This window comes from Aulonocara sp. 'chitande type north' Nkhata Bay, linkage group LG7 (genome assembly GCF_057382095.1).
Source record: "Aulonocara sp. 'chitande type north' Nkhata Bay isolate Kocher_YH1m ecotype deep benthic linkage group LG7, A_spYH_male_GT1.1, whole genome shotgun sequence".
In the NCBI taxonomy this organism is placed as follows: domain Eukaryota; kingdom Metazoa; phylum Chordata; class Actinopteri; order Cichliformes; family Cichlidae; genus Aulonocara; species Aulonocara sp. 'chitande type north' Nkhata Bay.
In genome coordinates this window covers 5,657,156-5,800,085 of record NC_141350.1, presented here as the reverse complement: position 1 = coordinate 5,800,085, position 142,930 = coordinate 5,657,156, and the positions used below count along the sequence as shown (strand labels likewise).

The following is a 142,930-nucleotide window of genomic DNA, read 5'->3' as shown; positions in this document are numbered from 1 at the left end:
CAACGTCCCAGTTGTTTCAAAGAAAAATGATTTGGTCGGAATTACGATTTAAAACATTCATCGTAAGCCTAATACTTGAAGCGGAAGTGAGAAAATTACTAAATACTTCAGTCATGTCATTACGAGGTTGGAAACCTTGTGAGCCATCTTTACAAATTCTCTAGACAGCCTTTGTGTGTGAGCTGTGTGGCGACACCCTGTAGACCAGTCATGACGCACGCTTGACTGCCCCCCAGTGGTCAACGATAAAAAGAAACTATAATGAACGCAACACTAATTTAAGAAATAAAAATAAAAGAAACGATTGCATATGTGTGAAAAAGTTTCATGACTTGTTGTTGCTGTGAGGGGCTGCTAATTATTTATATCTTATGAGTCCATAGTGCATACTTTTGTGTGTCGTATTTAATAGTTTAGCTACAGATTTTCTTAATAAAAGTGCTCAGAGGTTCTTTTATTACAGCAGGCCCCGCCCAATGAATTCAAATTTCAAGTTTTAATCATCGTGGTAGAATTTGTCAGCATAACCTGCTCCAGGGAGGCTTTGGTGTACATTTATTAGGCTGTCTGGAGTTGACTGCCCTTAAAAACTGTTGTGTTTGCATTGTAATGCATATTGTGATTTCCCTAAATCTTCCCTCTGACAAATACCCTCCATATGGTAACATTTAAAAAGACTCAAACTAAACCTGAAACTAATAAAAACTTAACTAAATCTAAACAGTTACACACAAAGCCACTCTGGAGAAACCTAAAGTGAACTAAAAACAAAATCCTGAAATGAAATAAAAGGGTAAGTAAAGAAAAATACAAAGTTTTTTAAATGTTTTCACAATAAACTAATTGGAAACAGGAATATTTTTGCAGTTAAGCTAAAAAATAGTTCAAAACAAAAACCATTACGTGTACTTAAAAAGTCAGTATGAAAGGAAAATGTGCACAAAAAAGAAGAAGAATTCTATAGCAGTCAAAGCTAATTTTACACCGTGGGGCACATACAGCCCACACTGTTCTTAAGTGGGCAAATGAGTACATTTCCCCTTTATGTCAGCATAAAGATGTTTAACTACACATTACGTCCCTTAAGTGTTTTAAAATAAGAAACAGAAGTGCAACTTCAACAGCATGTTTCCGTTTTTCTGGATGATAAGTGTGTAAAATTACAGAAAAGTTCTGGTAGCTCGACGCCCAGACTCTCTGTATTTATAAAATACAGTGGGGCAAAAAAGTATTTAGTCAGCCACCGATTGTGCAAGTTCCCCCACCTAAAATGATGACAGAGGTCAGTAATTTGCACCAGAGGTACACTTCAACTGTGAGAGACAGAATGTGAAAAAAAAAAAAAATCCATGAATCCACATGGTAGGATTTGTAAAGAATTTATTCGTAAATCAGGGTGGAAAATAAGTATTTGGTCAATAACAAAAATACAACTCAATACTTTGTAACATAACCTTTGTTGGCAATAACAGAGGTCAAACGTTTACTATAGGTCTTTACCAGGTTTGCACACACAGTAGCTGGTATTTTGGCCCATTCCTCCATGCAGATCTTCTCGAGAGCAGTGATGTTTTGGGGCTGTCGCCGAGCAACACGGACTTTCAACTCCCGCCACAGATTTTCTATGGGGTTGAGGTCTGGAGACTGGCTAGGCCACTCCAGGACTTTCAAATGCTTCTTACGGAGCCACTCCTTTGTTGCCCGGGCGGTGTGTTTTGGATCATTGTCATGTTGGAAGACCCAGCCTCGTTTCATCTTCAAAGTTCTCACTGATGGAAGGAGGTTTTGGCTCAAAATCTCACGATACATGGCCCCATTCATTCTGTCCTTAACACGGATCAGTCGTCCTGTCCCCTTGGCAGAAAAACAGCCCCATAGCATGATGTTTCCACCCCCATGCTTCACAGTAGGTATGGTGTTCTTGGGATGCAACTCAGTATTCTTCTTCCTCCAAACACCACGAGTTGAGTTTATACCAAAAAGTTCTACTTTGGTTTCATCTGACCACATGACATTCTCCCAATCCTCTGCTGTATCATCCATGTGCTCTCTGGCAAACTTCAGACGGGCCTGGACATGCACTGGCTTCAGCAGCGGAACACGTCTGGCACTGCGGGATTTGATTCCCTGCCGTTGTAGTGTGTTACAGATGGTGACCTTTGTTACTTTGGTCCCAGCTCTCTGCAGGTCGTTCACCAGGTCCCCCCGTGTGGTTCTGGGATCTTTGCTCACCGTTCTCATGATCATTTTGACCCCACGGGATGAGATCTTGCGTGGAGCCCCAGATCGAGGGAGATTATCAGTGGTCTTGTATGTCTTCCATTTTCTGATGATTGCTCCCACAGTTGATTTTTTCACACCAAGCTGCTTGCCTATTGTAGATTCACTCTTCCCAGTCTGGTGCAGGTCTACAATACTTTTCCTGGTGTCCTTCGAAAGCTCTTTGGTCTTGGCCATGGCGGAGTTTGGAGTCTGACTGTTTGAGGCTGTGGACAGGTGTCTTTTATACAGATGATGAGTTCAAACAGGTGCCATTCATACAGGTAACGAGTGGGGGACAGAAAAGCGTCTTACAGAAGACGTTACAGGTCTGTGAGAGCCAGAGATTTTCCTTGTTTGAGGTGACCAAATACTTATTTTCCACCCTAATTTACGAATAAATTCTTTACAAATCCTACCATGTGGATTCATGGATTTTTTTTTCACATTCTGTCTCTCACAGTTGAAGTGTACCTCTGGTGCAAATTACTGACCTCTGTCATCATTTTAAGTGGGGGAACTTGCACAATCGGTGGCTGACTAAATACTTTTTTGCCCCACTGTATAAGTTTATGTTAATTCACACAAAATGGTTTTTTTTTAAACCAAAATTTCTGTAGGTGGTGAAAAACAGGAACATGTTTGCCATTTAATTGTTTATCTGTTACTTAATTCCTTCGGTTTAGCCTGAATGGCCACGGGATCTTTATCAGCAGGAAATGAAACGTTAAACGTCCAAATATTTATGTCCTCCTTCACATTTTTCAGCTTTCCAGTGGATCAGATTGGAGTCTTTGCTGGGCCGATTCTAGACCCTTACCTTTGACACCCCCGTTCTATAGTTTTGGGCTTTGTCAGTTTGGTCAACACAACTGGCAGAGGAGGAGGCTTTGGTGTGTATACGTACTGGTGGCTGGGACTCAGCTGCCTTCAGAAAGATGTTTTTGTCTTTTAATACCTCAGAAATTTTTAAATACTGCTCTTGTGGGGTTTTTTTAAACAAATAAAAATGAAAACATCCATTAAATCAAAACTATAACTCATAAAAGAAAAGAAAATCTAAACTGCAATAACAAAACTCTTTCTGGAAACTAAACCAAACTGAAAACGAAGCATCTTGCTGTCTTTTTGGATCCACTGCTAGACTTAAACACAATGCTGTGTTCATTATTTAGTGGCTCTATAGTGTAGTGAGTTACACATATACCTATCAACCAGTTCATCTGTGGAAGTAGACACAAATCCCTTGGGGGTTGTATCAGAAAGGATGTAAAAAAAAATAAATAAATCTGGCAAATCAAATATGTGGAGCTACCTGCTGTGGCAAACCCTTGTGCATAAGGCAGCAGCTAAAAGTAGCTTCTTCTGCAATAGTGATTATTTCCTACGGTACATACCATGTTGAGTTAGCTTGGCACTGGGATGGTGGGAATGATAAAAAGGTATAAAACCATCTCAGTCTGGCAGGTGGTATCAAAGAAAAGGTTGGGGGAGCTGTCGGTCTGCTCACACCCACACAGCCTGCAGAAGATGTCTAAGTGACAATATCTGTGGGTGTGAAAGAACAAGGCGTGTACACATGTGATATATGAAATAAAAGGAGCCTCGCATAAACCTCTAGAGAACAAGTCGCCCTTTTGAATGACAAAATACATTAAACATGTTGTTTATTCCCAGCAAGATGTAGTTCCAGTCAAACAGCTGCAGCTATAGTAAGACGCTGATGCCATTATGAATCTAGATAGAGATCAAAGGACACAAAATCTGTCCTATCATATTATGACCTCAATTTAGTTTGTCCTGACTGTCCCTTCTGAATCAGTTGGATCACAAACCATAATCCCCTGTCTCTGTGGATTAATAATGTAATCTTCAGAGCAAACACTGAGCGTAAATGAAATGTTTAGGTATTCACCTGGGCTGTATTGAAATGAGTGAATGACCCCAGTCAGACATCATTCACGCCGAAACAAAAACTTCACAGCGTTCACCTTGCTTGGACTGTTGCAGTGAACATTGAAGGTATTTCATCACGCGCACACACGGGGTTTGAAAGTCACCCGAAGTATGTAATCAAGTAGTTTCCTGTGCTTCCTTTTTTTCCTTTTCCCATTTGGATGCAGGAGATTATCATAGGCCTTCTGAGGGACATTCTTCATTACATTTGATCATCTGACTCATTTTTGTGAGGCTTGAAGTAAAAACCGGTCTCTTTTGTGCTATAATCCCCTGTTTGTCTGTTCTTCCGTTCTTTCTTTTTCATCCAAGATCAGGCAAGCATCCAATGAGCAGCAAGGGACCTTCACTTTTTTAACACATATTACAAGTGAACAAATTGTCACACAGCACATGTAGCTTCATTTAGTGACGACTAACACAAAGAAGAAGGTGTAGACTGGCTTAGTAAACGGTTTAAAATGATCTGAAACATGCAGTCGGTCAGGTTTCACGTTTGTGATTTCTGTTTTGAATTTAACTTGCAGTGATTTTACTTCTGCAGGAACATTTGGCACCCAGTCCCACCCTGCAGGGATCTCCATGAATCCTGGAGGCAGATGAGCTGGTGTGCAGTGCAATGATATGGACAGAGAGGGTATGTTCAAGGTGGGGACAGATAGAGGTAGGTATGCTGCTGTTTTGTACGGTATTGCAGAAACCATGCCCATGGGGAAGAGTCAAGGCCCAGTAGGCTGTGAGGCACTAATTTAGCACTGAAGTTAGAGAAAACTGAACCACAGGGTACAACATCACCAGGAGCTTGGTATGCAGAGGGCATTATCTCAGAATATGATGATGTTTGCAATTTGAACAAAGAAAACGTGACACAGACGAGCAAATGAGGAGAAACCAGCCTCTTTGTCAAGGGTGCCATAGTTTTAATCAGCAATTCTACTAAACCAGGAACTGCAGCTTTTTAGGAATTTCTTTCTTCGCACTCACCCAACATCTGCTTGTCTATCTTTGACTGTCTCTGCACATCTGTCGGCCTGCCTGCCTGTCTGTCCACCCGTCCTTCAACCTTCATCTCCTTCAGTCTCTCACAAACACCCCGCCTTGTTGTCGTCCAACCTTCGTTTTTTCCTGGGCAGCACAGCAGCCCACAGGCTTTGATGAGAGGTCTAAGCTAAAATGTCACAGGGATTAACAGGTTTTGCCTCCTGCATCCCTCCGGATCAGTTCTGGCTGCCCTCTGTGCCTCAGCTTCTTCCCCCCCAAAACAGGTGCGGATTGGCATTTCTTTCTGCTCCTCTGTGTCCTATTGAATTTATTTCCAGAGAGGGAGGTGGAGGGAATAACATTCTTCCATGTTTATAGATGAGTAAAAGAGGAAACAGGGTATGAGGAGAGGTCAAGTGAAAGGATGAGGAGGAAACAGGAGATCAAAATCCTTTGAGCAAAATATTTGAGTGAAAATTTGTTTTCTATATTTCAGTTCAGCTTTGATTATTCACTTATTTATATCATTTTGATAAATATTGAATCTTCCTTTACAACAGATGCACAGAAACAGATGTGTGCCCTCAGAATATAAATGCAAAATAATGGAAAAGTTGTCATTTAAAACTCGACTTTAATTTTTACATCGAGTCGCTGCACAGAAGATGGACGCAAGCACTCTGCAGCTGTCTTCTGCAGCCATCCAAATACCGTTGTCTCCAAATGAGTTGTCTCCAGAGATGTGCGGCTCAGAGGGGCCTTCACATAGATAGAGCTGTTGCCATATTAAGCGGCAACAGCAGTGTTCTCTCTGATTGCTTCTGCAAAAAGTTAAATAGACCTAAACGCCCACACAAGTCCACCCTCTATCTTTCCACAAAGATTTTTGTCAGTTGTGGAGCACTGCTGCAGTGAATTAAAGAGCAAGCTACAATCCCATGTGAACAAGTGAAGAATCTAAATACAGAAACTGTAAAAATAGCTCTGCTGTCAGTGTTACGTTAGCGGTGAATGTATCAAAGTGTGAATTCTTCAGTGCTCTTAGTCGTGAACGGTTTATCTGAGGAGAGGGCACGCAATATCAAAGGACATCATCAATGTGATCTTTGATGTGCTGAATATCGTAGCTTCTTTTTAAAAGTACCAACTTCTTTCATTATGTAGTCACTGAAGAAGCTCCGACAGCTGAAACCGGAGTGACTTTCTTAGTCTTAGAGTCCATCTTTTATCAAGAGTGAATGTGTATCTTGGTGCTTTCCAGGAATTCAGTGCTGACAGAAAAATCACACAAAATAAAATTCAACCAACTGAATCATCCTGTTTTTGTGTTTTTGAGTATGAATGTGCTTAGAAAGAAATCTAGGTCATTTCGCCATCATTAATATGCCAGCCAGGTGTAGCACAAAGAGGATTAGAGGGAAATAATGCCAATAGGGCTCTCTATGTCTGCCTCTCCTTCATTCTATCTCTTTCTCTCAAAACCAAACAATCACACTTAAGTGCTCCCCGCTGTACCTCAAAGAGCATTTCCATGACAAGCAGTCAAAATTTGCAATAAAATATTTCTGTATTATACCAAGCTTCAAGGATGAGCTTGTTTAAAACCCATTAAACAAGAAACAGTTCCAAAATTTAACTTCTGACATTGCATAAAATCATTAAAGTAAATTTCAGCACAGACACTGTATAGTTTCCCTGCTCCTAAAACTCACAGGTAGGAGTTTTAAGCAGCAAACTTCGCCTGAAAGACAATCATGAGCCAAACTGTGCCATTCACAAATGTGAATCACTGTATATCTCTGCAAGTTTTCAATATAATTTTGGCCGATCTAGTTGTTGCTCTGCACCCCATTCTAATGCCAAACACACCAGTGCAACTCCACTGCACCCGAAGGTTAACTAGCTAACACAGATGGGCGCAAATACGAAGCTTGATGCAGAAGGCAGAAATCGCATCCGTCTTCGCTGAGTGTAAAAATAGGCTTGCGTCATTTGCCAAGACACAACTTCTGTTTTGAAAGAACATACTCTCTGGCATTATTATGATCTTTGAATAAACACACCAGTAGAGATATGGAGCCATAGACAGGGAACACACGTTTGCAAAGCCACAAACAAACATGAATCTACAGCAAAATTTGTGTTCAAGCCTGGTTCAAAAGGATAGCTCTGTAAAGTGGGAATGGTTTGTGTCACGTTTTCTAGTGAGTCTACATGCTCAACATAGCTATAGTTTTATTCATTTGTATATATCTTTTTAAATGCAACTCTAATTCCAGCATCTGTCACATTATGAAGTGTCTGTGTGGTAGTCTTCTTGTAAAACTAATCCATTTATAGTTTGTGCTTTATTTTTGACTCCTGTCATTTTCTTGCATGAGTCAGTAAACAAAACAAACACAGCTCTTCAAAGGTGCATCCAAATGTCTCCGTCCAACATGTCATGGTCCCTTGGTCTCTGACCCGGTTGTTTTAGTTTTTTGTGAGCTCAAAGGTCGTTTGACCATCTGTGTTTGTGTTCTTCATGAGTTCTTTATTCTTTGTTAGCACCCAAAGTTGATCTATATTAAGTTGATCTCTATATTGCTTTGTATGTTGAGTCTTCAGTTCTTGTTAGTTTTTGGTTACTGAAGATTTTGTGGAGTTTGTTTTCAGTTAGTTTCCTTTCAGTTAGTGATTCCCTTGTTTAATTGTGTCTTACTTCCTGTTTTATTTTGATATCTGCTGGTCTTTTGTGTCTTGTGTCCATTTTTACTTCCTTCCTGTCATTTTCCAAGTAAACTTCAGCTGTGTCTTTTTACTCCAGGTGTTTCCAGGGGATTATGGTTTGTGATCCCAAATTACATCTTGTGTACATGTAGTTTCAGTCTCCTCTTCAGCCACAGTGTGGTTTATGCTTCTATTTGCAGACTTTGTGTTATGTAATTTGGTTTCCTGCCAAATAAAGGTTGGTTTTAGTTTGTTCTTGCCTGTCTGTGAGTCCTGTGTTTGGGTGCTATTTCTGCAAACCTCGACACACTGATCATCTGCCAGATAGAGAGGAAGAACTGTCATAAGTTTGAAAGTGGCTTGAGTTTATACCTTCCTCAGAAATGTAAAAAAAAAAAGAATATATTTTGGACATAAATGATTATCTGTAGCTTATGTAGTTTAGTCATAACATAAGAAATCTAAAGTGTTGGTCTTGCAACAATATTAAATTTTACAATTAAATAAGAATGGTCTCATATTCTCAGTGTGTTCTTCCTGAGGTCATGTTTTGTTTTTAGCAGTTTTACAAGAAGCACTTTTTACTGTTTTTTTCCTATCTAGCAGGAAGACAAAATCTCTAAAGATTCATTCTCAGAAAATTGAAGTCAGTAACTATCATCAGTGAAGCAGATGTCTGAGGTCTTAGCGGGCCCCGTCTCTAGAGATGAGAGGAAGATCTACTCTGCCGACCACTCAGACCAGTCCACCTCCCTGGATTTATTTCATAAGAGGCAAAGGAAGTGAAAACAAAAGGGAGATGCCTTCAAAAAGCAAAAACATAGGACGAAAAAAAGAAATTAGCCAGGCAGGATAAAAAGCACAGAGCATCCTTAGAGGGAATCCAATGAAAAATCAGGTGGACTTTAAGGATCTTGTGCTTCTGATAAATTAAGCAGAAAAGAAGATGGGGGGTGGGGGGCATCACTAGGAATGCAAAACTGGGTGGATGAATTGATGCATTGATGCATGACCACTACATGGTGCCATGGTTGTTACTGTTGTCTCACAGCAGAGATGATCTGAGTTCAAATCCCCTCGTTAGCTGGCGTCTTTCTGTGTGGAGTTTACTGAGTTTACATGCTCTCCCTGCACCTATGTGGTTTCCTCCAACTACCTTTCATAGTTTAATTACAGAATCTAAACTGGCCATAGGTACGGATGTAGTGTAGAATCAATATAGATGTGAAATCAAGGTCTTGTTGTGTAGAGCAATCAATGCAAATCCATTCAATAATAAAAGATCACTGAAACAGATGAGCAGGAGGAGGCCGCCAGTTTTACAGAAGTAAGATCATCTCGACAACAAACTTTCTCACCTTATTTCTCATACCACCATTCTTGTTTTTTTTTAAACTCACTCTTCAACTTTCAGCCAATATGAGCAGGACTGCAACTAAAGAACATTTTCTCAGTTAACTTAGTCATCATCTTTCAGTCATCAGAATCATCTCATCATCTCATCTTCATCAAGACTGGATCATTTAGCTGAAATCGGCTCTGTTTTTTCACCAATGCCTTCCCACCAGTGCTCCTTTAAAGCGCTTCTGTTTTCACAACAGACGAGTTCTTTTTTACCCTGAACTCACACTGCACCAACGCTATCTGTGCCCACCTGCTGCCTTTTGGACTGGTTTGGATATTTAAATATTCTCGTCTCTGTTAGACTCTCCAGACTCCCACTGCTTTCTGGACTTCTAATTTTCTTCCAACTTTCTTTAACTTTTGTAGCAATATTTTCACATTTGCTTTTTTTTTTCTCTTTTGAGTTACTCTCATCTCATTGTGCAATCCCCTCACTTTTTCATGTGCTACTTTCTAAACTACTTTTTAATTAAGTAATCATCAGCAGTGATTTTTTTTTCAGATCCTTTATAGCAATAGCAAAATTAGCATGAAAATGTAAAAAATGTCCCAAAAACACAGTGTATCCACAATAGCTAATTATATGGTAGCAACTAAATGCATTTAGCGATGTAGACATGATCAAGATGACCTGCTGAACTTTAACTCCTCCAAAAAGAGAAACTTTCAAGTGACTGACTGGTCTCTGTCTCTGAACGCACCATTCCACAAAAATCAAATCAAACTCAAACTGCTTCTCTGAGCATGACAGTAAGTTCGCTTTACTCAGATGGCCTCCACAGCAACCACATCTCAGTTCAATAGAGCATGTTTGGGATTTGGTTGAAAGGGACAGTTTGCATCATTGATGTGAAACAGAAAAATCTGCATCAACTGTGAGGTGTTAGCATCTCATTATAGACTAAAATTTTAGCAACTTTTTGAATCTATGCTGCAAAGAATGATTTCGTTCTGAAGACAAAAGTGGTACCTGGTAAAATCAATGAGCTGTAAATGGGCCTTTGCTCAGTATCTGTTTTTTAGGAACTAGACAGAGAAGAACAGGACATACAATGAAGAGGAAAAAGTAAAAATAAAGGGAAAAAAGAAAAAACATGCATATGACATTTTAAAGTTTTTATTAATGTAATGATGTGTTCAGATATTATTATTTCTATCAGTAGTTTTCCTTATCTGCCATACTGGAATCGACAAATAAATTTTTTTACCCATACGTTATCTTCTTGAAAACTGTAAAGTGTGATTTTCTTTCTTTTTGCAAATTTGCAGAAAAACATCAAGGGTGTGACCTCAGTGGAATTCATACAGACTTCTTCTTTTTCCTCTGTTAAATGCCACAGGCATTGCCCCAGTTGGAAAAAAGAAGGGGGGATGGGGGTGCTGTACCGTTTCTCTTCATTATATTATTTTATATTGTATTATATTATTACAGTCTATAGTTTAGCCGTTTATCCTGTGTTGGAGTGATAGACACACTGCAGCTCTCGGCACATGGTATAACCAAGCTTTTTAACATCCTGAAGAGCACACAAGGACACGCAAGGTCTGAGAGCAGAGGATGATAATGTATTGGTTAATGGATGTATCATTGCTAGATGTACATACATTTTCCACTTGTAATGATATACTGAGACCTCTGACACCCAAGCAGAAAGGAAAATGTTCATCAGAAATGGAGGCTGCTAGAAACTCTCTGTCAGCACAAGCTCTTTGGAGAACATTAATGCCTGCAATAGCCCACAGAGTACCATCAAACAAAGTGACCTGTGGGAAATATTAGCATTATGGCCCTGCTGAGTGTAGCCTCAGCAATCATAACCCAGAACAGATCACAGCCTTATTTGTCCAGAGACAGGACACAGCAGGGGTTCAAGCTGAGTGCCCTATCATGGCTCATTCACCAAAAAAGACTCGAGAAAAATGTGGAGACCAAACTGGCAGGATCCCACAGAGCGTGGAGCATTGTGTGGATTAAGAACATCATAAGAGGAGACATTTGGGCTGGAAGCAGTATAACCAGAAACCTTGGGCACAGACTAAATCTATGAAAAACTAAAAGCTTTTTAACAAGTAAGTTTGGTTGGCTGTGTGTCTTGTTTTTTTCTGAAATAATCGAGCCAAGGGGGGAATAAAAATCCTTTTGCAATTTGCTATGCTGGCTGCTGAGAGAGAGAGAGAGAGAGATCAAGGACACTGAACAAAGAGGCAGAGAAGTAAGCAGGGAGAAAAGACGTTCTTGTGTTCCACTTGCAGTGAGACAGCAACCTGTTCAGCACTTTGTAGCTTGCAGTCACTTGCTACTCGGTTAGACTGTAGAGTTATACCATCAAAGAGTTTGCTGGGGCTGCTTAAAAACGACTCTCTATGGCAGGTATCAAAGCTTACAGCGCTAATTAGCTCTCAATGTGTAGTTATTTGCTGCAGGAGGCAAAACTTACATAAACTTCTTGGATTTACATTTTTTATCACTCATATTGAGGTTAATTGCTCATTTCATTGGCTTTTAAAGTCAAATTTACATGCAAAACCCCAGGGTGAGGAAAAAAGGTTGGATTTGTACACTAGCTCACATGTAAACATGCTCACGTGTAGTGAAATGCATGTTCGGTTCTTTTCTTTTGTTAAAAAAAAAATCCTATCTAGTAGGTAACAGTATACGGAGCTTGACATTTGCTCATACTTTCACGGAGGTTTTATATATCCAGTATTGTTCCTTCAGCTTCTCATAGTGTGTATTCATTATGTCCACACAAAGAAGTAGATACACAGCTACACATGTGAAAAGAAATTAGGGCTGGGCATGAGGGAGAAATCCAAATTCAAAGTAAGAAAGAAGGAGCACAGTTCATCAGTGATACAAACACAATGCTTTATCTCACACAGCAGGTGTGTGGATTACCTTTTAATTGGATCTTGGTGTGAGACTGGAAAAGGCAAAGGCCTATTGTAGTCGCTGCTGAAAGGGGGATGACAAAGCAAGAAAAGGACAGGGAATGAGCAGAGGAAGGGAAGTGAGTTACAATCTTGCATGCTTTTGGGAACACACACCCAATCACCACAGGAAGAGTGTGTTAAATGCAACCGGCACACTTTTATATAGACCTAAACACATTCAGGTATATAAGCATGAGCACAGGGCTAGCGGTTCTTCCGCTTGTCCTATTAAGTCACAATATAGGATATTAGCTGTATCACTGTATCAGTTGGAAAGGATGTGCCTTTGTCCCCTCTTATCCACTAGAGTTAAATGATGTTGCACCTAACCCCACGGAAGTGGGAGCCCAATATCTGCCATTTGCAAAACTATACTTTCACATCTCTATTGGTGTCTACTTAAAGCCAGGTGCAGTTCACCTCACCTTTACATCACTATCATCATACTATCAGAGCTCCTCCAGACCTCCGGGGTCAAAGCAGAGCACACAGAACAGCACATGTGAGAGAGGCAGATGACCTCTTCCTGCAGCTCGTCCACCTTCACCTCCTCCATGAGCTCCACCAAGTATCCTAAGGTGGCTCAGGGCTTGGCAAGGAGCGCAGAGGGTAGGGATCTTGCATGCAAGGAGATCCTCCTTCATTCTGGCATTCTTAGCGCTAAATCTTTGGTATTATGAGACAGGCAAGGAAGGACTATCTAAAAGAGCTGTCTTTGCTATAAGCAAAAGCAGCATAATTAACTAACATCAATGATTAGCTTCAACAACCATGTCAAATCCCCTAATGTAGAGCGCAAAAATAAAGTTTATTACCTACTGCAGACTTCTCAGCACTTAGTCAGGCCTCCGTTCTTTTTTCTCTTCTCCTTTCAAAAAAAGGAAAAAGAAACAATTGTGCACTTAGGTTGCCTGTTTGTACAATATTCTGATAGTCTTACTGTGGATGTACTTGACTCACCTTTAGAGCACTCTGGGGTTCAATGTAAGACCTCCGCTGTGGTGGAGTCCTTCAACCAGGTACAAAAATCCCCCCAAATCCCAGAGGGAGAGTCTGTCCCAGATTTTGAAGTGAAGCTACGGCCCATCACTGCCCAAGAGGGTGAGTTGAACCATTCTTTTCATTCCACAGCAGCTTGAAATTTTACAAAATGCCCTTTGCATCTTGCAGAATCTCTCCTCACATTATATTGCAAGCAAGTGCCCTTGAGACTATAAGAAAAGCGTGCACCAGCCAAATTTAGACACTTGCCCATGATTTGCCTGGAAACACTGGATGACACAAACAAAACTCTACTGGGAAACAAAAGTTTCATGTGATGTGAAAACTTTAGGTAAACATTTTTTCTTACTGAGCGAAGGTACTGTGGGCTGCATCTGATAAAAGTCCTAACAAAGACCTCACCAAGGACAGAAATACTGTGATAAAGACTTTATAGTTCTCATCACCTCTATTGAAAAAGCATTTGCTGCTTATGCTGAATACCAGTGCCTTTTTAGCATAAAATCTACGCGTTTTAATCTGATTCACTCTACCTCTACCTGTAAATTATAGATTAAGAGAGCTGCAGAAGCTCGCCCATCACAATATGCAGAATACTGCAGAGTAGCCAGGCTATTATCATTCATGGAATGACCCTACAGCTACTTGTCTCAAAAGGAAAGCAGAAAATGATGATCCTAAATCATTTAATGTTATGGCAACTGTTATAGCAAAATATAAATCTTAACCTGATCTGTCTTTTTGTCATTCATAGGTGACAATGCTGCATTCAAGGCAAATGTAACTGGGAATCCACAGCCCAGTGTGAGCTGGGAGCGAGCTAGTGGGTTCCCACTGTCTGTGGCAACAAAATCTTCCCATGACAACATCGACAAACAGCATATACTGAAGGTTTGACACTGTAAACCTACATGACTTATCCTTGGCCTAATTGAAATTTGATCTACAAAATACTAGTTAGACCTGCCATGATGTATGAAAAAAGGACCGGAGGCAGATCTGGAGGTCGCAGAGGTAAAGATGTTAAGATTTTCATTAAGAGTGACTAGGATGGACAAGATAAGAAATGAATACATCAGAGGTTCAGCTCAGGCTGAATGGTTTGGAGACAAAGTTAGAGAAGTGTGTCTGAGATGGTTTGGACATGAGCGGAGGAGGGATTGTGATATATTTGACCAGGATGTTACCAGGCAGGAGGAAAAGAGGAAGATCGCAGAGAAGATTCGTGGATGTAGTGAAGAGGGACATGCAGACTGTTGGTGTGACAGAGGAGAATGCCCTAGAGATAGGATAAGATGGAGGCAGATGATGGGCTGTGACAACTCCTAAAGTGAGCAGCTGAAAGTAGAAGAAGAAGAAGATTAAATTTCCCCCTTTTTATGTGATATTTTAAAACATTAAGGGATTTTGTTCACTGTCATTGTGTTGCTGCTGACTAATGTTAAGCTTGTGTTATATCTGATGAGCATCCCTGTTTAATTTTAGTCATCTAACACTATACATGTAAGTAGTATTTACTGTAGCTTTGCATGTACTTGTGTACTCTGTTTTCTCAAGTTTTTCACTGAATGTTACTCTATTGACAAATAAATCATGCCATTATCTTTTTTAAGTTAAGACTGTAATTTCAGCATCATTATCTGGAAGTGTGAATTCAGGGTTTAGGGTATCTAGTAAAAATGTGTTGCTTTAAAAGGTGAAATACTCTTTCTGGGCATGGTATCTCTGTACAGCCTATCATTTAGCTGAACAGCTCCCCGTTTTGGTGCTGTCAAGTGAGATGACACACCATGCATCATGAGGAAAAGTAGACAGGACGGGGGAAAAAACTCTCACTGAACCTTTTATCTATAACCACTCCACAGTGGATTTAGTGCTTTCTCTGTACCAGCCGGGGAGCTTAACTGAAGCTTAAATAGCTATTATAAAGCAATTAACTTGTGGGTGCTGACATATGCATCTCCCCTTGCCATCTGTTTCTCTGGTAAGGGATGACTGTTAAGTTCCAATACTGTGTGTTGAGGAGTTATTCCTATCATGCCACTGCCTTCTACTGCTTAAAATGAGTACTGCAGTGGGATAAAAATGACCTGAATGACAGTGTGACAGTTTGAAACGTCTCACTGTAACTAGACACGTTGCTTTTTCCTTCATTAGTCATTTACCTAATGTCTAATACCTTCTCTCCAAATTAGATCAAAAATCTGACCTTGGAGGATGCCGATGTCTACAAGTGCACTGCCTCCAACAAGCACAGAGATGCTGCCTTCTCCATATCACTCAGTGTTACAGAAAGTAAGCCAGCCATATCGTACAGCATGGGTTGTTTGGAAGCCATCAGCACAGTTTGCCTCCAGTTTTCTCCTAGTGCCACAGGTGAAAGTTGCTTTCTCTTTGTTTCCAGAACCACCAATGGACTTCAAAAAGATGCTGGAGAAGCAGCAGGAGCACACGCATGTTGTCTAATACTAGCTGTGACACTCCTAGAACCTGTCAAGGTGTGATGGAGCACTCTCTGATCAATTGCCAGATATATGTTTTTGCATGTATCCAGAAATACCCACAGGACAAGATCTAAAGAGTTTCTGGTGGGACTGAGGAAGATTCTTTTCAGCTACTATCGCACATATTCCTATTCTATGTCATACATGCAAACAAGCATAGTATATACCTGTATAACTGCTTCCTGTGTAACATATTTCTTCTTTTGCAGAGGTATGGAGAAGAGAAGAAGAAGCCACCTACAGAGGAGGAGATGTTAAAGATCCTGGCTGGAGCTGACAAGAAGGACTGGGGGGGATCTGTGCCAAGTATGGCTTCAGCAACATCAGAGGCATTCTCAAGAAGTTCAAGGAGATGAAGAAGAAAGTGGAGGTGGAGGTAGACCTGTGATGCAGAGAGCTTGCACACATGACACAGGATCAAATAAAGATGAACAGGTTTGGGATATGATATTTAAAAAAAAAACAGCTTAAAATAGAGCAAGGGAGAACTGAGAAAAGTTTACACAACTTGGCGACAAAGTTAAGTTAGTAAAGCAAAAGTCAGCTGATGTGAAGATGGGAAATAATTCAAAATGTCATTATTTAAGTATTTCTACATTTGATATGTTTTACAAGATGGTGCGTGTCTTGAAGCCCCTGGAAGACATCACTGCCAAAGTTGACATCGTGTTCAACACTGTCTTGGAACTGAAGGATCCAAACATCAGGATCAGTGGTTTTTGGTAAAGCACATCAGTTTTCTGGTTCAGTGTCAAAGTCTTCTTATTTATGAATGTTACCATGACATAAACCACTTGCGATTTCTCCCCTCATCTCAGCGTTGTGCTTGCAATTCAGGGCGCAGAGCTGCAGTGGGTCCAGTACTCTCATGGGAAATATGAAGTGAAACTGATGGGAACTAAGCACATGCTATGCATTTCTATTGCGTGCACCTGAGTGACATGGGCACCTACACTCTGCAGGTTGGAGACAAGAGACTTTCGGCATGTGCAGAGTGGAACTCGGGACTCCTTCTCACTGCTCATAATACAGATTTTATTGTATTTACTGTCCCCATTTACATACTCCTTTTTACATGCTTTCTTTACATTTGTCATTACTTAACACCATGTCATATTTTATCCCCTCCATTCAGTGTCAGTATTTATTTGACCCAGAGATCAGACTTTCTCACTTAGTTCATATTACTCAAAAACCCTCATGTCAACCCCCTCCCCCCCAGATCCATAGCTAGTTGGCTTGGAATCCTTGGATATGTTTACTTGACTGATCAATAAAAACCCTTCTTGTCTTCTGCTTTATCTCATTCAAATGAACTGCTTAAAGTCGTGTCTGACTTAAAGCCAAAAAAGAGTAAATGAACGACAGACTGCTGTGTTTGAGGTCCATCTTTCCAAGAAAACAGATCGACCCCTAATCTGGAAGGTTAGTGTAGTTAATGTGTAGTTCAGGAAGAGAATCATAGAATTTAATTACACTTTTACACTATCATATGATATCGCATATAGGATGAGACTGAAAATGCTTTTTAAAGATAGTTTCCTGAATTTCTTAACATCTCAGTTACTCTGTCTGTGAAGGTTCTCAGTCATCCAGGTCATCGTAGTCAAAGGAGCTTGCAAAGAAAAGCGTCTGGACTTCTTTAAGTTGCTTGAAGACGTTTCACCTCTCATCCGAGAAGCTTCTTCAGTTCTAAGGTCAAATGGTGGAGAGTCCCAGATTTAAACCTAGTGGGAGTGACCCCCCCACAGAGGGACAAAAGGACCCCCTGATGATCCTCTAATCGCCTGAGCCAAGGTGGGAAACTGGGCGTGGGTCCCAATCAGCCAGAGTTTCGGGTGTGTTCATTGTGAAACCTGGCCCCACCTTATCATGCGAATTCCTGAGGTCAGATGGCCCAGGATGTGAGTGGGCGTTAAGGCGTCTGGGGAGGGATCTCAAAACTGGATTATAGATGGCAGAGAGTTGGTGTCGTAAACCCCCGCCTCTGTTCAAAGATGGTCGCTCACAGTGGACATAGATGCTTCTTTCACTCCTCTTTCAAACCATCTGTCCTCTCTGTCCAAAATGTGAATATTGGCATCCTCGAAAGAGTGTCCTTTATCCTTAAGATGCAGATGGACTGCTGAGTCTTGTCCTGTGGAGGTGGCTCTTCTGTGTTGTGCCATGCGCTTGTGAAGTGGCTGTTTGGTCTCTCCAATGTAGAGGTCTGGGCATTCCTCGCTGCACTGTACAGCATACACCACATTGTTAAGTTTGTGTTTTGGCGTTTTGTCTTTCGGGTGAACCAGTTTCTGTCTGAGTGTGTTGCTGGGTCTGAAATGCACCGGGATGCCATGCTTGGAGAAAACTCTCCTGAGTGTCTCTGATACACCGGCTACATAGGGGATGACAATGTTGTTGCGTCTGTCCTTCTTATCCTCTCTCGCTGGTGTCTGGTCTTCTTTTCTGTGCCTCTTTGCTGACTTTAAGAACGCCCATTTAGGATAGCCGCACGTTTTGAGTGCTTCCTTTACATGTGTGTGTTCCTTCTTTTTCCCTTCAGGCTTAGAGGGAACATGTTCTGCCCGGTGGTGTAGGGTCCTGATTACTCCAAGTTTGTGTTCCAGAGGGTGATGGGAGTCAAAGAGGAGGTACTGGTCCGTGTGTGTGGGCTTCCGGTAAACTTCGATGTTGAGTTTGCCGTTCTCTTCAATGTGCACAGCGCAGTCCAGGAAAGGCAGACAGTTGTCCTTTGTGTCTTCCCTGGTGAACTTGATGTTCTTATCCACAGCGTTGATGTGCGCAGTGAAGGATTCCACTTCTTGTGTCTTGATTTTGACCCAGGTGTCGTCCACATATCTGTACCAGTGGCTGGGTACTCTTCCTTTGAAAGAGCCAAGAGCCTTCCTTTCCACTTCCTCCATGTAAAGGTTGGCTACAATAGGTGACACGGGGGAGCCCATGGCACAGCCATGTTTTTGTCTGTAAAAGCCTTCGTTGTACTTGAAATATGTAGTGGTGAGGCAGAGGTCTAACAGTGTGCAGATCTGATCGGGTGTGAAGTTGGTCCTGTCCTCCAAGGAGCTGTCTTCTTGTAGTCGTTTTCTTCTCGGATGAGAGGTGAAACGTCTTCAAGCAACTTAAAGAAGTCCAGACGCTTTTCTTTGCAAGCTCCTTTGACTACGATGACCTGGATGACTGAGAACCTTCACAGACATATTGCCGTACATTTTGGGAGGAACACCCTTCAACTGGTGCGGGAGTATGAAAGGGAATCAAGGAAACTAGCGGATTATAGGAACCATCTCCGTTTCAACCTAAGATGTAGACAAAGCAGAGTTGTTCCTAAGAGCCTGCGCCTTGGATCCACTGTCAGGGGATACAGAGCAGACTTGATTCTACAGAGAGCACAAAATCACCTTTTAAGTGAAAGGATAAGACAGGTCCATTTCACCATAGATGCCTGTCCAATCTTAGAAGAGGTTTACAAGTTTGTGGACAAGGCTCAGCGGGCCCAACACTCTAAAGGAAAAGAAAGACAACGCAGGAAATTTCACACCTTGCTTTCAAAAACACACACTCCTCATCCTGAACCTACACAACCCAGAGAAGAAAACACACCTGATGCCAGTCAGGAGAAATGGGTTAAGAACTTTTCAGACAGGATCCTCACTGAACCTGAAAAGAGAGTATTAGCCAAAGGACTCAATTTTGCCATTTCTCCACAACAGTTGCCCATAGTGGACCTCATCACAGCCACAGAATCTGCCATACGGATTAATAAATTATCACAGACAGAAGCAGAGCAAATCAGGATGAAAGTCTCAGCCATGCTCTCCAGTGCCAAAGTCCCTCCATCCAACCTCACAATACAGGAAAAGAAGGCCGTCGCTTCCCTGAGCAAAGACCACAACATCACTGTTTTACCAGCTGATAAGGGAAGATGCACCGTGGTCCTAAACACTACAGATTACCATACAAAGATCACTACTCTCCTCAGTGACAACAATACCTACGAAGCCCTAAAGCGAGACCCCACAAGCAGCTACAAAAAGAAAGTTATAGCTTGCCTTCAAGACTTTGAAAAGGACAAAATTATTGACTGCCTTACATATCACCGCCTTTACCCAGGGGATGCCATACCCTGCATCTATGGACTTCCTAAGATCCACAAGGAAGCTGTCCCACTCAGACCCATAGTCAGTAGCATAAACTCAGCCACTTATAACATTGCAAAACACCTTGCTACCATCCTTGCTCCTCTCGTGGGGAACAACCCACACCACATCAAGAACTCCACCGACTTCACCGACAAGGTCCAGAAACTTACCCTGGATCCAGATGAAACCATGGTGTCCTTTGATGTAGTCTCTCTCTTCACTTGCATACCCACCACGGAGGCCGTGGAGACTGTCAGAAAACGACTACAAGAAGACAGCTCCTTGGAGGACAGGACCAACTTCACACCCGATCAGATCTGCACACTGTTAGACCTCTGCCTCACCACTACATATTTCAAGTACAACGAAGGCTTTTACAGACAAAAACATGGCTGTGCCATGGGCTCCCCCGTGTCACCTATTGTAGCCAACCTTTACATGGAGGAAGTGGAAAGGAAGGCTCTTGGCTCTTTCAAAGGAAGAGTACCCAGCCACTGGTACAGATATGTGGACGACACCTGGGTCAAAATCAAGACACAAGAAGTGGAATCCTTCACTGCGCACATCAACGCTGTGGATAAGAACATCAAGTTCACCAGGGAAGACACAAAGGACAACTGTCTGCCTTTCCTGGACTGCGCTGTGCACATTGAAGAGAACGGCAAACTCAACATCGAAGTTTACCGGAAGCCCACACACACGGACCAGTACCTCCTCTTTGACTCCCATCACCCTCTGGAACACAAACTTGGAGTAATTAGGACCCTACACCACCGGGCAGAACATGTTCCCTCTAAGCCTGAAGGGAAAAAGAAGGAACACACACATGTAAAGGAAGCACTCAAAACGTGCGGCTATCCTAAATGGGCGTTCTTAAAGTCAGCAAAGAGGCACAGAAAAGAAGACCAGACACCAGCGAGAGAGGATAAGAAGGACAGACGCAACAACATTGTCATCCCCTATGTAGCCGGTGTATCAGAGACACTCAGGAGAGTTTTCTCCAAGCATGACATCCCAGTGTATTTCAGACCCAGCAACACGCTCAGACAGAAACTGGTTCACCCGAAAGACAAAACGCCAAAACACAAACTTAACAATGTGGTGTATGCTGTACAGTGCAGCGAGGAATGCTCAGACCTCTACATTGGAGAGACCAAACAGCCACTTCACAAGCGCATGGCACAACACAGAAGAGCCACCTCCACAGGACAAGACTCAGCAGTCCATCTGCATCTTAAGGATAAAGGACACTCTTTCGAGGATGCCAATGTTCACATTTTGGACAGAGAGGACAGATGGTTTGAAAGAGGAGTGAAAGAAGCCATCTATGTCCACTGTGAGCGACCATCTTTGACGACACCAACTCTCTGCCATCTATAATCTATAATCCAGTTTTGAGATCCCTTCCCAGACGCCTTAACGCCCACTCACATCCTGGGCCATCTGACCTCAGGAATTCGCATGATAAGGTGGGGCCAGGTTTCACAATGAACACACCCGAAACTCTGGCTGATTGGGACCCACGCCCAGTTTCCCACCTTGGCTCAGGGAATTAGAGGATCATCAGGGGGTCCTTTTGTCCCTCTGTGGGGGGGTCACTCCCACTAGGTTTATATCTGGGACTCTCCACCATTTGACCTTAGAACTGAAGAAGCTTCTCGGATGAGAGGTGAAACGTCTTCAAGCAACTTAAAGAAGTCCAGACGCTTTTCTTTGCAAGCTCCTTTGACTATCTCAGTTACTCCAAAAAAAAGGAACCCACAGATACAGTATACTGCCATTGTTTGAGGAAATATAAAACACTGGAACATAATGTGGAAATAGTTTTCCCAGAAGTGTTTTTTGTTTTTGCAGGTAAAGGAAAAGGAGAGGGAAAGAGATGAAAAGTCTGATGTCTCTCTGTATGAGGATGACCTCACCTACACCTTAAAGATTAAGGATATGAAAGCCACTGACACTGGAAACTAAACAATCAGCACTGGAGACCTCACTGCCACCTTGCTGCTTTTTATTTGCCAACACGAAGAAAAAAAAACTAGTTTGTCTTGTTTTTGTTGTTTTGTTTTTCCCAACAGATCTGTCTTGTTGGAGCTAATATTTCTAGGGAAACAAACCTTCACAGTTGAGATATGAGCTGCCACTGCCTTGTTTTCCTCCCCTGAGATTAGAAGCTTCGCTCCTTCGTAGCTATGCAAAACAACATCATCTTCCCTGTTTTTCAAATGAAGATGTATGGGGAGTGCAATAAATCCTCCCTCCTAGTGCTCAGTTGAAAGTAATCCAACCAAATCCCTGCTCACAACAAGCTCATTTATTACAGCTCTGCCTAATAAGACATTTACTTGCCCAAGGTGCAAGTTGGGGCATGTAAATATCTTTACAAGGACACGTGGCTGTCCTCTGGGTTTGGACCAAGAGAAGCATAGCAATTGAGGTTGTGTTAATTATAGTTATTCATGAATATGAGTACGCTCTATCTTTTTTTTTCTGGGACTGAATATAAAGAACAAGCCTAATAAGTGCAAGAGCATTTAAATTCTGTTCATACTTTCACCTTGTAATCATCAGTGTCTGTGCTTCTACTTCTAAAATTACTAAAACTTTGTAAGTGTAGTATGCTAATAAAGTCCACATTAGCGCTAAAGTGCCTCTCTTATTTTCATTCTTCCTCTGTTTTAATTCTATATAGGCATTCCCATCAAGTTTACCAGAATGTCTGTGTGCATGAGAGAAGCACAGCCCGCCTGGAGTGTGAGATGAGCTCCAAGGACGTGCACATTCACTGGCTGAAGGATGGGTGTGATATCACAGCAAGCGGGCGCTACATCTTCATGCGTGAGGGGAAAAGGGCTGAGGTTACTATAGAAGAGTGTCAGCTGGCTGATGAGGGAGAGTACTCTGTTGTCTGCACTCAGGACAACGATGCACACGAATATGTCAAGTCTGCTAAAGTCACTGTGGCTGGTAAGAATTCTGCTCTATAGAGAAAAAGAACCCTTAAATTTTCTTGGACTATAAGGTGAAAGTGCATGTGTTCCTCCACTGATCAAACAATGCAGTAAACTGCAGTTACAGCAACAGAGAAATAGAAAAATAGCACAGTGCTGTTCAGAACAAAACAGAGTGTCAGTGCCAAAAAAGATGCTTTGTGGAAACAAAACACAGGCCTATTGTGTGTATTATTATAGTACTGCACAGCCACAGAGTAGTGGTGAGAGTAAGTGCTCCAACTGTTGAACTGTTAGCCACAGATTCCTATCAGGCAAGCACCCGGTGCTCTCCCTTGCAACACTGCAGTAGAAAGACTTGCGAGTATGGCGATCTATCTTCTTCACTCTTGTGTAACTTCCCATATTCTTTTGTCTCTCCCTTGTTGCACTCCCACACATCCTTCCTCCTCTTTCAGGCTGTTACCCCTGCAGAATTTTTATCTGAGCAGACTCCACCATGTTCACAAATTGCTTACTGCTCTCAAGTTCTGTAAGTATGTTTTACAATAGTCATGCTCGTGACTTCCACCTTTCAGCTTTTGACAATAAGATGGATCATTTTGGATGTAAAATACTACTAGCATATTTTAGAGAGTAAAATGGATGTTTCTTTTGCAGATTTCAGCTAACGTTTTTGAATCAGCCAAAGCCAAGGCAATGGAAAAAACTGTAAAAATCTAACAACACAGCATAACTGATTAATAATTAATTCTATGAATGTTAATTCTCTCTAAGTTCTTTTTCTCTGTGTGTTGCCAGAGTGTTTTGCCTCACTGAAGAGTGGTATGTCAGATGTTCAGTGTTCGACAGGGTCCCCTGCAGAGCCGAGTGTTGTTCTTGCTGATGAGAAGGTGGATGGAGTATGGCTGAAGGATGGGGTGGAGGTAAGAGATAACGCAGAACTGGATAAAAGACTTGTTAGCTGTTAATCCTGAAATGTAAATTTGGCAATTTTTTTTTGCCTTTTTCATCCATCCTTTTGTGTTAAATTCAACAGTTTTCGAAGCTGAATGGAGTTCAGGTGGTAAAACAGGGAGCTGTGCACAAACTAATTTTCTCTGGTGTGAATGAGTCCCATGAGAGCAAGTACACATTCAGAGCTAAAGGGGCTGAAAGTGAGGCTGTACCCAGTATTGCAGGTTAGTGCAGTGGTTCCCAAACTGTTTTGCTAGGTCCCCCTTTGTTTTACAAGAAAAATCCTCGCTCCCCCCCGAAACCCCCACGCACAAACACATCCTCCAAACACACACGCCCATGTTTTTTTTTCAAACTCCATTGTGGTTTATTTCTATGGGGAACAGCTGGGACAAATCAGACCTAATGAGACAAGGGGAAGCAAAACTAGGCACACTGCACAGGGACTTTCACAATAAAACAGGAAACAAGATTCTTTATTTGTCACATGCATAGTTATACAAGTACAATACTCAGTGAAATGTATCTAAACTTACAGCATCTGGTATTACAAAGGCAAATCAGATCCTAAGCTTACCTGGTATAAGGATGGTGTGAAGGTTATGGAGGATGAGAGGACCAAGGTGGAGCAGACAGATAATAGCACCTCATTGGTGCTTAGCAGGTGGATTAAAATAAAGGGTGTCATGCTGTATCATATGCAGATACAGTTGTTTTTTTATTTACTTTGGATGTTTACTTGATGCGTGAGAGAAGATTAGTGGCGCATTTATGCGTTGTCTCAAGAGCGACTGTGGTGCTGCTGTTACTGACGTGCAACTCATTGTGATTGGTGGATGAAATCACACAATCATATTAATTTAAAGCACTTTTTGAAATGGAGGTTTGTATTTAACTAACACATCGCTTTCTTTAGACCGCCCAAAGCCTCCTCAAGGGAAAGTTGAGTTTCTTGAGCCGTAAGAGAAGTGTATCAAGATGAAATGGAAGGCTCGAAGTGACAACGGGGGTAAGCAGGTCACCAGTTTTGTGATCAATCGCTGTATGGTAGGCAAGAGGTCCTGGAACAGGGTTGGAGAAGTGGATAGTAGCATTAATGCCTTCACTGATGATAAAGTGGAGGAGGGCCATGCATACTAGCATTGCATCAGAGCCATCAATGAAGAGGGAATGAGTGACCCTCTGGAGACAGAGGAGGCCATGGTGGAGAGCCCATAGGTGAGCACTAATCATGATCAAAATCAGCCCAAATAGGTCCAACTAGAGGTGAAAGGTAAAGAGAAATGCTTTATGGTTTACAGTTCACTGCAGTTCCACTTCATTGCCATGCTAAAAGTTTCATATCCTGGATTTGAGATGTCTATTGACATCTGTTTAAAATCCACTTATCCAGAGCAAATTTTTTATTGAAATCAGTGGTACTGTTACAAGCCGAAGTGCCCATTTTAGCATTTTATCTAATAACTCCTGACTCCTAACCTAGCTTCCTTACTGATGCTACATTCACATCTATCACATTCAAGCCTTTATTACTGTTTCTAGAAACCAACTTCATGGTGTGCGGATTGGTGGAAGATATGGGGTATGAGTGACTAGTGTAAACAGGGCTGTTGCAGGCACTCCCAGCAACGTTTCTAATCCCATGCCGGCTAAAAATCCAGCACGTACGTCTTCCCCTCACAGTGTGTTGTTTATTTTCTTTCCTGAATCAGCAGGATGGAGCCCATCGGTATGTAGGCTCCCATATTGAAGCTTTGAGTTTTGAATTTGTGTCTTAACCACTTAGTCATTTGCTTTATCACCTATTTTACTCTAAATGGATACCGTGCTGTATTAAAAAAAACTTGAAATTAGCAACTTATCCAGTAATTTGGAAAATGTTTACTCAGATCAAAAATTAAGTGTAAAGTTTTGCCATTTCTAATGTATGGTTTTGCTTTTTTTATGCCCCTGTTGGCCATTAAAAAAACCTGAGCAATTCACTTTATATATGTGGAGTTTATGTTCCTTTTATTTCTGTACCTAAATATTTGATTTATTCAACAGTATACAAATTTAATTTTCCCCTGAAGCAGCTCCCGGCCTAGTGAGGAACCTGAATGTATCTGATTCCACAAACTCCTCCATTTCTCTAAAGTGGACTCCTCCATGCCAAGGAGATGAGCCTATCAAGGAGATGCTAAGACGTGGAGGAAAGCCACTAAGATCCCTGTTTCCTGTACTGCCTTCACAGTGGTGGGACTTCAGGAGCAGATGAGGTACCACGTCCGTGTCTGAGCTGTCAATGAAAAAGGGGTGGGGGAGCCCACTGAGCTAGCAAAAGGTGTATTGGCCATAATCGTGTGGTTTTCCAGGCTGGAAAGGCAATTTGCCTTGACTTCAGCTTCACTGTAAGACTTCATCAGTGAAATAAAGTGGCTAATATTTAACAGTTGTCTTTCTCTTCAGGAGGATGTAATAACTGTACCTCGAAACACAAACCACAAACATCCAGTCAGACACATTTATATCCAAGATGGCATTCTCACCACAGGAAGACAGGTCATCACAAACACCAAGAATCACTCCCAGTCATTCACTTCTTCCACTCAGCAACTTGACTCTGGCATCTGTTCTCCTGAAGAATAACTATGGAGAGGCTCACTATAAAGTCCATGTCAAGGTTATAGGTAAGTGACGAATGCTTCACTATTTACTCCCCACTTTGTCCTTCTTTAATGATTGTATTCTGTAACAAGAAGTCACTTCAGATCCATTTTTGCTGTTTTGATAGCTTTATACAAACTTCCAGATCTGTCAAGAGAAATTTACAGTAATTTCTTCCTCTTGTTCTCCTGCTGCTGTACTCAGATGTTCCCCAACCGCCAAACAACCTCCAGTTGGTGGAGGAGATCCTGGACACAGTGGCTCTGCAATGGGATCACACCCGTGACCTGGCTGATGAGGATCAGGCAACACATTATGTACAGCTTCCTGGTTTACTGTGACCGAGTGTGTTTTCATTAGCAAGTACACTGTTACTGGACTGCTTCCAGGAAGGAAGTACTATTTTTAGGGTCACTGCACAGAATTCAGTCGGTGACAGGGATCCCTTAGATTCAAAGCAACCTTTCATCATCGCCAAGGAGAAAGGTAACAGTAGTGTATTTCTCAGTCTCAGTCACGCTCTTTACTCAGATTTATTTATGTCTGCTGTGTGTTTCCAAGAGAGCATCAACAGCCTTCAGGGGAAGGAATATGCATTACCTCAAAGTCATGTTAATCTTTGTACACACAGATGTTTACTTCTGTTGCCCACAAGTAAAAAAATTCTCCCCTTTGTAGGCTTGCTGGTATCAAGGGGAATCCATGATCTCTGATTCCACTCACTTTTGGCACCGCACAGTTAATGGAGTGTGCACTCTAGTCATCCCCACTTGTGGAGCTCAAGACAATGTAGAATACACTCTGGTGCTGGAAAACCCTCTGGGGATGGTCAAGTGTACCTGTAACCTAGTAGTGTATGGTAGGTTCTACAATGAGAGAGGGTGGAGAGTGAAATAATTAATAATTTATAATGATATTACCTTACTAAATATATATCTATATGTTAGGACTTTCAGATAAAGATGACAAGGGTCTGCTGGAGAGCTTCCTGACTAATCAGAAAAACAAAGAGATGCTTATTTTGGAAGGAGTCTTCTATAATTGGCCACTTCACTTGTTCTTACATTGCTGTTGGCATTTTCACTCATTTTGGTTTGACTAAGTTCTGTATATCACTGATTATAACTGTTAGGCATGTTGTAGTTTTCTGTTTTCATTTTTTTCAATTCTGGTAATACTTTTAGCAAACACTAGAGGTCAGACTCTCACTCTTCCTTCAGGAGTGGCTAAATGTTTGGTATGTTTGGGGGTTGCTCGTCATTAGTCAGCTCATTCAGCCAGAGAGATTGTCTTTTATCTTTAGCTCACAAATGCTTTTCTGTCTTAAAAATAAGAAAGAAAGAAAGAAAGAAAGAAAAGAATAGAAAAAAAATGTTTTTTTCTTCCTCCTTATAGGTGTCCAGTTCTTCCAGAATAGCTTGTTTCACGGGACTCTGCATCAGGCCACCTATTTAAAAAAACCCTCCAGTTTGTTGCTCTAGTTTTTGTGTGACCTTAAGATTCAAACGAAACTAAGTTAACTCACGGTACATGTTGCACCACATCCACAACAGACAATAGTGTGAGAATAGTTTTCTGCCAATTATGCAAAAGGCCACAATTTAAAGCTCACTTATCCCCATAGCTTACTTTGCGGATCTGTATCATGTAATTACAATGACCTGTGCTTGAAGGCAGGCTGGAGCCGTTGTCAGATATCTTTCTTTTCTTGCACACCCAGCATTGCTTGGCGTATTGGACTGTGCTTTAAAAAAAAAAACAAAAATCAAAGTTGCCTCAAGATGCATTTCAAACAAAAACAAGAACTTGTGTACCTCAAAGTGCTACAGGGCCTCAGGTACAACTACATTTTTAGGACAGTCTGCACGGATCCGTTTTCACTTCTTCGTTTTTGGTTGTCTTTTGTTTTGAGGTTTGTTTGGCTTTGGGGTTTTTTTGCTTAGTTTTTTGTGTCTTTTGGCCAGTGACACCAATCTGCAGCCGATTTGAGGTCAGGTGATCAACTTTGCATGCCAGCTGCTTGGCCACTGCTTGCATGCTAACTTACTGTATTGCCTTACAATGCAATGCCTGTATAAAGGATGTGTATGAATCCAACAGATTCTACTTTCAACCATAACGTCCACTTAGCCACAGTGTTATCCATTCCTTTTAAATCCAGTGCTTTAAAAAATACCAGATTACTTTTAATCTGCATATCCGACAGTCTCTTTAAAAGACATTACCTCAGAGCGGACTGCTGCTGCTTGAGACTGAGTGTGGTCTGGTAAGGAGCTGCCAGCCTGACAGAGAGGGGTTACAACCCCTCTCTGTCCTTGCGTCACTATTGCTGGCGCCCACAACTCCATTTGTATAGACCCACCAGAGGACTGGCAGTCAGACTGCCAGGTTCAAATCAATTAAGCACCAAAAGGCACTAAACTGACGTCACAGGTACCTTCCGTTTCTCCCCTATTCAGCTAAGCCACAATAAAGTTGAAATACCGTGGAGTGAAACTTTGAATGGTTAGTCTCGGCATTTCAAAGAAACTAAAGGCTGCTGCGCTCAAACGGAACTTGATTCTTGTGCATTTCTAATAGATTTCTTTGATGTTTTATTGCATCACATTTTCATTAATGTGATTAAGTTTTTTTTTTTTTTTTTTTTTTTTAAAAAAGGACTTTCTTCACTCTTCAGGAGTGACATTATTTCATCAGTTTCATGTATATTTCTTGTCTCACGAGGTCTGTTTTTATAAGGGCCATAAAAGAGATACTTTATTTCTTAGAAGACTGGACTTCTTTGATGGCAAGACTTTGGCTGCAAATGAATGGGACACATTTGAAAAGAACTGGCACGGATTCAGCAAGACAAAATTCTTAAGATGTCTGTGTGCATGTTGAGGAAGAAAATACAGACAAGGTAAGGTAACAGGAAGCTGAAATGGAAGAGAAACAGAGAGCCTTGTCGGTAGAACTCTGAGTTTTCACAGGGTTAACTGCTGTTGAAAGCACATATCCCTTGGCCAGACAATACTGCACAGCAGCTACTAGAACAGAGCTCTCTGTTGTCCTCCAGTTCATTCTGTCTGTAATGGCACTTTACTGCTGAGGACCATCAGCTTCAGTAGAAACACAAAAAAACCAAAGAGTTATAAACATCTGCTGACATTTTCAATGCAGTGATCCTAGGAAACAAAAAAAACAAAAAAAACAAAAAAACAAAACACAACAACAACAACAACAACAAAGAAAAAAAAAAAAAGACATTTTGCTGAACTTGCATTGTAATTGCATTTATTTCTCCAATAGTTATTCACATTCATAGCAGTTTCACTACAGGAAAGAAACTATTTCATCTCTACAGTCATGAAAGAAAGAAATCACAATAAAGTGAAAAAAAATCAAGGACAACAAGGTAAAGCACGTCATTGAATTAAAAGAAAAGTGAAACATTCTTTCAATAAACGGAATTCAAATTCTGCGTTGCAAGGGACCTTAAAACAAGAATTAAATAATCTGTGGGAAACAAATTTGGCTTTTCCCACATTGACAGGCAAAACATTTTGGGTTTTCATTTTCTGCAAATGAAAGGATAACACTTTAAAAAAAGATTTATACATCAAGGTAAGTAACACTTAATTAAAATGAATGTCTTTTAAAGAAAACACATGATTCTCACATGCTGATTTGTCACTTTCAAAACACTAACTTTTCGAGAAAAAATGAAAGGAAAAATGAGCATATACTTTAGAGGATACAGTACACAATAATCCTTTGTTAATAACACTTTCACTGCTAGGTTTAAGGAGAGATCAACTGGCCTTACTTTGGGTACAGAAAAGTGCAGAATATGGGGAGGGGGGTAATTTTACAAAGATGTTTATTTCCACATATTTCTCTTAAGCTCATACTGATGTTGCAGGGCTGTCAGCTGTAGTAAAAAAACAAAACAAAAAAACATTGGTGTTGATGTGGAGGAGTCACATCAGCCCACTAGTCATGCATGATAAATATACAAACTTTACAGCTATCCGTTTTGAATGAAACCCACTTCGTAATCATGAGCACAGTGCATTAGCAGCAAAGTCTTCAAATCAACAATCACAAGAAACAACAGCAAAAAGAATTCAGCAAGAAAACTTCTAATCAAAGAAAAGTGCTAACCTATTCAGAGGACCAAGTGAAACCACAGGACTCACTGTGGAGACCTCTGACAGCTCTCTCTGGTCCCTTTTATATGCGCACACAAAGCTTTGAACAACGGGCCGTTGACAGACTAAGGTAAACTGATGCGCCTGCTGGCCTGCCATCTGTGGGGGAACAGGGTGGTAGCTAACAGCTTCCCCTCTGTGTCATATTTCACCTTGTAATCTAATTCAAGCTACAATATCACCCAATAATAACCTTCGTCCTCAATGAAAAAGCTAAAAGCAATCCTGCACCAGTGGTGGTGGTGGTGGTGGGGGGGGGGGGGGGGAGATTTCTGTCACCTGTGAAACAACAACAGCTGGTTTGACACATGAGAAACCTCTAATGTTGACAAGTTCCACTCAGTCAAATGAGTTCAGTTTTGAATTATAATTTAAGCTTGGTTTCTGGAGCCCAAATCAAATAAAAGCAGATACTTTAGAGAAGAAACAGTTTGGCCAAGAAGAAATATTTCAAAAATAAATGCTCTGTACTGTAGGAACAACAGTCAGGAGGCTTTGTGTAGCAAAGGACAAAGAAGGAGGTGCCCACAGAAATTGCCCACATAGTAAGGATGAGTAAGACTGCTTGACTAAGTCCCTGCATGGTTTACTTGAGGCCACGTACTAGAGTCTGTGTTGGCTAGCATCTCTACTTGCACTCCACTTTCTTTTAAGACTGCTATCAAGCTTCGGTGGACGGCTTTTAGCACAAAGGCGGCCGATATTAATGGTTGACAGAACGTGCTCCATCGGTGATGAAAACAGGGAGAGAACTGCAGAGTCAGAGTCTGCAGTGCTGGGAGGACAAATTAAAACACGCAACAAAAGAAAAGTGGTCACACGACCAGACTGATGGAACATTTCTGACTGAAAGCAGAAACATTGTGCTGACAAGCATAGTGACAGGCTGAAAGAATATTGAGGAACTTTCTGGCAAAGCAGTAGTCAAGAATAGCCACTTGTGCCAAGTGTCTTTCTTGGTCAAAGCAAAACTGCGATACTGATATTGATAAAAACCTTGATGACAGTCAACACCATTGTCTGCCTGCAGATCTGTCATGGTGGCTAAGGTGATGCCTAAACACCTTTTGAAGTGTTTGAATGTGTGTGGGGTTTTTTGTTTTTGTGCGCATGTAGCTGCTGACAGCTGTTGGGGTCAATGACCCAGCAGAAGAAACCCATAACATGGGCTTGTATTTTTCCACGGTTGCTTCATAAACAATATATACACAGCATCACATCTGAGAGTTTCATTATTAAACTAGCCTAAAGTTCTTAACTGACAGTAGATCTGCAGTCTGTTACAAAGCTGCAGTTCTGAAGAGGCGATGGGCATGAAGATGGTTTTAAGAGCATTGTGATAATACAATAAAAATACCCAGTAGTGTGTGTACTTCATAGAAACTCTGTTGGTTCACAGCATTTCGGGCCTCGAGTTGGTTCTGATTTGCCACAAGAACACACAGATGTTTAAGCAACAGCTAAGAAAAAAAAAAAAAAAGAAGCAGTGTACGCACTCTCACACATATGCAGACGCTCAAAAACACGTGCAAGTGTAGACATCTGAAGAAAAAGTTGCAGTGTAATTCTTAAATATTCAGTAAGACACTTAGTTTTAAAATAAAATAAAAATTGCAGGGGACAAAACAAACGAGAGGTGAGAAGCAGAAATATGTAAGAGATGAAAGACAAAATAGGAGCCAGCCTGTTAGGGATTAGCTGTGGCGGATTTTGCAGGATTAAAGCTGATGAAGTGTCCTGTGAGAGGGAATTATTGGGAATAATGGGATAACTGTTTCCTCACATGACATGCCAGTTCCCTTGTCTTCCCTAGTTTTTTCCCCATTTTGGTTTTTCAGTTTGTTTTGGCTGCCTTAAGGACAAAGCGCACACTTTTGTGCATGTATGCGTGCATTTCATTATAAGCGAGTGAGCCCTTTCCCAGGGCCCTGACAGACACACACAGAGTTGATAAACAAAAAGATTCCATCCTGTAACATAGCCCTTCTTTTCAGTCTTCATAACATTGCTATTAGGCCAAATAAGCGCATGTCAGCTGATCCATTCTAGCAATAAGATCCCCATGAACTTTTTCCAATAACTAACACAGCAGGAGCTGTGGGTGTCAGGTGTGTGTACGTGGTAACATCTGCACCTGCGTTTCTTAAAAAGCTGCTGGTGGGGAAAACAAATTCCTGGTGGACTTAACACCAAAAGGAGAAGCAGGTGCACACTACACAGCAAGTAATAATGTGTGCAGTAGTCTGCTGTGACTATGGTATTTAGTGTGTTCTCTTTGTGACAGCGGGACACTGACAGCAGTGTGAATCTCAGGAGAAAGCTAAACTTCTTCCCCATCCAACATAAATGTTCAGTCATGAAACTTACAGTACACACTGGTTTGTTGACACCCAAATTTCCCTCCCTGAATTTCAGCCTTATTTTATCATTTTTTAAGCTGTGCATCTAGTTATTCGAGGACATCATGGAAGAAAAAATACTTTAAAAAAATACGTTGATGATGACTTATGAAAGTGTAGAGGGGCAGGATTGTTATAAATAATATCAAGGGGATGGCAGATAACGAAAACAGGTTTGGACAAGCTTTTAGAATAGCACCCTTAATTAAGGGGAACACAGAGCAACAGAGAATGGAAAAAATATGTATATGTCGGTATTAAAAAAAACCCTCCCTTTTTAACAACAACAAATAACAAACTAAATGTTAAATAGTAATGCTGGACAACATAAAGCATACGTCTGTGCTGGGAGTGTGAGGTGTGTGAAAGGACTGTGTGCCAAGCGAGGTAAAAATCAAATACATCAACGCACACAGACCCCATTGCTCTCCCATACACACTCCTTGAAGGTGCCCAGTGACATGCTTCCATTAGCCAGTTAAAAGTATGTAATACTCTCTACATAGCAGGTTAATATTACTGCACTTATCACCTTTGTAACTAGGTTGAAAGCCATTCTATCTTTAGAGGAGGCAGGTAGGACTGTTGTTGGGTGAGGCAGAAGATAATACTACTGTATCTTCTTGGTTAGAGGACACATGTGAGATTACAACGCTAATGGGGCAGAAGGGTGATGTAAAGGCTGTAGTGGCCCAGCGGTGTTTGAGCACCACACTGAGATGAAGGCTGGGGGCTGGGAACCTGGCAGTGAGATGTGTCCATAATCACATGGTTTGGAGACTGCTGCAACTCATGTTCTCTTCCTGGCCACCTCCACGTCCTGGCACTCAACAGCTGACAGTGCTATGAGCATCTGGGCAGCGTAGTAGGTGGCCATGATGATGGCTCGCGAATGGGGCACAGGGAAGCAGAACTTGTTGACTGCAATGGTGAGGTCGGAGACCATGAAGAGCACGGCACCCAGGCAGGCAGACAACTTGGTCCAGGTCCACAGGTCATTCGCCAGCTGCAAACCTGCGATGGCCCTCCAGCCCATGAAACCAATTAGGGCGATGTAGACGGCCACCAAATAGGTGAAGGGGCCAGAGAGGTAGGGGTACAGCAGGATATAGCACAGAAAGGATACAGCAGTGATCACCAGCCCAGCACGCACGTTAATGGGCTTCATCCCAAAAGCAGAAGAGTAGAGTATATGGGTAATGGCAAACATCAGAAGGCCTGTAGAATATTCAATAATACATGAAATCATAATAATTAGGTTTTAATACAAGTTGCTTCCATTGAGTTTTATTTAGTCTTTCTAATGGTTCTGATTAATGTTTTCAACGGGCTCAAAAGGCCAAGAAGCCAGGGGGAGTCAGGTGATAAAACAATTCCTGAACCAGGGGTTATGTCTGTTAATATTTGATGGCTGTTTACAGAGATGTTTTTAAATGGACACACCTAGACATTTATTGTTATATGGTTGAATTACATCTGATGAGATAATTGTTAAAATGCAGAGCTTTTCCTCACCATGGACAAAGTAGCCCTGCTCCTGCCAGATGAGAAAGGCATCACCCAGAGCAGAAAAGATTAGACCAGCCAAGATCTTGCGGGCACTGGAGTGAGCACAGAGAAAGGTGAAGCCATGAGCCAGCAAAAACACCCACAGGCAGAAGATGGGCAGGCATTTGATCAAGGCGCTGAACCAAGATGGGCTTGAGGTGGGCAGCCACAGGACAAAGTATACACAGGTTGCTTTGAAGAATGGCACCAATTTAGGGCCTTCACTCTTGACCTGAAAGTAAAATGAATAGTTACATTAATAACTGAAATATAGTTGCAAATACATGTGATGCTCTTATAATCATCGACTTAACCTCTTAAGCCCCAAGCGTACCTGATGTCCTGCCTTTTGCCCCCGTATCTGGGGGCGTTGGGGCTTACGAGGTTAAAATAGATGCATTTTCTGTTTGAGCTGCATAGTGTTATATTTGTGAATAAAGGAGGGAAAAAAAACAAGTAGTGAGATTTAAAACTGCTGACTTTGTGTGGCCATTAGTTTCTTGCCGTCAGCCATACGTACACGTGTCACTGAAACCAAACTTTGTGGGAAAAGGCTGTCGAAGGAAATGAGAACGCTCCCAAACTGTGACTCCTAGTAACCTTTAAATTTCTCCTTTTTGCAACTAATTTTATTATTTTGTTTTTCTTTCTCGTCTGGTTTACCTTCTTCCTCGTATATGAAGTTACTGAGAACTGTGAAGTGTAATCATCACTCAAGTTCCTCTTTCCAACTGTGTTACCAGTCATATTTATTTTTGTCCAAATAGATGAGGCACACAACACGCATACAAATCCAGAGTATGAAAAAGTTTCACAAAACCCCTGGAATGATGAGCCACCGGTGATTCTGAGAATCACTTTTGAGGCAGGCCTGTGGGATCAAAAGGCAAAAGAAAAAAGAAAGTGGGTGAGGTGGAAGGGAAAGGCACTGAGTGTGGGTTCACTAGAGGTGAGATCGCTGGACGAGAGAAGAGTATATGAATAAGGCGGGAAGAAGAGGAGGAACAATGGGTCATAGTGCAGCAAGGAAAAGTTTCAAAAGACTGGGCAAGAACTGCTGGTTTGATGTCCCAAAGGGCTATTTTACAGCGTGTTTTTTGCATCCTACCCTGATATATTCAGTGGTAAGCAAAATGATGTAAAAAAAACCAAAAAAAAAAAAAACCCCAAAAAAAGCCCTGGCATGGTTGCAAAGTTCAAAAGAGAAAAAAAAGGAAAGAAAGGGCAACTAGGACAAAGAGAAAGGAAAATAAGAAGAAGCACAAATAAAGAAGCCTTAGGGGGAAAAAAAAACAAAAAAACAAAAAAAAAAAAAACAGTGAATGAGCTGGTGTACCACCATTCAGATGACAGCTGGATGTAGTAGCAGAGGAGGAGTAGGATAGAGACTGAAGGATCTTACAATTTATTTCTGTGAAGGAAGGTAGAAAGGAACAGACCAGAAATGCACAATTCTTCAAAAAAGTAACAGATCAAATGACAGTACAGGATCAACTGAAGTGTTCAGTTTATTTTAATTCAATTTTAGTTGTATACTGCCAATTTGCAACAACAGTAGAATGAATGAGACTTATATAGCAAGGTAAACCCCTACAATATTAACTGGAAAACCCTAATGATCAGACGATTCTCTGTGCTGAAGCACGCGGAAACATGGAGAAGGAAGAAGGGGGTGAGGTTTAAGTGACCGAGTTTAGGTGACACCAAACCTACTCTAGAGTACCTGATAGACTACCAGCAGGAAAACAACAGGGATCTGATGCACAAGTTCATACAGTCATGACCATATTGAGCTAAAAGTAGGACAGCAAAATAACTATTGCCTGGGTTCTCCAGTATTAAAAGCAGGATGCTGAGAAGATCATTTGCATGTTCCCTGAAAGCATGCCAGACTAGGAAGGCACTTTGACCATTTTTCTAAATGTAATCAACAGTCTGCTTCAGGGAGGATGCAACAAACACATTACTTCCAAGGGCTTGTGTGGTGCAAGGACATCCATTGAGAACGAGACAATAGAGGAAAAAGGCAGTAATGTATCTGTCTAAATTTCCTGAATTATATGGTCTCCAGGAAAGCCCTTGCTTGGAAACAGGTTTCCATCAGGTAGATATGCCAGGAGTGTGTTTTAGCACTCAGTTAGCTATATGTTTATCCACTGCTTACATGTGTTATATGATCCTCCCAGGAGCTCTGCAGACCTACTAAAGCTTCATACACAACATTATTTGATATTGTTCCATAGTCACAATATAAGTTTTAGCTAATTATATATATATATATATATCCTTAAGATGTGATTGCAGAGTGTATGAAGATACCTAGCACACGCACACAGAGCTTCTGGATACCTAGTGGTCTGCGTGCCAAGATTGGACATTTACTTTTAAACTCACCTCTTAAGCCGCTTCAGCATATGGATTACAATACTAAAATTACCCCTGATTATTACTTCAAATTCTTGCGTTATAAAGTACTTTTAGTTAGATGTATCCTGTAAAAATAAAAGTTGTTTCAGTCATTTTTCTTTGAATATTTAGGTTTCCTACCAAAATGGCAAAAAGAGAAGTAACAATACTTGCTCTGCCACTTTTTCACTCTGACAAGATTAAGATAAATTTCAGCAGTTTTGTTTTCTGCTTTCACAATACATTTAAGATTAATATCAGTCTCCTCTAGGTACAAGTGTAATGCTGTTTTCCACTGCCATCAAACCAGGGCTAGGTATATAATGGGAACTAATGCACTCCTTTCCATTATCCACTTTGCTGTACTTGTACAGTGAACCTATCTATCACATTAAGGCCACATAGGTGGCGAGGCAAGGAGACGGCCCTGGCAACACTCCCAGACTAACCGATATGAAAATTCTACTTAAAAAGCCAGGGTTGTCTTACTTTAGGACAGAGCACAAGAAAACACCACATGCCATATCTGTTACACTCCTGGGACTCAAGGATGACTTTAGGTATTCTCATTACACATATAGCAGTTAGTTCTTATTAAATAAGGTCCAGTGAAAACAGTTTACTATGCTCAATAAGGCAGTGTCAGTTTGATTTCTATCTACAGACAAGACTAATGATTGGTTTGGCACTTAAGAAAGGAAAGGAAGTTGGGAGGAAGTCAGTGACTCCTATAACCTTTAGTCTGTTCTATGCTGGGTTTGAGATACTTTTCAGTTTCGTTTTTTATTCTTTGCCATCCAATCATGGCATGTACACGCTAAACAAAATCCTTTAAGAAGGAGAAAGGCATAACTAAAATAGGATTTGAAACATTTATAACATAATCCTTTAAGTCTTCTAATACAATTAGGCTTCAATTTTGTTACAGTGTTCTATAAAAGAAGTTTCATTTTGCAGACTTAGATATGAATCCAGATTATGATAGTATCAGGAGTTCAAGTATTAATTTCTGTCATATCCTAAACAATTGCTGCTGTAATATTTCCCCACCCCCATTAAAATGTGATTGCACAAATTTTTCCATCAGGAAAGCATAATTGCTTGTGGGAATCCATAAACTGCTTTATACCAGTTTTAATGGGTTTCTTGCTCAGATGATCAGCATTGTTCTCCTGTTCAGTTTCTTGTACTTGACTGAAATTGGTGGAGTTATGTAGCACACTATCATCTCAACTGTAAACCAGTCCACTCTTATTCGTGGAGGCGTCAGTTTGTCTGTGGGAGCACTGAAGACAGGGACATTAGCGATGGCTGTTAGTCCTGTAATAGCCGGCTGTCGCCAGAAAAAAAAAAAAAAGGAGAACATAATACCTCACTTAAGAAGCAAAGAAAATGAATCATTTCGTCATCATTTATCTGTCTAAATGATCACATTATAAATAAAGGATGTTTGCAAAAGTGCAGGACCATATAAAGCTGAACAGCTACACACACCTGCTCCTGTCCTCTGTTAAACAATAATACTGTTAATGATTGACTATATTTGCATGATTAGTCAATACACATCGACTGACCTTTAAAAGGCACCTCGTATCCTAAACCAAAGAAAAGACAATTTGTTCTTTCTTTTTTGTGTCCTTTTGAAGTACAGAAATATGACGCCTCTAAAGTCTGCACAGCTGGCATGTGAGTCTTATGACAATGTTATTTCTACGAAGCATCACACAACTCTGTTTTTTCCATCTTTGAGCTGCTTTAGCTCAACAAAGATGACTTGAAGACATTTGGGGATGCAGACTAGAAAGGAATACAACCTTACTGCTGCACTGTATGACGTCTTGAGTTCCTGACGTAAGAGTAAAAACTTCAGTTTCTGATAAAAAAAAAAACAACAAAACAAAATCCCCCCCCACTGTGGGCACTGGATGTGCTGATGCCTCTACAGATGATCAATATAGCCAAAAATAAGCAAATCAAGTTAAGGCAAGCAACGTGAGTCAAAGTCTTTGGGCAGTACAGATTGGTTTCAGACTGCATGTGCTCTGCCTGTTTGAATGGTTCCTTGACATATCTAGATTTAAAAATGTTCATAGAGTCCCTTATAAGGACAACATTCTGCTCACTGTTGTAAAACTGAGTGTAGTACTGTGTTAAAAAAAAAAAAAAAAAACATACCAAAGAATCAAGCAGGAACTGTTGAACTGCATCTAAGTAAAACTGAATAATAGCAGCCTCCAGTGGGACAATAATCACGTTTACTTCTGAACAGGTACTGGCAATTATCAGACACTAACACACCAATATATTATAATTTTTCAGCATCAGAAAAACAACCCTGAATAAAAGCATACATCTTTTTCTCAGCAATGTTGGGACCCTAATAGAAATAAAGGAAAACCAGGACCTGCACAGTATCTTCATCACTAAGGAAACTAGTCTGTATGGCAGGCATTCCTCCACACAGGCTTACACACCCGGGTTTTCTACAGGCCAACTTACAATGAACCGTCCTTCATGGCCCCAGCAAAGGGGGTAAAATTTCATAGCAGCTCTGCTAGAGCAAGATGATGCTCCACCTGCTTAAATTATTCATGTAGTTATCAGCTTTTTGTCAAAATGGACGATTTCCAGGTGAGGTCCATTATTGAGCCAATAGATACGCCAAACAATAAACTCTATATAAAGCACAGCTACAACAAGGGAGATGAAAAGAAAGCCAGAATCGACCACAGCTCGGCGCATGCGTTACTGGAGGGTAAGGAACGGGAAAAAAAACACAAAAAAGGTCGTGGCATGACAGCTTTTTCTTTTTTGTCAGGGATAGCCTTTCGAAATTTGTGTATGTTCAATACCGAGAAGGAACAAGCGAGCAGCGTCGCTGCTGTGCCAAAAAAGGGAAACGGCTAGACGGAAACAAGAAAGTTTCTGCCTTGTGTCTGCACAAACACATACAGAGGGACACTATTTAATGACGAGAAAATGAGATAGCTGCGTGAGTTACCGCGAGCACCTGACCGAACGGTTTTTCATTTAGCAGACGCGCTTATTTACTGGCAATTAAATAATGAACCAGAGAGCATGCGCTGGCCTTCCGAGATAAAGTATGACAAGATATGAATAACAACGAAAATGCCCCAGTAAATGCTTGAATAGCAGCTCGAGGCAGTCGACAATGCACACATTAAGGATGTTATCTTCGGAAGTCTCGTTATTGTATCACTAGCTTAACTAGCCGCTGTTTATTCCTGAATGTTTTAAATGGCCATTTGAAACTGGTACTTACCACTGTTACTGGAGAAACCATTTCTCCCTCGGTGCTGCCCGTGCCGCTTAAAAAGGATACACTGATTCGTTTGAGTCTTCTTGTTTATGTTTTACTGAGGAAGGCGAGATGCCGATTGTTTTTGTCCTCGATCCTGTGGGCGGTCCGACATCAGAGAGGCAGTGACAGGCCTTTCAGTGTTGACCAATAGGTGCAGAGACTGGTCTTAGAGGGCGGGATTAGGCGTCAGGCGACGCCCTGATAGGAGGAGTCGGGGTTCCTTTTACATACCGGAGCAGATGGCCTTTATTTACATTCTACGGAAATGGAGCTTGATTTGTCGAGCTTGGTTTTTGATTGCACATTGACAGTTCCGCGTTAATTGATCATACTGAGCGTTAGAGATGAGAAAACATTACTGCTGTATGGATGATGAATTGAAAGCTATTAAGCTATTAATAACCACTTTTCTGCCGGAGCATTTTCAACTCTGACACCTTACGCTCCTCTTTTTTTTTTTGTTTTAATTCAATTAAATTCAGTTTTATTTAGTGCCAAATCACAGAAACCGCTGCTTCGATTTGCTTTAAGGTCATTGTCTCCAAACCATACGCCATGACAGGCCTCACTACTTTCTTGTCAACCTTCACTGTTGCTGCTGTCCTACTGTCACAAACCACTCCTGTCACTCCTCCCCACCTGCTCCAACCTGTGTGCGCTCCCTTCTTCAACTTTCTTGTGCACTGTCAATTGCTTTTTAATGGCTGACCCCAGGTATTTAAACTAGTCCACCTTCACTACTTCTACCCTCTTGCATTTACTGTAACACCTCTCTTTCTCTAATTCACACATGTATTCTGTTCCAACTTTCATTCTCTTTTCCCTGGAACATACCTCCACCTCTCCAGGATCTTGTCCACCTGCTCTCACTACAGATCACAATCTCACCCACACTTTGAAGTCATCTATCACCCCTACCACCTCACTACAGTCTGGCTTCATACATGTTCTCCACCACCTTCACAGGCATCTCTGCGACTACTTATGTGATACCAGTTTCTCATTTTCTCTAGCTCCACAAAGCTACAGTGCAGCTTCTGATCTTCTCTACACTTCTCTATCAACACCCTCAAAGCAAACATATTTTATTTATCTATCATTTTTTTCTCCGCTTGAAGACATACTGCTACTCACCGATTGTCAACTCCCTTCTTAACCAAGCTTCCACAACTGTTTCCTAGCTAGCTAGCTGTCGTGGCTCATCAGCTTTATGCCTCTGTAGCAGGGGCGATTTTAGCCCATTTTGGGGGGTGCTTCAGCACCCCCAAAATGAATCAAAGCACCCCCAAAGATTTCTTACTTTTTTAAAAGATATTTGCTGTTTGTGGGACACACTACTAAAAATATAAAAAGCATACAGTACTTAATTGAGATGGAACATTTTAACAACAAAAGTATAGATAACCCCTCCCCCCTCCCAAAATGGTTTGTTCCAGCTCGGCTCTCCCCTGCTCTGGCTCTAGCGCCGTTGCTGTGCCAGAGCGATAGTGGCTGCAGCGGAGGGGAGGTGGAAGGCCATGTTTCTTTTTAGCTGAAAAACATTACACCCAGGTAACCTGCAGTGTTGAAAACTTGTTTTCCAATGATGTTTGCTACCCTACAAACCGTCCTCCTCTGTAGTAACATCAGCGATATTTGACTGTCCTGTTGATCTCATTGAAATGTATATAGCCTATTTAAAATCTAAAACTTAACATTGTCTGTAGCCTGCCGTTGTTACCACTGTTGCTACAACTGTTTGAAATGTAATGAGAGAAACTGTTTTTTTTGTCATATGTGTATGTACCGATATTGAACCCTAACTGAAAACCTAACTAGCTAACTGACTAGTTAGTACCTTGGGTAATGTTGGATCAGTGTTTCAATATTTATATCCTTTATTAGATGTACATGTGGTTTGGTTATTTGCCTTTTGGTTGAAAGTACACTGAGAGAGGACTTTTTTATTAGTGATCTTAATAGTATTTTTTTTTATCTAATTGAATACAATCTATTTGTGTATGATTGTCAGTCCAAAGAGGGAGAGAGGAAAGAGGGGAGCATGAGGAGAAAGTACAAGGTCAGGAAGAACCAGGTAAGAAAACAGACAGGGAGTACTAACAGGCAAAACAAAAACTGTTAAACTGGCAAAGAAAAAAAACCCCAATTAATTTTACTCATACAATCTGGAAGTTGTGTTCTCTCTAGATTAAAGCTGCTATACAGAATCTGCAAAACAAACTGGGTTGTCAGCCCTGGCACTGCATTACCATATTGAGCTTCAGTCAGAGGAAGTCACGGTTGCCAAAGACTTTTTGAAGCTCAAGAGTGAGGCTGGTGCCATTCCAGATATGTTAACATTGTACAATCTTCTGGATAATCAGATCTTCCCCACACTGAAAACTGTTATTCAGGTTGCCCTAACAAACCCAGTTAGGAGCTGTGGTTGTGAGAGGTCTTTTAGTGTCTTGAGTCAGCTCCATACCTGGCTGAGAAGGACCATGGGTCAAAGCTGACTCCAGCACCTGGCTGTGATGTCAGTTGAGAAAGAGATGCTTGAGAGACTTGACCACCAAAATGTGATAGACAGATTTGCCAACCTCAAGGTGAGGCGACATAGGTTAAAAGAAAAGAAAAAATCTGCAGAGCCATAGTAGTATCTGCAGTAAAGATCTTTTCATACATTATACCATAGGCCAAGGTGTCTCAATTTTCCTAATTTTTTAATAATATTTTGTACATTTCAAGGACTCTTTTATTTTTGGAGTGTATTTTTTATGTATCTGTATTATATTATACATACACTTTAAAAGTGAATCTCTGTCCAAAAAATGCACTCAGTTTACTTTTTACTCACTATGAGCATCATTTTCATCATCAGTTTTTTTTAAAATTCCAATCCATTCTTCTTTAGCAGCATTTAAATAACCTTTATCAGATTTGATGGTTTTGTTACAGACTTGTCAAAAAAGTGTTTTGCTTTTCTTTCACAAATGTGGGGATTAAATTGTGTTAAAATGTACAAAACAGTGATGTCATGTTTTGTGACGAGGACCCAGGCACAGAGAGACTTGATGAATTTAAGAATCTTATGATTTAATAACGAAATTTGCAGACTTGCACAGAGAGGGTAAAATTATGATGACTGATAATGGAGATGAAGACAACAGACGATGAGGACAGGGAGGAACAGGGGTTTAAATGCACCAAGGAGACAGTCAGAGGGAATTTGGGACAACTGGAGACATTTAGGGATGCAGGGACTAAAAGAGACAAGGAAGAAGTCTCATCGTGATGAGTAAAGTTTACCTTGCCTGGATGGGCAGCTCTCTGGGTGCTCAGCACCCCCAAAGCTCTGATCCTTGAATCGCCCCTGCTCTGTAGTAACGACACCTCTGTACGTACGTCACACTCTTGTTTTTGAAAAACAGTACCAATACACTTCTTCTCCATAGGCATCCACCCACTCTCCAAGATTGTTGTATTATCTTTTGTAAGCCTGTCCTCTTTTATTACATGATTTTTATTGTAAATATTTCCAACACTGGAAACAAGTTGTAGCATTCTCTGTGTTCTTTTTTGACCCAGACATAAACGTTATTTATTTATTTGACGAGGAAAGAAAAGACACGTGGAAACAGCTCTGTTGATACCTCGCATCAAATTTCTAGTGTTCTAGATTTCCACAGTAGTGGCGACACCATGTGGTCTGCAGCTGTCAAAACGTGTTCTGGACGGACATTGCGTAAGGAAACTATGGGGCCGAAAACGGAAGTGCTCCTCATACATGTATCCGGCAAGTGTATGGAGGAACTTCTGGAAGTCCCGTTATACGAACAGACAGTCGGTTCCTTTATCCACGATCAAGATGGATCACCGCTTCTCAAACAACGAGTTTCTATAAGACTGCATCTTATAGTGTATATAAGATGCAGTCTATGGGTTAGGAGGACCATGTGACATTTTCAGAGTCATCGTCCTGTCTTCAGCGGACACGCGTCAACAAAAATAAATATTTGTATTTGGAAGTTAATTTGTTGGGTTATTATTTTGTTCGTGAAAATGAATCAAAAACTCGCTCACATATAAAATATTACACGAATACACTTCGGACTAAAACGTTTTCTGACTCGTACTCCCACAAAGCCGGATATACGCACAAGTGAGTCATCTTACTTCCGTTAGTAGCTCTTCGGACCTTTAATTTTCGTTCTACCCAGCTGCTAGTCTCTACTAACACCCGGCGTCGGTTGTGCTCGATTTATTTATTTTTTTGTTATTTGGAGGTTTTTGTCCATCTGTAGGTGCTGAATACGCAAATTTTGATGGGGTTTCCCTTAGTTTGGTGCGTTATCAGCGCAGAGCGGAAGTTCGCCTTTCGAGCTTTTTGGTTAGCTGACGTTAACGTTGCCAAACGTTAGATTAGCTAACTTTGCTAACGCGTGCTATTGTGAAGAAAGTAGGATTAACTACTCTGTTTGCAAATGTCCTACAGTAGACTGTTACTGATACAGTCGTTTGTTACAGCTGTCTGGCTAAGTAAAGTTTGGAAACGCCTGAAAGCTAAACAGTCATTCAGCACTCCTACTTGAGTCTTCAAACAGCCAGCCTACATCGCCGACCGAAATGATGGATTTTGATAACATATTGAACATCGCCTCACAAAACCAGGGCCTCAGCAGTGTACAGGTGAGTAGAAGGCTCTCACTGGCAGACGTTTTACTCATGCCACTGAGAAAACTTAACATCTGTGGGTATGTGTGTGAAAAAACAGATCAGGGAGGGTCTGTTAATGTAGCCAACTTTCATTGTCGTCATACTGTATAGACGTGTACAAACATGCTACATTTTATTGTGACATTAGATTACCATTTTTGCTATATCATTATGGGGAGGACTGTAAATGTTAAACAAGAGTGTACACTTTCCCCATAAACTACAACTTGTATTGTATGTGTTCTTCTCTTTGAGCAGAAGAGATACAGTTTACAAGCTGGACCCCCGAAAAAGGACCCAAAGTCAAAGGGTGTAAATCCTGCTGCTGTGCAGGCACTTCTGAAGAAGCAAGTCACTGAAAACAAAAAGAAAGGTATTAATGATTTAATAACTGTTAAGTTTCTAATGCAGAACATTGGGATTTATTAGTTATGGACTGTTGTATACAGATTGTTCTTCATTCATTTTGTGTGTGTGTGTGTGTGTGTGTGTTTTTTCCTAGAATGGGAAATGAAGAAACAGAAAGAGGAGCTATTAGCCAAGAGGGTTGAGTTAAAGTCAGACCGTAAAGCGCGTGCCATGGCCTCCCGAACTAAGGATAACTTCAGAGGCTACAATGGTGTCCCAGTGGTAGAGGTTCCCAAAAAGAGGAGATCAAAACATGATATGCAGGAAGATGACTTGAATGGGGGAAGTTTTAGGAATAATACAGTTGACCCAGAGGATGATGAGGACAACTACGAGTATGAACAGACAGATTCAGAGCCAGAGTCCGAGCCCGAGCCACTGAGGCCTGGGAGAATAGCGGGAAATAGTAGCAGTAGTAGTGGCAAAACCTCTTCTAAAAAAAACAATGGGCCGCCCAAGCCCCCTGCACCTTCCATGAACTTTGCTGACTTGCTCAAATTGGCAGAAAAGAAACAGTTTGAACCAGTTGATCTAAAACCCAAAGTAGTGAAAAAGGAGGAAAGGCTGCGCACAGCAGATGAGATAAAGGAACTGGAGATTGAGCGCAAGGCTAAGAAACAAGACAAAGACAAAAACTCAAAGGCAGACAGAGGAAGAGATGGGAAGTCTCAGTCTGGTTATAGTTCAAGTCAAAAAAACACTTTTGAGAGGGAACAGAAGAACAGCAGACCACAAAAGATCTGCTTAGAAAAACAAAGTGTGCCCAGTGGGTCAATAAAGAAGTCACAACCAACAGTATTTAATGATACAGGCCTCTCTTTTTCCAAACTCTCTGGTAGTGATAGAGAAAGAACCAAGCTGTCTTGCAGTGATAAAGAAAAATCCAAGACAAGCTTGTCTAATTCATCAGGTGTCATAAACAGTAAAGTACCTTCAAAAGCCATGTCATCTCAGGTTTTAGCCAAACAAGGGGCCCCAAAGCCCTCGTCTAGCCACAAATCCAGCACCTTAAGTGACCTTAGCTTCAGAAGAGAAAGCTCGTCATTACTTCAAGGAAAAGTTTCAGGTATTCCTGGGAACAGGCCCTCTGGTACAGCTGGCACAGGCCAGAAGTCCAAACAGGTGAGTTCTCAACAGATTAAGCCTAGTCAGGGTAGCTCCTCAAAGCAGGGACCCACAAATGGAGACCCCAAGTTCGGAAGGGGAGAACCACCACGGTCTGGAATGAATTCTGCAGCAAAATCAGGTGGAAATTCAGTGATGAGACCTTCTTTGAGTGGCCCCCCTAAGGCTGGGAGCCAGCCTCAGTCAAAAACTGGAGGAACATCTGGTAGTGTGCCAAAGGCCAGGCCTGGTGGTAGTGGCCTTCAAGGTCATCCTGGAAGTATTGTATCCCGACCTCAAGGAAGTGGACCAGGTCGGCCTGGCAGTGGAGGACTTGTACCAGGAAGACCAACTAGCAGTAGTGGATTAGGACCTGGAAGACCAAAGTGCACTGTAGTGTCAGAGACCATCTCATCCAAGAATGTTGGTGGACCCAGGCCAGGCATGCCACCTCGGCCGGGGATGCAAGGCATGCCACCTCGGCCGGGGATGCAAGGCATGCCACCTCGGCCGGGGATGCAAGGCATGCCACCTCGGCCGGGGATGCAAGGCATGCCACCTCGGCCGGGGATGCCACCTCGGCCGGGGATGCCACAGAGACCTATGATGAACAGGCCACCAGGTAACAATCAGAGTGAAAATAATGATATGAAATTAAGTTAAGTTAATCATGGGTTCAGTTACGGACACTGTTTAGTGTTTTAGTCACGAGGATATTTAGTAGTGTTACAAATAGCCTGACGAACATAATCCAGAAACACTAAGCACCATACAAAGAACTTCTCTCTACATTTTAAATAACATTCAACATTTGAACTCTTATTGCAATGGTTACCTGTAACAAAACAAGCAAAAAGTATTTGTAGGTCAAATGTATAGGTCATATAAATGGTGAGTATTTCATATTATAGTGTAATATATGTATGTATGTATGTATGTATGTGTGTATATATATATTAAAAAAAAAAAAACCACCCAGCACGCCCCTGCGGGCGGTTTATCCTTCAAGCTCGGGTCCTCTACCAGAGGCCTGGGAGCTTGAGGGTCCTGCGCAGTATCTTAGCTGTTCCCAGGACTGCGCTCTTCTGGACAGAGATCTCCGATGTTATTCCCGGGATCTGCTGGAGCCACTCGCCTAGCTTGGGAGTCACCGCACCTAGTGCTCCGATTACCACGGGGACCACCATTACCTTCACCCTCCACATCCTCTCGAGCTCTTCTCTGAGCCCTTGGTATTTCTCCAGCTTCTCGTGTTCCTTCTTCCTGATATTGCTGTCATTCGGAACCGCTACATCGATCACTACGGCCGTCTTCTTCTGTTTGTCTACCACCACTATGTCCGGTTGGTTAGCCACCACCATTTTGTCCGTCTGTATCTGGAAGTCCCACAGGATCTTAGCTCGGTCATTCTCCACCACCCTTGGGGGCATCTCCCACTTTGACCTCGGGACTTCCAGGTTATACTCGGCACAGATGTTCCTGTACACTATGCCGGCCACTTGGTTATGGCGTTCCATGTATGCCTTGCCTGCTAGCATCTTGCACCCTGCTGTTATGTGCTGGATTGTCTCTGGGGCATCTTTACACAGCCTGCACCTGGGGTCTTGCCTGGTGTGATAGACCCCAGCCTCTATGGATCTTGTACTCAGAGCTTGTTCTTGTGCTGCCATGATTAGTGCCTCTGTGCTGTCTTTCAGTCCAGCTTTGTCCAGCCACTGGTAGGATTTCTGGATATCAGCCACCTCCTCTATCTGCCGGTGGTACATACCGTGCAGGGGCCTGTCCTTCCATGATGGTTCCTCGTCTTCCTCCTCTTTCTTGGGTTTCTGCTGCCTGAGGTATTCACTGAGCACTCGGTCAGTTGGGGCCATCTTCCCAATGTATTCTTGGATGTTCGTTGTCTCATCCTGGACTGTGGTGCTGACACTCACCAGTCCCCGGCCCCCTTCCTTCCGCTTAGCGTACAGCCTCAGGGTGCTGGACTTGGGGTGAAACCCTCCATGCATGGTAAGGAGCTTTCTTGTCTTTATGTCAGTGGCTTCTATCTCCTCCTTTGGCCAGCCTATTACCCCAGCAGGGTACCTGATCACGGGCAGGGCGTACGTGTTGATGGCCCGGATCTTGTTCTTACCATTCAGCTGACTCCTCAGGACTTGCCTGACCCTCTGCAGGTACTTGGTGGTTGCAGCCTTTCTAGCGGCCTCTTCATGGTTCCCATTTGCCTGCGGGATCCCCAGGTACTTGTAACTGTCCTCTATGTCTGCAATGTTGCCTTCTGGTAGTTCAATCCCCTCAGTTCTGACTACCTTCCCTCTCTTTGTTACCATCCGACTACACTTCTCCAGTCCGAACGACATTCCAATGTCATTGCTGTATAGCCTGGTAGTGTGGATCAGTGAATCGATGTCTCGTTCACTCTTGGCATACAGCTTGATGTCATCCATGTACAGGAGGTGGCTGACAACTGCTCCGTTCCGTAGTCGGTATCCGTAGCCAGTCTTGTTAATGATCTCACTGAGGGGGTTCAGGCCTATGCAGAACAGCAGTGGGGACAGAGCATCTCCTTGGTAGATCCCGCACTTGATGGTGACTTGTGTTATGGGCTTGGAGTTGGCCTCTAGTGTTGTACGCCACATCCCCATTGAGTTCCTGATGAAGGCTCTTAGGGTCCCATTGATCTTGTACAATTCTAGGCATTCCAGTATCCAGCTGTGGGGCATTGAGTCATAGGCCTTCTTGTAATCAATCCAGGCAGTGCACAGGTTGGTCAGTCTGGTCTTGCAGTCTCGGCTGATTGTTCTGTCTACCAGTAGCTGGTGTTTTGCACCTCTGGTATTCTTGCCAATTCCTTTCTGTGTCCCACTCATGTATTGACCCATGTGCCTGTTCATCTTAGCCGATATGATGCCTGACAGGAGCTTCCATGTAGTACTGAGGCAGGTTATTGGTCGGTAGTTGGAGGGGACCGGTCCCTTCTTGGGGTCCTTGGGGATCAGGACCGTCCGACCTTCGGTTAGCCATTCCGGGTGTCTCTCGTTAACTAGCAGCTGGTTCATTTGTGCTGCCAGACGCTCGTGGAGTGCAGTCAGCTTCTTTAGCCAGTAGGCGTGAACCATGTCGGGCCCTGGTGCTGTCCAACTCTTCATACTGGAGACCCTTTCTTGGATATCTGCCACTGTGATGGTTACTGGACCCTGTTCAGGGAGGTCGCTGTGGTCTGCCCTCAGATCCACTAGCCACTGAGCATTGCCATTATGGGTTGCGTCCTTCTCCCATATGCTCTTCCAGTATTGCTCCGTCTCCAGCCTTGGTGGTGCTGTTCTCTTATTATTGTTCCCTTGCCACTGAGAGTACACCTTTGCTGGTTCTGTGGAGAACAGCTGGTTTATTTTCCTGCCTTCTATCTCTCTGGTGTACCTCCTCAAGCGGCTGGCCAAGGCTGTGAGTCTTTGCTTGGCAGTTTCCAAGGCCTCAGGTATGGACAGCTTGCTGTATTTCTTATGCACCTTCTTTGTCGCACCTTTCTGCAACTCTGTTAGTTGGCTAACCTCCCTCCGTGCTACTTTGATCTTGCCCTCTAGCCTTCTTCTCCATGGAGGGTACTGCCCCTTGTGGCTGTTCAACTTGTAGCCAAGCATCTCACTGATCACTGCTGCCGTATTGTAGATCAGCCTGTTAGTGTCGGTAATAGTGGTTGTAGGTATTGTCCGTAATGCTGCATTAACATCATCTAGCAGACCTTCTGAGGGTACTTCACGTAATCTTGGTAACCGGCTACGGGAGATCCAGGTTTCAAGCTTGGCCATTATCCTATTTGTCAGGTCAGTGTGTGTGTGTATATATATATATATATATATATATATATATATATATATATATATATATATGAGAGAGAGAGAGAGAAAAAACAACTTCCCGTAACCCACAAGCAACACAATACAAAGGAAATTGTATTATACATTGTGCACACAGTAATAAACCCATCAGCGTAATATTGTGTTGACTGCTGCAAAACAGCTCTTACCCACTGGAGCATGAACATGGGACATCTGGGGGGTGTTACATTGTGTCTGTGTCAGGACACTGACTGTGGATTGTTTGGACCGTGTGGATTGCAGGGTGGGGTCTGTGTGGAAAAGCATCAATTCCAGCAATCCTAAGCGGCATAGGCTAGAATTATTATATCATATTATATTATATTTAAAATTGCTAACATTTGCTAACAGCCTGAAAAAAAACACAACAGTCTGCTACAGGGCAAAGGGTTTGTTTGCCCAACTGAATGAAGTGTCAGCAACACTCACAGCCTTTGTCCTCATTATTGTGTCGCAGAGCTGCGACCTACCTCAGACAAAACATAATTTCAGTGTCTTCTCCCTACTATGTTTATATTGACAAGGGAAAAATTTGATATGCCGCATTTTGAAAGTAATTTCTATATTCATTATCCAGGACCGATGCTGCCACCTATCACATCTGCATACAAGAGGAAATATGAGGATGAGGAAGATGAGTATGACTCAGAAATGGATGATTTTATTGATGATGGAGGTGAGGTGCAGGAGGAAATTTCTAAGCACATAAAGGAAATCTTTGGCTATGATCGAAGCAGGTAAGGCGTGTCACTACATGGTCTGATGTAAGGAAAAATCCATTTAATTGAACTGAAAATCAAATTCTATATTTGTTTTCAACCTCTGCAGATACAGAGATGAGAGTGACTATGCACTAAAATTCATGGAGAGCAGCTGGAAAGATTTGCAGAAAGAAGAAGCTAGGAGGTAATAAGATTTTTTTTTGGGGGGGGGACCTCAGTTTCTTTTTCTGTCTGTGTGCCATTTGTCCATAGTGGTCTACTCCTTTAAAAAAAAATACAAAATAATGTTTTGTTCTGTATTTCTGTGATTTGCCACTTTAGCCTGAGAATGGCTGTGCAGGAGGATCTGGAGGAGGAAAGAAGGGAGGAAGAAGAGCTGAAAAGAAAAAACGTCAAGAGGAAAAAAATGAACTGAGGCCTCATTGTCGTTGAGAGGAATAAAATAAGATCATTTTCTTCATTTTGCTGAGAGATGCGACAAAGGGATATACAAAACCCAGTGACTGTCCACTTTGGGTGCTTTGTCATTGCTTCTCTCCCTGAGATTAGATAAAACCTAGCAGCATCTCAAGAAAACTGGAGAGGAAGAATTTTAGTAAAAGAAGGCTTAAAAAAGACAATATGCACAAATTATTCAGGCACTAGGATTAAAGTTCTCACATTGTCCTTTCTTATTTATTTTACCTGCTGAGTGCAGGGATACCTACAGTCCCATCTGTTTAAAAAAACAAAAAAGATTGGCATCAACAACTACAGTAATGGAAAAGTGTGATTGATTTCTTTCTTTCTTCTTTCTTTTTCCTCTTTTTAAAAAAAACAAACAAACAAAACAAAACGCTAACATGAAATGTTATATAAATGATGACATGCTATTTTTGAGGCGAAGTTGTTGCATATTTTTCCAGACTTTTATTGTAAACTCAGTAAAATGTAGACGACATTACCATTTGATACTTTGTTTTATCTTTGCAAGGATCTGACTGACAATAATGCATTAAGGCTTTTGTTTAGTTTTATGTCTGCATTTTCAGAGTATGACAATCTAAAGCTTTTTTTGGACTGCAAATGCAATGCAGCAGGTAGTCAATGTTTTGCTTTGTATTTCTGTGGAAGAGAGAGCAAAAACGATTTCCTTCCCTAAATTGTGTCGAGTATTTTTGTTTATTTTATTTAAAGAAACTGGCATGGTCAGTATGTAAGGTTGTGCTCATACAGTGTGGTAATGGCGTTACATATGTTTTTGTACCTGCCACTTTGCCGTAGTTGATGTCACAAGTGGGCGGGATCCGTCGCCCTGTGTCGCCTGACTACTCCTTAAAGTTTGCGGAAGTTTGTTTTTTAGAGTTCAAGTGGAAGCAAAGTCTCAGTCTGGTGGAAATCAAAAGAAACGAGGATTATTTTTTATTTTCTTTCGGGGAGTCGTGCTTTAATAGATGGACCTCACGTCAGAGAAAATCCAGCGGATTCTTTCGAAGGTTAGTGATTTATTACGAGCTGCTTCGAAAGATCCTCTTAAGTTAAAACTCAAAACATAATTGCAGGCTAGGTTAGCTGCTGTCTCCCTTCACTAACTAGCCGAACCAGCTCTGTTACTGAAGTCTGAGAGAAACCTGGATGGCAATGAGACGGGAAAAAAGAACAGAATGGTAACTTATTTAAAATAGTAATGAGACAGGAAGGGCAATTAAAAAGTGCTAAACTGAGCTGCTTTCTACTCGTGTCTAACTTTGCGTGGACTGCAGTATTATTGTGCTTCACTTATTGTTGTTTGTGCCAATGAGCATTTCCATTGTAGGTGTGGAATACAGCAATACGCAATGACCTGTTGGACCCTTCAAGAAAATGTCAATATAAAAGTAATTGTTGGGTGTTTTGTTGTCAGAATAAATGTACGATGACAAATGTTCTTACAGCCACAAATAAATTAATTAATGTAAATAAAAGATTACTGTAATGACCCAAATCTGTAGAGAACTGATGTGGTACAATATACCTCATGTGTGTAATATATAACCCAAATACGAAACAGTTAAGTCTTCCTTCTCTGCCCCCTGATATTAGTACAAATTTCGTGATGTTGCTGTTGAGGAGTTGGAGAAAATCAATCGAATCTATCCTGGGATGACGCTATCCACAGGCACATACAGTAAGTTCTTACATTAAACCCATTTACTGCTGACCTTCGCACACAAGAACATTAAACTTATACTATCTTTACTGATATTTCAGCATTTAGTGACAGCACCCAAAAAGACCTTCTGAAATTAACTGGCACCATCCCGGTCCAATATGAAGGTGTGGCTGACCCAAACTCTTCTCACTTGCCTCCCAATTTTGATAGAAAGAGTTGTATAATTTAATAGCATCACTAATTTGAGCATGAGGTCATAATTTTGTACTGACTGAGGTGTCTCTGTCCAAAGGTCGCTCCTACAACTTCCCCATTCAGCTGTGGCTGTTGGACTCCTTCCCATTCACTCCTCCCATATGCCACTTGAAACCCACTTCTAACATGGTCATCAGAGAGGGCAAGCACGTTGATGCCCATGGACGTATCCACCTACCTGGCCTTCACAACTGGGATCATGTAAGATCTTGTACTGTCTGGTTGAAATTTAAAATTAAAAGCGGACAAGGTGCTGAAATGTTGCTGTTTCGTTTCCTCTGTAACAGCCAAAGTCATCTGTGGTGGGTCTTCTGAATGAGATGGTTACCAAATTTCAGGAAGACCCTCCATTGTCCTCAAAGACCACAACAGACAAGAAAGATCCCCATGAGCTCCTGGCGTTTGTCTCCAATTTCCGTATCAGTGATGGTGCAACTCCTAATATATAGTTTTATTATAACTGATGATCACTAATGAGACAAGTAGTTCATAGTGATGGCTTTACTAAATTTCAGGTGGAATCAGCCATCACGATCAACCAATCAACAAAGTCTCAGTTATTGGGGGAGGAGATTTAGGAATGGCATCAGTGATGAGCATTTTATCCAAGGTAATCACCTGATTTTATTGTATTTTTTTAAATAAACTGTTATGTCATACAATTATTATTTCACCAGCTTCAGATGTTAGCAATTCCTATTTTACTATTCAGAAGTGGTTTATCTTGTTATTTGCTTTTCATCCAGTGTAAAGTGGATAAACTGGTTTTCATTGATGTCGCTGAGAGTTCCACCAAGGGTGGCAGTACAGATCTGGAGATTTTCAGTCTGCCAAAGGTTGAAGTATCCAGAGGTACGTCACGCTGAGTCACCAGTGATGTCAGTTTGATTAGAAGGGAGAGGACTGGCACTGTGCTTGTGTAGAGAGCATATTTGATGACTCATCAGGAAAGAGGAAAAAGAAAACATTTGAACAAGAATGGGAATGCCACAGTCAATGTTTGCTGAATTAACAATGCCTAAGCTTTGTGTTTTTCTTTTACAAGTTTTGCTGTGACAGGTCTGCAGGAATTAATTACCATTGTCTCTGCTGTGCTAGATATCTCAGCCTCTGCAGGCTCCAGGGTGGTCGTGGTGACTGCAAACGCATGGAGCAGTGAACAGTCGTATGTCACCGTGGTACAGACCAACGTTGACTTGTACAGAGGAATAATTCCCAGTCTGGCACGTCTCAGCCCTAGCGCAGTGATGCTAATTGCATCACAACCAGGTCGGTAACAGCAGCAGACACGCCTTCTACTGACTGCTCGGCTCATTATATAAATAACGTACGGTCACTCACTCTCTCTCTCCAGTGGACATAATGACCCACGTTGCCTGGAGGCAGAGTGGCTTGCCTCCAACACATGTGATTGGAGCAGGGTGTAACCTGGACTCGGAGCGACTCAGTCATGTCATGGATATCAATCTGAACACACACAAACCAGCCTGGGTCATAGGAGAACTTTCAGATAACAAAAGTGAGCCAGAAAGAAAGGACTGACTATTTAAATATTTGTTGGTTTTTTTTTTTTCCTTCAGTGAGTTCCTGACCTGTACACTGACGGTTTTTCCATTTACAGATATGTCTTAACCCATTTATTCACCTCACGTGTTTTTCCCCCAACCATTTCAACCATAAGCAGTAATGCTGCACTACCGGTTCAACTTGTACTTTCTTTCTATTCTAAGGACTTGGAAAAAAACACCAGTCACCCAAACAATTACGTTTCTGTTTTTGTCTCACAGTTGCTGTGATGAGTAACTCTGGGTTGAACTCCAGTGCATCACCTGAGATTGCCCAAGGATCCAGCTCTACCAAACCACTGTTAGACAGGTACTGGAATGAATTATTATAACTTTGAACAAAATGTTATAATAACTGTAAAATATTATAAGTGCATTTTTGATCAATTAAGTAAATATTTTTCTTTTTAAAAAATTGTTTATTTTAATTTGTGCCTGCAGAGCCTTTGAGATCATGAAAAATCGAGGCCAGCGGTCATGGTCGGTGGGCCTTTCTATCGCCGACATTACAAATAGTGTCCTGACAGATAAGAGGAAGGTGCACTCTGTCTCCACACTTGCTCAGGTAGCAACACTAAGTGGCTTGTTATTGAAGCAACTAATTCAAATAATGTGAGTGTGTGTGTGTGAGAGAGTGTGAGTGTGTGATGCTTTCAGGGCATTGTAGGAAAGGTCATTGATTATCTTGTTCTAAAAAAAAAGCCTTTTCTGTTTACTTTAGGGTTGGGGTGGCATAGCTGTAGAGGTGTTCCTCAGTCTGCCGTGCATTATGGGAGTAAACGGTTCCACACGCCTAGCTGGAGTGTCACTGGGACAGGAAGAAGACTCCAAACTAAGGAACAGCGTTACCTCCCTTTCCAACCTCATGGCTCAACTTAGGATATGAACGATACGAGCGGTGTGGGCGTAGCTGTGCTACTTACTACCCCGTCCTCAGCGGGTGGACTGTGTCTGTGCTGAGGTTGCATGTGGTTTCTCCTTGCACTAAAGTTTTTAGGTTACAGGCGTTACTTCTATTTTGAATTTATATAAACCTAATCACAGCATTTGTTCATCCATTCTCCTCAGTGTATAGCAAATCAGTCAATACTGTCAATGTACAGACAGCATTTTGTGTTCCCAGTAACCACATCTATGACAAGCCGTTCATTTTGTCTGGGTAAAAATGACAATTTGTCACAACTTGATACATGAATGTACAGAAACTTTCTGCAAAAACATAAAAACTTGTGACGCTTGTAGCCTTTAACTGTTTTGTCAAGAACAACCAAAGTTGAAGACAAGAGTGCACTTATACCTAAAATGTATGTTTAACCCATTCCAACAGGAGAAAAATCAGGGTGGCTGCAGATAAAATATGAAGTACGAATATTATACGTACTGTAGGATGCTGGCGTTGAATCAGTGGATTATGTTGGAATGTTCTTTCATATTTAATATTAAGGAACTTCTAAAGGTCTAAATTTAAATCTCGTGCCCTAATGTACTTTGTGTAAAGGAATAAATAAAAAAACTAATTTAAGCACCTTGATATTGAGGTATATACACTATATGATACTGTGGGGTGTGCAATAAATATCTGAAAGCAGTTGTGAATTGTCTTTGCAGAAAAGAGGAGAGAAAAAAAAAAGAACAGATAACCTGGGTTTGTCTCTTTATAAAACTCATAGTTGCATAACTGCACAAAAGCTTTGGTCTGAGCCCAAATCTCACTGATGCCAAACAGATCCATAAAAGGAGTACTGATCCACAATTGGTGGGCAGGTCACATGACAGAATACTCCAGCAAGCCAAAATATACTTGTGTGGGAGCTAAGGTCCAAGTTGTTAGACAAGAATGTACAGTGAGTCTGCAAACCTAGACCAAAGACTTTAGCACTAATTTGTAATTCCATAAAAAAAAAAAAAAACCATTAAGAACAGAAAAGTCTGTAATAACAAATGTCAGTGCAAAAAAACAAAACAAAACCCAAAACTGATGTTTACATACAATGTCATAATTGTAAGAACATAAACATGTTTGACTATACAGTAGTTCCTTGTATTTTATATTATGGCTCAACTTCCATTTCTCAAAAAAAAAAAAAAAGTCCTTATAGCAATTAAATAAAACACTAAAGTCACCAATAGCTCTAAAGTATGTGAAGAAACTCAGATGAATTTTTCTTCCTGGTTTATATCAGTTTTAAACAGTGAGATATGGGATTTGCTCATGTATAAGTCTCTGAATATGTGCACATTCATAACCAAGAATAAAAGGAAGAACTATTAACAAGCAGAAGTAGTTTCCCAAAAAGCATCTCGGTCTTTGAATCTATTCTACCACTGAACACTAGATGGCGCTACTCTCAAATAAAGTGTCAATGGATTTTACTGAGAAACTGCTGATGTGATGGAATAAAACCTCATTTTAGTCTTTCCTTAATTAAATTTGATACATGCATGTTTATATACACAGTACATTATTGCTGTGAGATCAAGTATTAGACAAACAGATAACACTGGAACTATTACTTTGAAAAACAAAAGCATCCAAACAAAGAAATTAAAAAGACAAACAAAGTACCCACTGCTACCTGCCTGGGAAATAGCTGACCTGACCAGGCTTCATGTGATATAAACTTCAGTATTTAAAGCAGAGAAGTATCACATCGTTTCATATTGCTGCTGGTGGATACAGCTTTAAACTCTCTGAAAGGTTTGCCTGTGCACTGCATTAGTGGTCCTTTTTTAAATCAAGTACTGACCTAAAAATTCTGTAAAGAATAATAACAGTTTCTCATTACAGTTTGATATACTGTTAGATATGTGAGCCTGCTCACAGTTTGATATAAATTCAGCATAAATGTACAGGCTTTGGTTGCAAGGTCTCATTTGGCAGCCTCAAAGCCCTTGTGTTAGAGTTGCAACCCTCAGTGCACAATGATAAGGTTAAGACACTTTGTTGGGACACTGTTAAACAGAGAGAAACAAACCAATGGTGAAATGCGCAGGTTGTATGGACAAACAGTCTGAAAATTTCTTATTACAATCCAAAAAACTGAAACCTCATTTTCTCACATGACAACAAGAGCAGGCAAGTTAACACTTTTTCTGTGCAGCCAACAGAATTTAAATACAAATTTGACACCACTGCCCATAAAAGAAGGTGCAAGAATCTAATACACGAAGCATGAGCACATGAGCACACGCGAGCACACACACAACAAATTTAAAACTTACTGGCCTTTCACCTTGAAAATGTCTTTGAAAACTAGACAAGCAGTAACAGAGAATCCCAAGCATATTGTCAAAATCAATAACTCAGTAACATTTGTATAACACTTTAAAATGTCACCGACTTGGGCAACTGATGTCCACTTTGAGGCACCCTGCAAAAGTCTGGACTGGACTGGACCAAAGCTACTCCTACTTCTGACTGTCCTGAGGATCTTAAGTGAGTCGGAGGTGACCCGGTGTACAACAGCGGTGCTGGGAAGGCAGAATGGTCTCTGGGGCCCCTGGAGAAAGGCTTAGAATAACCGGGTGACATGGCTTTGTGCGGGTCTGAACAGCTGGCAGTGGTGCATTGGAGGGGACTAAGTCTGTCGGCAAAACTAGGTGGAGGAGGGGCAAGGATAGGATCCTCCACCCAACTGCCCTCTCCTACATATTCTGGTTCTTGTGGCAAACTGGGAAGGGCACATAGTGAGGGAGGGGAAGCAGAGTGATGCATGTAGACAGGAGGTGGAGGCAGAGGGTACACAGCAGGGTCATATTCTCTGTTGTATGATGGGTTGTTGTGCAGGCTAGGAATTTCCTCAGGAGTGGAGCTCAGCACTCTTTCTAGATTACGGTCATCTTCATCAACCTCCGAAAGGTTGTCATACTGTGAGGTGTTAGAAGGCCGTCTATCTCCTGCAGATACCGGGACGTATAGAGAGACTGGGAACTTGGTTGGCTTTGGGGGAATTCTGGGAGAGGAAGACGAATCTGTGAAGGCACGATTGGGGGAGGGTTTTGAGGGCAAAGATTTTTTCTGCAAAATGTCAAGTGATGTCGGAGGTTTAGGGTATAGTTTTGGGGATAGCTTAATTTGATTGACCAGTGGTGAGGCTGAGCGGGGGGAGTGAGAGCACTGCTGGATACCCGGGCCAGTCCTAGCTCCCAGATGGGGCGAACAACCTCCCAGTGGCATTTGGTCAATCTGGTTAGGGAAAATGAAAGGTGGAGGTGGTAGATCAGGGAGATCCATGATTTCCTCCTCAGCTTCCATTGTATCCATATCCAAGGGAGGGGGCTCATAGGGTGGAGGCCAATCCACAGGTTCTTCTTGGATCTCTGTGACTGAGGTCTCGTTTTCCTCGTTGCCCCTCTCTTGACTAACTGCTGGGAACAATTCCTTAACATCTCTCCTTACCCCTACTTTTGGAGGGATCGGAGGATTTCGACAAGGCCTCAGAGAAGATGGTGTCCCTTGTGTGTGAACCACAACAGGGTCTGGTGAAGGCAAACTAGGTGTGTTTGGCCTGGAGAGGCTTCTTGATTCCTGGGGCTCTTCAAGGGAGGGAGGCTGATGTGGGGTGATGCCAACTGTTTCCTGGGTATCTGTACTGGGCTGGCTCTCAGACTGCGGACTTATTTTGACCTTCACAGAAGAGTCAGGCTGCAATGGGAGAAGGAGAACTGGTCTCTCTTGACCCAGAGGCTTCTTGGGTAACTCATCTGACTTGGCTAAAAAAGGAAACAGAATTTGTGGGTTATTACAAGACAAACGCTGTGGACAAAGAAGCTTAGGATTGGGGGGGGGGGGGAGGCCTGTAAAAGAACATAGGTGCACCTGGAGGAGGTTGGTCCAGCTTTTTACTGCGTAGTTCAGTCATTGCTGTCTGCAACTGTTCAACTACAGCATCATCAGGCATGAAGAAAGAAGCAGCCAGCTGCTCCTGAAGAAATTCTCTCAGGTCCTCTAACTGAAGTTTCTGCAGGCGCTCTGATTACACACACAATACAGACAAAGGAGGAGCAAAGTAATCTATGAGGATAATCTCCATGAGGTGAGGAATAGAAATGTTACTGTTAAAAAGAGTAGTTAAGCTCAGATGTAATGTTTAAAGATACCAAGTAAAGAGATGCCAAGTAAAGAATTGGCCTGTTAAAGGAGTTGTTTTGCAAGAAATCAACCAATGTGCTGAGCCAGTGCTAGAGTATGCCACCCAATGAAAAATCAGCTTTTGATTCTTCTCCACAGCAACCGACTACTTCTGTTATGTAAGCCATCCAGTTAGGAAGCAGCCAACCGAGAGGAAGCGTGCGATGTAATCCACACAGTAACACACACTCGTGTAGCAACAGCAGCCGCGGCCGTATCTAGGGATAAAGCGCGGCATGGCACAGCCTCATACTCACTTTTGTGTAACTTGAGGATAGTGTAAGCCATAGCAGATAGCATCTTCTCCCCTTCCAATATGTAGATGTCCCATAAACGCAGGGTGAGGGTGAAAGGTGTCTGTTAATTTAAGAGTCAGTCTCATCAAAACATAATAAAACTGCCATAGGTGTAGTTCTAATTTAAAAGTGAAAGTAAAAGAAAGCATTGTGAGGCACTCATTAATGGGACTAGATATAACCCCCCCGAAAAAACAGTGAAGATCTGGAGGAAATCCAAATACTCACTCTTTCAATGAAGCACTGCAGAAACCATTTTGTGGTGTAAATCCCTGTTGTCATCTGCTCCTTGTCCTGTGGAGCAGGAATGAATGCGAAACTCTGCCTTAGAATTTGTTTTCAGTTATAAATCTCGCTTTCCAAATACTCTGGGATCTAAGATCTGCAACATGCGGTCCTTTGCAACATGAATTAATCAAAAAAATGAGAAATGACCTGATTGTTTGAAATGAGTCTGAACTTCTAAGGTTTCAAAGAGCTCAATTACTCTTGTGGATGGAAGGATGGATGGAAGGCATCAGTCATCAGTCTGCTACTCACCAGGTGTTTCTTGAGCTTAGGCAGCATTTTGGACAGGATTAGCTCATGATGAGCCTGGAAACGGTGCAGCTTGGGAAATCCCGGGATGAAGAACCCTAGCGGGGAGGGAAAAAAATTAGTCAGCAGACTATAAATTGTGTATGGCAATAGCAGAGATGTATTATATACAAATTAAAGAGAAAACGATTACTAAAGTTAGTAAAGCATCCTTATATTTTTAATTGGTTTTAAACAGTACAGTTACTTCCCAGACATTAATTAGCTGTGCTTTCCTGTTTCCCATCTCTGTCTCACCGTGCATGGAATGCTTGTTGTCGGTAAGGAGTTGGGACAGAGCCCAGAAGGCATCCTCCTCATTCAGGTACATGAGCAAGATGGCAGCGATCTGACTCATCCCCTGGCAGTAGCTCACCTCCTGGGGGAAGACAGGAGCAGAAATGGCTTTAGTTAAACAGAACGGGCAAATGAGAGGAAGTATTCATAATTTAATAGCGCACACACACACACACACACACACACACACACACACACACACACACACGCTAAGAAATGAGGGAACAGAGAGCATCTGAATGTCTTATGAGGTCTGAAGACAGACTCTGGAAGTTTTACTGTACACAACAAGATGTAGTGTTGGTATTATCAGCACTTCAAACCTGGATTGTACAAATATGTACACTAGCCAATCAAAGACTCTCAGTAATGTCATGCATCCAGCTTCAATTACTGACAATATGACTTCACAATGATTCAGTGACTTAAACTAAACTAGCCCTTGGCAAGCACATACATGCAAACACAGACACATGCTTAGTATTTGTCCATATTAAGGCTGATTTATTGTGTAGCTACCAACGGACACGACAGAATATCCTTCCAAGGAAAAGCATAAATACAGTTAGGGTTATGGTGAGGTTAAACTACACATTCCCCACATTCTTCACTACCATCACATAGGCAAAAAGAACAAACATGCCTCCCCCCCTCCAACTCTCTCTTCCCTTTTCTCTCTTGGCTCTCCTACTGACCCAGTTTCTTCTGAGCAGTGTGTGAGAAGAGGGGAAAAAGGAAAAAGGGAACGACACATGCCCATTTCCTCTGGCTCAAACACCTCTACCACACAGGAATCGACTACAAAAACCAATCAGAAAAACAGACTTTGGCTTGCCTGCGTGTGGTGTACTCTTCAAAAGTCTATTGCTAAATTTCTGCTAGTTGAAAAGCGTAGGAATATTAAAATCTGTTCAATATGAATGCAAATGATAGATGTAAGTGTTCAGACACAGGATACAAACGAGTGCTGGTGATTCTGTGCATGTGTGTAAACTCTGAATTTCACCATGCAAAGAGAAACACTTGGAAAAATACACTAAGACCCTCAAGCAGATGCATGAAAAACTCATTATCTCTGCCTTCAGATCCACAACTGTGATTCAAAGACACTGGTGCAGAGACACTGTTAAGATGACTGCTAAGTGAAAAGTAACCAACTTGGCTTCTATGAGAAATGAGGATGTGAGGTTTGTTTTTCTAAAAGCTGCGCTTAGCTGGAAACAAGGCATCCTCTTACATTAAGACAGAATAAAATCTTAGAACAAAAGAGAGTGAATTGGCTTAATATTTGTCCTGAAGCTAAAATATTGTCAAAAGGGGAAGTTGGTCTAATAGTGTGAACAACGGTCTATCTGCTACACTGTGTAGCAATTAGGCCAAGCCAGTCATAAATAAAAGATCTCTCCTAAGGCTTTAAACAAGAGTGACAACAGATGGGTCTGGATAGCTCGGCCTGTTTTCCACTGTACAGAAACTAACACTCTTGATGGATGTGCTGCTTGTTCCTGTGCAGCTAGTGTACACAAGACTCCTCCATATTATGCAACACAATGTTACCGTAAGTACGGACACAGATACACGGACAAATTTGCTCACCGTGTTGTAGACAGAGTAAGCAGCTAGTACGTGAAACAGCGCCTGTTGCCTGGAGAGAGAACAGAGAAGCCACCAGTTAAAACAACCAAACAAACTGAAACGCTGTGTCGGAGTAAAGCGGTTCAATTGAACCAATTATTTTATCCACCCAGTCGCTTAATCAACCCTCAGTATTGTTGCTACACATTTAAGTCTTAATGTGTGACAGGACTTCTTTTATGGCTGAAGAAAAAAAAAAAAAAGACCAAAAAGTTAACTTTTATGGTTTTCTTTTCGTAATGACCTTGTGAAGTAGAGAAGTATATATTTTGTTCATGATATGTGAAAATATGCTGTCATATATGGAAAGCCCCACAGATGTTCCAGAAATTACATCTGATTACAACTGCTTCAGACCTTGAACACAGGCGGCCAATGTGTGTAGGCTAATGTGTACAACGTGCACACGGCGTAGGGATAGTAACAGATCTAATGTACGCAGATGTAGATAGGACAATGCCCCCACAGGCTTCTATAGTAAATAGATGTCTTATGGACAGGGACAGAGACAGGAAAGGAGCTTTAAATAGCTGTCAGTTTCTCAGTGTGTGTGAGACAGCTGCTGACTTGCAGGGAAGGAGTGGGCAGCCAGGCAGGATGGAGCGGTGTTTTGGTCTATTTGGACTCGGTGGCTTTGAATTGGAGGGGAAGTACATTACAAAGGGCAAAAACAGAGCACTCAGTTACACACTCAGAGTGAAGAGTAACACATAACAGCGCCTTGCCCCAAGCAAATACAATGAGAAACACAAGAAGGTATTTAGTGTTTGGAAGGTAAGTCTGTGTACATTTGGTGATATAAGTTTCTGTTGTTGCAGTGGTATTACAGTACATGTGACGCCAGCGCACATTTCTGTATAATGCCATTTCCTGTGGGGCTTTGCGCACTGACAGGAAGGCTAATAAAATGCAGAGAGGAGGAAACCACATCTTTGGTTTTGTGTGTGTGTGCATGGCACTGTGTGAGTGCGTGTGTAAGTGGGGAGGGGACAGGGCTACTGCAACGTTTAGGTCAGAGGTCACACCCTGCAGGAACCTCTGTCAGGGGAAACCTGGACATGTGACCTGACAAAACAAAACAAAAAAACCTGACAAGGCCACTTGTAACAAAAAAGAAACAAAAAACAAAAAAAAAAACAACCAAGGTTTAACAGTTTGTATGTGTGTATAATGTGTTACATGTGGATACAATGAAATACTTCAGCTTCCTCCTGAGTGAAGCTAAGAACTCACTTGACTCCAAAGCGATCCATGAACATGATGTGGTTCCTGAAGGTTCTGTTAACATCCAAGTCTATCTGCTTAATTTCTGTGGAGAAGTTACGAGCCTGCTGCTTCATTTTCTGGATAACAGGGGAATGACATTTCTGTGTGTAAAAACCAGGACACAGTTTCTCAAAATCATAGAAAATTGCCAACAATTTTAATAGCTTACCTCATATTTACCATCTTGTTTCACCTTCTCTATGTCTAAAAGCAAGGCCCAAGCTTGTCCTCTAAGTTGGAGAGGAATACCTTTATATACACGCTTCGCCAGCTGAAACAGATGTGACAGAAACACATGAACACAGGCGTCACGTTTGAATGCTTCTTGAGGTGTACGCCTTTTAGCTCTCTTGATTGACACGGATTCATCTCATACACTCATGTACTTGTTTTTTTTTTTTTTAGCCATCTCCTCACGATAGTCTGGTAAGAGGAGATGGATAAAGGAGTGAGCTGTGCTTAAAAGAGGAATGGAAAACAGATTATAAAAAGAAACAGAAATAGTACATCAGATAGCCAAGCAGAAAAAAGGAAGCATGGGCTAAATTAAGACATGTTGGTGTCTGAATGTTGATGGGTGACTATCGACCTTTTCACTGCTCTTGTATTTGTCCCATTTCTTCACCATCTTCAGCCATTTCTCAACTCGCTCGAGCTCCTGCTGCTTTTGCTGGAGAGAAGAAAGACAAAACAACATGTGGTTCAGTGCATGTGAGAGTCGGACATAAATAGATCACTTGAATGGTAAAAATATGGTAAAAATATGAAGTAGCTATACGTTAAAATGTTCATACCTTTTCTTCAAGCACACTTGGTGTTGGAAGCTCTTCCTCACTGGAGAAGGGCAGGAATACACAATATGTATCAAAGCGGTAGATTAAGAGAGTAATCTACATTTTATAATGATAAAAAAATCATCATAATCTGAGAAGTAGCATAGACAGAACGATGGGACCAATTCAATGCAAGGGAATGTGCACAAATTTAAAATAGTGCAAGGTAGAGACCAAAGCTTCAAATGTACTTACTGCAGGAAGCCAAAGCGGTCTGTGATTTTATAAATGCTGTAGTCAGCATCCTCCCACGGATCAATACTGACACCCTCCTGCCTGCCCTGAAACACAAACAGTTCAAATCATGCATATTTGGACAGATCCATTATTTTCCTCTTTAAACCCTGCGAGTCAGTGCACTACATTTTAAATTAGGAGCCTGAGACATGAGCCTTGACATTTTCTGATGATGTTCTGCCTTCCTGACAGATGCAATTGAGACTTAGCCCATGCAAAGGTAGGGAGCGTGTGAATGCTGATCTGTGTAGTATCCTCCAAATGAAACGTGACAATCTTCTGTGGCTACACCTCTACAAATGCATTATGCTTTGCAAAAATATTCTAAGTGTAACCACAAATTGGTCACTATGGAAATGTTCACAGTCACAGGTTTTCCTGTAAACACCTACCTTGTCATATTTAGAGATGATTTCAGCCCGTTCTTCTGCTATTAATGTGTCTATGTCCTTCTTCATGTCAAAATCTATAAGAAAACACACAGAAATAGATTAAGAGAGTAATCTCTCTTAACCTGTGTATATGCCAATGCATTGGCATATACATTGGGCATGTGGAAGAATATTGACCTAATATTGAGGTAAATATTGATTTACTGCTGATTGGTATGGTAGGATAATTACACACTTGATCCATGATATAAAATGTTGCTTGAATGTAAAAGAGATAACTGTAAGATAAAACTGCTACAATCTCCTTGCATTAAACTTAACGAGATCCCTCCATAAAAATATGACACATACAGAAATTGTGGGGTAAACAGCCTATGAGTGTATGCTGGAGTTGGTAGAGGGCTTGAAACAGCACGAAGCAATGCAGCGCAGCAGCGGCACTGACATGTAGCAAATTTCGAAATTTAAATGTGGAATATAACGGATGAGGCATGTTACATGTTTATGACGCAGTGCAGTTAGAGTTGGCTGTCTGAATTAGCTTGCATGGTATTGTCCAATGCAATTCTTCACATTGACTTTTTGAAGAGTGTTTGTTTTAAAAAGGTTACACAGGAAATTAGTATAATAAGTCAGCTCTTTGGAATAATACTATGTTATACTGATTCTCGACACATGCAGCCAACAGAAACCTCAGGCAGTAGATTTTTCGTAGCATGCCAAGCAGCAACAGGTGTGAATGCACCTGTCATCTCACACAAAGACCCTTTAACTTTTCCCTGCAGACCCTTACTCATTGTGCTGACAGGAGACATTGCATTTGAAGCGATCTACAATTCACAAAACGTACAAGTTCAGGATGCAATTTGTTTCTCAGGTGTCTTCCCACACACATAAAAAGGTATCCAGTGCTGCTGAAATATGAGCACTTCTTGGGACTCTCCTACAATTAAGCCTAATAATGGAAGAGGTTTGCCACAGTAGAAACAGGTGCTCAGTGAAACCAGACCTCTGAACAAATGGACTCTGTTGCTCTTTGCTTTCCTTTTCAAAATTTCCCTTTTCTCATCCACCTCAGCTTGAGCCATTTCAGGGTTTTGATGGCATCAGCATACTTTCTGAACAGCTGTGTAAACCGTCTGTGAGGTGAGCTCGGTAACCAAAGTCTTATCTTACCTATATCACATGATCAGATAATTTGGTCTTACTAGTGTATTTATCATAGGCTAAATAAGTCGTAAAGAAATAAATTAATAAAAAGCTGAGCACGTTAAGGCAACTATTGTTGTGATCTGGTGCTATATAAATAAAACTGAATTGCACTGAATACTTTAACTATGCACACAATGTTTTTTAACATCGGAGTTGATGTGTGGAGTGTCATGGCACCACATTGTAAAGCTACATAATTGTTTTTCTTAATTAATCGAATTTTTAAGCCCTCTTGATTTAATTGTATTTTCACAATTATCAAAAGTTTAATTTATGTTTCTCTTCTAAGACATGCACTAAATTTAAGTGAATATCGAGGACTAATCTTATTTTAATGCAATGACTTAGTAGGAACGTCACACAACACAGATGTGTAAGCAAGGTTATGCCAAGAGAACGTGCTCTGTTATTATGAGTTCAGCTTTAATGGTACTGCCAGTGAAACCTAATTCAAATGCATGAGGAGTTAATTGATTTATATGCCAACAACTTTAACACTTATGGTCATCAAAGTGAAGATTGCTTTACTGCATTTTCACATGTTTATAAATGTAAGTTGTAAATGTATAAAATATATATATACACACTCCGAATATGTATAACATTTCATTATGCTTTGTACAATGGAATTTCACTTTTTAAAAGTCCTGTTTGCTGAGGGAATTTCTTTAAAATAAATAAATAAATAAATAAATAATTAAAGCATCTGTCGGGCTTCATCATTAGGTCTCAGATGCTTTCTTCCTGTGTTGAGTCTCCACACTGCTGATAGCATTGTTTTTGAGCCAGGAAGAAAAGGAAACTAGTGACTGCCACTCCTTCAATAACAGGTTCAAGGAAAACTACAGAAAGAGTGGGACAAAATTCTTCTTCCTCCAGCCATTAAACAAATATTTCAACTCTTTCAGACTTGGACTGTGTGATCAGCAAGAAAGATTTCAGTAAAACTGCAGTTGATCTGTCTGTGTAGGTTCTCAGTCATCCAGGTCAAAGTAATCTAAGGAGCTTGGAAAGAAAAGCGACCGGACTTCTTTAAGTTTTCTGAAGACGTTTCACCTCTCATCCGAGAAGTAAGATCATATCACACTAATACAACTGGTGATTTGCTTATGACTCATAAGCAAAATACAAGAGTAAACAGCTGAGGCTACATCCGTGGCTGCATCAAAGTAATTTACTTTACTGCCCTTTTTAAGTGGTGAACAGGAAGGTGGTTACTTGTGGTCGGGATCAGGGTGTCAACAGATGGAAGCTCAATGGAAAATCTGCTTAAGCAACTGAGAAGGTCACCAAGTGGGAGAAACCTCACACGAATATCACACCTGGGGGAGTTAATATGAACAGGGATGTGTCATTTGTCTAACTGTGTAGAAAACAGAAGGAATGAATAAAGGTTATGTGTTTGAAAGAAACAAAATCGGCCGCTTGAGATAGTGAGAAGATAGTGAGCAAACAGTAAGCTGGAATTTGAGATGGTTAACACCGCTGAACATTCAGAAGAAGAAAAATAAAACAAACAACTGTATGGCTACGTTTTGACAACCATGTTGCTAACAGGGTAGAAACTAAGGCTTAGATGACATCATTTCCTGTTATGACATAGGGCTCTAAATTAGGCTCACATATATAAGCTCACAGTGCACAGTTGTAACCACAAAGAGCTTGCAAAGCATTCTGAGTCACAGTCAGCTAATTACAAGGTCTTCAGCGGTGATGCCGTGATGCGGCAGTCAAAACTTCCTTTACTGATTTATCACTAACATTTCCTATCTCTAAATGTTGCTCACATACTCTAAAATGTCATGGATAAAGCCATAACCAGCCTGGCTTTTGCAAGGAAAAAAATTAAGCCAAGTAGCTTTATTTCAAAGACTTACTGGTAGCACACTTTTAAACAGCTCTCTGCACTGAAAACCAAAAGGCCATTTATAGTTCTATCAGCTAACTGCGGTTCAAAAACTAAAAGATATATTTAATCTCACAGGAAACAGAACACAATTCTCAAATGTTATTTAAACATATTTCTGTTTCCCTTGGTTTCTGATCGTCTCTCTTTTGGCTTATAATCAATCTTAATCCGAGCGGATTCCGATTTAAGACAGAGGATTATACAAGCGCCAAGTAAGAATGAAAGCTTGGGATTACAAGTAGTCTGGCAATAACTTACCGTAGGGCCCTGGAAACTAACCACAAGCGCTAGACTCCTATTTAGATAGAGACACGATGACATATTTGCAATATGTGCATGTGGGTTGATATCTTGAACTGAAGCCTTCAAGTCAAACTACCTCAGACAGTTTGTACCAGCACAAGGACAAAAACACAAGGGAGACGAGCTAAGGTCAAATTTGGAAATACTGGAAAAAAGTTGACCTGAATCCCGAAGGTCAGATTCGTTGTTAATATCTGATATTAATATTGTTATTAATATCAAATTTTTACGTTAATGTATTTTATGTGGCTGTCACTCAAAACACTAACCTCACTGCTGATGGCGACGCAAAGCAAAAGACGCCAGATGTTTCGTTCTTTTGAGCACACGATTAGTCAGCGCTGCATGGTCAGCCAAAGGACACTCAGATCAGACAAGCTTGAACCATGCACCAACTCAGCCTGGTTACCTTGCAGAGTAAACTCTCACACTCACTCTTCAGATGCATATTTTATTATAAACATGTACTGTAAACCACCACTGTTCCTGCAGAGGATCTTACAACCTCACTGTCAGGGTACTAATAAGCATGAAGTGTCAAAGACAAACACATTTTTAATGAGTCACGACTAAGATGTAAATGATCTAAATCTGATGCTTTATCAAGGGTTTCTCACTTCCCTACATCAAATGAAAAAGCAATTCAAATTAAGAATATGGTGGAATTATACATCTGTTGCTTAAGTTTATAATCGTATTAATTACTACAGTCATTAGCAGAACAATTTATGACAATTAAATTGAAAGAATGTCCTGCGGTGCATTCCATTTCCCCCGTCATTACATTAGCTCAGTGGTGTAGCTTTGTGGCGGCTGTGAAGAACAAGTATGTCATTCTAGTTCAGAGAAGGGAAGCTTACAAGCAACCACATGGCTTTAATTTCCACATGAAGAACGCTCAAGTCCCAGATGGCAACAGAGCTCCAGTTTTGTAATGGGTGTCAGACACACAGTGTATGCATGTAAGCACGGATGTGTCCAAGAGAAGCAGAAAAGAGCTGGAAAAAGCAGACAGAGAGCAATGGCCACGAGGTGCCCTCCCTACTTTAAGCAGGGGCGAAGAAAGATGATCATCCAGGGTCAAATTAGATGGTAATAGAGGCCAACTGAGAGCACTATTAAGAGATGAGGAATGTCATAGAAAGCTTAGAACCTACTTAGAGAACAGGAATCATTATTACAACAAACACAAGAGTGACTATTTTTGCCTCTAAAAAAATAAAGTTATGAAACCTCCATTAAAGCAAGACCAAAGCAGCTGAAACAAGATTATTGTATACTCAAGGTGAGTTAATCAGAGAGAATTTTTCCCAAGTACAATATAATGGACATTTAGCTACCAAGTCATATTTTTAGAAGCCACGTTTTAACATGCTCAAAATATGATCACATTAATATAAAAAACAAGCTCAGATATCTCAGTATCATCAACAGCTTCTATATATGGCTCCATACTAACAAACATGTTTGGCAGGTGTGATGGTGCATGGACAAGAGCCATTTGTTTCACCGTGCCCATGCCAGTAGCATTTTTCTCAAGGCTTGCTCATAGTGGCTACTGACTCATAGCAAAGTAAAATAAACTGTGTACTAAATCTTTTCTTGACTGAGCTGAAGCAAACAGCAAGTCCATACTAGGAATTCAAAGGACAATTTGAGACAAGAATAATACCACCCACCTTAGGCCACTTAGAGAAAATCTTACTTTTGAGAAGCTATGGTCTCCTTAACAAAAGATTCCCTGTCTTCCTTACTGTCTGGGCCCTTTCCCCTGCCGCCCCATCTCACTCACTTTTTTGTAGTGTTTATGCATAGAAAATACAGACACAGACGTTGTGGCCCAGGGGGAAACATCCAGAGCTCAGGGACTGAGAAAAAGCACAAAGGCTCAGAATAGCTTGCTGTCCCTAAGGACTTTTTTGTCCTGCTGCACTCTATATTACCCATGTCCCTCTGCCTTATCATTTTTCCAGAGAGAGCCACACAGAACATAGATTATACCAACATTACTCACCATCCAAATGTGCCCTTTTTCCTTTCATGACAAAGAAAAAAACAAGATGGAGCAGGAGGAAGAGGGCTCACCTCACCTTGTATCACTCAGACTGAAAGCAGTCTCTGTTCATTACTGTGGCTTGAGAGCAGGAAGGGGGGGTCTAATTATAAAAATGACCACACAAAGTTTTAGATGCTAGAGAAGCAAGCCCATCGCAGGCCTGTTTCCCAGAGTGCAAGCAATTTTTTGAGGAGTGGTATGAGGAGGACAAGAATGTCAAGGGAAGAATATTTATAAACACAAAACCTCAGATCCTGCAGAGAAAGCCACATTCTCATAAATGGATCCTCATCTTAGGAAAGACACAGTCACAACATAAGTGGTGTAGCTAGAAAAAACCCAAAACCCAACGTATATCCACACTTTAAATAACTACTGTTGTGGTAATGTTAGTAAACTCATACGTGAAGCTGAATGACTAATAAACAGAGAAAAACAGGTTTTAAAAAAAGCAATGCTTAAATCATGCTGATGATAGACAGATCTCATATTTAACCATTTACAAAAGCAGCTTGCTGCACAACAAGCGTCCTTCACCAAATTAAGAGCAAACGCTCAGGTCACATTACTAAGTTCAAACGTAACCTCTGATACAGCTTCCACTCTTTACAAACCATTATATTTTGCCCACCACAGCACAGTGCTAGGTTTTGGAAAGCCAAATAGATTAAATAATTCAAGAAGGTGAACACAAAGAGAGGATGTTACCCAATGAGGAAGAGCCGACCACGGCCAAAGTCAAAAGCTGAAGAAAAAAAAGAAAAAATGCCAGGCTTACCGTTACACACGGCGCGTGTGATTCGGTCAGTTTTAAGATTGTTTACAAGAACAGAAAGAGAGGATTATGGAAGGGGGACAGCATACACTGGAAGGACACTTAAAGCAGTTCAGCAAAACGAGGTTAAGTATTTGGGGCAAAAACTAATTTAAAGTGGCATCTAGAAAAGACACAAACAGAGCCAATCATAGAGGGGAAATTCCAAGATGGTCCGTTTTAGCCATTCTACAAATGTCAAAAAACAAACAAACAAAGATTTCAGCTATTATCCCATGAACCGACCACTCGTGTCCTCATGGGTGTAGCAGTTTTCAGCCTGAGTGACAATTTACAATCTCAACAGTGGTGTGACCTCAATTTCACTAATGACGGAGTGTGGGAAAAAGAATTGGGATCATTTATAGACAAACTAGCTCATGCAACTGTCAAAATGAGTTCTCGCAGAAACCTAGTTTCTTGCACCATGATTGTGATAAAGTAACATACTGATCAAATGCTAAAATGCTGTATTTGAGACTTAAGGATTATAATAGTGTAAAGTAATTTTATTACACTGGTATCTATAATCTATTTGCCCTCTTATAACTGCCTTCTTAATATGATCATCCTTGTGTATTAATATAATTTTAAAAGGTGCTAACAATCGCAGTCTTCATAAAAGCATCATAAATGCCCCACTATTCTGAGATATTCACGGACTATACTATTAAGTTCCAATCCACTGGATGACTTTGGCTTTTCTGTGCAGAGTTTTCAAGTTCTTTCTAGGAGTGCAAGCACAGGTTTGGCAAATGAGGAACCCAAGTTGTATGTAGGTGTGAGTGTGACTATGTTTGTCTGTATGTAGCCTGTAAAAACACAGAAAAGCTATTCAGGGTGTGCAAAGGTCTATTACGCAATGCATGGTGACACAAACTCCAGGATCTTGTCACCCTGAAAAGAAAAATGTAGAATACTAATGGCTGGGGATATTGAAATATTTTGAGGAAAATCTTACTCATTTCTGTCCAAAATAGCTTCTGTGACATCTACCCTACCATAGATTATGATTGAATAATACTGTCAGATGAAGGGATTTTGACCAGCCCATTTGTGATATCTCGACCTAGCATGGCTCACAACACAATTTGCGAGACATTTTCATACAGATCAACAAGCAGTGTTGCAGCTTCTGGTTCTGATGTAGCTCTCATTTGAAATAGGCCAGACAGCTTTATGCACGATACAGTAAATAAAAGAAAAACAAAAAATTAGACATTATTTTGTTGGTTGATAAAAACAGACCAACACCTGGACTTGCCTCAAGTGTGCCTCGGAACAACTTTTCATAAACATAGCTATAGCCTATACTACTAAGCCCCCACACGCGATATGGTACACCTCCCCAGCTCTGACCACGATTGCATTGCAACAAGATGATCAGAGATTACCTGTAGGTGGTTTAATCATGTGACAAGGCCACTGAAAACCTTTCACGGGTTACACTATTGGGGTAAAGTGTTTCTTTTTCTTCTTTCTTTAAAAGGCTGGCAAAAGGCTTCACTATTCGGTGCTTTTTGTGACACTGGCCCATTTGTAAGCCTTTGGAATCTATCATAAAGCCGCCATTCAGACCAACAAAAAGACTATTGTTGCTTCTCTGCTGTAATAATATTATCCCAACAGAAAACAATGCAAACTCCTGGCTGAAAACGAACATGTGAACCATAAACAGACGTAAATGTTGTATCAGAGTAAAAAAAAGAAAGCGTCTGTGTTTATGGTTTATTTGACTAAAGCCAATTATGATCCTTTCCTCCAAGTGCTAACCAAGGGATTTACTTATTATCTATAATACCGCAGAACATAATACTACATAATTGCTTTTAAGTCTGCTAAGCAGGGATATAAAACAGCAAATTTATAAAAGCTTAATGAACACATCAGTGTTCTAAAAAAGGCAAATTCTAGTGAGTCATTAGGAAAAAAAGACAAGGATAATAAAATAAGGGCTCACATGCTCTGCCTCACATGTGGCTGACATCCTGCTTGCAGTCAGAACAATGTTTAAAGGGAAAAGTTTTACTCACACACATATCCTAAAGTCATCATGTGCTGTTGGACTCTAGATCAAATTGACGGTTTGAAAACGATGAGATCCACGTAATATTCATTTTTGAAAATGCCATGCCCTATCTGTAAGTGCACACAGATTTACAGATATATTTTTCTCATAAGGGAAAATCTAATATTAAAGGGTGGTTGACTTATTGCTATCTGAAAAGCTTTACAACATAAACCAAATGAAATCAGTTCTTAACTAAAATAATTAGGAACAGATGCAGGAGATAATTAAAGAGGCAGGAAATTGTGACGTATGGGTGGGGTTCTCACAACAAGAAGCAAAAACATAGAAACACCTTTCTGATATGAACAGAAAGCAGCATCTTTAAAAAAAAACACAGCTGTGAAGTGTGTGTATGAAAACCTAATATAGCACTGACTTAATACGCCTGTACAATACTTCTCATGCTATTACCAAGTACATATTTAAATTAAAGAGGTAATGTGCACATTAGCAATATGCACATCTGTAATATGAGTCTGCAATCCAACACAGGAGAGCTAGAGCTGCTGGACATCTTTCACTTGAGTCTGTCTGTCTGTAACCTCCCCCCACTCCACATTTGAACCAGCCAGACTCCCATTAACCTTCCAGAGGGGGGACCAAACACGGTGTAGCATGACATACAGACCAGCTACTGGCCTACTTTCGGATGCTGGAGTCTGCTTTCTGAGTGGTGGGATATTCAGAGTAAACCCCAGCTGGCTCCAGTTAAAAAACTATGTCGCTTTTCGGACATAAAACGACAGGACATTGTGTCGAACACAACTATAGTTCCCGATTTTGACACTTCTCTCATACCTGCGAAGCATACATTAACACAATGCGGAACTTAAAGATGGTAAGAGCGAAACTGATTAAGAAATGTCTTTGCTTCGTGAGAAAAAACCCCAGACTAGTGGTGTTCGGGTGAAACGCCAGATAATTAAGGACACCGAGTCATCTTCCCTGTTCTTAAACACTTGTCTTGTCACGGTTAACACGTAATTTAACAGCTGGAAAGCTGCAAAATCAGAAATTCCCAAAAATGAATACCGCTCCTACACTTCTCTTAACCACAGAGGGTTTGCGAAGTTAGCCAACTTCTCTCACCATAAACCGTATCTGTTCCCTAAAAAAACCCTAAAACATTCACGAGCACAAACCTTCACTTCCATTAACGGTTAACACGAGCGCTTTCTAACAGCCCTGCACGTGCGACTAGATTTAAAACGAGTGAACAGGGGTTCATTTACTGATCTCTAGCTGGTTGCGCAAGTTGTGAAAACATAACAGGACAGGAAAAGACAGTAACAAACGGGTCGTTTCGTTACAAGCGCTAATCAGATGGAGAAGACAACACAGTGTGTCAGAGACGCTAAAGCTGTCTCCGCTCACCTTTTGAAGTGACTTCTCTGTTGCCGCGCTGTACAAACTACATCCACTATTCTCATTCTCTCCCTCGCTGCGAAGGGGAGCTGTCACACCGACGTTGCCACCGCGGTAAAGGCTCGTCCACGAGTGTCGACTACCTCCGCTCAAATCGATGTTGGTCAAACGGACAACCCCTCCACCCCTTCCTCCCTCCTCACTCAGCCCTGCTCCACATGCCGCGAGCGAGTTGGCTGCAGCTGTCTGACAGGCTCCACACCAGTGACAGCGTATGACGCACGCGCATGAGCAGCCGTGGGATCCTTACGTCTCCGTGAATCCAAAGTTTGGACGTGTTTTTCGTGTTTGCACGGAGGAACGTAAAGGCGAACACACGGTAGGCTGTCGATTTTAAGTGTATACAAAATGTCAACAAGGGAGCTCTTGCGTCGTTTCCCTCATATTGCGTTCATGTCCTGCGCGTTCAGAGCGGAAATCTCCCCAGCTCGCGTACTGAGCTTGCGTACTGAGTTGTCAGAGACGAATGATGGAAGCGCTAAGGAAGGCTATAACAATAATGCATCTTAACGCACTGGTGTTCTTAGAGAGTTTGTAGAGTATTTGACTTAAAAAGATCTAGGAAAATGAATGTGAGAAACTCTGTCCAAAAAAAGTCATATTGCGCCCTCTGTTGGATAAACAGTAGCTATGCAGGTGATACTGAAAGCTGAGCTGCATCCCATAAATAAGGTTTGGGTTTTTACATATTTAGACAAGCAGACATTTGATCTTCTAAGAAATGCTCAGTGATCAGGGATTTTTATTTTTTCCCTCCTTCGGCTGATACACTTTTTTGGAATTGTTGCTATGGTGATAAAAAGCAGCACCAGTCTCCATCTCACCCTGTCCATATCCTCTTCTGTCACACCAACTCTTCTTGACTTCATTCATGAATCTTCTCAGTGGTGTTCCTTATTTCTTTGTGCTTTGCAACTCAATATTCAAGTATATAGTAAATGGACTGGCACTTGTATAGTGCCTTTCTATTTAATTTGAACATGCAAAGCGGTTTATACTTCAAGTCTCACACTCATGTTCATACAGTGTTTTTTTTTTTTTATCAATAACTAAGCAATTTTATTTAACACTCACACTTTGATGGATCCAATGCCAATACTGAAGGGTACTTCGACAGGGGTACTTCCAGATTTATTTTTTTAACCTCCTAGGACCTGGCGTCCACATATGCAGACATCACATTTTGGGTTATTTAGACTAAAATACTCAATTTTGCTCTACATGGGCCTGATATCCACTTACAAGGACATTATACTGCTACTGTTCTATCAAAATTCTAAACGAATATCCTCATATGTGGCTCTTATATTTCTTAAAAACAAAAATAAGGTAAAAAAAAAAATCTGGTAATTCTTTGTTTTTACATTGGCCCCAAAATGCCCAAATATCAAAGAGAAATTAAAAATGCATGCTGTGGAAGAGTTTGGGTCTTAGGAGGTTAAGGATAAATAAGAAAAGTAATAGATGGAAATTTAATTATTTAGATCTGTGGTCAAACAATGCCTCACAATATGGCCTCTCAAAAATGTTGTGGATATATGATTCAAGGGAGGAATTTTTATATTTAATGCTTAAATGTTTATTTCTAAACTATCTGAAAGAACAAATTAATAATTCCAGGATGCCCAAATGCAAAATGTAAAAAGAAGTTTCCAAGAGAATCCCAAAAAAGGTTTATAATGACTTTTGCAGCTGGTTAAGTCCAAGATTACATCAGTTGACATGTATTAGAAGCATACCAAAACAAAGCCTTTGTTGATGGAACATCAGAGCAGAACTTCAGCAATAGTGAGCTCTGGACAAAGTGTCAGAGATGGCAATGTTTGGCAGCAGTAAAAACACAAATTTCTTCCAGACAGAAAACTTTTCAACAACTGTGACACAATGGCAGAAACATTATAGATTGCAGTTGCTTCATGTCCTTCGGAGCTGGTCAGTAAGCAGACTCTGATGCAGTTGAGGTCAAAGCAGAAATAGTTCTTTAGACTGTAAAATAACTCTAAGCACACTAACAAATTAAAAATTAAAAATGACAAAAACAGATTATAATCCCTTTAACATGGTGCAGCTTTTTGGTAGTCTAGTCTTGGTGTTCTTCTTTATTTTTTCCCTTTTTAACTATGTGCAGGCCTACTATATAGGGCACCAGCTTTACCTTTCTACCAACAACTTTGCTGCACTCACTGCCCAAAGCAAATACGAGCATGCACTAAAATTTTCCTGGACTTGAGTAGAATAAAAACAAAGGATATTTGACATTTTTCACTGTGACATCAAAATTTCAAATCTAAATGGGCTGATCCAACAAGGAGAAGGGTGGCAGAGCATCAAGACACACCTCCTGCTGTTACCTGATGATGCATATCTCTTTATATTTTAGTTTGAATAAATAGCTCAGCAGCAGAAGCTACATTCAAACCTGTGATGGACATGGCTTTTCCACCAGGAACAACAGTAATGAGTCTGTTTAAGACAGTGCCCCAACTACTGCCAATGCTTTATCCAACAAAACAACCCACCCACCTTGTCACCTATACAAACAGTGGGTGGCTTAACATAAATTCATTATCAGCTATCAGTACACTGAGAACTGAAGAAAGCAGTTTATTTCTATCAAACATACACTTTCCCCAACATTATCTCCTCATTCCATGTATTGGATATCAGTGTGGGGCATTGAAGCTTGCCAAGAACAAACAATGAACTCGTAGATACAAGTGGCGTTCCCAGTGTGGAGCAGTGAATGGAATAACATTGTTAGTTGAGAGATATTGAGTAAAGAGCCTCTTTGACCTACAAACTTCATGGAGGAATGGAGTTTGATTTCCTGACACGTTTAAAGAAAAGTAGCTTACATGACCAGGGCAAATTTTCATTTTGAGGATGATCATAAACTAACCAGCTCAAAGATCAACAACGAAGAACTCCACCCACCTCACCATCAAGGGCAAATTCCATATTCTGCACCCCAAACACTCATTCAAAAGCTGAAATCAGAGCTCTTCCACAACGGATCTTACAATTTGACAATTTTATATAAAGATCATTTATAACTTTGCCATAAAATTCAGTTGTACACCTGTCATACTGTAATAAGCATTAAACAGCCTTATCAGCTCTAACAGGATTGCACCATGACATTATATTCAACCCCATACACTACTTAACAGCCCACATTTCACCTGTTATGGCATGGTCATGGTGTCACTGATCCCATCTCCAGCGTAATGTCTTTGCACAGGTTACCAGCTGTCATAGTTTCTGTAGAGCGGGAGTCCTCAGGGGGGCGCTGTTTTAACCACCTTTATATACGGAGGCCGCCGAAAATTGAGATATGTGACGTAGCAAAATGGGCAGTCCGTGTATACAAGTCTGCGCTCTCATTCATAAGGAGTGTTAAACGTTAGCAGTTCCTGCCGACAGCCAGCCAGAGTCACATCCTCCTCACAACTGTAAGTTTTGCTCTTCCACGCTGACAACAAAGCTTTGTGCGTATTTTCTTTTTCTTAGTGCGTAGCGGCCTCTCATGACACTGTTTTCTTTCTCCGTCTCTCTTCTGTGCTCCTTTGGAATTAGTTGGGGAAAATGCAGAGCTACGTGCGCTACGGGGGGAAATATTACAGGCTAGACAAGTGAAATCCGTGACTGTCAATTTGTTGCAGTACCTTGTCGGCGTAGTGTGTGGAGCTGTGAGGTGTTTGCATGGCGTTCAGGCCATTTCCCTCACCCACTCACGCAGCTGCAGGTTTTCTGTGTGGCAGCTTGGCCTACAGAAACCAGAGATCAACTTCAATGTAAGCATCCTGCCTAAACCACTGAAACGGTCCATTGCACTCAAAGCTATTTTAACAGGTCATGGGAATGCATGTCAAAGAGGCCTCTACTGCATATCTGTATGAATATAAACATTTCACCTGTCATGACTTTTCTTTCTTTCTTTGTTTTTGATATTGCTTCTCATGTTAGACTCCCCTGGTGATTCCTATGTTCTTGTTCCTAACATTTATGTCGGCAAAAGTCCAAATAAAGGCCTTTTAGTGGCCATCGCATTATAAAACGCATGTAACTGTAATGTAGAGTAACGCGGACGTGAACCTTAGAGAGCAAATTATTTGATTGCACCAGAGGACACATGTAGTGAAGGGTGTGGGTATAAATGTCACCTACCTGTGAAGGTCAGCAAAAGCTGGCTTGTGGTGTCCTTGTTGTAGGAGCGTGTTTACATTCATAAACTACAATAAAACACAATTTATAGGACCGGGAGGGTTAATTATTTGTTATTATAAATAAATAACACGTACTATGTTTATGTCCAGGTTACACACTGGTGACCTAATTTCACTTAGACCACGTGGGAGGATATTTGATATAATTTTACAAATGTAACCGGCATATGTGGGCCTAGCTTATGAGCCTGTAAGTGTTCGGTAATGACGGTTGGTTTTATGGGGTGAGTGTGGTGTTTGCAGCCATAATGATAATGCAGACAGTAGTACAGTAACTGCATAAAGACAAGGGCTAGTTGCAATGGTTGCAAAGACCTAAATGTTTATCGCCGGTTATACGACATCCACAGCAAAGGCTATGTTTTCAGTGGCTCCTTTGTTACCACATTTGACTGTGCTGGGTGGCACAGGACGATTCTTGAGTACTGTGTTGCCAGTTTTACGCGGCATCTAAGCGGCGCTGTGCTGCGACCTTTCCCCTAGTTTCTGCAGCACAGGGTGGATCATGTGATGTTGGAAAGTAGCTGGGGGGAGGGGACTGGCTGCTGAAACGCTGCTCTGTGGATGCTGTTCCTTCAGAGGAGTGGAAGAAGCGACGTGTACTGCTTTCAGAGTGCTCTCATTGAATGAAATAAAAGTGGACCCTGTAACAAAAAAAGGAAAAAAGATAGAAATCCTTTAAAAGAAGATGGTCTTTGCAGAGAGACATCTCTTTGGAAATAAGGGCTTCATTAATTTTCTTCTGAATCTGTAAAACCTGAATCATGCTCGTCATTTTCAGGTTTATTCCATGGTAAATTTATGACAAAGCAGATGATCTGTGTATTAGAAGAATTATTTGAGGAAGTCTTATAAACTATGTTTAAAATATAACAGAATTTGTGCACAGCTTGTCAAGTTCATTCATGTTTCTTCTAAGCCAATAAAGCATTTTTAATTCAGTTGCTTTCTGTTTGTAGCAAGAAACAATTAAATCTAAATAAAAATATATATCCAGGGCGCTAGCAACTGGTTCTCATTTGTTCATAAAAAAGCATCATGTTAATTGTTTTCTTGGTTGCCTCATAAATATACAAACTACAATGGAGTCTTTTATAGTAAGTAAGCTGGAAGACCCACTTGTTCAAATACAATAGACCAGACATTGCTTTGGTCAAGGTTACTTCCCAGTGTTGCCTTTTACTGAGACAAGTTAGTTTCAAATTTTTCCAAAACGAATGGGTGGGGTAGATAATTATGGTAGCTGAAAAGATTTACTTTATTTATTTATGCAGCCATATCTTGATTAGGGTTGACGGTTTTAAAACAAGACAGGCCTCATGCCAAACATCAGTTATGTTGGACTACCAGTATAACCAGTTCAGAGTTCAGACATTTGTAAGGGGTCACCCACCTGTGTGTGGCCTCTGATCTCAGTTTGCAGGAGCCTGTTTAGTTAAAAACATACACATGACTTTCATTTTGTGAAGGACGCTAATCCAATCACAACAGTTGCTAAAAGGGATACACAGTTTTTTATGATCCTTACCAAGCTGAGAGCAGTGCCCATTGTGAATTCTTTCTAATGCAAAAAAGTAATAATAATAATTAAAAATGATTTGTGCTTTAGTCACAATTTCTATTTTTGAAGTGGGTTTTTAAAAATATTTGTGTCGGTGCTTCCTCACATGACAGATGGATTGCTTTGTGCTTGTGCACAACTGCTCCACATTTAAAACTAGCACTAGTTTTGCCTTTAAACCTAGATTGTGTGAGTGACTGTGCAGGTGTCAGTGAAACTGCATTCAACTGTTTTAGAAGTCCAGCAGCAACCCTTTTAACCCTGTGGCTGATTCCCTGCAGATAAACAGATTACATCTAAAAATGGTAGATAATCGGCAGTGTTGGACAAATGCTTTCAAGACACTGATAGAAGCTGAGGGATAGTTCTGATATTTGGCTTACACCAATCATTCACAGCCTTGTCTAGAGATCAACACGCTGTGTTGAACCTTGTAGTGTGTAACCACTCTTGAAGTTACTATCTGTGTTTAGCTGTGTGAAGAAGAGTTTGTAGGAACAAGAATGAAGATTTGGATCAGTTGTTGATTGACATGGTCCTTAAATCTTTGGCATAAACTTTATTCAAACTCTCACTTTGCTAATATTACTGTTTGCTCTTACTGTCCTCAGTGACCCTGTACATCAGTAGCCACCATGGCAGAAGCGCACCAGGCGGTGGCCTTTCAGTTCACAGTCACCCCTGAAGGCATTGATCTACACCTGTCTCATGAGGCTCTTCGCCAAGTCTACCTCTCTGGCATCCACTCCTGGAAGAAAAGATTTGTTCGCTTCAAGGTGGGAGGCATTAAAATAACCAAAGAGCAAAGTTCAGAGGTTTTATGTATAGTAATGGCTATGCACACAACATTACAGCTCTTTTCTATTTAACATTACAAGATCCCAAGTAATTCTTTGTTGTTTATTAGGTTGCTCACACTAGAAGGTCATAGACTCTCACACAAACAGTCAGCTGTGACACTAACCTTCCTGCCCGTTCTTTGTGTCCTAGCCTTTGGCCTAGTTATCTGTTTACACACCGCCATAGTGAATGACTCAAACCCAAAGACCTGCTAGCATTTTCACACATTCCTCTTTTGTTTCATGTATGTAATTAATGATTTGTCACATGTATCCTCATGACTCATGATAACATGTTATGAAGTAATTTAATTTTATCTCCTTGGCCCTATATGACCTCTTTAATCCCCAATTTGACTTACATTTCCACAGAATGGGATAATGACTGGTGTGTACCCGGGCAGCCCAGCTGGGTTCTCCATAGTGGTTGGGTCCTACATGGCTTACAATAAATTTAAACAGCTGGATCCATCTTTGGGGCTGTTTACCAAGCTGGGTCAGCATATGCCCATCAGGTAAGCTGATCCCACGAGGTGATATCCTGGTATTATATGGCTTTTTGTACAATTTTTTTCCTATTAAAAAATAATAACTTTTATTAGTGTTTTCTAAAGTAGATTGTTTCTAAGTATAACCCTAACTACCATGCGCATTTCTTTACATAGTGGCACAATGATAAGTGAGAAAGCAGGTAAACAAATGCAGTGGGAATTAGCTAGGTGTTGTTTGGCTGGAAGCAGGTATTTTGCCAAATGCGTTGGCAATGGAGTGTGTTTGACTCATACTTAAAGATGTTACAACATTTGCAATAATGCGCATGCTTCATACAGGTCTGTGTGTTACATGAGTCTGTAAACTAGTCTGTTTGCTACACATTTTCTTCCAGCTACCTGCCACAACTGATTTTATAATTTGCCAACAATGTTGATCATGTTTAGTAATACTGTGCAACCATGTCTTGAACACGCAAAGCCTTTAATGTTTTTCTTATCCACAGTGCTCTCAAGTCAAGTCGGCTGTTCTTTGATGGTGTTTTTTTTTTTTTTTTTTTAAATTTATTGAAGAATGTCTGAAATATTAAGAGTACTGGAACCTTCTTTTTTGTTTTAGTAACAAGTACAACCTGTTGGTGTTAAAATGTTTGAAACCTTTAAGTTACAAATACAGAAAAATCTACTGCATGATCAGATCTGTCCTCATTAACCTTGGCTACACTACATAACAGCGGTTTAGGACTTTACTGCTGACAGTAAATTCATCAAAATGTTTTAGTCCTCCTATCAGAGCAAATAACATACATCATTTATCAGTCATGAGTCAGTCTGTCTTTGCTGACTTTGGACATCGCCAAGTCAGGAAGTAGCTGTGTGACAGTAATTGCCCCATGTTTTCACTACGCTGTTGTAGTGTAGTGCAGTCTTAGATTGCTCATTTGGCCAAGGTTGATAATTAATTGTTTATACAATGACTTTGAACATCATAGCACTTTACTTATTCTTCAGTTAGATTACTAACTTACAAAAACATACTTAGTCTTGTAAAGCCCTATTAAGCAAAACCATAATTTGTGTCCACTCTGCAGTTAAATTTTTAACATTATATTGTCCTTCCTCCTGTTTCGTTCTCTGTCCACAGCCGATATATGTCCACAGACAGCCAGAGGATAGTCGGAGGAATTCTAGTGGGCACGAGCCTGTGGGTTACCATAATAATGATTATGAGGACTGTCCTCAAGTCCTTGCTGTCATGGCATGGATGGATGGAAGAACGTCATGGCTCCTTGTCCTGGTCGAGTCGCATTTGGATGGTGAGATAATGTGCTCCATTGTTCCAGTCACTGAAGAGGAGCTAATTGGTAGAATGTCATAGAGATTGACCTTATTGCCTTGAATAAACAATGCTGTTTTTGCAACAGTGTTATTAAGCACTTGTGAGTGTCTTCACTGGTCATATGCTGAATAAAATGTTCTACATTAAACAGGGCTGAGGTTTTATACTATATTTTAAACATTATTATAATCATGTGTGCTTGTTTTACTTATAAGATGAGTTCTAAACAGCAGGTAATTATTGCTAAATTATAATGCTATTAAGGTTCAAAAATTAGTCACTTGCTATGACAATTAGGTCCAGGCAGAGATACAATGCAAATCTTGTGGAGGCCATACTCAAAGTGCTACTTGTGTCATCTTGTTATTTACTGCTGGTTATGTCTTTGGACTTTGCCTCGTACCTTGCTGGTTTCCAGGTGAAGCAAAACATCACTTCAAACTGCCTTATCTCTCTGCTTATCCAGGTTCTAGTGAAGGTGTTCTCTGGCCGGAAACCAATGCTGTACAGTTTCCAGAACTCTCTGCCACGACTACCTGTTCCTTCTATCAAGGACACCTGCAAAAGGGTAATTTCTTATCTGGTGTTTTTATCTACATTGATGATCATGCTGATAAAGGTGCTAGGCTTTGGACTGGCACCAAAGTTGCATTTTGAAGAGCAAAAAACTTCTAGGTTTTCATTGAGGATACCAGTTAAGATTACCCCCCCACCCCCCAAAAAAAAAAAACAAAAAAAAAACCAAACATGCAATATACTGGAGCTGCATATAAACAAAAAAGCCTTAAAGGTACTGATTTAAATTCATTTACACATTCCCTCAGGCTTTGACTCTGTGGTGCAGGGCAGTGACTGGAAAGTGATCTTCTTGCCTGTGATTGTCTGTCTGAGAAGACACTGTGTGCTCCTTTTTTTTCCCTGCCCTTTGTGCTCTTTGTTAAGTCAGATACTCTTTGCTTCACTCTTTCTTACCTTGATTTTTCTGGTGTTTTCAGTACTTGGAGTCAGTGCGCCCACTGATGGATGATCAGCAGTTTGAACGAATGAAAGGCCTGACTCAAGACTTTGAGAAGAATCTGGGTCCGAGGCTGCAGTGGTACCTTAAACTCAAGTCCTGGTGGGCGTCCAACTATGTGAGTTCCTCTTCTCTGACTTTTCACACTGTCATGATTCTTAGGTCAGTCTTACCCTGAAAAGCAATGCATTGAAAACTTCTGTTTGTTCCCCCCCCTTCTCTCTGCCTGTCACAGGTCAGTGACTGGTGGGAAGAGTATATTTACCTGAGAGGCCGTGGACCTATCATGGTGAACAGTAACTATTATGCCATGGTAAGGCAACTCCACCTCCGTTAGGTAATAGTGAGGTAGTCTCCTCATGATGGTCTGAGTGTTTGAAGGCATTTTGTGTGTGGGTTTTTATTTTTTTCCCTGACACCTGGCTAAATCCCAAAAGCTCCAATTTGAGCAGTTTTCATTTTAACGTGACCCGTTTATCACCACTTTGACCCCCAAAAGCGTGGATGGTTGTGAATTGCATACAAACCCTTTTAGCCTTTTAATTATTAACTCTTTGTGTGTGATCTTTAAGTTTTGCAGAGTAATCAGCAGTTATCTTGTGACATACTTGTTACACAATGTTGTAAAAGAAAAAAAACTGTAACGCAAACACTCGAGCAGCTTCACGGCACTATCTGCAAAACGAAACTCAACATTTGAGACTAATTTATTTATTGCTACTATATATATACTGGATAAGAACAGCACAAATAACAAAAAACTACGACCTCTGAGTTTATGATTTTGAATGAATGGAACGAACACTTTCAGTTTGTTTCTACGTGTGAACTGTCTAAAATGTAACTCAACTGTCTTCCTTTAACTTCGATTTTCATATTTGGCTTTTGAATGAGAGTATTTCTGTGCTACACACATAATCTAATTTGTAACTTAGAGTTTAATAACTTGAAATCTTTCTATGTACCCTAATGATATGCATTCTGCAACATTAACCCTCGTGTGTCCACGAGTAATAATATACTTTATTATAATTTCTCAGGGCAAGTTATAGCTGAAGTCTTGTAGTCTTGGAGTTAAAGACGTCAAGTCTTCAGAATCCTGGCAGCCAATCACCTAATTACAGCATCTGTACTTTGTGGATGGGTTGACTGGCCGCAGTGTCTGCATAAATCTAAACCTCCCATTTTTTTACCTGGATCAGTGACAAAGTCAGGACACTGCAAATGTGTCAGTTGTGTGCAGTTGTTAATCGTAAATCTGTCACTAAAACCGGAACAAAAATGGATCCATGCTCTTGCTTACAAACCCTCTTTATACTCTATGCAAATTGTCTTTGACCAAAATAACTACAATGAATCAAAGGCCAGATTGCATTTGTATCAATTCTAGCTTTTACCTGTTGTAAGAACAACACATTATCTGAGGTTTGATTTAAGCTAGCTGCAGACTTCAAGTTCAAAGACCAGTTTGCAGACTGAGTTGTACAATCTAGATCACACCTAAGATCATTTTCTTTGGATTTTCTTTTTTAAGACAATACAGTATGAATAGGCAAAGTGTAAATTGACATAAAAGACACATTTTCTCATCATCTGACATAGTAAACAACTCATCCTCTTAATTAAGTCACAACTCCAGTGTGTCCAAAAATTAAAACCACACGTGCTGCCAGATGTATAGTTTAGTGGATAACACATTCGGCTAACATCTCGAAAAGTCTGTGGTTTGAGACAAGTCGAAGCGCAAATTGCTGAAAGTGTTGGAAACGAAAGGCATCTAGTGGAAAAAAATTGTCAGATGTGTAGATTATTCTCTTGTGAGTAAGAGAGCAAGAAGGAAGGAGTTTCTATACTGTCCCTGTTCCCAGATGAGCCATCTCAGTCTTTAGGCTTACATATTTGAAAGACTAATGGTGCTACAACAGGTTAAAACAAAACAGAGCTGCAAATGTTTATGGTATTGTTGTAATATTTAGAACAACATATTACTCAATAAATTAATCAGCTATCAAAAGTACAAGTGCACAGCTTTAGATAAGACGTTGGCAACTTGCTTAGTGTGATCTATCGGTGGAACTACAACAATAACAATGCCAAGAATTTAGCACAGGATTCACTGCACTACGGTACACACCTCACTCCACATTGAGTGCACCTTCAAAACTGGTCACACATTTGTGTTTACCAACGATGAACAAAGATTCAGTTAAAACAAAGCAACAATCTGACTTTTTTAATGCACAGGTTAAATGTGCAGCTTAAGTGGTAGTTATTATGTTTCTGTTGCCTCACAAGCTGTAGGAAGATGTGAGAACTTCTTATTGATCATCTCTGTTTCTCCAGGATTTCCTGTACGTGTTCCCGACCTCCGTCCAGGCTGCCAGGGCAGGTAACGCCATTCATTCTATCATGCTGTACAGGAGAAAACTGGACAGAGCTCAGATCAAACCTGTGAGTACAGAGCTCCTCTGTTTGACATTTAATGATTTGTTGAACTATGTGAAGCGTACATAGTTGTAATATAAATTTCCTACTCATTCACACTGGCTCCATGTAAATATTTAACTCATACTTTACTGATTAATAGGTATTATCTCAGTGTGTTTTCCTTTTAAGTTTACAATGAAAAGCTGCTTATCTTTTAACGACCATTTCTTGTGTGCTTTGATGTAAGTTTGTTATCCACAGTCTCACGAATTATTATATTTATACTCTGTCACCCTCAGCTCACCGTAACTAACCATGCACTGTGCTTTCTGCTTGCTTGTTTGAAGTGCAGTTGTAATTACCAACAATGCAATATCACAGGCATTTTCTAAAAGCTTAGTAAAGAAACTAACCCACCCCAGTGCCATTTATTCCTGCATCCCCGTCAGCCCCTTGCCTTCACCAAGCTGCATGATGCCTAAGTGCAAATTCTTACACTTGCACAATAGCAAAATATGTTGTGAAAATGCCCACTTACCTTTCACCAAATCCAACTGTATGCATTTATGCAAAGACCATTGCATGAGCTAGCTCTGTTACAGACTCACACTCGATTGTCTCTGTTTTACTGTTTTGTGCCGGACGCTGCGTTAGATATACTTGCTGGCGAACAAGGTTCCTCTGTGTTCAGCTCAGTGGGAGAGAATGTTTAACACCTCCCGCATCCCCGGTGTGGAGACAGGTAAGAGGAGGGCACGTCTCCATCGTGCCCTCTCCCCCCTCTCCCCTGTGACCCTGGTCATGTTCATTGCAATAGCCTTTGGAAACCCTGATTACTATACTCGTTCTCATCAGCACAGCCCTGTGCTGTTATTGGCTTTAATACATAGGAATGTTCACATTTGTTTAGGTGATACATTATGTCACAATATTCTAAAAGCTTTCAAATTTCTCTTAAAAAATACTGTTGCATCAGGGCTTTGCTGGTGTATTTGAGATAGTAAGCCACTGGTTTCTGGACTCCGCTCATGTCTCTTTCCCTGGAAACCTTGCTTATCAAACCAATCCTCATCACTCCCACTGCACTTCATCCAGTCTCCTGGTCATGTAGGTGTGTGTCTGCTGCGGCTCTCTCTGGAATTTTAGTAAATTAGTTTGTCATCTCTTTGTGTTTGACTCTCCCCTTTTGCTTTTCAGCTCATGCTCCTACACACTATTCCCATGTGCTCAGCCCAATACGAGCATATGTTCAACACGACTCGTGTCCCAGGTGTAGAAACAGGTAGAGTCTTTAGCTGGCGCCTCCTCTACTCCAACTGTACTTTTCCTCAGGACATTTGTCCATCAGTTTGAGTTGGAAGTCTGACCTCTATGAATTGATAATGCATGTGTGCTGCTGTGTGCACATTCTAGGACTAATTTGCATGTCACTGAAATATAGTTCATAAGTTTTAGAAGACAAACAGTCTTAGATAAATAAATAAAAGAAGTATATTTTTCATGCAAATAAAATATGCAGAATATGTATTTACTATAATACACAGTTTACGAAAGAATTATAAGAATAATGTTTTCACAGTCCTGGAAAACATTAAGTACACTGTTACTGCTGCCATAGGAATTAAAGGAGTTAGTAGTAGACAGGTGCAGTTAATCAAATGTGATTAATTTGTCATTAACAAGTGTGATCACCTGTATAAATTTAGAACTTGTTGTTTTCTTTCTGCTTGCTGGTCTGGAATATTCTGCTGTGTGTTAACACAGTCTCACAGTCTTCCCAAGAAGGGATGCCTCAGCAAATTAACCCCAAGATAAGAACGTGCAATGGTCATAGAAAGTGCAAAAAAACACAAGAGCTACATCTCAGAGTCTACTCTTAGTTTGCATGTTAAATGTTAAAATTCATGACAGTGCAGTTAGAAAATAAATATGAAAATAACTGTTTTTTTTGCTGTGTCAGGACCCAAAGAGAGCTATACATTAATAAAAAATCCTGCAAACTGCAATTAACTAAAACAATGCTGTCAAAAACAGTGGGATGTATTCATTTGTTTTAAAGTACATGACTTTACCTGTTTTTAAAATGACTTAATTGGAAACTTTATAAAAAAATGGATCAGATTACATTGTTCTGGCCTTGTAGATTGAATTTCTGTAATACATAAAATTATTCTTTTTAAACGTAATTTAAGAAGTAAAGTAAAGCAGTGAAAATCAGCAAGTGTTTACTTTGATTCATTCCAAACTTTTTGAGGTGCCGTGTTTACAGGCACAATGACGTGCACGCAACTACTACAAAAAATATAAGCTTCTTAGAAGAGGTAAAAATCCTCTAATCAAGATTACGAGCAGTTAAGTTTAAAAACTCAAACCTGAAAGACTCGAGGCCAAGACAATAATAAATGTACAATAATAATAAATTGTGTTGCTTAGCAGCCACATGGGACCCAGCAGAAGGTATTTAACGCTACCTTTTTAGACTGAAGGCATTTAAAAAATAGAAAAATGTAGTGTGCTTTTAAAAATAAATTTAATAAAATAAGTTGTATTCAGTGTCTTTGTAAGCAGAAAGATCTGAGTTGCTGCAGTGATTAGAACGGCTTTCCAATTCAGCCCTGTGGTATACTGGGCCCAGAATACTCATACTGATGGAGGTCCTTACTATAAGAAACTACAGTAGGCTAAATATTATTATTTGGCTTGTTCTTGGTGTAAGTATTTGTTTCCCTTTATCCTACCAGTACCAAGTACATTGCTTGTTTGAGTGCTCAAGCTCCAAATTTGTAGTAAAATAACACAGTAGCAATGAGATTATGCAAGTAAAGCTTTGAAACTGGCTTCCCACATTTGTTCACATTGTTGTTCAAACAAGCATTGTGTTCCCAACTACATTCTTGTTCCCAGTCCTTCCCTTTTTCATCCACTTGCTGCACTCCTCATTTCAACCCGCCTTAGTTTTTGTATTGTGTAAATGAATTATGTTTTTCTTTTAAAAGAAAACTGGATATCACATCTTTTTACTTCTGGGGCAAATTACTGTTCACTAACATCTGTATTGCTACCAGAAATAAAATAATGCAACATCCACTTGATATTTGATATTTCTATAATTATTTCTCCCTTTTCACAAAGATGTTGGCATTAAACAACATGCATTTCTGATTATACACACAAGTCACCCACATGATGTGTGGTATGCAAGTTCTTTTATTTAAAAAGAAAAAACACAACACATGTACAAATATAAATATACCCTTCTCCCCCACAACCACAGATTTTCTTCATCTGTCTTTCTTGTTTTCCTGTTTTCTCTCTTCCTGTCATTGTTCTTTCTCCACTAGACACCCTTCAGCACGTGAATGAGAGCAAACACATAGTTGTGTACCATAAGGGACGTTACTTCAAGGTGTGGATGTTTTATGATGGCCGGCTGCTGTTGCCACGGGAGATCGAGCAGCAGATGGAGAGGATCTTGGCAGACAAGTCGGAGCCCTTGCCAGGAGAGGAGAGACTAGCAGCACTCACTGCAGGGGATAGGTGGGTATCATTGCAGAATAAGCTGGAGCCAGGATTGATGAGGCCACACAATTTTACTTTTTAAGCTGTAGCATGACAGGAAGTACAGCAATGTAGGCAATGCGTGGACATTTACAGTGGTCATAGGCTGAATCAGTGAGTTTGGTATTCTTCAAAAACTCCTGGTAGAATTTAAACTTTATTTTGAAAGATATATTTTAAGAAATTAAAAATGTGATTGCAAATTGCTATTTGAAATAAAGAAAATAAACCTGAAATCAAAGAGACATCAAAGTCATGTTAAAATAGGCTAATAATATGGGCCTGGGCATGTATCATATTTCAAGCATGGCAACAAGATTAACCACTAACTTGTTTTGTTTGAAGTGCAGCTGTAATTAAAAAGCAATTTAATTAAAAGCGATTTCACAAGCATTTTCTAAAAGCTTAGTAAAATACATTTTTACGGAGTAATAAAGAGTGTGGTATTGACGGCTCACAGTTTTCTCATACTGACAAAGAAAAATGTACGCGTATTTATGTAAAATGACACTTAGCTCCAGCTTTTATATGCTTTCTGTTAGAAAGATTAAAAGAACATATTTTACACTCATGCAGTTATGTCTATGCTTTACTTTTTGAACATATTTTTTGTTTTTACCTTGTTAGGACACCGTGGGCAAAGGCCCGTGAGATGTTCTTCAGCCGTGGAAAGAACAAGCAGTCTCTGGATGCTGTAGAAAAGGCAGCCTTCTTCCTCACCCTCGATGATACAGAGCAGCGCTACGATGCAAAAAACCCAGTCAAGTCTCTGGACATTTATGCCAAGTCCCTGCTCCATGGAAAATGCTACGACAGGTGGAGATAAACTTTATAGATTTTATGGCCAATTTTCAGTAGGTTTGTGGCATTAACCTGTTTGCAAATTAACCTAATAATATTTTGTAACCCTTCAGGTGGTTTGATAAGTCCTTTAATATGATAGTTTACAAGAATGGTACGATGGGACTGAATGCAGAGCATTCCTGGGCAGATGCTCCGATTGTTGGCCATCTGTGGGAGGTAAGTCACTGGTTTTGTGGAAAAAAGTAAATACGGTATCTCGTAATATCACAAGAAATATTATATAGTTAAAGCCGTAAATATTTAGGCACAAGTTTTGTCATTTTAACTCTGCACCACTACAGATCAAAAGAATCAGAGCAAAAACTTTAAAAGTAACCAAACCAACAGTCTGATGCATTCATGTCTTAGTAAATGAGTAATTTACTGGTGAGCAACACCAAAACACCTGGACAACTACTAAAGACAACCAGTACAGCCAAGTCAGGAGGTAGACGTGTTATTGTTAAAATTGTTAAAATCTACCATCTAAAGATGCCTTCATGAAGGTAAATGCAGAGGATTTGCAAAAAGTGCACTTGTTATACTTAAGAACAAGGTCAAGTTATACTTGTACGTCATAAAACATCTAAAGGACCTGCACATTTCTGGAAAAAAAATGTAGACAGATGAAACCGAGCTTAACTTGTACCAGAATGATGGGAAGAATGGGAAGTATGGAGAAAGAGAGAAACAGGTTATGATGGACATGTATGGCAGCCAGTGGAACAGGGTTACCTGACTGCTGAATTCAGCATGCCCAGGATACCTTTCTGTTATCTGGATTCACTTACTCTAAGCCTTGGCAATCAGGATAAGCATTCACATGAAGCTGGTTATCAGCTTGTGGTGCTGCTGGCAGCATCTAACCAATCTAAGAGTCATCATATGATTATTCTTCTACAGAAAATGATCCCTATGAGTGTCACCTACAAACTTACTACAATAGCTGCAATTCCAGTAGTGTAAAAGAGACTTGGCAGCAGATTAGAATGAAGCAGAAGAACATTTTCTAAATCAACAGATTAATGCATGGACATTCCTGTGACAATGTGACGCACAGTTTGTGCTTTGTTCAGAAGTTTTATTAAGACTTCACAAGCTGCATATATATAATATATATCCCCAGCAGAGAATCTATATCACACTTAAACATGCTGTGAATAAAAGAATAAGTGCTTCCAGATGACGGAGTCTCTGCAGACTGCAGTGACGTTTGGCAGTAAAGTTTGAATATGAAAACAAAATTCAAACATAGGCTTAGTTTACATGCAAATTTGATATGTCCTTTTTTAGGATCATATGTTATAGAAAAACAAATTACTATTGCAAAACTGTGGCCAACAAAGCTGCTTCTGAATTTATTACTGATGCTCATCAGGGAAACAGACTTTAGACACTACTGAAACACTTTAGACCCTCCTACACTCCCCGCACTGTCCAAGAGACTTCTAGGAATGGTGACGCTATTTTCTGGAGAAAATTGTTCAGTAGGTGGTGATTTCATACCTGCTGGTCTGGAACAGTTCACAGCTGACAGATCTGACAGTAGTTACCATGGCAATATACCCTGCAAGAAGTGAACTACCGTAGATCTCAGGCCGTAGATCTCAACTTAATAGAGCGTGCTTTTAAGCATGCAAGCCGCATCTGAAGGTTACTGCTGCAGTAAATGCCTAACACAGCATCTTAAGTGACTCAGTAACTCATTCAGTTATTTACTGATTTTTTTTTTTTTTAATCCAAGTGTTAAAAAGGATTTTTAATTTAAAATTAGTGTACGTGGTGGTGTACAGAAGCAAAATTGCAAGAAGACATTGCAAGAAAAACAGCAGAAACTTTTGAGTGAGATGAGTTAAAGTGTTGACTCTCTTGCAGCATGTACTTTCCATGGATCCAAAGCTGGGATACACTGAAGATGGTCACTGTGTTGGGAAGCCCCATCCTAACCTGCCCGGCCCTCAAAGGCTGCAGTGGACCATCCCTGCTGAGGTAGAAAATCTTTTACTTTACACCATAATTTTATATTAGCAGAACTTGGATTCCCTCTTGTGGAAGCATGTGGAAGTACACCAGAGTGGATGTAATTAACTATATAGATGTTTGTTTATTGGATGTTATTTTTTGGATTTAAATAGCTTCTAAAACTAATCTAATAATTTAATCATCTTGACGTTTCTTCATAAAATGCATATATATAAATAGATATTTTTGTCTGAGTAAAACATACAGTTATGTTCCCTTTATTCCTCTAGTGCCAGGAGGCCATCGAGAGTTCTTTGACAGTAGCCAAAGCTCTGGCAGATGACGTGGACTGTCACATTATCCCCTTCACTGACTTTGGAAAGGGGCTGATTAAGAAATGCCGCACCAGTCCTGATGCCTTCATCCAGATTGCCCTGCAGCTGGCCCATTACAGAGTAAGTTCCCGCATCCTACCATTTTTTTCCCCTGTTCATATCCTTATCTGAAATAAGTTTTTTATATATATATATATATTATAAAATCAATCTCATATTTAAAAGTGTAGATGTAACTTCTCAGAAGCCAGCGCTTTCCAGCCGCATGCAATTAAATTAAGTTCCAGCAGAGGGCAGTCACAACTAGCTGGCCAGCATAGATTTGTAGGCAGTCAAGCAGTGTTTAGTGGATTTAATAGCGAATTAAAACTTTTATTTTTAATTATTCATGTTGCACTTTAATTAATAATATGACACAAAACATTGGTGTTGCACGTTAGTTGTGGTATGTTTCTTAATTGGTCACACCATTTTAATTAATAGCTAATAATAATACATAAACCTCCTAAAATCCGCAGGCCTTTGTAATCATTTCTACTGTTAATGCATAAAAAAATATATTTACATAAAATGTTTTCTCTTTTTAATCGTGATTTAATTAAATGTAATTCTACTCTCTCAACAGGACAAAGGGAAGTTTTGCCTGACTTATGAAGCCTCCATGACTCGTATGTTCAGGGAAGGTCGAACAGAAACGGTGCGCTCCTGCACCGTGGAGACTTGTGCCTTTGTTCGTGCCATGGTCGGAGATGAGACAGTAAGTCCCCTCCTTTCATTTATGTGCTACCGATTTTTTTTACTTATTGTTTTTTCACTTTATTATTGTTATTGTGTTATTAAACTATTTGTCATATTTCACTTCTATTCCTTTCGTATTTCTTTCTACAGAGAGAAGAGCGTCTCAGGTTGCTCAAGCTGGCGGCAGAAAAACACCAAAACTTGTACCGTTTGGCAATGACAGGACAGGGCATCGATCGCCACCTTTTCTGCCTCTATGTGGTTTCCAAATACCTCGGAGAGGATTCACCCTTCCTGAAGGAGGTATGAGCTTCTTTTCACAAGTTTTGTGTGTTACAGGTACTCGAATAATGCCCATAATTGCTCTTATAAACTTTTTCATACATAGAAAAAAGTTACGAGCGAACGACCAATACAATAATGTGTCTTAATCTGTGGATTTCATAAATCTTTACATTTAGGTCCTGTCTGAGCCATGGAAGCTGTCCACCAGCCAGACTCCTCTGCAGCAGGTTGAGCTGTTCGATCTGGTCAGACACCCAGAATATGTGTCCTCTGGAGGTGGTTTTGGTCCAGTAAGTTGTCCATCAGCTTTCACAGTGTCTTTAACAGCTGTTTGTGTTAGTTTTCCTGCAACAAAACACATAAGGTTGTATAATCCTTAAATTAGAAAAAAAGTTGAAATATTAAAGCAATAAAAATGTATTACTGTGTATGGGATAAGCTCAGAGTCTACTCTCTTGCTTTCTTTGCCCACAAGGTGGCTGATGATGGTTATGGCATCTCCTACATCATTCTTGGTGAGAACCACATCAACTTCCACATCTCCAGCAAACACTCAAGCCCAGAAACTGTAAGTTCACTAATTTTCCATTTTTTTTCTTCTTTAATGGCCATTTTAAATGAAAAAGCTTACTGGAATCTTCTGCATTTCTTTCTTCTTTTGTTTTTTTAGGACTCGCATCGTTTTGGGACCAACATCAGACAGGCCATGCTGGACATCCTGGGTCTCTTTGAGCTCAACAACAAAGCTTCCAAGTGATGGCTGTCTTTGCTGGTGGAAGGCTATGAGTAACATATATTCAAAAAAAGGTTGTATAGAGTCACTTGTTGGTTTAGAGGTTATATTTATGTTAATTGATGTTACAAAAATAAGGATGATTGAAAGGAAGCATTATCGTTAATACGTTTGCAAGGCACTTATGTAAGCTGTATATTTAGGCGTAGCGAGTAACCGGTGGTGTTGGGTACAGGTAATGCACAGATCAAAGTTGGTTTTGGTTTTTTTTCACAAGACTGTACATACCGGTGCCTTACTGACCCACTAATGTAAAAAGGGCAGAAAGGGCGTCTGAGATCAAATCTGCATTAACATATTTCAGCTAAAGGCTTGTTCAGTGGCATCATCAAATACTTGAATTGCATTTTAAGTTGCATGATGGTGCAATATCTTTATTTCTGTTCCCATCCAATGCGTTAGCTTTGTCCTTAAGTTTCTTTAATGTCTTGCAGTTGCAGCTCCTGAAGCACTGACCAAAGCAGCAAACTTGATGTTGAATTTCATTAAATTTGCATGCTGTGTGTGCTCTCCATTATTTCATAAAGTGAGGTTTAAAGAGAGGATGATTCTGAACGTTTAGCAGCTATACCCAGTAATTTCACACAGACAGGAGTAAAGTAAGGTGTCTGTGATTGCAAAAGTTATAAACATTCAGCTTGGATCAGAGTAGCGAGCCTTGCATCACTGTAATGTTGAATATCAACACGTTGCTACTGTCTTTTCTTATTCCAAGTGCACAGCCAGTGTTTTTGTTCAGGTTTGGCGTCTATGACTCTTATTAAGTGGCGACAAAGGCACATGATTTTTTCTTGTTCGTTGTTTTCATACTCAGGTTTTGCTAACTTGGCCTAGTGTCCTAGGGTGCTGGCTACAACACTGAAAACGAGTGCTTTTGCTAACATGTAAATGTGCAACACTAGACGTTGAAATGCAGTACAATGCCAATGTGATTCCAGTGAGATGGTAGATAGCATAGCGTGAAGTTTGCTGTTGAAGTGAGAGTTCGTAAGACAGGGAGGTGTGCGTCTGGATTGAATCTGACAGCGTGAGGTCAACAGTGACTTTACTTCTTTTGTGAGAGGTTGAGGGGGGGAAATCGCCAATTAACTGTACTTTAGCTCTGTTGCGCACTCCATCTCTGACCCTATCGTTCAAACCTAGGAACTCCAGACTACCCGTACAGCCTTTTGTCACCTCAAAAAAAATTCTGTAAACTTTTATGAGCAATCGGATTGTTGGTTATATCAAAGCAGTGTTGCAGCTGTTGTTTTTAAGTCAAGAAAATCACATAGTCGGTTTTTTGGTCTCATCAGTAAAGTTGGATATCATTTCTTCTCTTCAGCTATTTTTTAAGAAATGCAAGTTTATAGTCATGTATAGGAATGCATTTTTTAAATAATGTATATGTTGTCAGTCCATCATATTTATTTTTTCAGGTTTTAGCTTCTGTATTTTAACACATCTTGGTTATTTGACAGCGGATCGTCACAAATGATGACCCCTAAGTTAAGGTTTTGCTGGTTTAAGAAAAAACATGGACAAAATGCTTCCTTTTCTTTTGTCATGACAGTTTTGTTATCCCAGACTAGTTTTATCTAGACCTCATGTTTACACTGCTGCATGTTTTTGAAGATGAAGCTGTATATGTTTGCCTTTAATTTAAAGAATTGTTAAAAGACAAGCAGCTGATATACCAAATTATGTTTGAACAATAAAGTAAATATCAGATGGCTGCATCACCTCTGAGGTGTCCCTTTTTGCTTATTACGCTTAATACATATCTCTCCAAAGAAAAGCATTTTACTCACCACACAGCCACTGTGGAGGCTGCGAAACAGTCATTGGAATTGTTCGATTTATGGCCAAAGACATGGCATCAGTTTTTAGAATCAAGTAAAATAAAGACTAATAATCTTTGTGTATTTATTCCTCAGCATAATTTAGCTTTAAGGAGTTTTTGGAGTAGATTTGCTCATTTTAGTTTAGCTTTTATTTCAGTATTTAGTCTTTTTGTAGTGTGAGTGCTATTGTTGGTTGCTCTCTGAAGTTGTGTGTAATTTACTCAGCTACATACGGTCACGGGTCACTTTATTCAGTATACCTGTTCCAGTACTACTTATTAATGAAACTAATGAATCTAGAGGCTTAGTGTGGCACAAAGCATCTTATCTAAAGAATGTTTACTGCATGATCACAGTAAATCGAATTGAAAAGCACATTCAAATGTAGGCCAATTTTTAGCAAGTATTTTTTTTCCCCCACTCAGGTGGGAAAAATACTTTCTATATTTTTAAATTTCTATATTAAAATTCTGAGCATATTTGATACAGTGTATCAATATTTACTGTTATTACTGTAACAGCGCTAATGTTTTAATTCTCCCATTAGACAGCACTAAAACATAGCAGTACTTTGAGGTAAACCCTGTACACATTCATAAAGGTTTTACTTACTTGTCTTCTATACTGGACATCATACACCACTAGTAGTGCAGGAAAAATGTGTATTCCTCAGCTGGTTGGTGAGGTCGGTTCCTGGAAGTTGCTGGAACGAGGAAACCGGTCACAGAAAGAGCAGTGCATCAAAGCTACTACTACTAATTAAAAAATAGTTATCATATTCAGGGATTTCCAAAAGTTATTGTGTTTTATCCTCCAGCGACCATGGATAAATAAAGTCATAAAAGTGTATGTGTTCCTAAAGTGATATATTTGTAACCTATTTCAAAATCCCCCTAAGCCCAAAGGTCATGTACTTTGCACCATGACGATTGTTTATCCCTTGTTTGCATTTTACTTTAACTGCAACCGTCTCACCCCCATCTGCATCTAAAGGTCATAGCTATGTTCATCAGCTTTTCTTAGTTCTGACAATTTGTAAACCTCTTGAAACTGGTCTGGTGTGAAAATGAGATCTTTCCTTCCTTAGCTTAGTGTTTACTTAATAAAAAGGAAGCTGGGTGATGGCATTAGCCTGCCATCTGGACAGGTGGTTGAGCTCAAGTGGATGGCACCCAGGAATCAGTTCCGTCTCTGAGGGTATTAATAAGTCCCTCCACTAAGGCTGTTCAGGGTGCATTCAACAATTAACCTAAATTAAATTGAAGACATTTAAAGGCATTGCATGGTGACAGATTTCCAAAGAGGGGCAGGCAAGAAGTCATTACACATGACGGTTTTCTTTCTCTGTGCACCTGCCTTAAAAAAAAAAAAGATTTCGCTTTCAAAGCCACTTCTTTGTCTTTTTCAAAAGTGTTTTTTAAAAGCATAAAGTCTGTGCAGACTTCCTGTGCATAAAGGAACATCTGATTAGTATTCTAACAAATGAAAGAAGGACTTTCTTCTCTGCTCAAAATACAAGACCCTCACTCAATCAATTACAAAACCATGAAGCTTTAACCGCTGGCTTACCTAATTGGCAAGATGGAAAAGCCATTCACTCGGGAACAGACACTGACACCTAAAACCTTGACTTGCACTTTCTAAAAGTAGACTTTGAGAAAGATCTGTGGCCTCTGCTTGTCACCATGTGCCACTTGCGCCAAAACACCCTCAAAGAAAAGAGGGGAGCCAGCGTTGCCTATCCTGTTTTATAAGCTATTTATGCATGCAGGGGTAGAGATGATTCCATTTTGTCTGGCGGTAATCACTGGCAGTTGTTAACAGTAGAGAATAACATTGTTCTAATTGCTGCTACCGTATGTAGATCATTCGTGTCATTCATGATTTGGGTTTTTGGCAGGACAATTTGTTTTTCCTGCACTGCTCAACAACTTACATAAGGCTTGGTTATGCCCCAAACTAATTGGGTTGAATGTTAAATGTTGATTCACTGACCAAGGAAAAATATAATAATTGGACCTCCTGCTAAATGTTAGTTTAAGGGTGGATGTCTTTGACCACAGGATTTCTGGCAGGAGCTGTACTATTGTTCTGTGAATTAGCATTAAACTGGAACTGACGGTGGGAAATCCACTGTTTAGAATGACGGATCAATATTGAACATATATGAAATTGATTTATTGTACACACAACTTGAATTCTTGAAACAACTGTCTAGTAACTGAAAATAAGGAACTTTATATTAAAGTTCCTTTAAGGTTTAGCAAAGAAATTAACTCTGTAACCTCTGCTGTCCCTTGGAGGAGAGTCTTCTCAAGTCTCTAACACTGCATCTTCATCACCTCACAAACCATGGAGCCATACTAAAACGTCTTGTGAATTTTAATCTGGCTGAGAACTGCACCCAGACTTTAAAAAGTGCCACATGAATCTGAGTGTTTAAAGTGCGGGTGTAAACGGAGATGGTGAGTTCGGTGGCCGGCTTGGAGGGACTCTGAATGTCTCCATTCAGCTGCACCTGTCTAACTGCACTAAAGGAGCCGGGACTGGGGCCCCAAGGTGGAGCTCAGCCAAGTGGCAGCAAGAGAGGAAGGTAAGGAAACGGAGCTCAGCGGAGGCTGGGCTGAATGTGAGTCCCCTGAGAATCTCTTCCACCGCCTACTTGCCAAGGTTATAAATAACTTTTATTAGGTTTACGTGGAATTAGCGCAGATGTTATTTGTCAGTATCTGCTCACAGATATAGACATAGACCTGCTGGCATGGGGAGAAGAAAGAGGGTAAAGGGTTAATATCAGGGCTTAGCATAAGATTACATGTGTGCAAGATGACAAGGATATTTGTTAAAAATAATACATTTGAATTCTGAAATTAAAAATGTGTTCATTTTACATATTTATTATTGTTATGTTTAATTGTGGTTTTGAAGCATGCCCCAGTATCCCTGGCATGTAAACAAACAAAAAACAATCTATTGACCACTATCCTAAAATGATGTTGTTTTATCTTTTGTTTCAAAACAGCCCTGACCTATTGAGGCATGGTGTCCACTTGACCCTTGGAGTTGATGTGCGTGGTATCTTGTATCTTGCACCTTTAAGCCCTGTAAGTTGCGATTTGGGGCCTCCATAGATTGGACTTGTTTGTCCAGCCATTGGGTTGAACTATAGGAAATCTGGGTCACAAAGTCATTGTTGTGATCTTCAAACCATTCTTGAACCATTTTTGCTTTGTGTCAGGGTGCATTATCCTGCTGAAAGAAGAATGCAATATCGTTTCCATGAAAGGTTGTAATCAAAGTCTGCAACGATGCTGAGGTAGGTGGAACGTGTCAAAGTAACATCCACATAGATGCCATGACGCAAGGTTTTCTAGAAGAGTATCACACTGCCACAGTTTCCATAGTGCATCCTGGTGCCGTGTATCGCCCAGGTATGCAATGCACCCATAACTGGCTGATCATGTGATGCAACTCCTACATGAACCCTACCAAAGCATTTCATAATGTGATTTGTTAGTCCACACCCCCTTATTCCATTGCTTTGGGTCCAGTTGATGCTCACATTGTAGGTGTTTTCGGCAGTGGACAGGGGTCAGTATGGGCTCCATGTCCACTTACCTGTCACTAGTTCACTGCTGTTGCTTCCTTGGACCACTTTTCATAGATACTAATCACTACAGACCAGGAACACCCCAGAAGCACTGCAATTTTACATCACAAGTTGGACAAGTCTTCCTGCTTCTTCTTTGAGGACAAATTGTTCACTTGCTTCCTAATATATCCCTAACAGGTGCCATGATGAAGAGACAATCAGTGTTATTAACTTCACCTGTTAGTAGTCATAATGTTGCGCCTGATCGGTGCAACTGCAGATTGCCACTGCCTGCACAGTCAAACACAAACCAGCATCAAGACAGAAAAAAAATGTGCAAACTTCAGGATTGGATTTGAACTAAAAATTCTGAAGTAATAATAATTAAAATCTGGCAGCTCCACTTGAATGTGGCCTCCAGTATGTCATGAAGTAAATGCAAACTTGATGAGTTAAGTAAGAAAATGTAAACTTTATTGCAACTTTGTCATTCTATGTTATCTGATTTACAGAAGAGAGAAAAACACTTGTAATGGCACAGTCATTGTATTACGGTCATTGCTGATACTGCAATAATCTAGACACCTGTGTCGTCCAGATTTGTGGCATATTAAGGCACATGGCTCACTCAGTCTGTAGAGGGAAGGAATAACACAACAAAGCTTTTCCTGCAACTCCTACATTAACCTACCAAAGCATTCCATAACAGCATTATATAATGGGAAAAAGAAAAGCTCCTCACATGAAGGGCTATGGGAAATCACAGTGTGTCCATTGTACATTCTGCCCCAGGAGACATTAAGACGTTAATGTGTTCACAACATACTGCGTTGCACTAAGACATCCGGTGATCTGATAGGAAACTTCATTAGACCTGAGTGTTTGAGCTGATACAGTCAACTTTTTAGATCAAAGTTACACAATCAATTTAGTTGAGATAAATGTTAAGTTTCCAGAGTTTGTATCCTCGCTGTTTGCCATTTAAGATTTTCCTTTATGGAACAAATTGATTAAAAAAAAAAAAAGCAACACTGACAGTTGACTATAAAGAGCCGAGCTTCAGGGTATAAAGATTACGTCTCTTCTTGGACTGATTTTAAACATAATCAAAAAATAGAATCAGTCTCATTTACATTTCATTTGCTTAGAGCATTAAGTCTGGGTTCAAACAGCTTTTACAAGTAAACAACTAAACTTAAGAAAGTGATAGAAGTGTAAAGATAGTCCAGAGAGTAGGCTATGTAATGGTACACATGAGGAGAGAAGCTGAATTACTCACGAAGGTTTATGTCAGGTGGGCCTCTGCACATCTGTGCTTTCAACAATTCCAGCAATTTCAGGTGAATCCTTCACAAATACTTTGTTTCTCTCCAAAAAGCCAATTTCTCATATGCAAACATGGTATGCTTACAACTGAGAGCATTGTATTTATTTGATGTGGCTCAACATTTGGAGAAATATAAGTTTTGTACTTTATTTTTATGGTGAGAGTAGTAGTAGGTAGAAAAGTACCATCATATGACACATCGATCATATGTCCCTATCAAGTAATTATAAACTGAAGACACTCAACGTTTGCATAGAAATTGGAAAATAAATTTACCGGTTTCAGTAAAATAGGCTTAAGAAATAACAAAAATACAACTTTTTGTTTTTCCATTTCGGTTTTTGTACAGAATAGACAAATGAGAAATCTCCAAAAGAGTGATTTTTAGCACAATTGGAAGTCAGATTTTGCATCTTTTGGACCAAACTATCTTTATACCTGGTCCAAAGTCTTTCACTGAGCCTCACAGCTGCTGCTGGTGGATTCATACTCATGAATGGGAGTGATATCACAGTCAGATTATCAGATAAAAAGGGTCTGATTACATGTATTTATACAAAATCTCCTTTTCACCCATGTGGTGTCATCAGCAAGGTTGTCTTTACAACTTAATTCGGCTCACATGTAAGAACACATCAACAGTCAGTAAAGAAAGAGGCACTCACTTAAAAGCGCTTGATACAGCAGGTTAAGCTCTAATCTAAAATTTAAATATATGCAAAGTTACGATGAAAGTGGCTTGGCCTCAAGTTCATCAGCATACAGTACAAAGGGACATTCATGGATGTCTATGACTTAACTATTCTAAGAATATGAACTATGGGGTGATAGGCTGTTGTGTCTAATGACTTTGTAAAGCAATTCATATACGTTACTTGAGGTACATTCATCTTTCATAAAACATCGGCCCTTTGGCCTGATGAGTTCAAGTAAGAGCCTTTCCATAGAGTGAGCAAGACATATGGTACCATGGTGCTTGTATGTAGCTTCCTGTGTTAATTTCCCGCCAGTAAGTGTTTCTCTCAAAAGGCCCTTTTAACCACCTTCCTTGTCTTTCTGCATCTTCATTTGGTCTTCTTGAGAAATTCAGATACTTTTAAGCAAACAAGGAGCTTGCTTTGTTCCTCCTTATGAAGAGAGCCAACAGCAGCTACAAATTTAAAGACTGTAGAAATGCAGTATGTAAACACACATACTTCTCCAGAACCATTAAAAAAAAGAAAACAAACAAACAAACAAAAAAAGCAGCAGAGTGGATGAAAAAGTCCAGAAACAAATCACTAAGAGGTAAAACCATTCAGCATAAAAAAAAACAAATGAAAAGAAGACAAATAACATAAAGGAAAAAAATATTTTGAACCATAAAGTGCAAGTATAAAAAAAAAAAATGTATATACATGTATGTATATATTTCTACAAATCGTCTCAAGGCAGCACTTGAGGCAGGGTCAATGGTCTTTAGTAGAAAAGTGCAAGTTAAGAACAGCACAAGTACCTAAAAAAAGAATTTGATTCAAAACAGTAACAGGATAAATCACGTGACTCTGTGGGACAGTCATCCGAGTCAGCTTCTCCGTAAGAAAACAGCCACCTCCGTCAGGGGGACAGGGTAGTCGTGCAAGAACGTCCCCCCGTCAAACACCCGTGCGTTCTGACTGTCCTGCCATTGAAAGCCCCCGTCAGGTAAATATATATCCCTCTGCACTGCCCCCTTCTCCACCACGGGTGCCACTAAGACCTGAAAATAAATACGTATAAGGGAGATTGCACATGCGTGACATCAGGATACGGCTGAAGTTGCTAAAACATGCCAAGTGCATTAGATCCCACATCATCAGAACTCCATTAACTGACCTCATCTCCAATGAGGAACTGGTCATTGATGGTAAAGGTCATGGAGTCAGTTGGATTGAGCCACCACATTGGGCGATAGATGGGGTTTCCCGTCACCTGCCACTCCTCTGCATACTTTTCAATCAGCGGTGCCACATCCCTCTGGTGCCTTGTTAGGTAGTTCCGAGTTAGGTTTAGCACCTATGGATTACCATTTGAGACACGAGAACGAACATTATTGTGGATTACAGTAAAAAGAAAAAGAAAAAACAAAAGAAAACAACTAGGATTGTAACAATCGAATTAAAATCCATCGTTGCCTTTTTCTTGGGCAGTATTTTCATTCAGAACCACTTAGGCCTTTTTCACATCGTTCATCCAAAGAATCTATTTTCAAGAAATCTGGATCAACAGAGTAACTGAAACCAGTGACCAGCCCTTTCCTAAACTAAATCATCCACCGCAAGGATTTCAGTACAAGAAAAATATTGACAGTGAGGTCTGCTAAGGACATTTGTGCCATCTCTACACGCAGACTCAACTCAACAGTCACTCATTGTTGACTTAGTGGGTTTAACTCTGCCAAAGCCTTTGTGCTGTCTCCCTTTGCCCAAACGACTTCAGCATTTCTGGAAGGGTCACATCCTCTTCAGAGTCTCACGACAAAAACAAAACTTGACCACCTCTATAAAAAAATGTATTTTTATGACTTGGGATTGAGACCATTTGTAGGAATGAGCCACTGGTTTGAGTGAATCTTTCCCTAATTGAGAAGCCAGGCATGTGTGTGGCTTTGAGGTTTTGCTGCTATTCGATTCCAACGTATTTGCTGCTGTGACCTGTCTGTGACCGACTGCAGTCTCACACATTCTGGAAATAAAGGTGCACCACATTTAAAACTGTAGTAAAAATGTCTATAAAAGAGTCATTTATCATGGGCAATGCAACAGTCTATCTCCACTAAAATATCTCCCCGCTCTCACTTCATCTGGGTTTATGAACTGAAGACCATGCAAGAGACCAAAATGGAAAACATTGCTGCTGTCAAATGCCTCGCCGTCCAAAAAGGCCTATTTTTATCTTTGTCACACAACACAAGTCACAACTAATATATTTTGCTGCTTTAGCTCCCTCCTAGTGGAAAAAAATTCATTTGATCACTCCCACTCTGTCACACTTGTCAATTACTCATGGAAATCTTAATTGCCACAATAAAGTATTTTTCCAAGACTTGTCCTCAAATTCATTATCATTCCTGCTGAAGTGGCCCTTGAGAGTGAGAGTGAGCCATAAATCTAGAATAGGGATTGTAATTCAGACCAGATGGACTCGTAACCACAGGTGAATGAGATGAGGAAAGGCGGGAGGGGAAGGGGGTTAGGGAGGGCATTACCCTTCTTCCTCTGCAGGAGCATAAAGCGTTTTTTGTTCAGGAACCTGAGCTCTGGTAACACATTGTCAAAAGCATCAATACCTGTCATCAGAGACTTAAGGCTTTGTTTTCCTGCTGTGCATGGTGAATAGTGTGTTCCTCATTTCCCATGGAGAGGTTCATGGTTCAGTCCTGCCCCTCCTGCTGAGGGGAGAGTCAGATCTGAGTTTTGATAGATCAGGTCTCAGCAGTCCTCTAGCTCCTCTGCAAAAGAATCGGTGGGAACTTCTCAGCGCTTGACCCTCAGAATTGAGGGCTGGCTGTTGGGCCAATGAACCACTTTTTCAACAGCAGCATGTGGGAAGGAAGGATAATCTCCCACCCCCTTTTAGAACATCTAATTGGCAGCATTCACACCTCACTACACTTGATCTCTCCACAGTAAATCTTCACAAGCGAAAATCTGGTTAGCAAGTCATGAGCAGAATGTGAACCTGCTAGGTTGTCACTAATGTGGATGACACAGCTGTAATGGCACCAAACGCAGGCTGCTGCCGGGTGGCTACACGAGGCAGACCGGTAGTATACCTGGCCCTCCCCGAAGATCCAGGGTGGTGTGTGGAAGCTCATAACAGGAAGAAAGGCTGCAATCTCCAGCCAGCGGATGAACAACTCCTCATCTGTGACCAGGTCTCCAGACAGAGAGCCACCTGTGCAGAGGCAGAGAAAAGACAAAAACAGTTAAACAGTGGGTACTCGTGTGGCTTTTTTAATTTGCAGATTTAAGACAATGCAATATGATGTACGTTGGCTTCTCTATTTTGGAAAAAGATCAATTTATCCTTTTAGATCTGGTTCATGTTAATTACTGGTGTTTTGCAAGCTAGTGTGGGCTATAACATTGTACTAAAACTATCTTGATACAACTCATACCTCATATCTAATGAACAATTTAAGATGTTTCACGGCAGTTATATCAGGCCCATGTTTTACTGACAGCTCCCAGCTTTGTCCAAAGCAACACTAATCAAGCGCTTTTTTCAGTTCTCACAAAAAGGCAAAAATATCACTATGTGATAAAAAAGGGACCCATAGGTTCTCGTATTACCTACTGCATCAGGAATGAGGAAGTTGTATCCCAGCAAAGTGTGGTGCAACAGGTTGGGAATGAAGGCCTTAAGACCCATCGGGCTCCAATCAGACTGCAGGGGGGTCATCCTCACAAAGAGTGGCTTGTAACTGGACCTGAGACACAGAAAAAGTCCTAATAAACACAAATGTGCCTTACGGGAAGCAATGTCATTGTGCATTAGCTGACAGATTACCGTGTCCCTGCAGTCATAATGGTGGAATCTCCTATCCTGGTGGCCAGGTCAGCCAGCAGGCTGATGTACTTGTCTCCACCCAGAGCTTGCGGTGGCCGCAGTGCCTGCTCCTCAAACAGATTCCCCTCGCCCCCTTCCAGCATGATGTACTCCATCCCTAAATGGGTTTGAAGGGCTCCTACCCTGTCCAGGAACCAGCTCACTGCTCCTGGATTTGTGATGTTCAGCTTTACACAGAACTTTCCTCGCCACTGACTCATCACAGGGATCTGGGTAGAGGGACAGAGGCAACTGCATTCTAATTGGTGTTTATTTTACACTGCTATTATTTTCTCTGTGGATAATTGACTAATTATAAACCGCAGTGCAACTGCTGCTGCAATTATAGATTTCCTGGTTTAGTCCTACTGCGTTTGCATTGCATTGCTTTTTTAATTTGATCAAACTGGAGCTGATTAATGCAGAGAGTCTGCAATGCAGGAGGAAAATATCCCCAAATCTCTGTCTGGTTTCATGTTTGACCGAATAGAGTGTTTTAGTAGCGTGAGGAAAGTTAACTGTCAGGGAAAACTGTACTTAGCATGAAATAAAAATGTGGTGGGTTCTTTATACTGCCTCCCACAACAACAAACTAAATGAAAATACATAAATCTCAGTTCAAAGTTCAAATGTGGATTACTGTGGACTAAGTGGTTTACAATATGATAGTGTGTGCCTCTCATGCCTCACCAGCTGTCCCTGAGGGGCTGAAGGGAGACTGAGCCAGTAGGCCTCAGTGCCATCAATAAGGGAGGTGTGGAACTGTGTGGTGTCCACCCCCAGGAAAGGGGACATGGTGATGGAAATGTTAAGAAGCTTGACAAGTGGGAGGTCCCTGGTCAGTCTCTTGGACATCCCCCTTTTCCTGCTGTTGAGGTAGTCATGGTCCTGCAAAGTGACAAAAAGACAGACAACAATTTTAAATTAATAGTTTAATGGTGCTACTAGCATACACCTTTGCAAAGTTGCTTTGCAGAATTGTAGCTTTGAGAATGCAACTTCTGTCAGAACCATTTGACATTTGCTAGTCCTTTGGGAACTTTGCATTACATAACTGTGGAACAAGACAAATCATATGTAAAATAGCTGTGGGAGGAAAGGCTATATTAGCTCATATTGTTTAATTTCTTAGATCCCCCCCCCACTAACCATTCATTTCTTCTGCTTTTTTTTAATCCAGAAAGAAGTAAAATGCAAAGAAATTCAAATAATGTGTTAGACTCTAGGCTTTTATTCTAAAAATTTACTTTAATTTCTATGTAATAAAATTAGAAATAATGCAAACCTATTAATAACCAAATCACTTTGATGCCAGTTCTTGCAGAGTAAAATGGAAACTGTAAAATAAAAATTAACAGAGTGACTGAAAATGTATGGACTCTTGTAAAACTGGAGTGAAAGGGGATCATTGTTGCTAGCCACACTTCTACACAGCCTAATGTGTTAATTCTGTAAGTTTCCATGCAGGATTTTATGCTTGGCTGGTTCTTTATTGAAGTATGAAGGGAGTGAAGTGAGGTGGTACCAACAAAACTGGTGATTAATATCCTTAATATCCGCCATCCATCATGATTGCATATTATTCTGTATTATTATTTTGTTTCTGTTCTTTCACAACTACTGAAAATGCAATGGAAACATTACCAGTGTGTACGTATATAACAGGATGTCTGGAAATAACCTTTTATGGACTGATTGCATTTCTGCCTGCATGGTCTTCTGCTGTACAGTCTGGGTCATATCTGAGCATCAAGCTGGGATTACTTGCTCTAGTTGGCTAAGGTTCCTTCAAATCTCAGCACACCCAGTTCTTTGCCATCCTGCAGTTACCACACTCAGAGCAACCTAATACCTATTAGGAAAGGCTCTGTTTGTCTTCTCTCAACTATATTTGTTTTGTAACGGAACACCACCAGGTTCTACCAGGTGTTGACACGGATTGACTTGACTGTGGTCCGGTGGTGTCGTTACCAGGCAGTTTGCAATAGCATTTAGGGAAGGGAACTGTATGAATGTGCAGCTGAAAGAATATCTGAAAACATATTTGATGATGAAGTGCCCCATTTACATGCTGTAAGGCATCACAAAGTGTCCTGAAGATTTGATCGGCATTTTGTGGAACTAAGTTCTGTTAGGCAAACAAACAAACAAACAAACAAACAAACAAACAAACAAACAAAAACAAAACAAAACAAAAAAGGAAAAACAAACCTAATCTGGCTTTTGTTTTTCTATGTTGTAACATTTCACTGAACCTGTCCTCCCTCCCTTGTTCCCTGCCTCCAGTGCTCTGGAGATCCACTTAAGAAAACTCCTTCATCTCTATCTCTGACCAGTTGTGGGCCTCTGACCAATGAACTCTTACCAGATTTACTACCTGTCAGGGTTCCTGGGTCGTTGACTTAGTGATTTCAGTTTGTTCATGTTCAGTTTAGTTCGCCACATTAATGTTCTCACTTCCTGTTTTTTCCCCATGTCAGCTTGTCTCTTGTGTCATTAGTCAGATTATGTTCAGCCCTGTACTCACCTGTTTCCAATCGTTGTCATCATTCAACCTGTGTATTTAAGTTCCTCGGTTCCACCAGGTCTTTGTCGTGTCATTGATGTTGTGTACGCTGTCCGTGTTTCCAATCCAATAAACCACCAGGCGTCACCTACCAGCGAGTCCTGCGTTTGGGCTCCTTCTTCCTCGCCTCCACACAAAACCTGACAGAATGACACGACCCGTGCCACGAAGACACGATTGGAACCCAGCGGACTCGGACCTCTATGAGCGGCAGGAGGCAGCACTTTCCCGTTGGGCAGAGGAGTTCAGGGGAAAACAGCGGAGAGAGACCATGTCTTCGAGGGGACTCGCCTGGCTCTGGGCAGGCCTCGCAGACGCCGCGTTCCCCCACCTGCTGCCTCACCTGCACCGGAGCATTTGCCACGGAGAGTGGGCGTTTCTCGCCGTGTTTCAGCCGCTCCTTCTCTTGCCGCTCCGCTCCTCGCTCACACACCCGCCGCCTTATTCACTGGACCTCCAACCTCGCCATGCCACAGTTGCTCTGCCTCCCAACTCTGCTCAACGGAGGCTCCCGCGCCAGAGGCTCAGTTGTTTACCCTGCAGGTTTCCTCTTCCCGGAGAAAGCGGCGCGCATGCCTCCATAATATGGACCATTTTGAGCAACTCCCGGTGGGGAGTTCCAGTGATTGTTTTTCGCACTCTTCGTCTGACTCTTCACTTAAAAAAATAGACTCATCTCTGATTCATGGGGGGTTTCCCTCCTGGACGATGATGTGGACTGGGAAGATTTTTTTTTTCTGCTCCCCCAAGGACTGTTCAGTCAAAGACTGTGAATAGTGGTGGCAGAAGGACCAGAATAATCCCTGATAAACCTGGCAGTATCACACACCCAGTCATTATTTCCACCCCTATCAGTCAGCCTACACCCAAACCTGTGCCAGCTCCCAGGAGGAGGGCAGCTGCGTCCCAGTCCACTCCTGCACCCGTCCGTGTTCCTCGGGTGGGTGTGACTGGCGTCCAGTCACCTTCCATTCTTGTCCCAGCACCCAGGCTGAGGGCAGCCAGAACCCAGCCTGACCTCCCTAGAGGTTCGGAAAAGCTAGCCTCTCCCCCTACTAGTCTACCTCTTCATCCACCTGATCCAGCTTTCCCTGGTTGGTTAGGCTAGCGGACCTGTCCCCTGCTCGGGCACCAGCTTTACTAGCCCAGGCTGCAGCTTTATCCCCTTCACTAATTCAGTCGTTAGCTCAGCCATTAGCCTCACCAACCTCTGTTGATCCTTTAGCCTCCCCAGTCCAGACCCCTGTAGTTCAGTCTCCTGTAGTCCAGTCTCCTCCTGTCCAGTCGCCCGCAGCTCAGTCGCCTCCTGTCAGTCCAGTCGCCTCCTGTCCGGTCGCCTGTAGCTCAGTCACCCATCCTCCCACCGCCTGTGGTCCAGTCAGTTCAGCCTGTAGTCCAGTCTCCTACCCAGTCACTCATTCACCATCCTGTTCAGTTTCCTGACCTGCAGCCACAGCATCCAAAGCCAGCTGTGAGCTCTCTAGCTCCTCAGCCAGGGGTTTCCGCACCCGCTGGCGCCCACGCAGTCGCCTGCAGCCGCCCCACGCAGCCGCTCCTCCGTCACCGCCGTCGCCTACAGCCGCTCCTCCGTCACCGCCGGCTCCTCGTCCTCGACGGATTCGGCCACCTTCCAGGCCGCTGACTGGACCTCGTCGCTGGCGTGGCCGCCGCCGTCTTCCTCGCGGCCGCCCACCGGACCTGCTCAGTGGCCGCCGCCGCGGCCGCCCACCCTGTTCCTTTTTTTTTCTTCTTCTTCTTTCTTTTGGGGGGGTACTGTCAGGGCTCCTGGGTTGTTAGTGATTTCAGTTTGTTCATGTTCAGTTTAGTTCGCCACATTAATGTTCTCACTTCCCCCCCCTGTGTCAGCTTTTGTCATTAGTCAGATTATGTTCAGCCCTGTACTCACCTGTTTCCAAACATTGTCGTCATTCAACCTGTGTATTTAAGTTCCTCGGTTCCACCAGGTCTTTGTCATTTCGTTGATGTTGTGTACTGTCCGTGTTTCCAATCCAGCCAGTTCAGTCAAGGCTGGACTGGGACAAAAAATCGGCCCGGGCATTTTGACTAGAGACCGGCCCACCAGGATAAAGATTGAAAACCGCAAAGGATTCTGGGAACTTGTGGCAAGAGGTACTAGCGCACGCAGGCTTTCAATTGAACTCACTTACACAGTGATAAAAAGAAACCCAAAAAATGGCAAGAAGCTGTTGTATTATTAACTGCAATAGCCGGTCGCATGACAGCCACAGGAAGCCGACGGGTAAAGAGATCGTTTTTTTTTTTTTTTTGTTTTTTGTTTTTTTTTTGAAGTGAAATTTTTTAAGCCATGTTTCCAAAGTAAGAGCCGATGGATGGTCTGGATATACCAAATATAACGTCTCAGAACACCCCAGCTCACATGTTAGTCTGCTCCAAGCATTCCCACAAAGGTCAGAGTTTTGTAGTAGTTAATACGTCATTTTTCTTAACATAATTGGTGATATAGGTTACAAGCAAGTCTGGCGCTGAACAGAAATTGTCGCGCTATGCTCCTTTGTTTATTGTGCATAAATAGTGAATTGTTCTGACACACACACAAAACCTGACACAACCTCTGTGGTTGAAGCAGTGGATTATGAAAATCTGCAGCTATGCAGCGGAAGAAATGAAGATGAATGAAAAAAGAATAATATACACATCTTAATTCTAGTCACTGGGTTAACAAACTTTTCTAGGCTTAGTAAAAGAAGAGAGCTTCTACTGAAAATAGAAACTCCATGAACTGGCTTCTCATTTCAAGACCTCGTATCAACAGACTAGTAGAATTGAACATAAAGCATGGCCCCTGCAGCCAGCTATAATGTCAACACACTATATTTGTAATGTTTAAATAAAAATTTAAGCTAAATACAGCTGATGCCTGCATCCGCAAAACTTCTATCTCCATCATTTGATACCTGCAATGGCAAATGGCAGCAGCACCGCAGCAGGTGGCCCAATCCACCAGGAATGTCCACTTCAGTGCGATAAAGCAAAGGTTGCATTCGAAAATGCTGAAAACAGCAACCTTTTATGATGCAGTGCTGACTTTTTATAATCTATTTATTAATATGAGAGCTCACACCTGCCATACAAAAACTGTCAAGACACTGAGTGTGTTACCAATCCTTATCCACTATTTGTTAAATCCTGTTGGTGGGTTAATTTTATTTTTTATTTCATTTAAACGGTTTAACCAGTGGGATTTTTTATCCGACCCAGATTGGGTTTGCCTTAGCAGAATATTTTCACAATGAAAACTTAACTCTGTCACAGCCTTTAAAGGCTGGGAGAAGACACAGCACAGTTCAGTAGTCAGTGTGTGTCTGCATCATGTACCATATCAGAAAGGAGGGTGGTGGAATGTTCATTGAGGCTGATGACTCCCTCCCCAAGCTGGTGTCTCTTCAGACGATTCGAGAAAGTCCTCATCTCCCGCTCCACCTTCGGCCCTGAGTCCATGTTGGCGAGCAGCTTCCAGAATGGCAGCCTGCGGCACACACACAGGAATCAGACTGGAACAGTTAAACACAGTTGGCTCGCGAGACTAAAGTTTCAATCGGTGCTCACCAACCACACCAGTGCACCGCTGTTATAATAACCAGAAGTGAAGCAGAGTGAAATTTACATCTGGTCTAATCTAAATCTAAACTGAACTAACCGCAGTGCTTTCATGTTGGGCAGCTCCCTGCTGTGCTCCGAGAGCTGTTGCACTGCTTCCTGGTGAGCAGCTTTTACATTGTGGGCCACACACACAGTGTACTGCAGAGGGAGTCGCTCCATACTTGGAAGTGACTGTAGGCAGAACTGCTGTCTGCTGTCCAGCCCGAGCTGCAGGGGGATGTCAGGAGATATAAGCACTGCGACACCTGCATGGTAGGAAGCACACAGGAATGGGCGTCGGTCATTAGCTTACATTATGCTTGTGGATGAAACCTTGCTTTAAGGAGTCAGATAAACAGCTGCAATATAAAGTCACAGTCTAGGTCATACACTCATGCGAAGGAAAAGTCAGGTAATTCAAACAGTTATGATTTAAAGAGGCAGAGATCAGCGCAAATAAGACAGTCCATTGCAAATTCCACTTATATGACATAGTGCATGAGTGTTACTGAGACCAGTATGAGTATGACGGATGGAGTGTTGTGGGAGGTAGAGTGCAGCCTGTGTCAGCTGATATTGCTCCACTCAGATGTAAGAAAAACACTCCCCAGAATGAGATATAGCAGCACACAGTTGGATGAGTTTACCCTGAAACTACTGGCAAGTTCTAAGTAGGTAGGTTACACTGCAGACCAGTGAAATGAGATTCAGGTAGCCTGGAAAGTAACACTGAGGGCAGGGTTAGAAACATTTTTTATTTGTCCATTATGCTTGCTTCTGGGCAAACACGAGCATTGAATGTCCCGTGCATGTTCCCTCTCCGAATAACAAAACTTACCAGAAATATTGAAGATTTGAAGATGATTTTTGTCTACTTTATCCTTCTAAAACCTTGCAGTTAAGGGGGCCTCTTTAGATTTCTGCTACTGCATGCACATACAGTCCATCAGATGGCTTGCATAATGACAAGATTATGTGTAGCTGAAAATTGTATCTGCAGATGTAGTTGCCCTGGAAGGAATGCCCCATTCATCTCAGGTTACCCTAACCCTAACCACTTCTCCCCTAACCTGACTCCCACCTTCTCCCTCCCAGCTTTAACAACCTTCAGTTCCTCTGTGCTCTGCTTGGCTATGTTTCTGTCCCATCTAATAAACTGAGCCATTAACACAGACCCTGACCTCGTATTGAGATTTTGCAAAAGCTGCTCAAAGTAACCAAACTGGGGTTTAAGATTTGTGACCAATCAATGGACAGATTAGACAGTCTGAGAAACTGGTGAGACCTTGGCTCATTTCAGCTGCTCTCTCTAGTTTCAGTGGGCTTACTGTTCTCATGGAAGCAGGGACCAGGAGCAGGCGGGATACTCGTGTACCAGTTTATAATCAGATTAATAGTTTCAGAGATCAGTATTTAAAAGCCTTGTGAGGAGCCTTCAGCCTCAGGGTAATTCCCACGTGTTTGCAATGGATAATGTCAAAGAGATACTGGTAACACCTCAGCTGCCTCTCACAAGGTATTAGGTCAACATCCACGTGTTTGTTACAAATTTATAAATGGCAGATAAATGCAGATTTTATTTAGGAAATATTTATGATAAACATTTAATTTTATGTATTTCTGACATACAGAAATATTTTCAATAACAAAGGAGTTGAATGGACGCGATAGAAGAAAGTTGATAAGGCAAAGGTGCTTTGAAAGAGTATGGTGGTGTATGATGTGGTTTGCAGAGAAAATTATAAAGATTTATAGAAGGATGGAAGTGGAAAGAAAGTAGTGGAAACATACGCAAAAGGACTACACCAGACAGCAAGAAGCCTCGTAGACTAATGTGCTGCTGAAGCTGCAAACAGTGGCTTTTACTAAAGTGCATACAGAGTGGAAAATGGAGTTGAATTTGCCTTCTCAAGTCATAATTAATTTTTGTTGGAAATGACACTGCAGAGCCTCAAGGAAATGAGACAAACTGATCCTAAACTGCTGTACCTGTTATTCCATCTCGGATTAAACGTGCATTTTTGAAAGTTAAGTATACCAAATCCTGTCGTCTATTTATAAAATCTTACTCAAAACACTATGAACGCACTGGTGTGCCTTTTTTCCTGTCAGGGAGCTTCTCATTTAAAAACAACCCCCCACCCAAACCATTCTAATCCTGTTTATTTATTACGCTCTATAAGATGCAACGTATGCTAGCAGGATTTATGATCATTTTAAAGAAAATGAACACGATTTGAAGCCTTAAGTTGCTCCCATAGTGGTGTACCCAGGAGGTGAGGGAGATTTTTAAAGCAGCTTCTTAAAAATTCCCCAAAATTCAATACATTTTCTTTTTTCTTTTTTACTAGCTCTCAAAAAGTGACATTTTGTGACTGGTGGAAAATATGCTCTCGCCTCGCCTCTCGTTAATTTAAAGATTACACACGTTTGCTGTACAGATCTGATTGACGTTTCTCAGTTTTGTAGCTGTTGACACGCAAATCAAACAACTATCAGATATATGTGGACATACATTAATTTTCACGTACACGTCTCTCAGGCACACCTTGTTCAATGTGCAACTGCAGCTTTCCAAGAAAAACAGTGCTGAGCTTATAGGACCATAAAGACTCTTTGCTCACTTTCACTCAGTCTGACCTCAACATCTGTAGGTGGTAGCAGACCCTGTGCACCTTCACCAGGGTCGGTAAGGTTTTAATGTGGCGCCTAGGATCCTTGAGAGTGCTGGTCTGAAGGAAAATGCTACTCTATGACTCCCTGCTGCTGTGGACCAGATGAACTGCACTCGTTTACCTGTCATAGTTTTACTGTTCTTTCTGACAACCGTGCAAACTTACAGACCTGACTAGGGGTTAAAAAAATGTGCATTCAAACACTAACCCTGTGTGTGCGAGTTTGTGTGTGTTTGGCATGTACTTCTTTAACAATGGAAATTTCGTTTTTGTGCCCAACCTCAAGAAATTGATGGCCACAAAACTGGGACATTGCCATTGTAGTAAATTTCCAATCCCACTTATTGAAGAAATAATGAAACACTAAAGAGGCTCTCTCTGCTCTACTCCTATCATCAATCAGTTTTATTGTTTCAAGGGTGAGACACTGTGTTCTGTACAAACATTACAGATGTGTCCTTTTCACTACCAGCAGATTGGATTAGACAAACTCTAAAAACTGTGAGAGCTGATATAATACTTTTTGTTTGGCTTCAGTGGTGACGTTAGCAAACCGTTTAAACTCATATTCTGACATTCTCACTTGAACAAAGATTTCACTAAAGCTCAGGGTTAAAGTAAGGAAAGGGAAATGACCTGAGCAACCACAGACAAGTTACGTGTCTATATGAAGAGTACAGAAGCTGTCCCGTTGTTACACCCTTTAAAAAGTCTTTCTTCTGTTTCTTGCCTGTTGTCCTTCATGGAAAGTATAAGAGGTCAACTGTGGAAAATGTTGTGGGGTGATTTTCATTCAGTAGTTCTCTCATACAGGAGATGACAGCTTGCTTTTAACAAAGCTTCAGCTGGCTAACGGTGTCATTCTTGAAGTGTTTCACATCTTACTTTGCAGGAGTGTCGAGGTTTCGGGGCAGCTGCCCAGGGACCTCGTCGTGACCTATTGAGCAACGCAGATGAGTGTTTTGGAGCAGTGTCCTACGTTTGGCATCTTGATCTCGGATTGGTTTAAAAACCAATAAGAAAATCATCTTTAAAACATTTCCAACGAGAAGATATTTAGTAAAAATTAAGAACACAGTTAAGAGAGCTAGATTTCTTTTCTGATTTCTTTTCTGATTTCTTACTCTTTGGTACTCCGTAAGCCTTATTTGCGCTTTCAATTACTGGTTAGGAGAAAGCGAGTGTATTTAGTCTTTGCATCTCCAAAACATTTGTAAAAAGCTTATAGCTTGGATACCTTGCATTCAGATTGCTGAATGACATTAAAAATTTTTGATAATTATCTGTTTTTCTTTTGTGGTTTCCTTCCTTCCTCTTCTATTGCTTTCCATGAAACTGAGTAATGGAAACATGTTTTAGCTTTAACTGTTCTATCCCTTGTCAACATAAAGCTCCGTTATATTAGAGACAGAAGTCACGTGTGCATGTGGAGGAAGTGGTGTAATATCTTAAAGAGTTGTTGTAAAGTTGTTGCGAGGAATCTTGGAGAAAGCGTGTTCTGTGTGTTTCTCTTCATGAAAAAAAAATCTATTAAGAAAAACTAGATTCATTACTGGCTGGCTGAGCACAACAGGAGGGGGACATTTAAAGTAGTTACACAATCACATTTTTAAAAAACTAACAGGTTTGCTCTGAACTTTCGTTTGTAATAACAATTCGGAAACTCACGATGCAAGCCAAACTTCAGCTCAGTACAAAGCATTTGGATACAGGCCATGGAAAAATGAAGTCTTTTATATATGAGAATAGAATTTCTGGCAAATAATTCACCTCTCACTTGTGTGCCAACATCCAACAATTATTTTACACATAAATCCTGCCGTGTTAATTAGTCACACACGGGACAAAAATGGCTACTTTGCTTTCAAATCAATGTGTTTCAAATAATCGTTTCCGCCGCTTGTATTCCCATTACTGCTAAAGATCTCATTATATTATAATCTATTTCATTTTGTTTGTTATTTTAGGAGACAAATAAAGAGACAGTTTTCATCTGTTACTGGTTTGTCTACTTAGTATTGTTTTAAGCCCACAGGCAGCACACAATAACAATCTTTTTGAACACATGCAGTATTCCCATGTCAAGCCTTCGGACCTCTAGCTGTAGCCCTTTTAATATGCCATTATAATGCATGTGATCTAGGATGCTACTTTGCTAATAGCTAATCTGTTCTTACTAGTCCAGTTGTGTTTTTGAATGGATAAAGACAGGTGTGGCTGTGATAAGTTCCTCCAGTTGGAAACGCTCTCAAATGTCACTCTGCTGCATGGTGGCATGCTGTATCTCTTTCATCCAGTTTCTCTACCTTGGCTTTACTTTGCTACTCTTTACCTCTCTTCTTGATTCTCTGTTTAATATGACCAATTACCATACATATATGCTCTGTTATCACAAATATTTCAATCTGTCTGCCATGGTCTTTAACTATCCCAAGGAGTCCTCTTAAGTTTTTAATGTCAGCCACAGCTCTATACTGCCCACAACATTTATAACTCTAGCTATGACTAACTAGAGTCAGTGTAGACAGGCCACTTGCAACGATCAGCGGGTTCAAACAGCTGTGAAGCCTAATGTTACGTTAAAACTGCATTAACTGTATGTTTGTTCCTCCAAAGCAGATTTATGAAGACAGCTCAGATGAAAGTGTTGTCAGTCCATTAATAATAAATAATATTAACCAAAAGTAAAGACATGTGGCGATTGTTTTACTTTTTTTAAAAATTACTATTGGAATACTGCCTTCCCAAAATCTCCTTTTTTTAAACGAAAAACAACACTGGAGTTCTTGTTTTAATACACATTACAATACACATTTATTGGCGCAGACATATCGCTGCATTTCAAATACACATGAACAGTGTGTACTGTGTGTCTATGACTGCATACGGTGCTGTGTGCATGCAGCTAACTCCTATTGAGAAGCACTATCCTAATCACGGTTTGCTGAGTGTTGGTGGACACAGCTGGATTTAAAAGCAACTTTTCTTGAGAAGAAACTGTTAGCACTTGGAAAGGGGTGAGGAGCTGTGCATGCTAATAACCAGTGATATATGATATAATTTCTTCTCTATATTTCTGTAAGTATTTTTCCATCTGCATTCAATTAGACTTGATTAAGTGCAAAGAAAGAGAAAAAAAGCAGGAACAAATCACTTTTCTAATTAAACTTTCACACGGTTGTATAACCTCACAAATCTCTATAATGATATCCACACATGAATGTGGATTTTCTTTGCCACAAAAACTTCTGTAATTGTTTCCTGTCCCAATACTATTATCCATAAAAATGAAGCAGTTATGACTCAAACACATTATAAGATTTATAGCTGAATTTTCCATAGTTTTTTTTTATTTGCATTTCATTTATAGTTCAGTTCTGGCTTCCAAGCTGAGTTTGCTTATTTTTTAATAGTATGACAGGTATTTGTCAGTGTCTCGACTTCAATAACACTGGAATACACGTGACATTACAGCCATAATAATGTTAAAGCAGCAGATTCTATTAATGTAGTCATCCCAAAACCTTTGCATTTGAATTTATCTCTATATTCTTTGATTAATGTATCAGACGTTTACACTTAGCCTGGCTTTTTAGTTCCATTTTAGTTAACTGGAATGTTTTTCCACGCTTTAACTTTGGTTTTGGTTAACTATAATAACCTAGTTCACAGTCATAATCACATTGGATTTTAATCTGAGATATCATGTGGTTCTTTGGACTGAGCTGCTGGGCAGATAAGGAAGATAAACGCAGCTAATGAAGACTGACAAAATGCTCTTTCTATACAGATGAGAATAAAGTGTTGTTATTTTGCCCGGAGCAGCAAAATGAGCACAAATTCATTTTGATGCATGTAAAATGCAATATTTTTGTACAAAATATAAATGTAAATTCAACATGTAGAGAGACTATAACAGGGGTCATGCAAATAAAGGGTAGATACTAATAGAGTATGCAAACTACTCTGGAATTAAACCATAACTGGATATTAACTCCATTCCTCTTCTTTCTGTGTGGAGTGTGCATGTTCTCATTGTGTGTACTCTGTGTACTCTGGCTTCCTCCAAAAGTCCAAAGACATGCAAGATGAGTTGGTTGGCGACTCTAAATTGGCACAAGTGTGAATGTGAATGAATGCCTGTCTCTCTGTGATAGCCCTGCAACTGACTTTTGATCCTTCCTTGGTGTACCCCACCTCTTGCCCTATGACAGCTGGGATCGGCTCCAACCCCCCGTGACCCTGAATTCCATTACTAGAAAAAATGAATGTCTGGCTGGCTGGCTGGCTGGCTGGATGGATTGATTTGTCTGGCATGTGACGTGATGTGGTCTGAGAAGGTGTCCATTTGCTGTCAGTTCTGACAGTAAAACACAGTACATCACTGGACTGCCTCTGAAACTCTGTCTCGTATGCCTTTTGTAAAAGTGGCTGCTAATTCACAAATGTACCAAGTTTACACCGGAGAGAACAGCTCTTTCGTGCAGTTCAAGCAGGTGTAACATTTCTACTTGCAGCACAGGACCACACAAGTCTGAAGGTTAAAGCCCTTGTTGGTGATGAAATGTTCTGTAGGTTACACAAATTACTTCTTTAACTAAATGGACCGAGAAGCTACTAGTTTGTCACACATCAGACTGATTATGTTGTTGGCAAATAAGGAAAATACATGAAACTTATGTTCTTGTGATCTGTTGGACTGGTGTCCAATATCTGAAAGCAAAGTGAGAAGTGTTGAAATGCTTGGAAAATGTCTTTGATCATGGAAAAACATTTTCTCTCGGGCCTAATGTGCACATTATGCAAATCCTGGAGCCAAACAAAGACATCCTTGAACTTTAAAGCAGGATATCATGTTAAATATACCTTTAATGCTCCAACAGGCATCATTGTCATTGCTGAGCATCAGTTTGCTATGTTTGGGGCTATGTATCTGTGAGAGGTTACTTGGCAACAAATAAACAGTTGATCTCATTGGGATCTCATGCTATCTCTGGCTGCATGTGTGTGCATGTGTGTTTTCCTCTCTGTGGAAAGCTAAGCAGATAAACAAAGGGTTACGGGGGTCCTAATAATTACTGGCATCCTTTCACAAGGTGGAAAAGGGATTTAAGTCATGTGACTCTCAGGCGAAGCCTGTCACTGTTACATAGCAAAAGATATATGTGTGTATATGCGGTTGCATGCGGTTCCATCAGCATGTAAATGACTGTGAGTGAAGCTAGTGCTAACAATCAGTGAAGTCGATGATTATTTGTGTCGCCTTATTGGGTGATGTCACTGCGTTCCCTGTGGCAGGTTATTTGAGTTTTGTAGTTACTCACAGCTAAATCCTAAACCATTTACAGAGCTCAAAGATATTCACTTAAGGCCCTACACCTAAGGCCTGCATGTAGAAATGAGAATATGTGAATATTAAAGATTTTTTGAACAATGTCAGTGTGCTAATAATAATAATCATGATCTCAGATTGATATCGAAATTCGATAGGAACAAAGATTAGTTTATTTAAGCAGTAGCTCAGAAACCAACCCAACACAAAGACAAATTGAATCTCCATAGTCCATGAGATTTGTGTAAACGCACATGCACACACTCTCTGCAGACATTCTTCATCAGTCATATTAACCATTCACATCCGCTAACAGCCCCTGCCTCTCCCCCCTTTACCCCCGAGGATAAAATCTAACACCCTCAAAATAACCTGGTGAGTTATAAGAGTCAGCAGGGCCTCCATCCAACCTGCTCTTTTAATAGAAACAAAAGACAATTACTCTGGTATTCCTAAGAGTTAATTTAAGATGCTACAGGTGGCTTGATTGCCTTTGTACTCTAATCTCTGAATTAATAAACTGACATGCCACAGCCAGCATCGTGTTACACTATCTATGTGGCGAAGCCAACTTATCTAGTATGTTGTGTGTGTTTTAGGGACGCTGCTTTAGTACCATTTTTGCCAGCTAAAGCATAAATGCTTACATGAGGGGCTGAAAAGGGTAGGACAACACAACAACATCCACAGGGCTTCCCTCGCGCCCTGGGATTCACGCCACACATGGTATACCCACTCATGTGGGATCAAGTTTCAAGAGTCCTTGTTCTTGTTCTAACGCTGCACCAATAGCAAGCGTGGCAAACTGCCAACATCCTTACTGAGGAGACCTTTTTTCTTGTAATAACATAGCCATGGAGAAGATTTCTAAATCCATTTCTAACGACGAGATCGAGAGCAAATCCCATCAGTGACCTCTTACCCGATGAGCCAAGGAAGTAGCGCTCCAGGGCAGAGCCGAACCCAGAGGGATTGTCCTTCAGATCACTGACGATGAAGGGCTGCATCGTGGTGTTCTGATCGTTGATCGGCCAAGTCTGACCCCGAACACTGGCACCCCCGTACCAGGATATGTTGGCCATGGAGAAGCAGTCCTGAATAAAGACACGCATGTGCAAATATACATGCAATCACACATTAAAGGGAAAAGGGAAAGAAAACCAGAGTGAAATGTTTGCAAACAAGAAAAAATAAAAAATAAAACAGTGATTAACTAATTCGATTAACTTTATAAAAAGCCATATATTATTAAAATAGTAGCTGAATTAAGTATGGAAAGAGTAATGTTTGTGAGGAGAGGGTAAAAAATTTCTTTTGGTTTTAAAACACTTTAGCAACCTCACTAAAGGGCACCAACATTTTGTCAGTATTTGACAAAATAATAAGAAAAGAAAAGAGAATAGAACAGAAAGCTTTTGGTTGTCATCACTGTTCTGTGGTAAATATAAGGAAATTAGAAGTACAGCAGTTGATGCATTAGGGCAGCAACTCTCAAGAACAAATATTTTAGGAGACTTACAGTCCATAATAAATTTCATTTCTGTTCTCAAATTAGGATTTTACTTTAATTTAAACAGCTACAAATGTAATAACATTATTCATAAAAGCATTGTATTAACAGTTTTTTGACTGGATGAGTTAATGTAATATTTGAAATTCAGTGTCAGTTAAGGTTGCATCTGGTATATCAGTGAATAAAATGCAGGGATTGAACGTCAGAGAATTTTATTTTATTTTTTTAAACAAATGCTTCCCCTTCTGTCTTCAAGAGACAAATACGCAGAACTTAAGTTAATTTTTTCACGTCAGCAAATCTGGGCTCCATTAAGCAGTTTCAAAACAGGTGCCAAGTAGTCACCTGAGAGGCTCTGGGCAGGATTTTTGGAAATTATGAAAATAAATGTGACTTTGGTTTAGAAGATTTTCTGTGAGCAGTCACACCACATGACAGGGAGTTATGTCGAGGAATGTTCCAGTGGGGACAGATTAACCTACCCAAACTTTGCAACAGTTAAATGCTTCTGACGATTAAGGCAGGGGAAAGTACAGTAAGTACTTCACTCAGTGTAGTTAATTAAATGGCTTTAGAAAGAGACAGGAAGAAGCATAACAAGTCACCTACAACGATTTGACAAAATTTTTTGTCCCCTTTCTGATTTATTTATTTCTTTATTGTCTATTTGTCACACTTATGTTTCAGATTATCCCAAAAAATTAATATTAGACAAACAAGCCCCTCTTACTCTAACTCTAGTCCCACAGAATGAGACATTATCCACAAATGGAGAAAACTTGAAGAAGAGACAGGTCTACCAAAATTACGATGAGAGTGCACTGACAACTCATCCTGGAGATCACAAAAGAACCCAGAATAGCATCTAACTTGCCTCAGTTAAGGTCAGTGTTCATTATTCAGCAATAAGAAAGAGATTAGACAAAAATGGCATCCAATGGAGAGCTTCAAAATGAAAACCACCGCTGACCAAAAAGAACAAAAAGACTTATCTTGCATTTACAAAAAAAAAACATTTTGGCAATCCCCCAAATTTTGGGAAAAACATTCTGTGAACTGATGTGACAAATGCTTTTTGCAAAGTTTGCGTCCTGTTACATGTGGCTTGAAAATAGCAGAGTATTTCACTAAAAGAACATCCTATCAAGAGTCAAACATAATCATGAGGGTCTGTTTTGCTGCTTTAGGACCTGGACGACTTGCAGTTATTGATGGAACCTTGAATTCTGCTTTTTCAAGAAAACCTCTACCAGAAAATCCTGAAGGAGACTGTTCGGCTATTCACTGAGGCTCAAGCACAGAATGACCAAAATACACAAGCAAATCCACCTTCAAATGACTACAAAAAACTAAAAAAAATTAAGGTTTTGGAGTGACCTAGTCAAAATCTGGACTTTAATCAGAGTGAGACACTTTGGCGTGACCTTGAAAAGTCAATTATGCTCAAAAACTCTTCAATGTTGCTGAATTAAAACAATTCTGCTCAGAAGAGTGGGCCAAAAACTACTAGGACGACTAAGACTTATCACAAACACTGGATTGGAGTTCTTGCTGCCAAGGGTGATACAAGCAGTTATTAGGTTTAGGGGGCAATTACTTTTTCACATAAGGCCAGGTAGGTTTGAACAACTGTTATTTGCCACACCTTTTTTGTGCTTAATAAATAAAATCATCATTTTAAACTGTATTTTGCATTTATTCATGTTATCTTTGTCTAAAATATGTGAAATTGTAAAACTAGCTTGATTATCTGAAACAAGTACCAAGTGTGACAAATATGCAGATAAATACATTTTAAAATGGAGGAAAAGAACACTGTATGTGCACATGTTTGTTTCACGTAGTTTAACATCATTCCGTGGCCATACACTGGAGATCAATATAAAAATCCAGTTAAATTTAAAAAAATTTATACAAATTTAAAACATTTATCCGGTTTTTTGAAAACGATAATCACGTATGCCGCAAGAAACACATTTAACTTTTTCTAAAAGGAGATTTCTACCATTTTGAAAGCTTCTCTTTTCCGTTAATAAGTTATATAAACAGATTGTGAGTGAAATACATTTTTTCTTCTTGATTATTGATATAAAATATATACTTTTAAAGTTCTTATTCTATAATATTTGACGGAGAAACTTTGCAAAGGGACCTGCTTATAAATTGTTGCACACTGTGCACCAGAAATAGGCTGTTATCAAAGCAAGGCAATGTCATTCCGCAAACTACAAACTACAAAGGGGGACATTAATGTTCCTAGCCTGAAGAAAGTGCAAAACTGGGTTTGCACTCCACATTTTGCTGTGATTTGTGTATTTCGTGTGCACATAAAGAGAAACATTACCTTCAGCTCCACATGACAGTGTACCGGTGCCCAAGTCATGCTGTAACACTCCGTCTCCGTATCCTCATTCGCTTCGAGCGAGATCTTCACCTCGGCCACCGAGTCCCAGGTATAGCAGAACTCGGTCTTATTGAGCCAGCACAGGTTCCTCACGAAGGGAATCTCTATATCGGGGTTCCCTACGTTCCCGACGTCAATTTCCACGTAGGTCTTATCCTCAGTCAGGGTCTGTATGAGCAGCGAGTGGGTTTTTCTCTCCCAAATCAGTCCGCTGAAAGTTCCCCTAAGGATCCAGTTTTTGTTGGGCTGGTCCACCACTTGCCAGTATATGATCCCGATGGTCATTACGAAGAAGACGGCAACCCCGAGACAGGCTATCGCTCCTTTCCAGGTCTCGTTCATCTCCTTCAATCCCGTATCCCATGTTACCTCTGGGATGGGGCTAGGGTTCCTATTTCGAGCGTGGGGCATGTTGTTTTTGAGATCAGCAAAGAGTCAAAGAGTAAAAATGCTGCAGAAATCTCTGAGCGTCAAAATCATCTGTTGCTTCATCATGTCATGGTGTTTTCAGTGAAGCTACAGTGTGAACCATTCTACTCTTTATCATTACACGGTTTACACTGCTGTTTTGGGTTTTTGCGCAATTGTGCCGGCAACAGAGACCTGTCATGTGAGGAAAGCTGTGAGAAAAAAAAAGCCCAGCGCAGAAATAAAATGATATGAATGAATAACGGACTTACCACATACTGCTGATGTTTTAAAAGGATTGGATTTGTAAATAGCATTGGGTGCAGTGAGCTCTTAGGCAGCCTCAAGTAGGGTTTGGCAGCAATGCCTGCGAATAGCTCATAAGACGCTGTCTTGCTTGTCCTGCACTTTCTGACGTAACGCCGGGTAGTTTCTTCAGAGGAAAGGTAGAGAGGGGGAAATAGGGGATCAAGGGGGCCTGGCAGAGTCTTGGAAGTGCCCGCCGGGGTGAGGAGGCCACGGGCAGCCTGGAAGGGAGGGACCCCCATGCGTGCTCCCAGACTCTCCCTGCGCTCTCCATGCGTAAAGTCTGAGCACACTTCTCAACTCTTGGTTTGGTAGACGGCGAGGAGCGTCTATTGGAAATGGCAAGGTCGGGGAACATGCCATACCTCATCCAAATGAGATCCCCGGGTGTTTCAATGAAAAGCAAAGGGTAATGTCAAGGACTGATGGTGAAATCATGAAAGAAGCGTTCAAACATTTAGGATCAATTATATTCCAAATTATTCAAGCTTCAAGCAATTAAAATAATAAATACAAATTTAATTTCATTTTGTTTTGGTGGGTTTTTTGTCGTTGTTTTTTGTTTTGTTTTGGGGGGTGGGTGCGCGTTATCTTTGGGCTCATTACCACAATGGCCAAATATGTTTTTTTCCTCTATTTTTAATGACAAATAATTATGTCACTTGTTGACTGGCTCTACAGACTTTGCAGGGATTAAAATGGTTTTTGACAATTTGTTAGTTTTGCTGGTTACAAAATGAAATGAGGCACCTGTTATTTATCACACATCTCTGCTGTATCTCCAGGGCCAAAGTCATATAGCTCAAAGCAAATACATTACAGTAAACCTACTCCTTTATGCATTATGTGCATAAGTTATACCAAAAAGCTATATTTTGAATATATAAAAAAACATCAAAAATCAAATATCAAATGCTGGTCTAGGTGTTCCTCCTTAGTTACATATATGTATATATATATATATATATATATATATATATATATATATATATCGGTGGTCCCCGTGGTAATCGGAGCACTAGGTGCGGTGACTCCCAAGCTAGGCGAGTGGCTCCAGCAGATCCCGGGAAAAACATCGGAGATCTCTGTCCAGAAGAGCGCAGTCCTGGGAACAGCTAAGATACTGCGCAGGACCCTCAAGCTCCCAGGCCTCTGGTAGAGGACCCGAGCTTGAAGGATAAACCGCCCGCAGGGGCGTGCTGGGTGTTTTTATATATATATATATATATATAAACTACCACACATAAGAATATTAAAATAAATGCATGGCACAAAAAGAAAAGCCAGTACAGAGCAGACAATGCAAAACAAGATGATGGCAATGATTAAATGAGCTTGTGGCTTTTACATCCAGATGTGCCTTTCTCTGCTCTTTCTGTTAAGTGTCACTTGTTTTGAAAATGATCTGCATTCCAGCATGTGACAACAGCTTGCACTTAAAATAAGTTGTTTAACCAACATTCTACGATACAGTAGCCAAAATGTTACAACCAAGTGTTTTGTTTAACGTGTTGCTCTTTAGTATTGTGACTTTTGCACATTTTAGATACAGCACTGTCACAAAAAAAGGAATCCATGGTAGATTCCATGTGTGTTTTGATATTTAAAGACCTGTGTGTCATTAAGTGTGTGAAGTTTAGTTTGTTGTGTGTGCTTCCGTTTCATGTGATGGGCAAAAGACATCTGAGGACAGAAATGCTGCAGGTGATGGTGTGATTGATTGAAGGTGGGATTCTGACTGTCAGCATTAATTTTGCCTTGAGTTATAAAGTCAGCATAGATTCACTGGACTTCTGGTCAACCCATACTTTTATATGGTGACTAATCTCAGTGGACACTGAGATTTGTTGATGCTGAACGCTGCTCTCACTGAAGCATATTTTCTGTTATGCAGTAACTTTTTGCAACCCAAGCTGTACACTGCTCATGTACATTTTAATTTATCACTCTCTATTTATTTCAACACAGCTCTTATTGTAACATGTTTATGGCTCTTTTGGTATCAAACAAAACTTTTATTGGACGCAAAAATGAGACGAGAGGAATCACAGATCAGGAACAATGTTGTTACGTTTGTAGGCTGAGGTCTTCTGTGGTGCAGTGCACCAGATATCCCAAGAGTGTTGACTGACATACCTTGAAGATCAGTTGCCCCTGTCCTCATTTATGCATGTCAGCCACTCCTCCTACCCCCCCGGTCTATCACATAACTCTGGCAGGGGCAGAGACACTGGATAAGTCTGTGGGAACCCGTGTGAGCGCTCTACCTAATCACCTTATTCCAAATGCAGTCAATTTAAAAATCTCTGGAAAACTGCATGCAGCTTTATGATTACATATTACCATAGGAATGTAGAAGAAGATTGTCTTGTTTTATTTTTTTGCAGTGCTTCTATAGGCACCTTGTTTGAGAGACAAAGAAGCTGAACAGTCAGTTGATCTTTCAGCTTACGTCTTTCTTACAGTGACTGAATGCAGCAAGTATTCAGGACCTCGGGTGACATATTTGAACTGCTACCTGTCTCAAACTGTTTCAGATTCTGCATTTTTAGACTGTGTCTTTTTGCATGTGTGCATGCACTGTACTTGAAGATTGCTCATGTGTTTTTGTGTTTTCACGCTTGCATTCGAAACCCTGAAATTCAAGTTCAGCGGTGGCCCTGTCGCAGCCAGGCTCTTGGGTCAGAGGTCAGGTTGGTAACTTCAACGGAACATCCGGGAGGGGGGAAGGGTCTACATTTACACGCTATCCAGATTGCCCATGACACTGGTTGCTATTTATAGTCAGAGGATTGCTGCACGGCATGCACCCAGTCCATTCGAGTGTGTGAACATGGGACAAGAAAAAAACATAGGACTCTGACCTTAACTGGCCACTACCTCTGACCACTCATTTAGTGTTGATGGCACAGGGGCAAATGTTTAATTAGGTGTAGGATGGACAGGCTAATGATTTATGCTTGCGGTGTCAAGTAGATTTAGTACTTTGCTTAGAGTTGAAATGATTTAAACCTTCAGTCATGTTATACATATATATATATATATATATATATATATATATATATATATATACATATATATATATATATATATCGTCATTGTGGATGTTGGGTATCGAAGAATGTTGGGTGTCGAAGAAAAAAACAAACAAAAAAAAAACACCCAGCATGCCCCTGCGGGCGGTTTATCCTTCAAGCACGCAGGGGCGTGCTGGGTGTTTTTTTTTTTTTTTTTTTTACATATATATATATATATATATATATATATATATATATATATCACCATGGTAATAATTTATGTTCAGTCATTATCAGTTGAATTCCCTGATTTGCTACTTAATCAAATCAATCTAACAAGACAACTCTATGAGCTTAAGAAGTGGTTGTGGGTGCTACATGTCACAGTCAGCTTGCTCTTATGTGTATTAAAACATGTGATGGTAAATATGATTAATTCTAAAGTTTTGTATGTTGTCATTACACCAGGAACAATGACGAAAAGTCACTGGAATCTATGGCAGGCCCATCTAGTAGTTGTTAAGATATTTTGGTGTGAGCTGTGGCGGTGGAGCACCTTCTACCTGTGCCACAAACAAAATGTCAGTATAGACTGGACAACTTGTTAACTGACCACTGATGGATGACAAGCCACAGTGTCTTACTGTGTCGTATCTCAGAAACATCTGCTATAAATTGTCAACAGGTGATGAAAATGCTATTATAAACAGCTGCTGCCAAAAATGATAATTGGTTCCCCTGATACAGTTTTGCCTCATCCCTGAATGTGGTGCATATGTAGCTGAGATATAATGTACGAATTGTGAACATTCTCAAAACTGTATTGTACATAGGTTATACTTTTTTATTGTGTGAACTTTATTTTTGTGGAACTAAGGTTCCGTGTGTTATTGTTGAAGTGGGACATTAATCAGTGTAACGCCACCTGCGGCCACATTGCGGGTGTGGGGTTTCCTAGCCAGAGCTGTACGGACTCCACACTGGGTGAGGAGAAGCCTGCTGCTGCTGTGTGACACTGATTTTGCTGCTGCACTCTGTTTTATAGGAATAAACCCTGTTTCCAGCCAGTCCGTGTCTGTTGTCACAACGCAGTCGACCATTTCACATCTGCTACATAAAAGTGGTGCCGTGACCCGGATGCATCTGATCAGCCGCTGCCGATCGCTGAGGTTGAGCTGAACACTTCCGACACCTGTAATATAAGTAAAATTATTCTGTGGGTCAGCAAAAAATTTCCAGTGTTCTGTTAGTAGGCATTTCTCCCAGTTACACCTGTTAGAGTCTAACTGAGCCGTGTTTACTTGTGTTGTATTTTTCTGAGTGATAGGTATTTTTGTATTCCTTTTGTTTCTGATCCCCTTTGTAGTTATTGCTAACCTCCTGTAAGCAACATGGCTGGTAGGGGCCAAGACTCCTTTAACCTTTTCACGCCAGTCGCTGGGAGAGGTTGGAGACTGTCTGGGGCAGATGAAGTGAGAGACAGGTCTATAATGTCGCGTGATGAGCCAGCAGAGTCAGATGACATTATTGGAAATAAAGCTCATGAGCGCCAGTCCTCAACCCCTGCTTTGAGCGACGACAGCACACACAAAGAGCTACGTGAGCTCATTGGTGAATTGGGAACCCAGATAGGTGAATCAATCGCTAGCCGGCTACTATCCAGTCAAGTCCCACTTGGTCCAAACCAGACAGCTCCAGCCGAGTCCACCAAAGTTAAGAGCCCTGACACCACTCTCGACCTCTCCAAAGTGAACTTAGTGGTCCGACAAGATATCAAAGACCCACCTATGTACAGAGGTGATGATGCGGATAAGTACTCTGTTCATGAGTGGATAGACATGATGGAAGTGTACTTAGAGAAGAGAGGGTTGTCTAGAGCCGTGCAGGTGGATGAAGTCTTAAACCACCTCCTCGGCAGAGCTAAAAACATTGTTAAGGTGGGTTTGAAAAGTAACTCATGTTCTGGTGTAGTGACCAACCCTGAGACCATCTATGCCATACTCAGGCGTTATTTTAGTGATAGTCCTGGCTCCTGTCAACCACTGGCTGACTTCTATGCCACCCAAGCAGTTGCAAAAGAGACCCCAGTAGACTATTGGGTGAGGCTTAATATCGCTGCTGAGGCAGCTGACAAGCATTTACAGCGTCAGGGAGGCAAAATGGAGAACATGGAGGCAGAGATAGCCATGATGTTTATCAGAAATTGTCCTGATCCCAGCCTCGCCTGTGTTTTCAAATGTAAGCCCATCAGTAAATGGACAGTAATGGAGGTTCAGGAAGCCATTGATGAACACCAAAGAGAGTGTCATGCAAAAAAGAAGAGCCTGGGCTCTGCCAGACCCCATCCCCTCCTCGTGGCCACTGCGACAACCACAAGCGAGTCGCCTGAGTTTGAACTGAACCATGCCCAAGTAGGTACAGTAAAATGTTCCCAGGACAGCCCGGGTAAGGCTGCTGGAGCTGCCGCTTCAGACCCAAGTGCTCTAGACCGCGTGCTCAGTATGCTGGAGAGGGTGTTAGAGCGCTCCAACCAGCCTGTCCACCCCGTAATTAGACCACAGCCTCTAGCCTCAGCCAGGTTCCCTTCGTGCCAGGTTTGTGGCAATAGCTCACATTCCACGCGCACTCACTGCATGAGAGAGAGGAGATGTCTAGGTTGCCTGGAGGTTGGGCATCAGAGGAAAGACTGCCCCAGAGCAGCTGAGCCCATTACCCAGCAAAATAATCCCCAGGGAAACTAGGGTGCTTGCACTTGAGAGGGGACAGTGTGAGCGAAGAGTGTGAAACCCTCAATCCCAGTGATGACATACAGACTGTATACAAAGAAAGCCTGAAGTGTGCCCCACCTGGTACTGTTGTACTTTCCCAGAATATAGTAAGACTTGATGAGGCAGACAGCCTTTTTTACACGAATGCATTGGTGAATGACAAAGTCTCTTTGCAGGCCCTTCTTGATACAGGTTCCATGGCGTGTACCTTGAGCGAAGAGGCGGAGCGAGAGTTAAAGAGCGCTGGGGTCGCATTGGAATTAAGCGACACTCGTACCGACATTGTGCTAGTGGGCTGTGGTGGAGTTCAGGTTAAACCCAAGAGTATATGCGAGTTGAAAATGGAAGTGTATGATTGTACATTCAGAGTGCCTGCCCTAGTGGTCCCCGGTCAGAAAGATCAGTTGATTTTAGGGACAAATGTTATCAAACACCTCCTCAGACACTTCAGGCTGTCCCCCCATTTCTGGCAAGTCCTGAGCAAACCCGAATCAGCAGAAGCGCCTGAAATAGTGCAGTTTCTGAATATGCTGTCTGGCATTAACCGGTGGAGGGGTGACAAAATGCCAGATGTCATTGGCACTGTCAAACTAGCTCAGGCAGTGACTCTACTCCCCAAGCAAGAGCACCTTGTATGGGGCAGACTGCCAGCGTCATCACCCCTTTCCGAGGGCAGCGCCATTCTGGTTGAACCACCAAAATCGCAAACTCATAAAAAAGGTGTCATTGTCTGTAGAACTGTGGTTTCTATGAGTGGCGATAGGTGGGTCCCTGTTCGAATCCTGAACACATGTGATAAGCCTATCACATTGAGACGAAACGCTAAGGTAGCAGATGCTTCCGCTTGTGTAGCTGTTGAAGATCTCGAAGTGGCTTCTGACCAAAACCCAAGTGAGACCCTTAGGGTCCAGAGCCAGACAGTGTGTAGCGACGCACAGAGTAGCCCTCCCTCCTGCCCTAGCCTGCGTGACAGCTTGCAGAAGATGGGGTTGGAGGACCTAGACCTCGACTCTTGTGAAGTCTCAGACCACTGGAAGGCTCAGGTACTGCAACTCATCCACAGGTATGAGGATGTCTTTTCCAAGGGTAAGCTGGACTGTGGACTGGCAAAGGATTTTGTCCATCGCATCCATCTGTCTGACGACAGGCCGTTCAGACTTCCCTATCGGCGCGTCCCTCCAGGGCAGTACCACAAGTTGCGACAGGTGCTCACAGAGATGGAGGAGCGAGAGCTGATCCGCAAATCCAACAGTGAGTGGGCGTCCCCACTGGTACTGGTGTGGAAGAAGAATGGAGATCTCAGAATATGCGTGGACTACCGCTGGTTGAACGCACGCACAGTCAAGGATGCCCATCCCTTGCCCCACCAGTCAGACTGTCTGGCAGCCCTGGGAGGTAACGCAATTTTCAGTGCCATGGATCTCACCTCTGGCTTCTACAATATTGAGATGGCAGAGGAGGACAAAAAGCTAACGGCCTTCACAACACCAATGGGGCTCTACGAGTTTAACAGACTCCCCCAAGGCCTGTGCAACAGCCCGGCGAGCTTCATGCGTCTCATGATGGGCATATTTGGCGACCAGAATTTCCTAACCCTGCTGTGCTACCTGGACGACCTGCTTGTTTATGCACCCAATGAAGCAGAGGCTCTCAGGAGGTTGGAGATTGTGTTTAGCAGACTACGTGCCCATGGACTGAAGCTGGCCCCCAAAAAATGTCATCTGCTCCGAAGGAGTGTGAGATTTCTGGGCCATGTTGTGACTGAAGGCGGGGTTTCGACCGATCCTGACAAGGTTAAGGCGATCACCGCTATCTCAGAGGCTGATCTCATGATGGAGGACGGGGTTACGCCATCCCAGAAGAAGATAAAGTCGTTTCTGGGTATGGTAATGTATTACCAACACTTCATACAGGACTGTTCTAAGATTGCCAGACCCCTTTTTACCCTGACTGCCGCTCCTAAAGGAAAGAAAGTAAATGCCCGAGGTGCTGCTTCTTTCCGGAGGCTCAGCCCAAGTGATTGGAAGAAGGAGCATGTTGACTCGTTTGAACGCTTGAAGGCTGCACTCCTTGACTCCGTTGTGCTTGCTCACCCTGATTTCAACAAACCATTTATCTTGTCGACAGACGCTTCACAGGACGGCTTGGGTGCTGTGCTGTCACAAGTCCAAGAGGGCGAGAGTAAAGCACGTCCCGTTGCATTTGCCAGCAAGGCCCTCGCCCGTGCACAGAGAAACTATCCCGCCCATCGCCTTGAGTTTCTGGCGCTAAAGTGGTCTGTCTGTGACAAATTCAGCCACTGGTTGAAGGGGCATAGCTTTACCGTCTGGACAGACAATAACCCCCTAACATATATTCTCACGAAGCCCAAGCTTGATGCATGTGAACAGAGGTGGGTGTCAAAGCTGTCCCCCTACGACTTCAGCATCAAGTACATTCCTGGCAGTAAAAATGTCGTTGCAGATGCACTGAGCAGGCAGCCATTCGTTCACAACCGTGTTAGTCAGAGACTCATGACTGAACCCTATGCAACCCTGTTAGAGGAGTCGCAACAGGTCAAAGAAATCTCGGTTCAGGATGCATTCAGGCTCAGTGCCAACCACCAAAGTGTTGAGTGTTTGGCCCCTGCAGAGAGCCTAGGGTGTTGTTCCCTGACTAATGATGAAGTTTCCGCAGTCTTCGCAGGCCACGCTGAGTGGGACCAAGGCTCAAAACAGAGAGCAATCTCCTGGTTGACTCAAGAGCTAGATCGGTTTCCCTCACTAGGCCAGAACACCTTGTCTGCCTTCTCGCTCCAGGAGCTACAGGAGGAGCAGAGAGCAGATGTGACACTGTCTCAAGTCATTCCGTTCGTCGTACGTGGTCGGCGTCCATCACGTAGAGAAAGAGCTCACCTGTCGCACAGAGCGCAAAAGACGATGAAATAGTGGGAAAAGTTGAAAGTGTTGGATGGTATCCTGTACAGAGTGAGCAAAGACCTGCTCACTGGCAAAAAGCGCCATCAGTACGTGACCCCATCCACATTAATCAGTCAAGTCCTGTCAGGTGTCCATGATGATGCTGGCCATCAGGGCCAAAGCAGAACTCTGTACCTAGCCAGGCAGAGATTTTTCTGGATCAACATGGAGCATGACATTCGCGAGCATGTCAAGTGCTGTAAACGTTGTGTTGTCAGCAAAACACTCGAGCCTGAGGGGAGGGCTCCTCTTGAAAGCATTAAAACTACCGGTCCTCTTGAGCTCGTCTGCATAGACTTCTGGTCCGCAGAGGATCACAGGGGCAAGAGTGTGGATGTTCTAGTAGTGACTGACCATTTCACCAAGATGGCCCATGCTTTCCAGTGCTCAGATTAGACGGCAAAACAAGTTGCGCGCCAGTTGTGGGACAGATATTTCTGTGTCTATGGCTTCCCTCAAAGGATCCATTCAGACCAGGGCGCCAATTTTGAGAGTGAGTTGATCCAAGAGCTGCTGCAAGTGGCCAGGGTGCAGAAGTCAAGAACGACACCTTACCACCCTATGGGTAACGGTCACACCGAAAGGTTTAACAGGACCTTGGGAAATATGATCAGAGCCCTACCTCCGAGGGAGAAGCACAAGTGGCCTCAGATGTTGCAGACATTGACCTTTGTCTACAACTGCACCGCTCATGAGTCCACTGGTTACGCACCGTTCTTCCTAATGTACGGGCGTATCCCCAGGTTACCAGTGGATGTCATGTTTCACAATGTTGCAAGGGACAATGATGTAACAGACTATGACAGTTATGTAAAAAGGATGAGAGATGACCTCAGAGAAGCACTCGCATTGGCCCAGACTAACACCGGAGCTAGTCAGCAGCGTCAAGCAGACCTGTACAACAAAAAGCAGAAAGGTGTTGACATTGAGGAAGGAGATCGTGTCCTTTTGGCAAACAAGGGCGAACGGGGTCGTAGGAAGTTAGCTGATAGGTGGGAGTCGACCATCTACACTGTGATCTCCAAGAACCCCACATGCCACACGTATCGCATCAGGAACGTCAAGAGTGGACAGGAGAAAGTTGTCCATAGGAACTTGCTTTTGCAGGCTAATTTCCTGCCCATAGAGTCCGAGGGCGAACCAGAGATGTCTTTTGCCAGTGAATCAGAACTCGGCCAGGAGCAGAGTCAATCTGATGGAGAATCCCCTGTCGCTGATCCTGAGGACGATTGTACTGAACGCACAGCCCGTTGGGTGGCTCAGATGACGGATGACTGTGTCCCGGCTCCTAGAGGACCCCAAGAGTGTGACAGTATTGGAGACAGTGTCTGTGCGCAGTTGGACGATGAGGAGCATCAGGACAGTGACAGTGCCAGTAGTGAAGTAGCTGCTTACCCTGAAGTAGATGATGACAACAACAGCAGGGCTTGCACTACCCCAGTTGAGGAGGGAACACTACCAAGTATCAGTTACCCTGAAAGTCAGCCAGTCAGCGAGGTTGGGAGCCTCGTGAAACATGGTGGTGTACCCCCAAGTAATGCAGCAGGCCAGATCAGGACGAGAGTGGGTCGAATAGTGAAGCCTGTGAATAGGTTAATCCAGACTATGAAGCAAAGAAACCTACAAACAGGCAATGTAGTGAGCAGCTTTGCCAAGAACTTGTTTCTGTGAGGGCTACTTGTTTTATATGTTGGGTGATTTTCATGTCAGATGTTAACACCTATTTTGAGATTGTCTTCAGCTCAGAGTACTATTCATCATATAGTAGCTGTTACCGTGTTGTTTGTTCAGGATAGTGTATAAGGCACTTTCTCTTGCGAGTAAACATTAGGGGGTCTGGCCAACTTTCTTCTGTTTACTTTCCCCATGAGTTGGGAAACATATTTGTTGCACGTATCACCGGGTAGTGAATTTCCAGATCACTGACAGTTACGAATTGTTATATGTGACGTTCAGTTGCTCACCCTTACCTAACGGGTTTTGAGAAGTTCAGGGGGGAGTATGTAGCTGAGATATAATGTACGAATTGTGAACATTCTCAAAACTGTATTGTACATAGGTTATACTTTTTTATTGTGTGAACTTTATTTTTGTGGAACTAAGGTTCCGTGTGTTATTGTTGAAGTGGGACATTAATCAGTGTAACGCCACCTGCGGCCACATTGCGGGTGTGGGGTTTCCTAGCCAGAGCTGTACGGACTCCACACTGGGTGAGGAGAAGCCTGCTGCCGCTGTGTGACACTGATTTTGCTGCTGCACTCTGTTTTATAGGAATAAACCCTGTTTCCAGCCAGTCCGTGTCTGTTGTCACAACGCAGTCGACCATTTCACATCTGCTACACATAACACGCATAACATGCTGTAGTCCAAACCTACTATATGAGCCTCGCCTGTAACAGCCGAAGGCCACTTTTAACTCAATTCTAGTTTGAAAGCATTCTCTCATTCATTGCTGTCTGTCTTTATTTTTGTTTCTGTAATTCCTAATCATCCGCTTTAATGTATCTATGCAGTGAGATGCTAACGTGCTACTAAGGCGCTGTTTTTGTGCAAAATTCACTGAATGTAAGGTATTTGGCTGATAAAGTGTCTAAAAAAAACCCTCATTACAGTAAATGTAATAGCTTAGGTAGTGCTGCTTTCACCTTGTGAGTCTGTGTATGTTGTGTGTATGTTTGTGGACAAATTGTGGTTCTAATGACAAAGACCTACTTTTGAGGACTTTTGCGGGTGCTTGTGTGAATCTATTTGTGGACAGCTTTCGTTAGCATTACAAACGTGCATGATGCTGTCATGCATCTTTGTCACATTAGCTATCACATAGCCTGTTTTACCCAAGCAACTGTTTAGGGAATGAGCTGGACCATTCTTCAAGAAGGTTTGAAGTGACTTCAGAAGGAATTGCTAAAACAGTGGATCTCGTTACGTGCAAAACTATTGAATTCAGCTGACAAACTTTTCCATCCATGTCTGGATCTTTAATTTACTGTTTCCTTTTTTCTTTCTCTTGGATATCCAATACCGACGACTTCTCCTGCGACTGCCTGAGAGTCAGAGGGGGAAAGTTTCCATGCTGCCCCAGTGCTCACTCTTGGCAGGACAATGCCACAGTAGACTGAACTGTTTCCGTCTATCCACCTCTGCTATTAGAGCGCTCCCTCCTCTACCCTCGAATTCTCCCAGCTTTTACTGTCCCAAAATATACAATCTCTGCTTTGCTTTTGCAGTCTTTGTTCTGCTCTCTTTCACTCAGACACAGTACAAAGTGATAGTGATGTTAAAAAAGTACAATTTCAGTTATTGAATGACCATTGCTTTAAGAATGAATTGTAGCTATAGCAGCTACATGCACAACTGAGTATTAGTTACAATTGTTGCAAATACAAATGTGATAGGGTTTGTGTATGAGTGCTTTTGCGTGTGTGGGTGTGTCTACTGTAGCTAAAAATGCAAGACAGACAAGCAGCCACCGACCAAATCATGACTTATTTAAAATTGAATGATAAGCATAATCAGCTACATCTATTTTCCCAAAGAGCCAATTTTAAACAGTGATATCCCAAACTCTGTATTAAAAAAGCAATAAAAAAAACAATATTTCAGTTTGTGTTCTTACAGCAGCCAGTGAAATTAGTTAATGAGCACTGCTCATAAAATTAAGGGACCACTCGATCATCGCAGTAGAACACAAAATCAATTAAACTCAAGCATGTCAATCTGTCCACTTAGGAAGCATAACTGACTATGAATCCATTTCAACTGCTCTGGTGCAAATAAAAGCATAGATGCATTGGGGATGCAACAAAGAGACAACAGTCAAAACGGGAGTGGTTTTGCAGTTGGTCATGGTCAAAAGCTACTGCTCTGTCTTTATCTCCCCTGACTGCACAGGCTCAGGAGTGTAAAGAAGATACTAGAAGATGGCCTATAGCAGGAGGTGATCTGGACAAAGGTGCGGATGGCCATTAACCCAGGAGCATGACTGATTTCTGCTCTTTTTGGTGAAGACTGGAGCAGCAATGCCAGAATCCTACAAAACTGCCTCCAGGAAGCTGCTGTCTCCATGAGGATGGTACGAGAGCTCATTGCCCTTTAGTGGGAACTGTGCTCACGACACAGCACGGTGCAGATTATCTTTCTCCAGAGAACACCAGAACTTTCAGGGCCACCACTGGCACTAGCACTGGCATCTTCAAAGTTGAGAACTAGCACATGACAGAAGTGAAAGAATCTGGAAACACTGCAGCGAATGTTAAGATGCCTGGAACATCATCATTCAGCATGGCCAGTTTGGCAGTGGGTTAGTAATGGTCCGAGGAGGCATATCTTTGGAGGGTCACACAGACCTCCATGTGCCAGCTAATGGTACCCTTACTGCTATTGGATTCTCAGACCCGCTGTCAGGAATATTTTTCACAAAGCTAGAACACAGATGCAGGATTGAGCCACAAGACTACTGTGAAATGTTCTCTGCTTTCAGCTACAATGGCAGAAAAATATGCAGGAATCACTGTAAACATATCTGGTATGAAATATCTAACCAGCCATTTTCTTATGATTATCAAATTCAGGATTGCATGGGGGTCATGTTGCTATGAGGCAACAATGCTTAACGCTGATCCACTGTGTTGACCTGAATTGTTTATTTAATTTAATTTATCTGAATTTTATTAGGAAATCTCAGTGATATTGATGTGAAAAAAGTAAAATGCAGGATATAGATAATGATATTTAATATAAAAACACCCACAAAATACAAACAAACAAATACCGACTAGTGGCATATCAAATAAAGATAAGATAAGATAACCGCATCCTTCTCCACATTCGTTACAGTGATTTTAAATTCAACAATTGCTATAAATATGCATAAGTTTTGATTTTTCTGCAAAATACTCTTAGTCCAAAGTGTATTAACACTGATGATTAATAAAATTATGATATAATTACTGAAAATAGTTATCACATGGCATTAGGATTCACTGCCCAGGTGATATTTGCATTGCGTTTATAAAGCAATGGCTAGCGCCCATTTGGTCATTGGCCCATTTATGTGAATGCTACTTTGAAGGACCAAAAGGATGCGCTGCCAACACCCAGATGCCAAACACGAGATCCCCAGAGGTGAGTGAGCCTGGCATAAGAAGGATTTTCAGTGATATGGTGTGGCTGTTTGATGAATACTTCCTCCTAGTTAATGTCTGTCATCTTTTTTATTCTTCAGATATCCAAGTGATGCATTGAGATTGAAACAATCTGTTATTTACTTTCAGTAGAAATACTGCTGTGTATAAATAATAAAACAACTACTAAATGAATTTGTAGGTTACCTGCACTCTGATAAGCTCTGTGTGAATGTATCCAGGGCCGGCCCGTGGCATAGGCCGTATAGGCAAATGCTAAGGGCGCCATCCAAAAAAAAAAAAGTTGGTACTATTATTTCTAAATACAAAAAATAATCCCACGTTAATTAAAATGTAAAGTAAAGCTTATTTAATAGAAATATTATTTGTTACAACATTACGCCCCCCCCCCCTCCCCGCACGGTGCGCCCCCTCCCTTCCCGTATCATGGTTCCTTTTGGACGTCACCACATCAAAAAATCAACACAAGGTGTCAAAATGGCCAAAACTGTCAGGTGCCCAGGGAAGAAAAAAGAGAAAAGAAGAGGAGGAGAAATTTCGTTTTTTGGGTGTAATAGTAGATGAAAATTTGACGTGGAAATCTCATATTGAGTATATTAGAAAGAAGATGGGACTCTCCTCAGCTCTTACTGGAACAGTGGCGCGGCTGCCCCTCTGTTGGTCTTCCATGGTCTCTTGTGTTCTGGGGGCCTCTGGATGTCTGGAGTTTTGATCTCCTCCATACCCGCTTCACACCCTGGAGGACGGGGCTGTGGCCCCCCCACACTCCCTAGCAGATCATTACATGGAGAAACCTTTGGAATGCAAGCATGCTGATCCACACAGGTATGCACACATGGGTATTCACAGACACGGACTAAAGCTTTCTTGGCTGCTGCCTCAAAGCACACTGTGCGCTGTCTATCTTGCGTGCTGCACAATATCGTTTATTATTTAGTAAATATTGATATCTATGACTAGCTAGTTTATTGTGATGGTGCTTTGTTTTCTCTATTATTATGTTGCTCTTTGTTGTTTGCTGTCTCCTCTGTTTGTTTTTTTTGTTTGTTTGTTTGTTGTTGTTGTTTTTTTTTTCTCCATACAGGTGACCCAGGAGTTCTTTTTTTTTTTCTCTCTCTTCCCCCCCCTTCTCACCGTCTCTTCTCCTCTTTGGTTTTCTTTCTTTCTCTCCCCCTCTCTCTCTCATTCATTCCCCCTGTCCTATTTATTAAAAAAAAAAAAAAAAAAAAAAAAAAAATGACAAAGGATGAACTGAAGCTCTGCCATCACGTAATGTCGCATACTGCTGTTTCTGATGTCATTTAAAAAAAAAAAAAAAAAAGAAAAAAAAGAAAGAAGATGGTCAAAAGCATTTATATTTTGGGAAATTTAAGAGATTTATTAGATCATAAAACAATGCGCATTTTATATTTTTCATTGTTTTTCTCATATTTTAGTTACTGTGTTGAAGTTTGGGGGAATACATATGAGAATACTATAAAACCTCTAAACTTATTACAGAAGAAAGTGATACGAATGATTCATAACGTTAAATATAGAGAACATACAAATAAATTATTTATAAAATCAAAATTATTAAAATTAGGAGATTTAGTGAAATTACGGACACTATTAATTATGTTTAAGGCTAAAAATAACATTTTGCCCTTTAAGTTACAAAGAGTATTTTTAATGTGTTCAGGGGGAGAAGATAGCAGAAGGAAATTTTATTTTAAGCATCAGCTAGCTAGGACTGCACAAAGATTAATGAGTCCAACGGTTAGGGGTATACGACTGTGGAACTCTCTTCATTATAATTTAAAGAATTGTATAAGTTTACATTGTTTTAAAAAGTGTTACATTCTTAAAACGATAACTCAATATGAAGAATGTGAATGAAATTGGAGTTCATTGAAAATGGATCCATTATAATTTTTTGTTTTATTTATTTAATTTTATTTTTCTCCTTGTTACTATGTGGAGTGGTATATTTGTTGTTTGATTTGGGTTAGGACCGGAGAGAAATGTTAATATTAGTTTGTTCCCAGATTTTTGGTGCCCACTTGTAATATAAGTTGGAATGTCGATAGGGGGCGGGGTTTAATAAGAATATTTTGTTCTTCCTGCTCCTTTTCACACATGGTTGTAGTGCTTTATTGATAGAAAGTGTGGTTGGTTTGTTTGATCTGTTGTACCAAGTGTGAAAAAAATAAATAAATGAAATGAAATGAAATTTATTGTATTTCATATATTCATTTTTTATTTTTTGTATTCATTTATTTATTCATATATTTTTTTATCTTGTTAATTATTCTGATTGTGAATTTGCTTTCTTTAAGTAAAAAAAAAAAAGGTCAAAGACAAAGCTATTCGGTTTCTTGTGAGTACATACACTACACTGCCGATGTAGGGGGGCGCCACCTAAAATCTTGCCTAGGGCGCCAGATTGGTTAGGGCCGGTCCTGAATGTATCAATCTATTATTAGTTGAATCATGAATTTTAGAGCTTATAGAATTTAACCTATTTTAATGAACAATCCAGTGTCGTTATGCACAATAAGCAGCAGCCACTGCATTCTGGCATTCAAGCTTATGTTTTTAAAGCAACCGTCGCACCTCAGGCTCATCAGCATAATGGCTCCCTGCTACAGCGTCGTATCAGCTGTCAGATGAACCAGTTCCAAAGAAACAAACAAGTAAACAAGCAATGAACTCAGCAGCAGCAATTATTTACATTTCTTACAGAAAAAAAACAAAATGAAACTGGACATCTAGTGGCATTATAGGACGCTCTGAAATAGTGCAACAAAATGCCTCATACACTGACGCAACTCTATAATAATAAAAGCCTTCCACACACACACACACACACACACATCCACTCCATGACATCTTAACTGATGGAATCTCCCCTCCCAAGCACAGTGTGGATTGTCAGTGAGGTCCATTTCCTGCCAGGTCTGAACCAGCTGAGCCACAGACTCATGTTCCACTCAGGG

General features: G+C 41.1%; 6 protein-coding genes and 1 long non-coding RNA gene across 10 annotated transcripts; 4 read left to right on the top strand and 3 right to left on the bottom strand.

Annotated features, from left to right (window-relative positions):
- The first annotated feature begins 14,003 nt into the window (after positions 1-14,003).
- Positions 14,004-16,081, top strand: LOC147324402 (uncharacterized). Its single transcript, XR_015130533.1, has 4 exons — positions 14,004-14,136; positions 15,441-15,540; positions 15,650-15,743; positions 15,959-16,081. It is a non-coding gene; the product is annotated as an uncharacterized LOC147324402 (long non-coding RNA).
- A 15,639-nt stretch (positions 16,082-31,720) lies between these two features.
- On the bottom strand, positions 31,721-41,468 carry tmem86a (transmembrane protein 86A). Its single transcript, XM_086298182.1, has 4 exons — positions 41,445-41,468; positions 40,272-40,404; positions 34,550-34,814; positions 31,721-34,252 (listed from the first exon to the last, which is right to left on the bottom strand). Exons 2-4 carry the CDS (start codon positions 40,290-40,292, stop codon positions 33,825-33,827), a joined length of 714 nt encoding a protein of 237 aa, XP_086154308.1. The 5' UTR covers positions 40,293-40,404; positions 41,445-41,468; the 3' UTR covers positions 31,721-33,824.
- Positions 41,469-42,321: 853 nt separating this feature from the next.
- spty2d1 (SPT2 chromatin protein domain containing 1) lies at positions 42,322-52,256 on the top strand. Its single transcript, XM_086298180.1, has 7 exons — positions 42,322-42,384; positions 44,817-44,978; positions 45,264-45,378; positions 45,508-47,139; positions 50,970-51,129; positions 51,221-51,298; positions 51,436-52,256. The coding sequence occupies exons 2-7, from the start codon at positions 44,916-44,918 to the stop codon at positions 51,527-51,529; spliced, it is 2,142 nt and encodes a 713-aa protein (XP_086154306.1). The 5' UTR covers positions 42,322-42,384; positions 44,817-44,915; the 3' UTR covers positions 51,530-52,256.
- Positions 52,257-52,410: 154 nt separating this feature from the next.
- On the top strand, positions 52,411-57,734 carry uevld (UEV and lactate/malate dehyrogenase domains). The gene is made up of 12 exons (XM_086298181.1): positions 52,411-52,589; positions 53,176-53,260; positions 53,344-53,409; positions 53,538-53,701; positions 53,788-53,929; positions 54,016-54,110; positions 54,247-54,352; positions 54,599-54,769; positions 54,855-55,019; positions 55,288-55,375; positions 55,507-55,630; positions 55,787-57,734. The coding sequence occupies exons 1-12, from the start codon at positions 52,548-52,550 to the stop codon at positions 55,949-55,951; spliced, it is 1,413 nt and encodes a 470-aa protein (XP_086154307.1). The 5' UTR covers positions 52,411-52,547; the 3' UTR covers positions 55,952-57,734.
- On the bottom strand, positions 56,707-75,863 carry LOC147324398 (uncharacterized). The gene is made up of 14 exons (XM_086298175.1): positions 75,468-75,863; positions 65,729-65,802; positions 65,295-65,380; positions 65,061-65,100; positions 64,856-64,936; positions 64,436-64,537; positions 64,234-64,343; positions 62,962-63,010; positions 61,327-61,447; positions 61,033-61,127; positions 60,721-60,786; positions 60,454-60,553; positions 59,885-60,037; positions 56,707-59,778 (listed from the first exon to the last, which is right to left on the bottom strand). The coding sequence occupies exons 2-14, from the start codon at positions 65,792-65,794 to the stop codon at positions 58,391-58,393; spliced, it is 2,457 nt and encodes an 818-aa protein (XP_086154301.1). The 5' UTR covers positions 65,795-65,802; positions 75,468-75,863; the 3' UTR covers positions 56,707-58,390.
- cpt1ab (carnitine palmitoyltransferase 1Ab (liver)) lies at positions 75,692-97,648 on the top strand. Of its 3 annotated transcripts, none has more exons than XM_086298178.1 (19): positions 75,692-75,837; positions 81,917-82,081; positions 82,517-82,659; positions 83,780-83,951; positions 84,441-84,542; positions 84,970-85,107; positions 85,225-85,302; positions 87,333-87,440; positions 88,071-88,158; positions 90,758-90,953; positions 91,602-91,790; positions 91,889-91,994; positions 93,693-93,806; positions 94,070-94,234; positions 94,740-94,871; positions 95,003-95,155; positions 95,314-95,427; positions 95,613-95,705; positions 95,808-97,648. In XM_086298178.1, the coding sequence occupies exons 2-19, from the start codon at positions 81,941-81,943 to the stop codon at positions 95,892-95,894; spliced, it is 2,319 nt and encodes a 772-aa protein (XP_086154304.1). In that variant the 5' UTR covers positions 75,692-75,837; positions 81,917-81,940; the 3' UTR covers positions 95,895-97,648. The 3 variants fall into 3 exon arrangements, with proteins under 3 accessions (XP_086154304.1, XP_086154305.1, XP_086154303.1); XM_086298179.1 differs by lacking the exons at positions 75,692-75,837; positions 88,071-88,158 and adding exons at positions 78,861-78,970; positions 88,614-88,698; XM_086298177.1 differs by lacking the exon at positions 75,692-75,837 and adding an exon at positions 78,861-78,970.
- A 4,149-nt stretch (positions 97,649-101,797) lies between these two features.
- Positions 101,798-126,897, bottom strand: LOC147324396 (SITS-binding protein). 2 transcript variants are annotated; one of them, XM_086298173.1, is made up of 11 exons: positions 126,033-126,897; positions 125,293-125,955; positions 122,358-122,529; positions 113,487-113,694; positions 113,165-113,315; positions 107,932-108,129; positions 107,203-107,471; positions 106,986-107,122; positions 106,466-106,587; positions 104,527-104,706; positions 101,798-104,410 (listed from the first exon to the last, which is right to left on the bottom strand). In XM_086298173.1, the coding sequence occupies exons 2-11, from the start codon at positions 125,761-125,763 to the stop codon at positions 104,237-104,239; spliced, it is 2,082 nt and encodes a 693-aa protein (XP_086154299.1). In that variant the 5' UTR covers positions 125,764-125,955; positions 126,033-126,897; the 3' UTR covers positions 101,798-104,236. The 2 variants fall into 2 exon arrangements, with proteins under 2 accessions (XP_086154299.1, XP_086154300.1); XM_086298174.1 differs by having other exon boundaries at positions 125,293-126,897.
- Positions 126,898-142,930: the final 16,033 nt, after the last annotated feature.

What these genes read in the sequence shown, in the direction of transcription:
- tmem86a (XM_086298182.1), bottom strand. Translation starts at nt 40,292, where the DNA reads ATGGTTTCTCCAGTAACAGTG. An exon ending in TGGTTTCTCCAGTAACAGTG is followed by an intron (nt 34,815 to 40,271) that starts GTAAGTACCAGT and finishes TTTTACTTTCAG; the next exon opens with GTCAAGAGTGAAGGCCCTAA. An exon ending in GCAGGGCTACTTTGTCCATG is followed by an intron (nt 34,253 to 34,549) that starts GTGAGGAAAAGC and finishes AATATTCTACAG; the next exon opens with GCCTTCTGATGTTTGCCATT.
- cpt1ab (XM_086298178.1), top strand. Translation starts at nt 81,941, where the DNA reads ATGGCAGAAGCGCACCAGGCGGTGGCCTTTCAGTTCACAGTCACCCCT. An exon ending in AAAGATTTGTTCGCTTCAAG is followed by an intron (nt 82,082 to 82,516) that starts GTGGGAGGCATT and finishes ACATTTCCACAG; the next exon opens with AATGGGATAATGACTGGTGT. An exon ending in TGCAGCTGGCCCATTACAGA is followed by an intron (nt 94,235 to 94,739) that starts GTAAGTTCCCGC and finishes CTCTCTCAACAG; the next exon opens with GACAAAGGGAAGTTTTGCCT.
- LOC147324398 (XM_086298175.1), bottom strand. Translation starts at nt 65,794, where the DNA reads ATGAAGAAGGACATAGACACATTAATAGCAGAAGAACGGGCTGAAATC. An exon ending in CTTACTCTGTCTACAACACG is followed by an intron (nt 61,448 to 62,961) that starts GTGAGCAAATTT and finishes GTCTTCCCCCAG; the next exon opens with GAGGTGAGCTACTGCCAGGG. An exon ending in TGCAGTGCTTCATTGAAAGA is followed by an intron (nt 60,554 to 60,720) that starts GTGAGTATTTGG and finishes TTAAATTAACAG; the next exon opens with ACACCTTTCACCCTCACCCT.
- LOC147324396 (XM_086298174.1), bottom strand. Translation starts at nt 125,763, where the DNA reads ATGCCCCACGCTCGAAATAGGAACCCTAGCCCCATCCCAGAGGTAACA. An exon ending in CTACTTCCTTGGCTCATCGG is followed by an intron (nt 113,695 to 122,357) that starts GTAAGAGGTCAC and finishes CCTACCATGCAG; the next exon opens with GTGTCGCAGTGCTTATATCT. An exon ending in GGATCTTCGGGGAGGGCCAG is followed by an intron (nt 104,707 to 106,465) that starts GTATACTACCGG and finishes GGTAATCCATAG; the next exon opens with GTGCTAAACCTAACTCGGAA.
- spty2d1 (XM_086298180.1), top strand. Translation starts at nt 44,916, where the DNA reads ATGATGGATTTTGATAACATATTGAACATCGCCTCACAAAACCAGGGC. An exon ending in AGGGCCTCAGCAGTGTACAG is followed by an intron (nt 44,979 to 45,263) that starts GTGAGTAGAAGG and finishes CTCTTTGAGCAG; the next exon opens with AAGAGATACAGTTTACAAGC. An exon ending in TATGATGAACAGGCCACCAG is followed by an intron (nt 47,140 to 50,969) that starts GTAACAATCAGA and finishes TTCATTATCCAG; the next exon opens with GACCGATGCTGCCACCTATC.
- uevld (XM_086298181.1), top strand. Translation starts at nt 52,548, where the DNA reads ATGGACCTCACGTCAGAGAAAATCCAGCGGATTCTTTCGAAG. An exon ending in AGAACTTTCAGATAACAAAA is followed by an intron (nt 55,020 to 55,287) that starts GTGAGCCAGAAA and finishes TTTGTCTCACAG; the next exon opens with TTGCTGTGATGAGTAACTCT. An exon ending in ACCAAACCACTGTTAGACAG is followed by an intron (nt 55,376 to 55,506) that starts GTACTGGAATGA and finishes TTGTGCCTGCAG; the next exon opens with AGCCTTTGAGATCATGAAAA.